Source organism: Bos indicus x Bos taurus, chromosome 28 (assembly GCF_003369695.1).
Source record: "Bos indicus x Bos taurus breed Angus x Brahman F1 hybrid chromosome 28, Bos_hybrid_MaternalHap_v2.0, whole genome shotgun sequence".
Classification (NCBI taxonomy): domain Eukaryota; kingdom Metazoa; phylum Chordata; class Mammalia; order Artiodactyla; family Bovidae; genus Bos; species Bos indicus x Bos taurus.
Window position 1 is genome coordinate 24675517 of NC_040103.1, and position 102821 is coordinate 24778337.

At 39.4% G+C, this 102821-nt stretch overlaps 3 protein-coding genes across 22 annotated transcripts; 1 reads left to right on the top strand and 2 right to left on the bottom strand.

The window, feature by feature from the left end:
* Positions 1 to 9779: 9779 nt before the first annotated feature.
* PBLD (phenazine biosynthesis like protein domain containing) lies at positions 9780 to 45160 on the bottom strand. Of its 3 annotated transcripts, XM_027530557.1 has the most exons (10): positions 45076 to 45160; positions 33143 to 33289; positions 22939 to 23038; positions 22197 to 22295; positions 17060 to 17169; positions 16950 to 16979; positions 14536 to 14624; positions 14094 to 14272; positions 12366 to 12428; positions 9780 to 10598 (listed from the first exon to the last, which is right to left on the bottom strand). In XM_027530557.1, exons 2-10 carry the CDS (start codon positions 33224 to 33226, stop codon positions 10486 to 10488), a joined length of 867 nt encoding a protein of 288 aa, XP_027386358.1. In that variant the 5' UTR covers positions 33227 to 33289; positions 45076 to 45160; the 3' UTR covers positions 9780 to 10485. The 3 variants fall into 3 exon arrangements, with proteins under 3 accessions (XP_027386358.1, XP_027386361.1, XP_027386360.1); XM_027530560.1 differs by lacking the exon at positions 22197 to 22295; XM_027530559.1 differs by lacking the exon at positions 12366 to 12428.
* On the top strand, positions 42264 to 56332 carry HNRNPH3 (heterogeneous nuclear ribonucleoprotein H3). Of its 11 annotated transcripts, XM_027530547.1 has the most exons (11): positions 45413 to 45573; positions 45722 to 45845; positions 50404 to 50538; positions 51060 to 51198; positions 51711 to 51895; positions 52357 to 52443; positions 52703 to 52818; positions 53559 to 53694; positions 54675 to 54770; positions 54849 to 54941; positions 55119 to 55422. In XM_027530547.1, exons 3-11 carry the CDS (start codon positions 50427 to 50429, stop codon positions 55193 to 55195), a joined length of 1041 nt encoding a protein of 346 aa, XP_027386348.1. In that variant the 5' UTR covers positions 45413 to 45573; positions 45722 to 45845; positions 50404 to 50426; the 3' UTR covers positions 55196 to 55422. The 11 variants fall into 11 exon arrangements, with proteins under 11 accessions (XP_027386352.1, XP_027386347.1, XP_027386351.1 ...); XM_027530546.1 differs by lacking the exon at positions 45722 to 45845 and having other exon boundaries at positions 45376 to 45573; positions 55119 to 56327; XM_027530550.1 differs by lacking the exon at positions 45722 to 45845 and having other exon boundaries at positions 45385 to 45573; positions 51711 to 51850; positions 55119 to 56332.
* A 235-nt stretch (positions 56333 to 56567) lies between these two features.
* Positions 56568 to 101521, bottom strand: RUFY2 (RUN and FYVE domain containing 2). 8 transcript variants are annotated; one of them, XM_027530539.1, is made up of 18 exons: positions 101200 to 101521; positions 99148 to 99321; positions 96472 to 96589; positions 89548 to 89649; positions 88364 to 88487; positions 88131 to 88192; positions 87220 to 87285; positions 86670 to 86736; positions 84292 to 84393; positions 83906 to 84022; positions 82966 to 83133; positions 81476 to 81573; positions 78951 to 79070; positions 70910 to 71039; positions 70536 to 70630; positions 63745 to 63793; positions 59156 to 59233; positions 56568 to 59064 (listed from the first exon to the last, which is right to left on the bottom strand). In XM_027530539.1, exons 1-18 carry the CDS (start codon positions 101504 to 101506, stop codon positions 58921 to 58923), a joined length of 2121 nt encoding a protein of 706 aa, XP_027386340.1. In that variant the 5' UTR covers positions 101507 to 101521; the 3' UTR covers positions 56568 to 58920. The 8 variants fall into 8 exon arrangements, 7 of the variants coding, with proteins under 7 accessions (XP_027386340.1, XP_027386339.1, XP_027386342.1 ...); XM_027530538.1 differs by having other exon boundaries at positions 86670 to 86739; XM_027530541.1 differs by lacking the exon at positions 101200 to 101521 and adding an exon at positions 100860 to 101188 and having other exon boundaries at positions 86670 to 86739.
* Positions 101522 to 102821: the final 1300 nt, after the last annotated feature.

Below are 102821 nucleotides of genomic sequence, written 5' to 3' on the forward strand. Positions count from 1 at the left end.
GACATTGATTTCCAATTGGCACAGTTTGCCAGATGCTGTTTGGTCTAAGAATTGCTTGAACTCTACTAGTGACGCCACCTGCCCTTGGCTTTGCAGGGTGTGTTCCCAGCAGGGAAGGCCCCCCTACTCCTACTTGCTGCTGGAACTTGGGCTGAAGGCATGGTGGGCTCCCCATATGTTGCAGGGGAGAGGCCAGCCACACCCTGGGATGGATTCACCCTCTTATCCAACTCTGGGGCTAAAGCTGCCCCCAAGAGATTACAGACGCTCCCACCCCCAACTAATTAAATAGGTGGCCTCCTGCTGCTAAAAGAGAATGAGGGCGGAAAAATAGCCAGGACCTAGAAACCACTGATGCGTGCCTAAGCAGTCTCTAATGGGTCAGGGTGGTTCTATGCCTGAGACCTGGCATTCTGTAGTCTCCGCTGACTTTGTAGTTTTCAAATTTTATAGCTCATAAGGTGTATCATAGAAGCTTTATACAGTATTTAAAATAATATTGCCTATTAATAAGCACATCTTGCAATCATTATTATTATATACCAACCCTTGTGTTAAAACATTGGAATAAAAGTAACTATTCAAACATAATATTTTTTCTCATGGGACAACCTGAAGAAGATTCTACCACCTTACACACACACACACACACACAAAGAGGAGGCTTCTGGATTCGAAGCTAAGGTCTGCCTAAATTACCTAAATCTAAATGTTTATGCAATTATAAGTTTAGATGAAAACTAAAATCATGGTTTGGATTAAGGAAAGAAACCATTTAGAGTTTTTCAGGAGTTCAGCCCTCAAGCAAGTTATTATTAGTTGTTCTGTTTTCCATTCTGTTTTTGCCAAAAATCGTTTAGAAGGAAAGAGGACCTGAGATGCAAAGAGGAAGACAGTTGTAATCATAGGAAATTGGACTAAATTAAAATGATACTAAGTCACAGCACAACTTGGCCTCTTTGCCACCAACTTTTGACATTCTAATTAGGGTAAATGGTTATGCAAATCTAGTCAGTTACTCATTTCTCCCCCAGCCTGAGTGCCTTGTGATTGTTTAAGTGAGGACTGTTGATGGCATAATTAAAGCTCTCCTAAAAATTAATTGGGAATTGGCGAACAGCCTCCAAAGATGCCCTAATTTGTGGGCAGCCCAGCACAGCTGTCCTTTTGTCCAGCCCACCACCAGGACGCCTCGAATTTCCCCATCATGTATAATAGAATGTGACACTTGAGATGTTCTCAAGCCTCAGTCCACAGGACAGAGTGGAAGATGCAGACTGGCAGGAGTCTGCCACATCCAGGGTTGCCTCCTAGGCATGTTCAGCTGAGGAAACACGGTTTCAGGTGACCCCAAATATGGAGCACAGAACTCCTGGGTTTGGGGAACATTTATGAAACAGAATTGGTCGTGATAAACGTTGAAGCTGCATAGTGGGTGCAAAGGGTGGGGAGCAGCAGGGAAGAAGGCCAAGGCAGTAACTATTGTCTGCGCTTTTGTGCATGCTTGAAATTGTCTATAATAATAAAAAAATTAATGTCTATATTACTGTTAAATTAATTAAAGGAGGAGGCCCTTAGACTCAGGTGGTTTTCACATCTTAGCTACATAAGCAAACCAAAAGCTAAGTCCATGGACGCTGCCAGGGTAGGAAATCAAAACCTAAGGACAACCAATCCCAAACAGCCAACTTGACTTTCCCATACAATGCCTGAGCTGTAGCCAATTAAATAATTTCCTTGCTCTGCTTTAGAGCCTTCTTAATAATAAAGCCTTGCCCCTAGTCTCTGTCAGGGAAATGCTCCTAACCACTTCTGGTTTGGCACTGTCAGATTGGAAGAGATTTTTGCTCAAATGGGACTTCCCTGGTGGTTCAGATAGTAAAGAATCTGCCTGCAATGCAGGAGACCCTGGTTTGAGCCCTGGGTCAAGAAAATTCCTTGGGGAAGGGAATGGCTACCCACTCTAGTATTCTTGCCTGGGGAATGCCATGGACAGAGGAGCCTGATGGGCTATAGTCCATGGAGTCAGAAAGAGTCGGACACAACTGAGTAACTGATACTTTCACTTTCTTTCACTTTGCTTAGATAAACTCTTAAATTTTAAAGATACGCCCCAGTGTATCTTTTAATGCTACGAAGAAATAACATCTATCATGAGGAGGAAGTTCTTAGTAGCAAAAGTCAACTTATGGTTATTCTCTGAAAGGAGAACAGTCATAGAGTACCTAATCCTTTAACATGACTCTTAACATTACTTCTTCTCACATTAAACACATTGCCACAACCCACTTTTACCCTCCCCAGTTAGGCATTCATGGGCTTAGGTTTTGGTTTCCGTATGTAGCTAAGTTATGGAAGGATGAACAAAGACTGAGAAGAGACCAGGAGAGAAATAGATCCAATTGAGAGACAGAAGAGGGGAAACTGGCTGAGAGGGTGAGAAGAGTGAGACCTCCAGATGTCCATCTAGATGATAACTGAGAGTTGATTATGAATTAATTCTACATCATTGTTGGGCTGCACCCTGCAGGCTTGCAAGCCCTGTACTGGCCCAGCTTCAAGAAAGCCTGGAGTCAGCAGCAGTGACATCAATGGTTTGGTGGATGGGGGGATCTTACACGTCTGAATTAAGGTCCTGGAGTGAAACCCCACTCTGTGCGACTGGTGTTGGACAAGATGGCAGCAGTCTTGGCTCCTGGGGAGAGGGCCAGGGAATTGAGGTCAGGTTGGTTCATTGGTTACTGGGGAAACTAGCAGAAGAGCACAGCCCTCATGGCCCTCTTGAGAAGCTAGCAGGTGGAAAAGTTCTGATCTAAAGGTTAGAACAATCACTAGCTGGGATCTGGGTCAAGTATGTAGGAAGGTCAATCATGAGAGCAGATGCAGGTGAAGGGGGCACTGGTCGAGCAGGGGGTGTACAGAGAGCAAGAGATGAGCCATCATAAGTGGTCTGGGTGACCTGACTATACCCTCATAAAAGAAAAAAAATACAATCGCATTGACTTCAAAATAACTCAAGTAAATACTCTTAAGTTTAAAAAATAAAAAGTGCCTGATAGTCAAGGGACAAATTCTCTCATGTTTGACAAACTCCCTGGGTCAGCAATGGGATGGACCTATGGTTAAGAATTCACCCACTGATGCAGGGGACACGGGTTCGACGCTTGGTCCAGGAAGATTCCACATGCCACCACAGAGCAACTAAGCTTGTGCACCATATTGAAGCCCAAGTGCCCTAGAGCCCATGCTCTGCAACAAGAGAAGCCACTGCAGTGAGAAGCCCATGCCCTGCAACTAGAGAATAGCCCCCACTTGCCGCAATTAGAGAAAGCCTGCACACAGCAACGAAGACCCAGTGCAGCCGTAAATAAATAATAAATATTTTTTTAAAAAATTCGATGGGAGCAGCAGTTTGTAGTTTCATTTCTATGCATGGAGGTTTTTTAAAAAAGGGAGCCCCTTGGAAACCGGAATCACAATGCAAGATATTAATAGCTGCAGGCCTAGGAAATCACCAGTCTTCTTCCCCAGGGCAAAATGATGCTTTTTTCTTTTAGGAATATCCATGTCTAGAGTGACAATAATTAATGAGCAATTAAAAAGCCTCCCCAGCCAGGCTGTGTCAGGATTTCCTAGTTTTGTTAGGAAAACTAGAGAGAACCAGTGTGGCCTAATTAATTGGTCTTCAGGTAGTAACTACAGCAAAGGTGTCTTGGGTACCCTGGGAAACCAGAGTCTCCTCTTTCTTGAGAATCAATCAGCTCAAGATTGATGAAGGGCTGCTAAGGTCAGGCTTAGAAACACAAAACCATCTGCCAACTCTCTAGGGCTAGTACCTGCAGTAGAGCAATTTTAGAAGAACAGGTGTTCACTTTTAACTTACCTCTTCTTTTCTTTTTTGCTGAAATTGTGGTTTTAGCTAGGAAGAGCCTCCAGTTGGTTGATGAAATTCACATACTGTCTATTGTAACTTAAAATAACCTGGCTCAAAGGTATTGTGATCACCTCGACTGGCTCTTGCACAAAGTCATAAACCACTCATCCCTAACAATAGCCACTCTGGCCTTTCCAGAAGCATTGGGCAGCATCAGGGAAGAGTAACTACAAGGCTTTGACCCAAAAGGGCTGCCACAGACTGAAAGTGTGTCCCAAAATTCATATGTTGAAACTGAGTCCCCAGTGTGATGGTACTTAGAGGTGGGGCCTTTAGTCAGTGTTTAGGTCGTGAGGGTGGAGCCCTCACTAATGAGATTAGGGTCCTTATTAAGAGACCCCCAGAGAGATCCCTTGCCCCTTCCACCATGTGAGGACACAAGAAGAAGAATGCCATCTATGAACCAGGAAGCAGGCTCTCACCAGACATCAAATCTGCCAGCATCTTGATCATGGACTCCCACCTTCCAGAACTATAAGAAATAAATGTTTGTTGTTTATAAGCCACCTGCTGCTGCTGCTGCTAAGTCGCTTCAGTCGTGTTCGACTCTGTGCGACCCCATAGACGGCAGCCCACCAGGCTTCCCTGTCCCTAGGATTCTCCAAGCAAATACACTGAAGTGGGTTACCATTTCCTTCTCCAATGCATGAAAGTAAAAAGTGAAAGTGAAGTTGCCCAGTCGTGTCCGACTCTTAGCGACCCCATGGACTACAGCCCACCAGGCTCCTCCATCCATGGGATTTTCCAGGCAAGAGTACTGGAGTGGGGTGCCATTGCCTTCTTATTCCTGCTAACCCTTTTTGTTCCCAGTTTCCCAAGGATGTGGGAAATTCCTCAAAACACTCTTGTGATAGATATTTTTCTAAAGACAACTATAGTCAAATATATCCCTTCTCATGTGCTCTTATTTCAATGTGGCATGAATAATCTTCCATCAAGAGATAGGATTTGTGTTCCTGCCCTGTGAGCCTGGACAGACCTTTGTAAATGCCTCAACCAATAGAACGTGGCAAAAGTAAATCCATGTGACTTCCTGGTAGAGTCACAATAGGTGACACAGCTTCCCCGGGCTCTCTCTGGGCCTTGGGAGCCAAGCCTATACAGAGCAAGTCCAGCTACCCTAAACTTGCCATGCCGGAAACATCATGTGGAGAGACTATATATAGATTAAGGTGTTCAAGACTTCCCTGGTGGTCCAGTGGTTAAGACTCTGCGCTTCCAATGCAGGAGGTGCAGGTTCAATCTGCTGTTGGGGAACTAAGATCCCACGTGCCATGTGGCCAATAAAATAAAAAATAAATTTTAAAAAAGTAGTTAATTTTGAGGGACTTCCCTGGCAGTCCAGTGATTAGAATTCCATGCTTACACTGCAAGGAGCCCAGGTTCAGTTTCTGGTCATGGAATTGAAATCCTGGAAGCAGCGTGGCCAAAAAAAAAAAAAGTGTTTAAGGAAGCCTAACTGTTCCAGTTCTCAGTTGTTTTAGCGTTCCCAACTAAAGCTCCCAATGTATGTAAACAAACCTCCGCTGATCTCAGCCCTGCCTCTGAACCACTCTGACAGCACGTGGAGTAGAAACAAAGCTTCCTCATGATGTCCTGTGCAAATTCCTGACAGAATCTCTAAGCATAACCAGTGACTGTTCCATACCTCTAAATTTGGGGGTAACTTATTCTACAGGATAGTAACCAGAGGAACCCTCTAGGATATTCTTTGAAGTACAGTGAGGGCACTTGGTTTGTAATCACATCCTGGTTTTAAATCCAGATCTAATCATTATACTAGCTGAGTACACTTAAGCAAGTCAGTTTCTTTTCTGAGCATTTATTTTCTCATCTACAAAATATGGAAAATAATGACTGCCTTAATATATATCAAAACATCAGGGAAAATATTTCCATACCTGTGACAGATCATAATGAAGAAAGTGTTTTTGCAAACTGGTAACAAAATGCAACTGAAAGTGGGAAAAATATATGAATAGAGAATTCAGAGAAGAGAAAATACAAATGGCAAGTTAATGTCAAAAAGTAAATGCAAATTAAGTAATAATAAGCTATCACTTACCCGGTTAGCAAAATTCTGCTAGTGGGTTGTAGTGAAAAGGACACAGTGCCCTGGCAACATGAACAGCTACAGACTCTTTTGGAAAGCTATCTGACAATAGCTACTGAAATAAAAAATACACATATTTTTTAAATCAGAAATCCCTCTCTCTCAAACCTATTGTAAAGAAATAAAAGTACCAGGACACAGAAAATAAAATAAATAAAGCTGCTCTCTGCAGGACAGCTTCTAATGGTAAAAAATCTGGAAATAAAGGTCTTCAGCAGGAGACTGAGGGGACTGAGTAAACGGTAAAACAGCTACACTTTGGAATAATGTTAGAAAGAATAAGCTAGAGGGGCTCCCTGGGGTCCAGTGGCTAAGACTCTGCATTCCCAATGCAGGGGGCCCAGATTCAATCCCTGGTCAGGGAACTAAGATCCACAGGCCACAACCAAGACCCACCACTGAAAAAAAAAAAAAAAGGTAAGAAAAGAAAAGAAAGAACTTGCTTGAGAATGAGCTATAGTGTGGACCTTTATAGTATAGGCCTCTAGCCACTGCCTCTACAGTACTGCTTCCCTTGTTCAGGATCCAAACTCCCAGGAGATAGTTTCTGATTTGACTGAGCCCCAGTAGCATGCCTGCCCTCTGTGTACAGGGAGAGGTCACACCTGACCTCTTTGGCTTCCTTGGAGGAAGTTGGCCACCACCTCCTTGGCTACTCACAATGCGAATTTTCCAACTATGGCGCTAAGACAACGTTGAAGGTTGGTGTTTGGATGCTACATGGTGGTGGCAGTGTGTGCTCAGTCATGTCTGACTCTTTACATCCCTATAGAACGTAGCCTGCCAGGCTCCTCTGTCCATGAAAGTCTCCAGGCAAGAATACTAGAGTGGGGTTGCCATTTCCTACTCCAGTGGATCTTCCTGACCTAGTGATTGAACCCACATCTCTTGCATCCTCCTCCACTGGCAGGCAGGTCCTTTACCAACTGTGCCACCTGGGAAGTCCTGGATGCTGCATAACTCCAATTAATCATAATAAAAAAAAGTCAGGAAGTGGCTTTCATTCATCTTGAGCCAAAAATTGAAAATGCTTTTCCCATTATTCATCTACCCTTCAGTTTACCTTGTGGATCAGCTGGTAAAGAATCCGCCTGCAATGGTGGGAGACCTGGGTTTGATCCCTGGGTTGGGAAGATCCCCTGGAGAAGGGAAAGGCTAGCCACTCCAGTATTCTGGCCTAGAGAATTCCATGGACTGTATAGTCCACGGGGTCACAAAGAATCGAACAGGACTGAGGGACTTTCACTTTCAGTTTACCACATGCCCTTTCAACTGGACAGTCTCATTCCTTTCTCTGCTCCAATAGTACAAGGCTGTGAATCCTCTTATTGTGATTGAATACACAGGTGTTCTTGATCTCCAAGAGGTCACAGTCTTGAACTCACCTGATGCTCTCTGATACAAAGGGCTGGTTTGTGGTTTTGACTTTCTCTGCTGTGAGTCACATCCCATCAATCAAAGGTTTCTATTCAGCAAAGACCATCCTGCATATGTATAAAACAGAATATAGGGGCTTCCCTGGTGGCCCAGGGGTTAAGAATATGCCCTGCAATGCAGGGGACATCAGTTCGACCTCTGGTCCAGGGAGATCTCACACGCTGCAGAGCAACTAAGCCCAAGCACTTCAACTACTGAACCTGTGTGCCTAGAGCCTGTGCTCCACAAGAGAAGCCACCACAGTAAGAACCCCACACACTGCAATGAAATGTAGCCCCCACTCACCGCAACTAGAGAAAGCCAACAAAGATCCACCACAGTCAAAAAATAAAACAAATAAATAAAAAGAATATAGGATTGAACAACCTTTCCCTTTATTAGAATCTCACTAGAGTGCTATATGAGAAGGGCATGACAAGCCATTCCAGTATTCTTGCTTGGAGAATCCCATGGACAGAGGAGTCTAGCAGGCTATAGTCCATAGGATCAGACACAACTGAAGTGACTTAGCACACATGCATGCAGAGTGCTTTATATTTTTTGATATAAGGATCAATTCCTGCTGAGAAAAATTACAATATTAATTTGCAGTGAATGATTAACATTGCCAAGCCAAATCCCTAATATTGCATAAAATAAAATTTGTTTTGGCTCCCCTAAAAGTCAGGGTTTCTTATTATTGCAGGTCTCAGCAGCTCAACTTGTTCTGCACATGGTTGCATGTTTAATTAGTGATACTTCTGTAAGTGTCTGCAATTAGCACCATGATGATTAATAAAATAACTCCTTTAAAGCTCCATTTAGCTAGCAGAACTGCATAATCAGGTATAATTAATTCATCATTAATAAATCATGGCTGATTAACTAATCTCTATATTACCAACACATTACTGAACAGCTCCCACCTGAGCACAGCTAATTTTTCTAGCTGAACAGAACTAGAAGCTATGAGGGAAAAAAACAACAACAACAACAACAGCCCCTCCAAAACTACATTAAGCAGCAAGTATATTGGTGTGGTCAGGGAGATTTTGAGATAATGCACATTTAGAAGTTATTGGGACTTTTCTGGCAGCCCAGTGGTTAGGATTCTGCACTTTTCACTGCCAAAGGCCTGGGTTAAATCCCTGGCTGGGAGCTAAGACCCCAGTAAGCCACTAGGTGCAGCCAAAAAAAAAAAACAAAACCAATAGAGAATAAAAGTTATTGAGCTACAGAGGCAATTGTCACTTGAGAGGGAAGAAGACAATGGCTGAATACTAGGATATTGCAGAATACATGGGAGCAACAGCAAGGGGAATTCCCACCCCAAAAAGAACTTGGAAAGAGGCAGGATATTACCTTACTTTCTGTGTTTAATTTTATTACCACTCTATCACTCATTACCATGAATATTAGAGGTTCTCAAATGTAAATGTACACCTGGATTGCCCGGAGAGCTTGTTAAAAAATAGATTTCTGGTCTCCATCTCCAGAGCTTCTGATTCAGTGGGTCTGAGATAGGGCCTGAGAATTTGCTTTTCTAACAAGCTCCCAAGTAATGCAAATGCTACTTGTCTGGGAAACCATACCTGAAGAACCATAGTTCTCCCTTTCTCATACACTGGGGATGACTCACAATTGCTGTGATTCCTGTCTTTTCTATAGAAAAAGAAAAAAAAATTAAGACTAGTTTTCAAAAAAGAAAAAGAATAGTTTTCAATATTATTTATCTGTCCTTGTGTTTCTCTGTCCTTATGTCTTGTCTCTTCAACTAGATTGTTAGTTTAATAACTACTTTCCTTTGTATCTCCGCACCTATAGAATGTAACTACTTTCAAGATATAGAAACTCTAGACAAAACCTAGAGGCCATGTACATTCATTCATCTCTGAAGCTTTGCTCATGCCCATCTTTCAAAACCCTGTTTTTTAACACTCCCCTGACTACGCCATAGCACTCAGGGTCTGCATATGGCAGACCCTAATCACAGACCAGTACAAGTGCTCATTATCTTTTCATGAAAGGATGAGCCTGGTCTCCCCAGTTAGAGTCGCTTGAGAGTCCTACAAGCTCCCCATCTAATCTCCTTTGCATCCTGTCCCCCAGCTCTCTACCCTGCCAATTTCTAGTCCAGTGTCTTACACACAGGAGACAGCAAATTGTTTTTTACCAACCACATCAGATTGCTAAGCAGCAAATCTGACCCACAGGGTGAGAATTCAGATACCAGCTGGGCACCTAATTTGCAGAATACATGGGAGTGACAGTAAGGGGGATTCCCACCCTGAAAAGAACTTGGAAAGAGGCAGGATATCACATTACTTTCCATGTTTAATTTTATTATCACTCTATCACTCATTATCACTCATTTAAAAAATTTCTGGGCGTTTTAGTTATTTAGCTACACGTCCTGATTTTTAGGTATTAAACGTAAGCATGTTCCAATAAAGGAAATAATTTTTTAGGTACATTAAAATTACTCCACCCTTAACATTCACATATAAACTGTTTTTACTTTTCTATCTTCATGATCCATTCTTGTCCATATAAATTCCTACTCTCCACAGACATAGCATAACATTGCTAACATTTAATAGTCCACTATAATTTTCTTTCTTAGTATTATACTATGAACTATTTTTCTATATTTCCACATAGCTATTGGGTCTTTTCGATGGCTGCAAAACAATCTATCAGGTATTCACATCTGAGTTTAAATGATTTAATCTTACTCTTCATAAATGTGTTCCTCATTCTGTGATTGGTGGTCATAATTAAAGGTGACAACATTATTCTTTGATATGGGTTACTTTGAATATGTTCACAGGTAGAACCAAAACTCCTTTAGTTAATTCATCAGGAAGCATTATTAAATCCCTTAATTTGTCTTCCTTGTTCTATTTCTCAGGTGAGGATTAAGTGGACTACAATGCAATCTTATTCAAAGCAGTCTCTTACATTTCTTTTTATGCAGAAAATACTCAGTAATTCAAGATTGCATCACTGCAGTGCAAGCAGTCTAGGCTGTCAGCGTGCCCTCTAAAACAAGAGCCGCGCCTCCCTTGATGTCAACTCGTCCATCAGAACGCAGGGAAATTGTCAGTTCTCCTCCCCGGTTGGAACACTGAAAGGCTGAAGAAAACATAAAACAAGTCACAAATCAAGATAATTTTCACCCCTTTAATTAATAAGACATAGTGAAAGACTGATTATTATAAGCTCTAGAATCCTCCCAGGTCAGTTTAAAGAATACATTCTTTCAAACAAATGAAAACAAAATAAATGAACAAACCAAACACATAGACACAGAGAACAGAGAGTGGTTACCAGAAGGGGAGGGGCAGGCTGATATGTGCGGGATGGGGGCAGGCTGATATGTGTGGGATCAAAACGCCTAAAGGAGATCAACTGCATGATGAAGGATGCTGCTGCTGCTGCTGCTAAGTCGCTTCAGTAGTGTCCAACTCTGTGCGACCCCATAGACGGCAGCCCACCAGGCTCCACCGCCCCTGGGATTCTCCAGGCAAGAACACTGGAGTGGGTTGCCATTTCCTTCTCCAATGCATGAAAGTGAAAAGTGAACGGGAAGTCGCTCAGTCGTGTCTGACTCTTAGTGACCCCAAAGGGAAGTCGCTCAGTCGTGTCTGACTCTTAGTGACCCCATGGACTGAAGCCTACCAGGCTCCTCCATCCATGGGATTTTCCAGGCAAGAGTACTGGAGTGGGGTGCCATTGCCTTCTCCGTGGTAAAGGATAGAAAATAAATTTTTGATAGTGAGCACACTGTAGGATGTATAGAAGCAGAAATACAATATACATGAGAAACTTATTTAATGTAATAAATCAACACTGTCAATAAAAACCTATTAACTAATTTTTTAAACAATGTGTTCCTTCATCTGTTCATAATATTGCCTAGCCCACACCGTTCTCCTGAGGACTGAGGCCACAAACGCAATTTGATACACAAAGCACACAGCTCTACATCTTCCCTTCCTGAGCCACTTCCTCTATTACTTCCTGTAACGCCCCAGACACACCCTAACCGTAGCTTCCTCCCTGGCTCCATCTAGGTCTAGGAGTAAGCAAGCACAAGTGAAAAGATAGAGCCTAGGACTAAAAGGCTAAAAAGATAAAGAGGGGGTGCTCTTGGGCCCTTTAGAGAAGGCCCCGTCTTTCTCGAGGTCTGAAAAGGACAAAAGGAGTTCCCTACTCATTGTGGATAGCAATCAACCACACTTGTCAAGCAAACGTGAGGTACAGCCTCAGGCTTCTTGAGCTTAGGGAAGTAATTAGGCTCACAATGGAAAGAGAACAGCCACCCTGCTATCCCCAAATCAGGGTCACAGATGCTTAACCATCCCACTAAGTAAGAACTTCTGTCCACTAAGGTCAAAATTCTACTTCGATTGTGTAGCCTGTTCTGCATGTGGTACTAGCTGTGTAACCTCCACTGGCTACCATCTATTTTCTCTGTCCTGAGCAATGTATTAATCACTAGGAGACTTGGTTCCAAAGCAATTTGTTTTATTTAATCCCATAATGGGACCCTGGTAATCATCCAATCTCAACTCATCACATTATAAAGAACCTTTCTGGGCCAAAATTACACACCTAGTTAACTTTATTCAGCAAATACTTACTTGGCACTTAACTGTATTAGAAGTGTGTCTGTGCTTTGGGAGAAACAGAGGTGGAAAATGTTTGGGGGGGCGGATGTTGAGCAGAAGATTCAGGGTGAAGGAATTCAAAACCTTTAGTTTTCATGTGGGTAATAGTTAACATTTTTGTTTGATAGTTAACATTTTATTACATCTTCAAGTGGATAGCATATATGAAAAGGAATACTAGCTTAAAGTTTAGCAATTTTTTTTTAAATTTGAAAAAGAACTGTCCTACCGTGCAAGTCTTTCTTCCCCAGTTGCTCAGACCAGTAGCTACTGAGAACAGTATGTGCAGACCCTTAAAAGAAGTGAAAAGTTATGTTACAACAATCCCAAAGAAAACAGGAGCAACTCTGCTACATTCATAAAGGATCAACTATCCAGTTTGAACCTTAGACAACTTACTCATTATGTTGGCCATGACTTCTGCAAAGTGGAATTATGAATGGGAATAGAAAGGAAGACATAGAATTTATGGATAAGCTCCTTCAAAAGACATATCTGCTGCATCTTACACTTTCTGAAGGCTGAATTAAACTGCAGGCTTTAATTCTTGTCTATCAATTCCTTGTCAGTCCCTGGTAGGAGAATTAAGGCTTTCACGTAAATCTGTCTACATCTATCAAGGAAAAACATATCCTTCCTCCTAAGACGCACACGCAAAGAAGGGTGAGAACTCTGACAAAAGACCAAAATTTCCATGAAGACAACATTCCCAGTTTTTGGTGCCAAAAGAGCTTTGTTTTAGTGAGATATTTTTTCACAGGATTGTGCCCTAGGTGTAGATCAGAGAATAAATACTAAAATGAAGGAACAAACTGCTAAGTAATAACTGACAAGCAAGTATTTGGGAGAGGAAAGGATGGTTTGAAAAAGGTTTCTCCTTCAGAAAAATGTACTAAATACTATGGGACAGGGTGCCCAGGCATCCCAGTATGCCTGAGGCTGCCCTGGTTTCATCACTGAAGATCCCTACTCTGAGAAGTCCTTCAGTCTCAAGCAAACCAAGACTGTTGGCCATCACTGTCCAAAAAGCTTTCCCACTCTAGAAAAGCATAATTCCAGGGGGGAAAAACATTCCCTCTGTGATAATTAAAATCTTTGGGAAGCAGCCATGCATGTGTAAATCCACTCATAACTTCTTATCCATCAGCTTCCTCCAAAAAGCATTCCCCGCCTTTTGCTGCTCAGCCCACTTTTATCAAGGAGGATGAAAGTAGGAAGCATCACATTCTTGCCAACTTTTTATTTCAACTCTCTGCTTCTGGCTTGTGGAAGATCCTGAATTCCTATGTTGCTGAACCCATTCCACTCACTTAGTGAGCAGGTGCAGCAAAGGAGGAGGGGAGGAAGAAAAACGCTATTCCTGTCCCTGTTTCCCACCTGCAGTCCAGGACTTGGTCCTTCAAAGACCAAATCTTGGTCAATGATCACACAGGCTGGCCACTGAAAAGCACAAAGGACTTTGGGAATATAGTGGACACTGGCCACTGGATTTTGCAACAGGTAGCTCTAGAAGTGTTGGCTCAAGGAGCCAGTTTTATCGTTAGTTGTTAAAATACCTAACAGCTATTGGCCACTTACCATGTGCCAGGCACTGTGCTCATTATGTATTGTGTTTAACATGCATTGTGTTTACATAACCTATGAGGTATTATCCATATTTCATAGACAGGGAACAAAAGCTGTGAAAAGTTAAATCATTTACCCAAGGTCAACAGCTAGGAAGCTAGGACGAAAACCCAGCCTGTCTGATGCTAAAATTTAACCTTGCTATATATTGCCTCATTAACACTTGTGTTTTTCACAAGAGACTTCAGTGAAGGGATGGGGAGGGGAGATAGGGAAACAAAGGCAGCTCAAAGCCCAAACAACCCGAAAGCTCACTGTGGAGGGCACTTAAACAGCGGTTCTCCTCCTCCTCCACTGTTTAGCTTTCCTCAGGATTCAAGGCAAAAAGTACCTGTTACGGGGTCTTCAGCCACACCGTACCATGGAGCAAAATATCTGGAGTAAAAGTCAAATGCTTGAGTCTGCCCACCAGGCTCCCCCTTGAGGGTGAGAATGAGTCCTTTCACCTTCCCTGTGGTTTCCACTTGCAGCAAATTCTCTGTATTCACTGTCAGGCTCTCCAGAAATGACCTTGTTCATAAACAGGATGGATTAGGACAAACCCATTCCACAGACTACCCATTCCCCAGACTCCATAAGGCAGGCCAGGCTGCAGCTTGTCCAGTGGCTCAGCAGTAAGCGAGGAAGAGCAACTACAACCTTCCTGCCCAGGAACAGAACACTCTGGCAGTGTAGATCATGGTTCTACTGAACATGGCACAGCCAGATCAAGCCAGAGCTATGAATCTGGTGCCCTCCCCCACAGTACTGACAAAGTCAAAAACCTCATTTACCTGTTGTAAGTATCACTGAGCCGGACCAGGAGCTTTTTGGTATCTGGGGAATAGCGAACATCTTGAACCAACGTGTCACCAATGGCAGTCTATGGAGACAGACCAAAACTTCCTCAGAAGTGTGTCTTGGGTCAAGTCCTTGGAGAACAATCTCTCACAAACATCTGCTTTGTGCCAGGCACACCCAACATCTCCAGTCTCAAGAGTTTCAGGTCAGTTTTAGGATTCAAGGTATTTCTCAAAGAAGGCCAATTTCATGGTGTTCAGGAGCACTTGGACCTTAATAGGGGTTAAGTTTAGCCTCTGAGAGCCAAAAATAGGCCTTGTTCCTATATGTTACTATGAGACTCGACATACAACTCCTTCAATTGGGTATTTTCCCCACAGATAAAAAGATTCAGGGAGGCCCAGAATCTCTCTCTCACATACACACACTTTGACCCAGGACTGAGGAGCCCTGGAGTCAAAGCTCTGAATCACTACTGTCTACTATCTGTAGAGGTGGGGCTTTATGCCTGCTTCTTAGAGGAATGGGATTCCCTGGTGGCTCAGACAGTAAAAGCATCTGCCTGTAACGCGGGAGACCCAGGTTCAATCCCCGGGTCGGGAAGATCCCTTGGAGAAGGAAATGGCAACCCACTCCAGTACTCTTGCCTGGAGAATCCCATGGATGGAGGAGCCTGGTGGGCTACAGTCCATGCGGTCGCTAAGAGTCAGACACGACTGAGCGACCTCACTTTCACTTTTCACTTCCATGCATTGGAGAAGGAAATGGCAACCCACTCCAGTGTTCTTGCCTGGAGAATCCCAGGGACAGGGGAGCCTGGTGGGCTGCCGTCTATGGGGTCGCACAGAGTTGAACATGACTGAAGTGACTTAGCAGCAGCAGCAGCAGCAATCTTCTTTAGGGGCTTAGAAGCTCTAGGTTCCATGGCCAAGACTACTGAGGGTAGTGCCTGGAAGGTCTGCCTCTGTGACCACTGCTGACCAATGTCCCCCCTCTAGATATGGTGACTCCTACAGCCCAATCCCATCTGCTCTCCAGGCCTCCAAATCTCTCTGAAGGGTCATCCAACCCTTCTCTGCATGGATTCTTATGTCAATTTGAAAGTTTAATTCTCAACTGAGAATCTTATTGACAGTTTCTAGGAACAAAAAATGACAATGCATGCATGCTCAGTTGTATCCAACTCTGCGACCCCAAAGAATGCAGCCCGTCAGGCTCCTCTGTCCAGGGATTTCCCAGTCAAGAATATTGGAGTGGGTTGCCATTTCCTACTCCAGGGGGATCTTCCCAGCCCAGGAATTGAACCCTTATCTTCTGTGTCTCCTGCATTGGCAGGCAGATTCTTTACCACTGAGTCGCCTGGGAAGCCCAAAATGACAATACTCATGATAAATACTTTTCATCATTCCCATTTTACAAATGCTGACCCTGAGGCTTAGAGAGAGCAGGTTAAGTTCTTTCTATCATGAACAAGGTCTACCACTGTAAAGATTTTCTGTTTTTTTGCCAATATGCTTAAAGCAATTCATTTATGAATTTGGCTTGTCTCCCAAAACCGAAGCCATAGGTGAAGCTGAGTGTAAAAGTAGAATCCATGATACTTGCTTATATTCTTTGAAAACTTAAAGCAAAACACTAAAGAGATAACAAATGCTGTATTTGAAAATTCACTAAGAAATACCCATTACTACCTGTAACGGGCCATTTCCCAGAATAATTTTTTCTCATGGCACCCTTGGCCTGGTCCTGACCTGGGCCCTTCCTGCTCTAAAACCTAAGCACCTGGCTATCCAGGGCTGCTCTGGCCTTCTAGAATCTCCACAAGACAACTGTAGTGCCTACTGCCCTGGGTGACAGTGAGAATTAAATGAAATAATGCATTAAAATGCATGGTACTGCACAGAACAGACTCTCAAAAATATTCTTTATCATCATCATCATCCTTATCATAAAGCCCCATCCCCACACAGACCCTTTGAGGAGGCTGCTATATATATCTTGTCTTCTCTATTGCAGTACCCTTGCTTTTCTGCTCTCTTGCATCAAAGCACAGCCCCGTCATCTCAGCCTTATTCTCCACTGAAGAGATCAGGACACAGACTGCTGCCAGGCTGTTTCCATTCTTTTCTTTCACTCTCAGCCTGCCACATGGCACTCTCCCCTCCCCCATCTTTCCATGGGGGCTAATCAGATAATGAAGAGTTAGGGAAAACTGGTCAATCTTTTCACCAAATAGATTCAATATTAAAATTCAAACCTAAAAGGCACCATGCAGTATTCACCCAAGCTTAAACTAGAACACTTACATTGGTAGAAGGTCTATATTTGAGATCAAATACAACAAATCTTTGTTCAAACAATTACAGATGATCAAATCCCACGGCTCAAGTTTGACTCTTTCACGAACCTTTATCAGGTCCTCCACTTCGTGCAATTTCTAGATCAGGAAAAAAGACAAAATCATTGTAAAACAGGCACATTGTATACAGTGTGTGGCAATAATTTTAAAAAGCTGACCTGGGGATGGGCTGGATAAAGAGGCAGGTCCAGGACGATACCATCCTCTTCTTTTCTGGCCTTCAGTTCCCCACTCATAGTGACAAAGGTTAGAGTGCTATGCACATTTTCTGGCCAAAAAAAGAATTTTATTTTGTTAAATGTTTGAAAGGAATCAAGAAATAGAAAAATAAACTCTGTTATATGGTTGCATGTCTCTTTTGATCACTTTTAAAAGATTCTCAGGCAGTGTCATTCATTCCAGTAAAGCGGTCCCAGGTTTGGGTTACTGGGGTCTTAGTGGAGAAAACTCTCACTGGATTCTAACTTGAGAACCAAGAACATAACTGATTGGTCTTGACATCATGCTGTGCTCTTGAAAAAATTATTTAATCTCCTTAAACCTCAATTTCCTCATCAATAAAACAGGGTAGTAATTAAACTTATACTAATTTCATTTTACCAATAAAATGGTAAATAATTAAACACAGCTTATAGGGTTGCTATAATGTTTTTTAATGTAGATTTTTCTATTTTATATACTCCTACAATAGAGTTTATAGAGTTATAAACTACTAGTTTAACTTATGCCAAAGGGATGACAAATAGAACATACAGGTTTTATACAACAGTCTGATATGAACAAATCAATTTTACCATAAACAAGCCAAACTATATATAAAATATTGATTTAAAGATTAGATCACAAACCCTGATACAATATCCCTTCATATTACTGATACAACTTGGGCCACTTATCTCAGAGGGGATAACATTTTTAGTGAAAACAAAGATTTATGACTTAACTCTTTTCCCTAGTATTTCTATGAACATATCTCAAAGGTGAGGAAATGTCACATTGCTGATTAGCTTTCACAGAATAAAATTTATATTCTGAAATTCAAAGTTTTAGTCTTCTCATTACAACTGGTGTAAGACATCATTATTTACAAAGCATTTTCTCATCTAACCTCAGGCCTACCCTGTGCAAGACTATCAGGACTTTCTTTGTTGCTACTACTCTGCGGTTCAACTTCACATGGTGTTCGGTTCTGCTTTCTTGGACTTCCCTGGTGGTCCAGAGGTTAAGAGTCTGCCTGCCAGTGCAGGTGACGTGGGTTCAACCCCTGGTCCAGGAAGAACCCACATGTCACTGTAGGGCAACTAAGCCTGAGCAACTACTGAAGCCCATGTGCTCTAGAGCCCGTGCTCCACAACAAGAAAAGCCCCCAAATGAGAAGCCTGTGCACTGCAACTAGAGAGGAGCTTCCGCTTACCACAACTAGAGAAAGCCCACACAAAGCAACGAAGACCCAGCACAGTCAAAAATAAGCTAAGTCATTCAAAAAATTTTTTTAATTCTAAAAAATAATTAATTAATTAAAAAATTAAAAACTAAAAAAAAAAAATTTAAATTCTGCTTTCTGGTACAAGGGACATGGTGGGTTGGGGAGCAGAAAAAATTCTTCTTTCTTTACTCCACTAACAATGCTAATCCTAAGAATACTGCCCCTAGTCCTCCCAGCATGCCAATGAGACTGCTTCCAGGGCAAACGTGGCCTATAAGACCTTCACTTATTACCCCCATCTAAGTAACTCCCAATTACAGGAAACTAATCAAACTAATCACATGGACCACAGCCCTGTCTAACTCAATGAAACTATGAGCCATACCATGTAGGACCACCCAAGACAGATGGGTCACGGTGGAGAGTTCTGACAAAACATGGTCCTAGAGAAGGCAAAGGCAAACCACTTCAGTATTCTTGCCTTGAGAACCCCATGAACAGTATGAAAAGGCAAAAAGATAGGACACTGAAAGATGAACTCCCCAGGTTGGTAGGTGCCCAATATGCTACTGGAGAAGAGTGGAGAAATAACTCCAGAAAGAATGAAGAGACAGAGTCAAAGCGAAAACAATGACCAGTTGTGGATGTGACTGGTGATGGAAGTAAAGTCCAATGCTGCAAAGAACAAATACTGCATAGGAACCTGGAATGTTAGGTCCATGAATCAAGGTAAATTGGAAGTGGTCAAATAGGAGACAGCAAGCGTGAACATCAACATTTTAGGAATCAGTGAACTAAAAGGGACTGGATGAGGGAATTTAATTCAGATGACCATTATATCTACTACTGTGGACAAGAATCCCTTAGAAGAAAAGGAGTAGTCCTCACAGTCAACAAAAGAGTCTGAAATGCAGTACTTGGGTGCAATCTCAAAAATGACAGAATGATCTCTGTTCATTTCCAAGGCAAACCATTCAATATCACAGTAATCCAAGTCTATGCTCCGACCAGTAATGCTAAAGAAGCTGAAGCTGAACAGTTCTATGAAGACCAACAAGACCTCCAGAACTAACACCCAAAAAAGATGTCCTTTTCATCATAGGGAACTGGAATGCAAAAGTAGGAAGTCAAGAGATACCTGGAGTAATAGGCAAATTTGGCTTTGGAGTACAAAACGAAACAGGGCAAAGACTAACAGAGCTTTGCCGAGAACACACTAGTCATAGCAAGCACCTCTTCAACAACACAAGAGAAGACTCTACATATGAAAGAAAGAAGTCGCTCAGTCGTGTCCAACTCTTTGTGACCCCATGGACTGTAGCCTATCAGGCTCCTCCGTTCATGGGATTTTCCAAGCAAGGGTGCTGGAGTGGGTTGCCATTTCCTTCTCCAGGGGATCTTCCTGACTGGGGGATCAAACCCGGGTCTCCGCATTGCAGGCAGACAATTTACCGTCTGAGCCACCAGGGAAGGCTTCCAAATCCTAAAAGATGATGCTGTGGAAGTGCTGCACTCAATATGCCAACAAATTTGGAAAACTCAGTGGTAGCCACAGGACTGGAAAAGGTCAGTTTTCATTCCAATCCCAAAGGATGGCAATGCCAAACAATGTTCAAATGACCACACAACTGCACACATCTCACACGCTAGCAAAGTAATGCTCAAACTTCTTCAAGCCAGGCTTCACCAGTACATGAACCATGAACTTCCAGATGTTTAAGCTGGATTTAGAAAAGTCAAAGGAACCAGAGATCAAATTGCCAACATCCACTGGATCATCAAAAAAGCAAGAGAGTTCCAGAAAAACATGTGCTTCTGCTTTATTGACTATGCCAAAGCTTTTGACTGTGTGGATCACAACAAAATGTGGAAAATTCTTTAAGAGATGGGAATACCAGACCACCTGACCTGCCTCCTGAGAAATCTGTATGCAGGTCAAGAAGCATCAGTTAGAACCAAACAAGGAACAACAGACTGGTTCCAAATTGGGAAGTCAAGGCTGTATATTGTCACCCTGCTTATTGAACTTATATGCAGAGTATATCAGGAGAAATGCCAGGCTGAATGAAGCACAAGCTGGAATCAAGATTGCTGGGAGAAATATCAATAACCTCAGATACACATATGACACCACTCTTATGGCAGAAAGCGAAGAAGGACTAAAGAGCTTCTTGATGAAAGTGAAAGAGGAGAGTGAAAAATTTGGCTTAAAACTCAACATTCAGAAAACGAAGATCATGGCATCCGGTCCCATCACTTCATTTCAAATAGATGGGGAAACAGTAGAAACAGTGACAAACTTTATTTTTTTTGGACTCCCAAATCACTGCAGATGGTGACTGCAGCTATGAAATTAAAAAGACACTTGCTCCTTGGAAGAAAAGCTATGACCAACCTAGACAGCCTATTGAAAAGCAGAGAGATTACTTTGGCGACAAAGTCCATCTAGTCAAGGCTATGGTTTTTCCAGTAGTCATGTATGGCTGTGAGAGTAGGACTACAAAGAAAGCTGAGCACCGAAGAATTGATGCTTTTGAACTATGATGTTGGGGAAGACTCTTGAGAGTCCCTTGGGCAGCAAGGAGATCCAACCAGTCCATCCTAAAGGAAGTCAGTCCTGATTATTCATTGGAAGGACTAATGCTGAAGCCAAAGCTCCATTACTTTGGCCACCTGATGCAAAGAACTGACTCACTGGAAAAGACCCTGATGCTAGAAAAGATTGCAGGCAGGAGGAGAAGGGGACGACAGAGGATAAGATGGTTGGATGGCATCACCAACTCAATGGACTTGAGTTTGAGTATGCTCCAGGAGTTGATGATGGACAGGGAAGCCTGGTGTGCTGCAGTCCATGGGGTCACAAATAGTCGGACACGACTAAGCGACTGAACTGAACTGAAGTAACTCCAAAAAGAACTTCTTTTTCAAATCCCCCACTCCCCCAGTTACCCCTCTGTCATATCATCCTGGTTACTTCCTTGTTTGACTTTCTGTTGTCTACACTTTTTCATGGCTGCTTCTGTCTCTACTTTGAGGACATTTCCAGGCATCTCCCCTCTGCCCTGTTCCCACAAAGCCCTGATCTTTATTACACCAAGTGTAGATGAGATGGGAACTGGTAGGATTAAAGTACTGCATCCTTTCTTCACAGGGTAAATGTATATAGTTTACCTCATGAATATTTAAAATTCAGGATAAAGAAGCTTCTATTGTGAAATGAATTTCAGTGTGCATGGGGACACATTTGGGGAAAAGTATGTCTTTTAGTTCCCCAGTATTATGTCATGTTAAATACCTATTCTGCCTTACAAGCCATCCTCCTGTGTTGGTCACAGAGACCAGAGAGCTCCTATTTAAAAGAAAATGGTAGGACTTCCCTAGTGATACAGTGGATAAAAATCCACTTGCCAATGCAGGGGACATGCGTCCAATCCTTGGTCTGGGAGGGAGGATGCCATAGAGGAATTAAGACCGCATCCCACAACTGCTGGAGCCTGTGCTCCGAAACAAGAGAAGCTGCCACCAGGAGAAGCCCATGCACCACAACCAGAGTAGCCCCCGCGGGCCGCAACTAGAGAAAGCCCATGCACAGCAACAGAGACCCAGCGCAACCAAAAGTAAATAAATAAAATAAACTATAAGCAAAAGAAAATGGCATTTCAGAGAACAGCAACTATGGCTATTCAACATGCCTGAAAAATCAAAGTGTTCTTGAAGGTTGCTGTTTTTGTTTCTACATAATAAATCATGTGAAATAAACTTTGCAGTCTTTATACCAGTCACTTTGGTTCACAGGAAAAAATGTACGAGAGTTTTTAAAAATATTTCTATTTACTAACTGATAAGTTCATAAAAGAAAATCATATTACTTATTTTGTGAAACAGCACAGCTGCAGAAGCCAGGGTAGCGTGGCCACAGAGAGGAACCTCATTCTGTGGTGTAAACCATCTTAATCCAAAGCAGGAACCTTCAGAGGGGAAAAACCAAAGAGAGACAAGATCATTTCCGTACAAGGGGGTTGAAAGTTTTCATTTTCTAAACATTGCATTAGCGTAATTAATCACTGAAACGTGTTGTGAAAAGGAGGAGCAAAGTCTAGGCAAGACCTCTGTTGCTGCTGCTGCTGCTGCTAAGTCGCTCCAGTCGTGTCCGACTCTGTGTGACCCCATAGACGGCAGCCCACCAGGCTCCCCCATCCCTGGGATTCTCCAGGCAAGAACACTGGAGTGGGTTGTCATTTCCTTCTCCAATGCGTGAAAGTGAAGTCGCTCAGTCATGTCTGACTCTTAGCGACCGCATGGACTGCAGCCCACCAGGCTCCTCCATCCATGGGATTTTCCAGGCAAGAGTACTGGAGTGGGGTGCCATTGCCTTCTCTGAAGCAAGACTTCTAGGGCTCTGCAATGCTAGATCTGGATCTGAAACATTCAAATTCATCAGCATCTGCTCCCTTAGATGAACTGAAAATCAAATTAGAAGTTCCCCCACCTTTCTTATCTGCATGCAAAGAATAAATGGACATTTTTCTTAAATATTATTCCCCCACTGGAAAAACAGTTTCTGGTACCATTCAGGAATTGTTTTAAAAGAAAAGAAAAAAGTGTATTTACTTTGTGTAAAGTTGTCATTTGGGTGTAGCTTTCGGATAAAAGCCGTTTCAGAGAGGTTCATCTCCTTTGCAATTTTTTGATGCAAGTCTTCATCCAGTTTCTAAATTAGAAGCAAAAGGTTAGTGAGATTCCAGAAACACAAATCAGACTTCCTTGAACAGCAACTACCACTAGTAAGAAAAAAAAGTTTATTAATATTAAAAGTTATATACTTTAAAATTTTTTTAATGTAAAAAAGAATTTTAAAAAGTCATATACTTTTTTTTTTTTTTTAAGTCATATACTTTTAAAGTAAATAATCACGAAGAAATTTAAGGCACTTTTATAAAGATTGTTTTTCAGAAATCCATGCATGTAGCACCATGTGAAGAGCTGTGGAAGCTAGAGCAGATTCTGAAAAACCTACCGGCCTGGGCTATCCTTTGTCAGATTACTATCTAGTCTATCAGAGAGATCGTGCTCTCTTCTAAAAACAATCGTTACAAACAGAAACTCCACAGTCTGTCATTCTGTTGGATGAAGAGATGTTAGGTGCCCACTCTGAGCAGACTGGACCACCCTGACCTCATTTATGCATGTTACACTCCCTTTAATGAGTCAGGCTCAAGTCAGAGATCACCTCCTCCAGGAAGCCTTCCAGACTGCTGTCTCCTTCCCAGTCCTTACACCACCTGAAATTATCTACTATGCCCCTTTACTGGCTGTACCCCCAACCTCTGACTCAGAGTTCTATGAGAGCACCACTGTGCTACTTTGCTTTGTCCTGGTTTAGAGCAATGCTTGTATTTATCCTGGTATGGTAGGAGCTCAATAAACATTTGCTGAGAGAATTCAGTATTCATTTAATTTGCATTTTTAAAACACTCAACATAGATATTTTTATCCACTTACAGATAAAAAAAATTAAACACAAAAAGTTTGTGTAATATCCTAACAAATATACATGCATATACACATACACACATTCCTCTTAACTCAAGGAAAAAAATGGGTTGAAGCATATATTTTCTTTTTGAGAATGAAAATCAATTTTTTAATCAACAAGATGCTCACTACTTATATTCTGAATTCTAAAGAAATCTCAAGATATTAATTATATTCCAATAAAAACTAATTATAAAAAGAGAAATCTCAAGATAAGATAAATGCATTTTTGCCTTTGCCAAACTTATTGTTCTTGAGCTTCTGAAACCCAGAAATAAGAATTGAAACTTTATTCTAATAAGTTCAGAATTTACTTATCTGAGTTACGTCAAGTTAAACATCCTTGTCTTTTAGTTGACTCGAACTCTTTTTCCGTGTACTCATACAACATTACAAAGATGTTTACCTATTGAAGTTTGTGTATTGAGAAAAGGCATATAAGACACAAAACAGCAGTTACGAAAAATTAGTCATAACTTCTTAACTATCAGCTGATGTAAAAATCCTCACAGGAGACTTACTAAGCTTTTCTTTTTTTTTTTAATCATAATACAGCCTTTTGCTTTTATTTTGTATATTTACACAGTATGTTCCATCTCTACAGTGTCAGTTCAGTTCATTCACTCATTTATGTCCAACTCTTTGCAACCCCACGGACTGCAGCACGACAGGCTTCCCTGTGCATCACCAACTCCCAGAGCATACTGAAACTCATGTCCATTATGTCAGTGATGCCTTCCAACCATCTCATCCTCTGTCTTCCCCTTCTTCTCCTGCCTTCAATCTTTCCCAGAAGCAGGGTCTTTTCCAAAGAGTCAGTTCTTTGCATCAGGTGGCCAAAGTATTGGAGTTTCAGCTTCAACATCGGTCCTTGCAATGAATATTCAGGACCGATTTCCTTTATGATTGACTGGTTGGTCTTCTTGTTGTCCAAGGGACTCTCAAGAGTCTTTTCCAACACCAAAGCTCAAAACATCAATTGTTCGGCGATCATCTTTCTTTATAGTCCAACTTTCACATCTATACATGACTACTGGGAAAACCATAGCTTTGACTAGATGGACCTTTGTTGGCAAAGTAATGTCTCTGCTTTTTAATATGCTATTTAGGTTGGTCATAGCTTTTATTCCAGGGCTGCTGCTGCTGCTGCTAAGTTGCTTCAGTCGTGTCCAACTCTGTGCGACCCCATAGACGGAAGCCTACCAGGCTTCTCCATCCATGGGATTCTCCAGGCAAGAACACTGGAGTGGGTTGCCATTTCCTTCTCCATAAGCTTTTCTTAAAAGAGCACTGTATTCAGAATCTGTAGAAACTCTGTAGCCCTACAGAAAGAGAAATCACTTAAGAAATTGATACTTATTTTCTGAAAACCCAAACAGAACACAATGAGTTTTTGTTTGTTTTTTACTTACCATTTTTCTTTCAAAAGATTTAATCCAATAATGCATATAAAGCACTCATCAGAGTGCCCAACACATAATTAAGTACTTGAAAAATGTTACCTTTTTACTTTGAGTGGCTCAAAGTCAGTGCTTTAACTTGACATACTGTACTACCTCCCCATAACAAAGAAACTATTATTATCCCTTCAACATGCTACAGGCAGAAAAACCAATTTCTATCAGATAAAATGGACTCCTGCAACATTTCTGAGGAAAAGGAGCCATCAATCAATTACCCATGCTGCGCTGAGCCAGCAGCATCAGCACCACTTTCAAGGGAATTTGTCAGAAATGTAGAGTCTCAAGCCCCACCCCAGACCTTCTGAATCAGAATCTCCACCTTAAACAGAAACCAGATGATCTGTGTGCACATTAACGATTGGGGAGCCCTGATGTATAAGAGCTGGCCCTGGGTTCAAGAGCCTTAGCCTGTCAGCTGAGGAGTCAAGACAGATACAGAAAGCAGCAGTAGGCCACACCAAAGAGTATGTAACTGAGATATATGGATTTTAACATTAAGTTCCCTAGGACTTTAAAGGTGAGGACTTGAGCCAGACCTAGCAAAAGGTCAGATTTGGGTGAGCTGGACAGGAAAAACTGGGCAAAAGTTTTGAATTAGAGATGCTTCTTGGGCAAGTCACTTGACTGCACTTTGCTCTCCTCCCGTTATATCTTTGATTCTCTAGGATTCTGCAAGTTGAAGTAAGGAGAATTAGGATGGTAGGAATGAAGTGGAATGAGCACATGTCACACCTGTGGACACCTGTGGGGCTAGGGAGTGAGAAGTCCTACCTGAGTAGAGGAGATTGAGTGCTGCTGGGGCCAACAAGACAATGTTCAGAAGTGAGCTCAAGTTGCTTTTCCATGGTTTGTAGAATGTTCTCCATGGAAACTGGCCTACCTGCCCATGCATATAACACCTTAATGAAACTGGGAGCCATTTAATTTCCTAGGGCTGAGTCTGCAATCATCAGCTTCAAAGGTAACTGAAGGGCTGATGAAGAAAAACATGGATTTGTCTCCTTGACTGCAGGAACCTGAGTGCTTGCCAGTCCTTCCTCTATCTGATTTGGCCAAACTTCCTATCCTTGTCCTTCCTTTCTTTGCCTATTGCTTCCCTCGACCTTTAGGACCAGAGTTTCTAAAAGTATTAAAGAGTTTCACATTTTAGCTAAGATCACCATCTTTTGGTAGTAGATTCCTTTGCAAATGGGCTTTTTTGCACACCAGTTAAAACACACACTCCACTGACCATCAGCTCTCTAATCCTCTCTGGTTTGGTATATTTCACCAGCTACAATTTGAATTTCTGTCCCAGGACACTGAAAATACATCTGCTATTTGCCGGAGGTGCCAGAGACAATAAAAAGTTTGATAGTCACAGCCCTCAGTATGCACCACCAAGTGGCTGAATTTCTACACTGGAACCAAAGAGCAAAATAATGGTGAATCATAAGAAGATTAACATTGCTTCAACTTAGAGAGCTTTAGGGGAAAAAAAAAGAATGAGACTACATTCATTAACAATACTGAAGTTTTGTATTGGAACCAAAAATATAAAATGTTTCCATTTTACACTATAAGCTTATTTTCAAATGTAACACACAATAGTTACAAGCTGAACCAATAACTGTTAATTCTCTTGCTTTAATATCCATTTCTCTTTGCCAATCTCACAAGAGTCAAGTTTCCAGCAGTAAAAAGAGAGCCATGTTTGTTTTTCTGAGTTGCAATGCACTGTGTTGGGACACTGATGTTCTATCAACCATACAGCTCGCAAAAGATTAATAATTAGAAAATCACAGTAAAGTTTTAAAATACTCCCACCTTGTGGCAGTTTAGAAATATGACAGCCTAAACAGGACAGTCTCGCTCTCTGTCTGTTCATTTGTCCCTCTGCTTTCTTTCTAGCAAAGGAAAAGCACTTGGATGTAGAAAGTTCTAAATCATTCAGGAAGAAACAGGAGATTCCTTCTGAGACACTGGGTTTCTGATTGCAAAGTTATATCCACACAATGCAGCACTCAAGCTGCAAGTCATCTTCAGTTGTTCCTAAATACTTTGGTCACCTGATGTGAAGAGCTAGACTTGTTGGAAAAGACCCTGACGCTGGGAAAGACTGAGGGCAGGAGGAGAAGGAGATGACAGAGGATGAGATGGTTAGATAGCATCATCGACTCAATGGAGATGAGTTTGAGCAAGCTCTGGGAGAGACTGAAGGACAGAGAAGCCTGGCATGCTGCAGTTCATGGGGATGCAGAGTCAGATATAACTTAGCGACTGAACAACAATGGATCTTATATGCCTTGTCTCTCCAGCTCCATCATAGAACCTAAAGCACATACTTGCATTGCATGCCCTGCCCATTCCACACCATGAGTGAAAACAAAAGATCCATAATCGTTGGCCAAGACTTCCCCAGTGGCGCAGTGGACAAGAATTCACCTGCCAATGCCCGGAACACAGGTTCGATCTCTGGTCCAGAAAGATTCTACACGCCACAGAGCAAGTAAACGACAACAACTGAAGCCCTTGTACCTAGAGCCTGTGCTCTGCAACAAGAGAAGCCACCTCAATGAAAAGCCCAGGTACCATAACTAGAGAGTAGCCAGCCCCAGCTCGCTACGACTAGAGAAAGTCTGCTTACAGCAATAAAGACACAAATAATAAAATAAACTAAGAAAATCAATAAATAAATACCTGTTGGCTTCTTCTACTAGAACCCCTAGAAGAAGATTCTGCATAATACAATTGATTATACTATCTCCACTTTCACTCAACAGATATTTAGTGTCTCCCGTGTGCCAGGCCCTGGATGTTGGAACAAGTCAGAATAGATTAAGATCTCATAGAATGTCCGGAAGTGAGGAAGACAGGCGTTGAGTGAATTATAAGGCTGATGCATGTTACCAACTGGGAAGGGGCACTGTGGGAGAGTATCTAGTAGTGAATATTCCAGTAGTGAGTGCGTGTGCAAGCTCAGTCGTGTCTCACTCTTTGTGACCCCATGGACTGTAGCCTGCCAGGTTCTTCTGACCATAGAATTTTCCAGGCAAGAACACTAGAGTGGGTTGCCATTTCCTCCTCCAGAAGATCTTCCTGACCCAGGGATCAAACCTGCGTCTCTTGCGTCTTCTGCATTGGCAGGCAGATTCTTTACCACTGTGCCACCTGGGAAGCACCAGTAGTGAATATAGTGGGTTAAAGGCATGGACCCTGCAGTCAGGCAGACGTGGGGTGGGATTCTGAAGTCAGCCACTTAGATAAACTGCTTAACCTTTCTCTGCCTCTGTCTTCTCATCTGTAAAACGGGGATTAATAATAAAACCTACTCATAAAGTGGTTGTGAGGGTGAAATGAAATATGAAAACCAATATGAAAACCAATTAACACAGTATGTGTCTGGCTGAACGTGCCTGAAATCACTGCCCCCAGCTAAGAGTTTTGTTCCAAAAGTCAGTTAGGGTACTTGGGAAGCAGAGATTACCACACTAGCATTTCCTCTTCCTTTGCATTGCTCTCTTCCTTCAAATATTTGGCAAAGAAAAATGCTTCAGTGTCCTGGAAGAATCTTCTCTGCACTCTGCATCCTTCTTCTGAGCATAAAACTGAGATACAAGGTTGCAACTCTCTAGAAACCCCAGGAGTCTCTGACCTAGTCTGGTCACACTGAGTCAGTAATCCTCTCTAAGAAAGGATGCCAAGTGTGGAAATGGCCACTGCATGTGAGTTAAAGCATGGATTGAACTCAGGATTGCTTACACCTTTTTTCATTTAAATACATAACCTACCAAGCTATAAAAGTGGCTTTTGGTTATACCTAACTTTACCCAGGAAAACCAGAAAAGCAAGTAATTTAGGAACTAAAACTAAGCTTTCCTACTTAAAAGTGTGAAGCCAATCCTCCTTGCTGTCACTGGAAATGATTATTAGTGTTTAAAAGAATAAAAATGCACATCTGTGAGCATCCCATTTGATCCTAGAAGTGTCCCTCTCATGGTAGATAGCCAGGAAATACCAGCTGAAATGGAATAAATGTATACACTGGGCCTTGAAGTTGTTTTTATGGATAATTTAAACAGGAAAACTCCAGAATAAACCTCTCTTTAGACAAGGTATCTTTTGAAACAATGGTTCTCAACTGGGGGCAATTTTTGATTGTCATGGCTCAGGGAGTAGGGGAAGACTACTGTCATTTAGTGGGTCAAAGCCCAGGACCTGAAAAACATTTTATAACAGGCATGACACCTCACACAATAAAGAACTTCCCAGTCCAAAAGGTTAATTACACATTTGAGAAGCTCTGCCCTAAAAGCACACACACACACACACACACACACACACACACACACACAATCTTAAGGTTTTGTTAGAATATGAGGGAGAATAAATATGGGCTCCTTACTTTTGTTGGTATGTTATTTTCACTAACTAGTAAAGCAGGTTTACAGGACAATAAACCACCTCTTATCACTACCACAGCCCGATAACCTATTCAAATAGCTGATCAGGAATTCCTATAGCTTTTAACACAGCTGTCATTGTAATGTATCTATTTCATTTTTTAAAATATTGTTTTTATACACTTTCTATGTCTAAGTGAAAACTCACTCCAGTATTCTTGCCTGTAGAATCCCATGGACAAAGGAGCCTGGCAGGCTACAGAGTTGCAAGAGTCAGACACTTAGCGACTAAACCACCACATATAGTCGTTACTGTAAAATTGTCAGGCATCGGAGAACAGCCATCAGCTTTTAAAGTTTTAAATATTTTTTTCAAATATCTGTTTCATATTACTTACATTTAGCCCTTAATCTGTTTTTGCTTTCACCTAATACACAGTGTTCCTCATGTGAAGATTTAAAAAATTGACTTGTCTAGGGCTTCCCTGGTGGCTCAGACAGTAAAGAATCTGCCTTCAATGCAGGAGACCTGGGTTTGATCCCTGGATTCGAAGATACCCTGGAGAAGGGAATGACTACCCACTTCAGTATTCTTGCATGGAGAATTTCATGGACAGACGAGCCTGGAAGGCTATAGTTCACGGGGTCGCAAAGAGTCAGACATGACTGAGCCACTAACACTTTCACTTCACTTTCACAGTGTTCCTCAAGTGAAGATTTGAAAAATAGACTTATCTAGAAGGGCCATGACAAAACACTTGAGAATACTGTAGAAGTTCTGGGAATGTTGTTACCCAGAAAGTTTTCCTTTTCTTCCAGCAGTCTGTTATCAAGTATTTTAAAAGTTCAAAGTACAATTATCTAGTCTTTAGTCTGTCTACCAAGTTTTTCATAGTATCATCTCAGTCAAATTTTAAATAATTTTAAACAAAACAAAATGAAAAAGAGTGTTCCTTTGAAACCCTGAACTTAAAATCTGAAGTATTTTCTCACCCATAAAAATGCAAGTTGCTCCATGCTCTGGTCCCCAGGGAACCTAGTACCTGGTCTTTCGGCCTCTGTGGTGACTATGGGAAAATGACCAGGTTTATGCGTCTATTTCCCCTGCTAGACTCTGAGCACCTCAAGGACAGGCAAACTTATTGGTCTCGGTACCTCCCGTCCCTACCCTAGAGCCTGGCCCACAGCAGGTGTCAACAAACATTTGTAGAATACATAACGACAGGCTACATGCCTACTGAGTCGTGGTCAGCATTATAAGGCTTAGTCCTTATCTGTCTCTGATATTTCCTGAGTTCACTTGTGTTCTTTCTAGGTGCTTCAAGTGCCCGCTGTCTCTAGCTGTGGGTAAAAAAATTCAAAGGGCGGAACAACACTTTCTCCTTCCATTTCATTTTAATGTTTATTGATTATGCACTGGAGAAAGTGCTAAGTTAACCTTCAGGAAAGGAGATCCTCAAGTCTACAGAATAGAAAACTAGCAAACCAATCTTTAAATACCTATTCAGTTGTCCTGGACCAGGTATTAAACCAGCCTCATCTCACAGGTCTAAGGCACAGAAATGAACTGAGAGACGCTAGAGAGCATCCCTGATCGCAGACTTCCTTTTCTTCCTTTCATACTGAAGCATATTGCTTTGAACTATGCTAAGCTTTTTGTTTAAATTTATATTTCCTAGTTTTTCCAAATATATAAATAACATGCAAAATATATTTTAATAGTGAAAGAGAGAGAGAAATCCTAAGTCTGGAGTTTAGTGAATGTACTAGAGGTGAGAAGGAATACATTGAGGAATAATATTAATTCCTGGTAAAAATTGAGTGCATAAATCACTTAAAACTTTTTTCAAAACTCTTCTAGAATATTACATGGGAATATGGGATAAATACACTAAGGCTTTTTTTTTTTTACACTAAGACTTTGACAAGTAGATTTAGTCAATTCCACAAGCCCTTGATGTGAAGCTGTGTGTGTCATATTGCTTCTAAAGGAAGTTCAGGATTTAGAATCCAGCTGTTAGCTATTCTCTCACTATTACTCCGAAGTTCTTATGTTACTTGATAAAGTCTATTAATGTTATTACTTTCTGCACTGTGTGGTTGGAAAATGCCAGCCACAGGGCTGCATAATGAATGCATTGTTAAGGTAAGATGGGGACTTTGATTACCATATTGCTGCTTTATTTGAGGGAGAAAATAAAATATATCAGGACTCTATTAACAACATTCACCGGTCTCAGTAAAACCGCAGCTATTCTCCATGTTGATTTACACTAGAGTCACCTGGGAAGCTTTAAAAACCAGTGCTGCTTGGGTCTCACCCCCCAGAGATTCTGTTGTGACTGGTCAGGCACAGGAATTTTTAAACCACCTCAGGTGATTTTAATCTGCAACCAGCTTGATGTTTACTGCCCTGGAAGGCCCCAACTTAATAAGACTTACTCAAGATCATCAACTGCTCACCGCATAGTTGACATAATTCTCAGACACTCTACTCTAACACTAACTGCTCTGAGTGGAAGGGTACATTGACTTGTTTCCTACTACCCAGGTAACAACACAAAGCAGCTAAGGTCAAGGAATATTTAACTACTCTGTTAATACTTATCTAACCAGAGAGCCTTTTTCCCCCCCTCATTGCACCATGTAGCATGTGGAACTCCCCCAACTAGTGACTGAACCCATGTCCCCTACAGTGAAAGCTGGAGTCTTAATCACTGACCACCAGGGAAGTCCTCAAAGAGCCATTTTTAAATTGAGATTTTCAGTAAACTGAGTTCTCACTATGTTAGAGCTTAATTCCTTTCTATCTTTCTACTAAATTACTTAATTCCTTGCAAAATGTCTCATCTTTTTGGTCCAGAAAAGAATTTCTAATTGTCTGAACTATAGGTAAGGTTAAAAATACACAACTAGAATCTTTTATGCTAAATGTAGTATCAGCCATATTCAGTCACATAAAACTCATCTAATTTCATTGTCTTCCACATTTGGTGCTAACTAAATGAAAATCCAGTGGCTACAATGGATGAGCTTTCTTTTTTTTTTTTGGTCTAGGGATAGAATCTGTGCCCCCTGTGGTGGAGCCCCCTGCGGTGGAAGTCTTAACCAGTAAACCACCAGGGAAGTGCCACCTACTCCTGTTTTTGGTATTTTTTTTTAATTGGCTCTAGTTCTTCTTTACATAAATCTTAATTTTCTAGACATGCCCATCCATCTAGATATAAGCAGTCTTATCATATAATTTGGTTAAAATCAACTTGCAGACATGAACATTGTTGATACCATTTGACAGAGAACACAACCCAGGAAGGTAAGCGAACAAGTGGGTCTGATTTTTTTCTTTTCTTTTCTTTTCTTTTTTTTTAAGAAAAACTTGGTTCTACAAGCATCTAGGATTTCAGGCACTGTACTTCAAAGCAAAATACTACTTACATTTTCTAGGAGGCAAACAGCAGCCGGATTCCCACGAAATGCTTTTGTTGTGAATGCATCTGCTATGAAAATAGGGAGCTTCATTTTCTTTGTAAGCTGTTTCTGCAAACTCTCAAAACTGTTTGTAGACTGCTTTCCCTTTTATTGCTGCAAAAAAATCAAAAAGTTAATGTTTTACTTGGTGCAAAGAAACAACTAACATTTCCAAGTACAAAGTCAATTCTAATACACCTGCATTTAAAGATAAGTAATCCTTTGATTTATTTTAAGCCTCTAGATTGAATTTGCTTTAAAATACTGGATAAATAGAATATTTTCTTTTCATAGTGTACATATACTTAACATAGTTATATTCTTAGAGTAGTCAAAACTAGCATAAACTATGTTGTTAGTGAAGTATGCAAAACTTCCAAAGAGCATATATGTTGCTGATAGTTTACCAATGAATATTAGTGCCCTTTTAAAATGATGCATTTTTTCTAACTATATAAAAAATGCCCATCATAAAAAACTTGGAAAATCAAAAAATGAATCATAACCATGCAAATCAGCAATAATTTTTTTTGGACTTAACATAGTCAAAGGAACCTCATGTTTTAATTTTGTGTTATTTTATAAATCTGCAATTGGAGACTTTTTGAGCTCATGATATAGAGGTTAAAATTAAGCTTTTTATTATAAGAATAATACTTTCTCTTTACTGAAAACCTATAAAATACAGAAAAATGGTGTGGGGGGTGTGAAGAATCTTCTGTATCTTCATGCTGTGGAGATAAACTGTTCACATTCTGGGTATTTCCTTTGCTTTTACTAGAAAGCATGGATTTTGTCATAGGTAGGGAAGAATTCCTCTCTCTCAAAGTTATAGAATTTTTTAAAAACTCAGCAAACTATGGGGTGTTTTGCTTAAATATAAAAGAAATTAACCCATCCTAACACCTATCTCTTGTTCTCAAGGAGATGAAGATAAACAATGGCTAGGCAGCTCCCAGATCTACAGAGTTGTTTTCTTTTTCTTTTCTTTTTGTTTATTATACAAGGGTTTTGCTTAACTTTCTTGCCAAATTGCCTACTTTTTTCTGCCTTTTTTTTAGGTATAACTGATATATTACTTTCAGGTTTACAATATAATGATCCAATATTCGTATATATTAGGAAATGACCTACCACAAAAAGTCTAGTTAATCTATCACCAAACATAGTTACAAAAAAAGGGTTTTTTTTTTTTCTCCATGTGGTGGAAGTTTGAAGATCTAGTCTCTTAGCAACTTTCAAATATTCAGTACATTATTATTAACTATGGTCACAATGCTGCACATGACATTCCAAGAACTAATTTATTTTATAGCTACAAGTTTGTGCCTTTGGAGCCCTTTCAAGAAACTTGGGTAAGTCTGCACTTTTTGACCTCCTAGAAATAATAGTATTAATATTTAAGATACAGTTTTTAATCATAATTTTTAGCAAGGAATTCTAGCCAGTGAGGAGACCAATGTAGAAATTATAAAATATAAAATACAAAAGGAAAAGATATATATAAAATGCTTAGGAACACAAGGAGAGAGCAATAACTCTTCCCAGGAGACAGTCAGAGGGAGCTCCAGAAATGAGCTCCCAGAGCTGTCATCCAGAGATGACATTTGAGTGAGTCCAAAAATACACACACACACACACACACAAATATCCAGCGGTTCCGTAAGGTGGGAAAGGCATCTTGGGTAGAGTGCATAGATTAATCCCAGGCCAAGCAATTTGATATAGAAATAGATATGCAAGAGGAAAGGAGATTGCAGAGATGAGGCTATCGAGATCTGCTGGAGTCAATGTTCATGAAGGAGCAGATATATGTAGACTTATAGCTGATTAATATGGTTGTACAGCAGAAACCAACACAAGATTGTAAAGCAGTTATCCTCCAATTAAACTTAAAAAAAATTTTTTTTAAATAGATAACCTACAAGGACCTACTGTACAGCACAGAGAACACTGCTCAATATTCCATAATACAGGCTTTCCTGGTGGGCCAGTGGTTAGGAATCTGCCTTGCAAAGCAGAGGATGCCGATTTGATCCCTGGTCTGGGAAGATCCCACACGCCAAGATGCAACTAATAAGCTCATGGGCTACAACTACTGAGTCAACACACACTGCCGCTACTGAAGCCTGCACACTCTAGAGCCTGGGCTCCACAAGAGAAGCCACCGCAACGAGAAGCCATCACACTGCAGCTAGAGAGTAGCCCCCACTCTCCGTAACTAGAGAAAGCCCTTGTACAGCAAGGAAGACTCAGCTCAGCCATAAATAAATAAATAGATAAAAGTATTCTATAATAACCTAAATGGGAAAACAATCTGAAAAAGAATAAATATATGTCTATGTATAACTGAATCACTTTGCCATACACTTGAAACTAACACAACATTGTTAATCAACTATGCTCCAATATAAAATTTTTTAAATGTTAAAAAAAAAAGAAAGAAATTCAAAATTCAGTTCAACAGCTACTATGTGGCAGGCCAACTCCAAAGCTAGGTACCAGGGAGAGGAGAGAGTCTCATGAATGAGCCATATGCCTCTACTCTGAGAGTCTAATCTAGTTTGTTTTTGAAGATGTCTCTCTTTTTTCTCTCTCTCTCCTTAAAATTAATTTCGGTTTCATTTCTATAAGAAAAATGCAGACTTATTTGATGGGAATTGTGTTGGATCTGTGGACTACCTTGAGTTGTAAAACCATTTTGAAGATCTTCTTTTAATCCAAGAACATGAGTATATGACTGCTAAGCTGCTTCAGTCATGCCCAACTCTGCAATCCCATGGACTGTAGCCCACCAGGCTCTGCTTCTCCAGGCAAGGATACTGGAATGGATTGCCATGCCCTCCTCCAAGGGATATTTCCCACTCGGGATCAAACCTGAGTCTCTCATGTCTTCTGCATTGGCAGGCAGGTTCTTTACCACTAGTGCCATGTGGGAAGCCCCAAGAAGATGGGTATATCTTTCCAAAAGAAGAAAAGAAAAGGGCAGGCTTAACTTCCTCCTGAATTGCTGAGAGAAAATTTGAGGCAGGTAAAGTTTAAGCAACTTGCCTTTCTTTACCCAGTAAATGAGCTTGCACAAATTTTGGCATCCTGGTCAATCCAATGGCTGGTCCTGAGCTGCAGCTTTCAGGCAGAGCTCTGTGCACTATCCAGCAGGGTGTTTTTCAAATGATCCAAAGAATTTAATTTATCCTTCTCTAATTTCACTTACATTCCATTAGGATCCCTAGTATGGCTTTATATGCCCCTTAATAATGGCAAGCAAATAAGCTGTTTAAATAGAAGTCAATTACTCCCAGAGGGTACCTCATAAATCTAAATTCATATGATTTCTAAACTATTCACATATGTTTTAAAACTTTTTTAGTTTTTAATCATCAATTTAGTGTATGAATAGAACCTTTTAATAAACAACAGTGGCACCCCACTCCAGTACTCTTGCCTGGAAAATCCCATGGACGGAGGAGCCTGGTGGGCTGCAGTCCATGCGGTCGCTAAGAGTCAGACATGACTGAGCGACTTCACTTTCACTTTTCACGTTCATGCATTGGAGAAGGAAATGGCAACCCACTCCAGTGTTCTTGCCTGGAGAATCCCAGGGATGGGGGAGCCTGGTGGGCTGCCGTCTGTGGGGTCACACAGAGTCGGACAAGACTGAAGTGACTTAGCAATACAGAAAAAAAAATCCCATTTGACAATCCCCTGTCTCACTATATTCCCTGCAGTTCCATCAAGTTAGTTTCTGAGGACACAGTAGACATCTTTCTGAATTCTAAGTTCCATTCTTGGTTCCATTTATCATGTGAATGTAGGGAAATCATAAACCTCCCTTGTTCAAATAGTTTTGTCATTAAACCTGCCCATGGGTGTGCCTGGGAACATTGATGTTTATTTGTCCCTCTATAATAGTCTTAGCTTGTTTACAGTCTCCTGTGCTACAGACAACATAAAGTTGACTTCTGTATTCTGTAGCTGTTAATATAAAAAAACCCACTTGGCTTTTGCTTATGACTGCTGCCTCAAAACAATGCTACTGCTGCTGCTAAGTCACTTCAGTCATGTCCAACTCTGTGCGACCCCATAGACAGCAGCCCACCAGGCTCCCCCGTCCCTGGGATTCTCCAGGCAAGAACACTGGAGTGGGTTGCCATTTCCTTCTCCAATGCATGAAAGTGAAAAGTGAAAGTAAAGTCGCTCAGTCGTGTCTGACTCTTCACGATCCCATGGACTGCAGCCTACCAGTCTCCTCCATCCATGGGATTTTCCAGGCAAGAGTACTGGAGTGGGGTGCCATTGCCTTCTCCGCAAAACAATGCTACTCACTAATAAATGCCAACTTAGTTCTTTAAAAATGTAAATACTTTGTAACAGAACACTGACTGGCATTCAAAGTGTACATGAATACTACACACCTTACTTGTTGGAAAAAAAGAAAATAACTATAGAAAAGAAGTCAAATTATAAAATAAGTTTTAAATAAAAATTTGGAGGAAATTCTATTTTTAAATTAGTTTCATGGCACTCAACTACTTTGTGTTTAGTTTTACTCATGTTTCCTGGACTTAATAGAAGCTCTGCAACACTGCCTTTGTTAAAAATATTTTTAGACTAATTCTGATTTCCTCAACTACATTTATGTTCAAACATAGTTTTGGAAACTTCACTTTTCTGTTGAAGCTTACAGTTCTTATCGTCATGACCTACCATTTATCAACCAAATTATTGGCCCTCCCCACTTCCTTTACCCACTGGTAATCACCTCTAATTTGTTTTCTAGATCTAGGAGTCCAATAGCAGTAAACAGCATGTCCTTTTCAAGTGCACATGGAGCATTTTCCAGAATAGATCATATGTTAGGCCATAAAACAAGTCTCAATAAATATAAAGGCTTGGAATCATACAAAGTGTGTCTTTCAATCACAATGGAATAAGATTACAATAACAAGAGGAAATGGAAATTTGAGGAATGTGGAAATTAAATAACATTCCCCAATAATAAAAGGAACTGGGTTCCCTGGAGAAATGGTCACTTCTAGGGCAAAGGTAAAGAAAATACCAGATAAGCCTTCAGCATCTTCTAATAGAAGAAAGTAAGACAGTCTCAAAAAATAAAAAGAATAAGGGGGCTTCCCTGGCAGTCCAGTGGGGGTTGGGACACTGTACTTTCACTGCAGGGAGAATGGGTTTGATCCCAGGTCAAAGAACTAGGATCCCACAAGTCAGCAAATAAATAAATAGACTAGGGGTATGTCAAAGGGATACAGAAGCCAACCTGAAAGTGCTCCCAGTGGCCTAAGAAAGAACAATTTGAACAACAAAATAAGTTATGTAGATTATAACCAAAAGTATAAAATTAGTATCTGTGGGTCTATACTGACATATATATAAAGATGAAAGAATGAATGAAAGGAAAAGCTCATAGAATTATTTTTAACTTAAGTTCTTATTTATTTTTGGCTACAATGGGTCTTTGTTGCTGGTCTTGGGCTTTGTCTAGTTGTGACAAGTAGGGGCTCTTCTTCATTGCAGTGTGTGGGCCTCTCATGACGCCAGCCTCTCATCTTGGAGCGTGGACTGTTAAGCCTGCACATTCAGCACATTCAGTGGTTGCAGCTCGCAGACTTAGTCGCCCTGTGGCATTTGGGATCTTAGTTCCCTGACCAGGGATTGAACCCATGTCCCCTGTACTGCAAGGCGGATTTTTAACCACTGGGCCACCAGGGAAGTCCCTAGAATAATTTCAAACAATTTATCTAGCTACTCTCCCTTCCAGGAGATGGAGCTTAAATACCCCTTGAGTGTAAGCTGTACTCAGTGACTTTTTTCCAAAAGAGTAGAGCATCAGTTCAGTCCAGTTCAGTCGCTCAGTCGTGTCCGACTCTTTGCGACCCAATGAATGGCAGCGCCAGGCCTCCCTGTCCATCACCAACTCCTGGAGTTCACTCAAACTCACGTCCATTGAGTCAGTGATGCCATCCAGCCATCTCGTCCTCTGTTGTCCCCTTCTCCTCCTGCCCCCAATCCCTCCCAGCATCAGAGTCTTTTCCAAAGAGTAGAGCATAAGAGGATAAAAAGTAACTTCACAGTGGAGAAATCTGGCAAGTACTGCCTCAGGCAGGTTTGATTAAGGGTAACACCATCAGTGATAAGCCAGGTTGACAGCATCTACCTTGGATATGATGTGATGAAAATGGCACTTTACTTCGGTGGTCTTCCTCCTGAGAACCCATTACTCCTATTTAATCATGGCAAAAACATGAGAGATATCCCAATTGAAGAGTATTCCTCAAAGGAACAGAGAATGCTAAGGAGAATGATGACTAATTAATGTAGTATCCAGGATGGGATCCTGGAACAGAAGGATGTTAGGGAAAAACTAGTGAACCCCATATAAAGTGTGTTCAGTTCAGTTCAGTTCAGTCATTCAGTCGTGTCTGACTCTTTGCGACCGCATGAATCGCAGCATGCCAGGCCTCCCTGTCCATCACCAACTCCCGGAGTTCACTCAGACTCAGGTCCATTGAGTCAGTGATGCCATCCAGCCATCTCATCCTCTGTCATCCCCTTCTCCTCCTGCTCCCAATCCCTCCCAGCATCAGAGTCTTTTCCAATGAGTCAACTCTTCGCATGAGGTGGCCAAAGTACTGGAGTTTCAGCTTCAGCATCATTCCTTCCAAAGAAATCCCATATATCTGAGCAAACTCCTGGAGATATTGTTTTAAAAAAAAAAAAAAAGAAATCCCATATAAAGTGTGTAGTTAATAATAATGAACCAAGCTAGGTTCATTAGTTGTAACAAACACATCATAGTAAATGCAAGATGTTAATAATAGAGGCAACTCAGCAAGGGATACACAGGAACTCTCCATACTATCTGCTTTAAATTAATTAGGTTGTGCTTAGTTGGGCGTGCAGGGCCTTTTTCCTTTTTAGTTGCAGCATGCAGGATCTTTAGTTACAGCATGTGAACTCTTATTGCAGCATGTAGGATCTAGTACCCTGACCAGGGATTGAACCTGGACCCCCTGCATTAGGAGCAGAGTCGGCCATTTTCTGTAGACTGAAACATATGCTGAAATGCTAGATTTTACTAATGCCCTCAAATCAATTTCTACTTTATTAATAGCAATCACATCTGCCTGTGTTGGAAAACAGCAGTATTTACATGTGAGTGAGTGAAAGTCACTCAGTCATGTCCGACTCTTTGTGACACCATGAACTATACAGTCCATGGACCTCTCTAGGCCAGAATAGTGGAGTGGGTAGCCTTTCCCTTCTCCAGGGGATCTTCCCAACCCAGGAATTGAACCCAGGTCTCCCACACTGCAGGTGGATTCTTTACCAGCTGAGCCACCAGGGAAGCCCATTTACATGTGAAATATCACTCAGTCTGTCTACAGATGATTCTTGGTACTCATCTGATTTTACAGATTGCCCTGGAATAATTTTTGCCCCTCCCTCCCACGCAACACAGTGCTTAGGACATTGTACTTTCCAAAATCTTTCTACTAAATTCACTATTGAAGTAAGTTTTACAGGAAGGACCACATTAATGACATAACAGACAAGAAACAGGACAGAAGTGGAATTATCTCAACTACTAATCTCTATATAACAACTCATTTTAGACACTAAGAAACTAAGATTTAGGGGACTTCTTTGGCAGCCCAGTGATTAAGACTCAAAACTCCCAATGTAGGGTGCATTGTGTCTGACTCTTTGTGACTCCATGAACGGTAGCCCACCAGGCTCCTCTCTTCATGGGATTCTCTAGGCAAGAATACTGGAGTGGGTTGCCATTTCCTTCTCATGGATAGGTTCAATCCCTGGTCAAGAAACTGCGATCCCGCAGGTCATATCTTGATGTGGCCACAAACAAACAGCAACAAAAACTGAGTTTCAGGAAAGTTAATTGCCTCAGAATCAAACAGCTGTAGGTAAGTGTGAAATCTTAGGGTTAGAACCTAGGCCCATCTGACTCCCTGGTCATGAAGACAATTCTGTCATTGAATTTCTTTGTAAAGTTTGGAGCATTACTTTATCTTCTGATTCTTCTATTTATTGGTTCAACAAATAATAACTTTGCTGCTGCTGCTAAGTTGCTTCGGTTGTGTCCAACTCTGTGCGACCCCATAGACAGCAGCCCACCAGGCTCCCCTGTCCCTGGGATTTTCCAGGCAAGAACACTGGAGTGGGTTGCCACTTCCTCCTCCAATGCATGAAAGTGAAAAGTGAGTGAAGTCCCTCAGTCGTGTCCGACTCTAGGGACCCCATGGACTGCAGCCTACCAGGCTCCTCCGTCCATGGGATTTTCTAGGCAAAAGTACTGGGGTGGGGTGCCATTGCCTTCTCCGAATAACTTTGCTAGACTGTGGTGAAAATTAGTTAAAGTGCCTTCACCCCCAATATAACCAGTTATTTGTACACTAAGAGGCATATGTATTGATATGTATATAATGAAAACATGTACTTTTAACTACTACTCAGAAGTTTAAAATCATGTGTGGGGAAAGGGAGGGAATGGTCTGATATCTGTACTATGTTCTCTAAGTTATCAATGTGCTTATGGAATAGTAAAAGCAGTATGCTGCTGCTGTTGCTGCTGCTAAGTCACTTCAGTCGTGTCCGACTCTGTATAACAATTTGATTTAAATTCCTTAAGTAGCTATCTTTTGTGGCTGTTTTCCCTGTTCTTCCCAGCAATCCACTGGAACAGAAATAATATTCAACATTTTTAATCATTTTCAAAAAGTAGAGACAGTGTGCTAGACGCCTTTTCCCAATTTGTTTACTTAGTGTATGATTACCCAAATTGGGTGAGACCTCTTGGTTTCCCTCATCCCAGAATAAACACTAACGTGATTTGAAGAAACAAACAAACAAAATATCAAGAATGTCAACTGTGTAATTAAGCTTTGTCTTGAGAAATAATTTTGAATTATTATGGAGAAGATCACTGCTTTCTAAAGACAGTAGATATATTAATATGATATAAATCAAAGAAGAAGCATTTCACAAAACCTTAGTACGACAGATTTAGTGCTCAGAAAGCATTTAGAAACACTCCTAGAAACTTATTTGTGGGTTTGTTGTTTTTAGTTTATTTGCTTTTCCTATAGACAAAGATTATAATCCTGTTTTTATGTTATTTCACAACACGGTAGGGGTATGTGAACAACTATTTTAGACAATTTTTAGTTAATGTGTCTTCCCTCCCCCAGAAGAGTGCAATCTCTTCAATTTCTTTCTTTTTTCAAGCTCTGCATGGAATTTTCCTGTTCTCTTCCTGGTGGTGTAGTCATGATCACATGTCTGTGTCTTGTTTTCCTCTGGGAGTTGTGGGTACTTCTATTTCCTTCTCCTTTTTCATCTTTTCTCTCATTTTGGCCTCTAACAAGATCCTCTCCAGGGTCCCTCTGATAATAGGAAAGCACTGAAATGATGGAAAGGAAGACAAAGAGGAAAAAAACAAAAAACAAACACACCCCAATGCAGCTGGGAGTTCTTAGTTCTAACCATCTCTATGGAAACAATTCCACAGAGACTGCTCTGGAACCAATTCTGTAGGGACCACTGAAGCAGTGGTGAGCCAATTTCACCCAGCCTTAAAGGACTCAACTTGCAGATGGGAATAGTTGATAGACACTTTTTCTTTTGCGAAAAGCATTGAGTTTTAAAGAATCCACCTGCCAACACAGGAGATGTAAGAACTCAGGTTCAATCTCTGGGTCAGGAAAATCCTCTGGAGTAGGAAATGGCAATCCACTCCAGTCTTCTTGCCTGGAAAATTCCATGGACAGAGAAGCCTGGCAGGCTACAGTCCATGGAATCCCAAAGAGTTGGACACGACTGAGCAACTGAGTATGCACAAAATAGGAAGCCAAATAAAAATTGTTTATCCCTATATAATGTATTTTTTAAAAAACTCAAAACATCCTACTTGCTGTAATATAAAAAGGCACAAAGGAATGTATCTGCTAATTTCAAGTCCTTCCTAAGCATTCACGTTGGCAAACAGGAGAGTGCCCAATACAAACAAATTGTAGCCAAAAAAAAACCCCCAAAAAACACTGCAGTTTGGTGATGAAAAGTCATTAGAACGATTTTAGGATTTTGACCCATAGCCATAAAAAATATGTGGAGAAAATGCCAAACTCAGTCAGGCGGTAAACAAATTGAATTCAGGCAAGGGGTAAAAGGGATTACAGAATTCCATTTACCAAATCAGGTTGAAAGTCAGAAAGGATAATGATGTAATTTGAATCCAGAGAAGAATTCCATCTGAAGTAGGACCTTGGAGTCTTTACTAATACAGCAATCATTAGGACAAAAGAGAAAAGAAACCTCCCCCACCCCCAGTGATACCAAGTTTCAGGCCAGTTCAAGTCTCCAGCCAATAAACGGTTAACTGAAGGTCTCCAGAGATGATGGTAACTGCAGAGTTATTTAGGGGAACTAACCTCAATTTGCCTAAATCTATTTTGTTCCCTTAATACATCCCCAGGTAGGTCCATAGTGCTTTTAAGACCCTAGTCCCTGGGGTAAAACCATTTGGGTTTCAATCCTAGCTTCTGTCACTAGGCGTGTGATCTTGGGTATCTTTTTAAATTTCTTTAGAACTTAGGCGTATCATCTGTAAAATGGGGATATTATTTTTAGGGTTATAAAGAGTCAGTGAATTGAGCACAGCACCTAGCTCAAGCAAGCTCTCAATAATCGTGAGCTATCGTTATTACACTATCCGTTTTGCTTTTCTCTCTCTTGTAATGAAGACTACATTTTCCCTTCTCCATTTCTCTGAGGGTTATTTTGAGGGAGTCTCACAAAAGGCAGTAGGACATTATGACCCAGCCAATTCTTACTTCCCTCCACTTGTCTTAAGCAGGTTTGCGGATGTACTGGAGCCACGAAATGGAAGTTTCCATTGTATGACGGTAACTGGCCTTCTTTCTCCACACTACAGACTGCATACTCAGGGAGGAAAAATTATTCTAGCTTGTCTACTGCTAATACTCTTTGCGCCCGATCACCCCACCCTCGACGGGCTTCCCAGTGTCTGTACAAAGTCTCTGACTGAATATTTAAAGCCTAAAACCTAGTTTTGTCCACATTTCCAACCTACAGGAACATCTGCTTTACTCACACTCATTTCCGTCTCTCCCCCGCATTTGATATACGTTCCTTGTTTGCAAGTTAACTTTCACTGATCTCGTTCTTTCGTTTGGTCTTTAACTTGCGCTGATCTCGGTACTAGAACTGCCCTCCACTCTTCTTACAGAAATTCGGCTTTATTTCTTCCCCAAAAAAAGCTGTCACTAGGAACCTTAGTGGTATGAGACCCAGCACAACCAAAAATTATTAGCTGTCACTTGTACAGGCATTTTTGAAGAATGCAAAGCACTATTTGGAAAACAACTCAAAGTCGGGCGACGCAAGCGGTATATGGGTAACTGAAATTACAAAGTGGGAGAGAATAAAACCAAGAGAAAATGCAAAGGAGAAGAGGAAGCGAGGAGAGATTTGCAGGGAAACTTCAGGAACTAACACACCCCGCCCCTAAAGAGGCACACTTTAGGGTGGCTGCGCCGTCAGCGCCAAGGCCAGGGGAAGAGGCCCAGCGCAAATCAGGGCCTGGGTGGTCACTTTCGTATTTTTCCAGCGGAGAAGCCCTACTCTTTTTACTGCATAACGCAAACATGGTGGACAAGAAAAGCCCTCCCCACTTTTGGCAGCCGAACCACGTGAGGCCCCTTCCACCCAGGTGACGCTGGGTAAGGGCGGAGCCTCTACAGAACTTGTTCTCTAATGCTCTGCCGCATCAGGAACTTGTTCGTGATGCGGTAGAGCATCAGAGAACTTTTCCACACCCGGGCACCACGGGTTCCTACAATACGCACGGATAGGCCTATTACTGCCACTTCACATCCTCCTCGAGAGAGCAGAAGGGTTTGCTCCGAGAACTTGATGGGTATATAGTAAGCAGGAAAGGTGGAGTTTGCGACCTCTTTCTCTAAGTTGACTAACCCCGTCTTCTATCCGCCTCTCACCCAACTATTTATCCGACCAACGCGCAAGCGCACTTCTTGCCGCCGGCCCCAAGGAGAGACCGACTCTCCTGTCTCGCGAGAACAACTCTTTTGTCTCGCGAGAGCGGGGCCGGCCGGACTCCCTAGCTCTCGCTCCACCCACTTCTCCTCGCTCGCTCTCTCCCATCCCCCCAAGCCAGTAGCTCTGCTGCGCAGCTCCCTTAGCGGTTGCCACCGCTGGAGACGGTTGGAAGAACCGTTGTGGGAGCTCTACCCGAGGCGGGCGACTTCTACTTCCTCACAGCCAGACCCCGCGAGCACCGGAGTCGGCGCTACTGTCGCCCGACAGGGTATCTGAAGTAAAAGGGGGTAGGTTGGGCTGGTAGTTTCGAGAGCGGAGTCGGGAGAAGGACGGAAGAGCCACTGGGAGGGGGTGGGGCGGCGGAGTGGGGGAAGTGTAGAGGTCGCCACTTGGAGGCAGCCAGGCTGCGCCTCCCAGGCGATCTCCCACTTCCAGGAAGGCGGCCTGTCGGAAGGAGGATTAACTCAGGTGGAATTCAGTGGATGAAGCCGAGCCCCGAAGTGGGGGTCATCCAGCATTTCCCCTCCATTCCCTGCTGGTTTGGCCTCCGCCATTTTGGGTACGGCAGCGCGGCGCCCTCGGCTTCCCGCCCTTCTCCTCTTTCTGCTTTTTGCACCTCAGCTTCAGAAAACTGATTTAGGAGGCCGGTGGGTGGTTAAAGCTTCGCGGAAGGGATGAGGGTGGGAAGGAAGCGAGCAGGGAAAGGCTGGGCACTTGGGTGTGGGGAGGATCTGGGCCGTCGGGCGCGCTCCCGATGGAAATGGCGCCGGATGGGCCTGGCCTTCCACCGAGGCCTCCCTTCCTCCGCAGTCTCTGCTGGGCTACCTGGGCCGGCGGGACTGCGAGCGACTTCTGACGCAGATTCCCAAGATGAGAGAGGCTGGAGCTGGGGGAGGAAAGCCAATGGCGACGAAGGCGCTCAACTCCTAAATCCAGGACAAAGGAGGCAGACGGCCTCCTTTGTAATTCCGCCGCCCGGTGGCGAAGGTTTTTAAGCCAAGCTTGGCTGCCAGGCTAGGAAGTGGCGTACTCTCCCTAGCTCTCCGGTCTCTAGAGCAGCTAGATAAACGAAAAGTCTCCGGGGCGGAATAAAGGACGCTTAGCCGGCCCTTATATTCCACATTTGGAACTTCGAAAAGAGTACGTACTCATTTTCCAAAGGGTTCCCCCCCTCCCCGCCTTCCCATGCTTATCTTAAACTTATTGAAAGACTGTGGGTAATTGTTTTGTAAGCAGAAAAGCGAGTGATTTATCAAACAGGAATTTGAAATGGGCTTATTTCAAATAGATGAACTATGAAAATAGGCATTCTGAACCTTTGAGCGGGGGTGGGATGGGGTAATGGTTTTGTGTAGTTTGGCAAATACTGGGTTAGAATTAAATAGGAGCTTTATTTGGGGGAAACAGTTGTTAAAACACCACCAGTGATGGCAAAACTGTGTATAGGAATTAAGTCTCCAAGGATTGTATTTTGTGCAAAGATTGTAAGGCCATGGAAACAAAACACTTAAAAACACAGTTAGGGTTTATTTTGTTTTGGTAGCTAAGCCTGTTTTCTATTTGGTGTGTAGCATTGTAGTAACATTTTGACCAAGAAAATAAGCCTGCTCAACAGAAAGACAAACAGCAAGTTCAGTCATGTGATGTTGCGATGGTTTTAGTCCTTAGAACATTGGAGAATTGTGTCTGTAATTTTCATTGAAGCCGTACAAAAGGTGTAGGCATGGTTATTTTTACAGCTTTTGAAAAAATACAGTTCGTATTGCTGAAGATTTTCTGTGCTTCTCGTGGACTTTGAAAAGACAGCCCAGTTTCCTATAAATTATCAATAGTATGTGATGTAACAGCTTCCCTGATTGAATTACCCTAGAAACTTTTTTTCTTGCCCTCTTTTTCATCTGCATGGTAATTTGGAAATCCACCTAATTGCCCTAATATTTTTAATAACTGTTCTTACGGTGTTCTTATTTTGGTAAACAAGTGACTGAACTGCAGTGGCTGGTAACATTGTTCTAGAAAAGAAGCCAATCATTTTAGAGGCTTCACTTTAGGTAGTAGTGGTGTCTCTTATTTGTTTTTAAAATTAAGGAGCAAGCACAATGAAAGCGGAATGATGAAAAATTTCCGTGTTAAGTATTTTATCATTTCTTGACCAAATTTTGAGGTTCCTTGTCATTATTTAGCAGCAGTTGGGCTACCGTTTAGAAAGTTACTAATGCATCAAATCCTTATTTTGTGTATTATATTTATGAAGATGGTATATGCCTCTGTGTTACAAAGGAATTTTGTCTCTTGCCTTTGTTGGTCGCCTTTTCTTAACAGCTTTGGGATACAGTTCATATACCATAAGTTTCACCCACTTAAAATCATACAATATGTGGTCTTGTGACTGGCATCCTTCATGTAGCATAATGTTTAGGAAATTATATTTTAAATCTCATATAGAACTGACCAAGATTATCCTAGTATTCCAGCAGCTGGTATTCTAACACTAGGAATTCTTTAAAAAAAATTAGCCCCTGGACATTAGCCATTAGACCCTGTTGCAAAGAAAGGTTGAGATGGATTATCCTGAATAAGTAGTAAATGCTTATTTAGGTAGTTTCTGAGACAGCTTTATTAATGTATAAGAACAAATACTCTATTTTAATGAGTTAGGAATCCATCTTGGTTTTGTTTTCTAAATAGAATTCTAGGTTCAAAACTTTTGAGGAGATAATAGTGAGGCTTTATTGGGTACTCTTCATACACGTGGGATGGAGAGTTGGCTTATAAAATAGTTCGTCTTCCGAATCTGTTTAACTTAGCCCAATTTAAATTGTATTAACAGTCTGGTTTTTTTTTTTTTAATAGACTATTTGTTTTATATAGATCTCATTGGTACAGGCTGATCCAAACATCAAAACTAGTTTCCTTGCTAGTGTTTCTTGCAAAGTGCTAATAATATTTATAGTAAAGATAAGTCAGTTTCCCTCTTTGGGAGGGAAGGAATTTGTTCATGAAACAGTACCTTTACACTGGGGGGAAAAATGTTCTAAATGATATAAAGCCACCACTTCTAAGATCTTTTCACAACAAATTAGATTGACTTTGCAAAGGTCTTAAGTTTTTCATTGGGAGGTTAACAAATGGGGGTTAGATCCTTTGCATTTTTTCCACTTCTGTTGCTAAATTCCCCTTTATAGAAAACGGTTATGTCTTGGGTTGCTGCGTTCTTTTTTGTTTTTGTTTTCCCCTTAAGAAAATTATCAAGATCTCCAAAATGTCTCCTTTTCCCAAAGCCTACTTTCAGGGGGACTAGCTGATTAAATTGTCTAGCTGTTTATGTATCCAAGTAAACCTTTCCAGAGACCCTCCTTTTTTTCCCCCTCTCTCTGCTTTAGACAATTCCTAAAGGTGCTTGAAAATTTAAGCCTCTGTTGACTTTGAAAAAAACTTGTAACAGTCCTTATTTCCTTTCAGGATTCAGGATAGGTTCCAATCCTTTAAGGTTTAGTTATTTTGTTTGTAGCTTATCTCATTAGTTTTACAAGGCCCCTTAGAATCCAGTAACAGTTGCCACCACTAAATGATTACTGTGTTGCAGACTAAGCATGGATTCTTCTGAGTCCAGTGAAGTATAAGTATGACTGCTACATTTTACAGTTGAATGCAGAGGTTAAGTAGTTTGCTTATTAATAAATTAAGTAGCAGTGAGTGACAGACTAGGGATTCAAGCCAAGAGTTTCCTTTGTCTTAAAAGTTCTTCCCAGTTACTTTCGTGCATAAGAGTTAGTTGTAATGTCAGATAAAATCTTGAACATCTGTGTCTAGACTGGCACTTAAGATAGCGAAAAAAGGCAGAGTCGGACTAAGCACACATGTGCAAAGCAAACAAGTACAAAGGTGATTCATATACAGAGGAATTTGCTGAATAGCCACATTTGGATAATTTCTGCATTAGCTTATTTTAAATGCATGGGTTCTAGGGGGAAATTTTTCCTCTTCGCAGATGCTACCCCAAACAGTTGGGTTAATAATTAGATCGTGTGAAATTAAGTATTAATGAATACTGCTTATATGAAATATCCTCAAGCTTAAAGGAATCAAGTGAACAAATTGTTTTGTTTACAGGGGAGGAGGTGGTGAGGGAAAGGTTTGAAATATTCAGGTGAGTAGGATTCCTACAGCTGCATAGAGAAATTTATAAGATCTGGTAAGTTTCTGCAGCTGAAGGACTTCTGCATTAACCTCTTGAAAATGTTTGGGAATTGTAAAAAGAAAGGGTGATTGTCTCAGGATGGGAATTTGGTGGATGAGTTCTTTTGAGGGGGGAAGGAGGGCTGCTTGTACCCTAACTTTTTGAATGTGATTGCATTAATTTAAAAAAAAACACAAAAAACTCAAGTAGTGAGTGAAGTGGTTTTTAATACACTATCTTCAATAATTGCCAAACAGATGGCTTTAAAAAGCTGTTTTTGGGTGCCCTTTTATCTTAGTTTTAAAACTCGGCCTAATTAAGTCAGTAATTTTAAAACTTGCTTTTGGGGAGTGTTTAAATCAGTTTTATAGTTAACAGGACTTTTTTCCCCCTTCGAAAACAATTTGGTATGTTCAGAATTACAGTGCATCTGTTAAGGTTAGACTTTAGTACCATTTTTCCAACATCAATAGGAGTATTCATTGTACTTCTGACTTAGGCTCTTACTGTGAGTGGATGGTGGTACTATATACAACTTCGCAGGTTTTGTGTTTTTTTGTTTTTTGAAGAATTTGTGTAACTATTTCACGTGAATAATAAAACTTGGAAAATGTTAAGGAACATTTGAGACATGAAAAGATTAGAGTTGACATTAAGATGGACAGGGTCAAAAAAGTAGAGTTTGAACACTGATGGTAGAATTATGAAGTTTTCTTAAAATTACAACATTTTAATACTTAGAAATTCAGGATTGGGGGATGGGTTAGGTTTCACTGCCTTTACCCAGTCTTGTCTGCCCTGTAAGAGAAAGGTATTGTACCATTGTATAACCATATGTTACATTTGCTGTTGTGCACCACTGAGAGTTGGTTCTTCAGTACCTCTGGCAAGAGTGTATTTTGATTGACTGCTTTGTGTGCTTGTTTATTTTTTATAGCATTTAAATCAAACGGTATTGAGATGGATTGGGTTATGAAACATAATGGTCCAAATGACGCTAGTGATGGGACAGTACGACTTCGTGGACTGCCATTTGGTTGCAGCAAAGAGGAAATAGTTCAGTTCTTTCAAGGTACCTCTAGTATTAGTCAAAGTTTAGTAGTAGTTTAATTTTATATTTCTATTACTCAGTTTTTAATTTGTAAAACCCATTTGTTTGGGGGACTTTTTGAGTGTATCTGGGTTAATGTATTAAGTTATGAAATGTGCTCCAGTTAATATTCAATACAGAATGTGTAAATATGTAAAACCTAACTAATGTGCAATGAACATAATTGAAAGTAATTATGTATGATGAAATGAATCATGAATTAGCATATGGAGCATAGTTAAATTTTATTTTTTTCCATGTAATATTAGGTGGCCTTTTGTGAGTGTGTATGTAATTTTAAACGACATTGGTCGCAAAAAAACAAATTATATGATCCAGTAATATTTGAAAAGATCTTCCTTTGTATTATGGGGTGATGGGGAAACTAAGCTTTTTTTTTGTTTTGTTTTGTTTAGACTTGTTTTAAATATTTGATTCAGATGGGAATGTTTCAGCCTTTAACACTGTTCCCCTTGATGGGGTTATTTGTCCTTGGGTTAAAGGGTTGGAAATCGTGCCAAATGGGATAACATTGACGATGGACTACCAGGGGAGAAGCACAGGGGAGGCCTTCGTGCAGTTTGCTTCAAAGGAGATAGCAGAAAATGCTCTGGGGAAACACAAGGAAAGAATAGGGCACAGGTGGGGATGGAGAGTTTGGGATGGTGTTAAATTTTTATTTTTGGGGGTTGTGGGTCACTATTGCTTTAATGGGGGGGTAACAGTAACATTTTTCTGGGGTAGTTTAAAAGAATTGATAATTATCTAAATTTAACTTGGAAACTACAGATTTGGGTGGGGAATTAATGCTAATAGTTTGCTTAAATTAAAATTAGATTGTTTCCATTTTTCTGTAGGATGATGTTGATAAATGTTTTTGTATAATCAACTATTTTCTCTAAACATCTATTATATACTAAACAAAAAGAACTTGTATTTTGTGAATTGTTTTCAAATGACTTAATTTGTCTTTTAAAACTTAAATATTAATTATTTAAGTTTGTAGGTATAAAAGAATGTTAACTTTTGGTGTATTTAGGCAATTTTAATTGGGTTATATCTAGATGTAGAAAAACTTACTGCATTTTGCCCAGTATTTTATTTACTCTAATACATTTATGCTGAAACCTGTACCTTAAACCATTTTCAAATAGGTATATTGAGATCTTCAGAAGTAGCAGGAGTGAAATCAAAGGATTTTATGATCCACCAAGAAGATTGCTGGGCCAGCGACCAGGACCATATGATAGACCAATAGGAGGAAGAGGGGGTTATTATGGAGCTGGGCGTGGAAGTATGTATGACAGAATGCGACGAGGAGGTGATGGATATGATGGTGGTATGTGTATCTAATGAACAAAGGTTCTGTTGTCATTTTCTTAATGTTCCTGACACTTTGTCAAGAAATACAGAAATGGCAGTAATTTCAGTACCTACTAGGTTTAATAAATCTGTTCATACAAATGTGGATTCCCATGGGCAGCTATGGGACTTGATTGATGCATGTATTGGCACCTAGTTTACCTACACAAAAATTTTTAAGAGATTGCCATGTTTTGACCTTTTCTGTTTGGCATCAGGATAAAAATTTTTATGTCTAAATGTGTGCTTTTCATACAAGTGTTAACTGCTTTTTTAATATACACTAAAATGGGTGTTGAAAACTTGGTTGGAGGGGTTGCAAACTTGTAACAATATAAGTTAACCATAGTGCTTGTCAGAAGATACATTTTTATAAACTAGATAATAAAAGTTTATCTCTTGAAAGCTTATTCATGTATTTCTCCTTAAATTACACAGGTTATGGAGGTTTTGATGACTATGGTGGCTATAATAATTATGGCTATGGAAATGATGGCTTTGATGACAGAATGAGAGATGGAAGAGGTAAGTATTAAAGATGGTGATTTTTAGTATTTGCTTTACATGCACTTAGTATAGGTGACTTGTATACAAAAATCAACTCAGGCATATTTCAGTGTATTCCTACATAGGGCTTTATATAGATAGATACTTACAGAAAAATTTCCATATGATACTTAGAAAAACTTAAGTGTTAGGATTACTTGGGATGCCGGTGAAAAGTGTGTAAACAGGGAAAGGTGTGTATAGGAAAGAAATAATCTTTGGAAATTTTATTTTTTAGGTATGGGAGGACATGGTTATGGTGGAGCTGGTGATGCAAGTTCGGGTTTTCATGGTGGTCATTTTGTACATATGAGAGGACTGCCTTTTCGTGCAACTGAAAATGATATTGCTAATGTGAGTAATTTTAGTAAGTGGTTTTATATATAATCATAGTGTCTAATTTGAGTATTCTATGTAACAAGTCAGTTCTAGTGGTTTGGTTTGGCTTTCCCAGACTGTGATTAGAAATGAGGAACTAAAAATAATGGTAGTAGATGGCTGCTATTACTGATTTGAAACTGCTTCATTACAAATTGGTTAGAAAATAAGCAAATTTCAGCCCTTGGGGCCAAGTCAATCACTCATTATTTGTTGAGACCCCAATGGCCTACAAAGCTGAGGGTATCTATCATCTAGCCCTTAAAGAAAAATTTTGCCATTGATCTTACTGGGAGCCAACTGGACTAATTTTCAGGTGCTTTGGGGGGTGACTTAAATCTGATTAACTTGCAGTTAGAATTAAATGATATATTTTGGGACCTATGCATATACAGTTGGTAGGTTTATCAGACTCTGTTCTGATTCATAATACCCAATTTCTCTGCATGTCAGTCTCTCGGGTCACTTAATTCAAACAATTTTGAAATACCTTTCTTGGGAGTGGGCCGAGGAAGCTTGCTTTTCTCTCTGAGTGTAGTCAGGAAAATGAGACTTCTTTCCTTAGAGTGTAAACTCTTCTCTAGCTTAAAATACTGTTTAATATCACCTGGGTTATTTTTAAAGATCACTTTGCATTTGTTTTAATAGACTTAAAACCAGTGTGCATGGTAATTGTCTTTCAGTAATCTAAAAAGTAAAATAAGTGTTTTCTTTAGTTCTTCTCACCACTAAATCCAATCCGAGTACATATTGATATTGGAGCTGATGGCAGAGCAACAGGAGAAGCAGATGTAGAGTTTGTGACACATGAAGATGCAGTAGCTGCCATGTCTAAAGATAAAAATAACATGCGTAAGTAGTATAACCCTCTCATTTGTGATTCCTCAAATGTAAGAGGTTCTAGGAGCTTAGTGGTCTGGGACCTGAAACCATGTGGCTGCTAATAAGCTCAGACTTGGCTTTCTGATGGGGCTCTCTATTGAAGAGTTTAACTCAGGCTCTTTATACTTCACCGATTATTAGAGCTTAAGTTACTAAACAGGGAAAATGTTTGTTGCACTTAAGTTTTTATGCCATTTGGAAACATTGATAACTTGGGTGAGTTATTTCTCCATGTCATCAAATTTGTTTTTAAGCCATTAATCTCCACTAGTGATTCCCAAATTTGAGCACACATCAGTCACTTGATACTTAATAAAAATAAGTTGCCCTGTATGCTACCCTCAAGGTGCTAATTCAGTTCTATGAAGGGCCGTGGAATACATATATATCAAGGGAAATTTTTTTTTTTTAATGGGCACACTGGGTCTTTGTTGCTGTGCAAGGGCTCTTAGCTGTGGCAAGCAGGGGCTACTCTCTAGCTGCAGTGTGTGGGCTTCTTATGGTGGCTTCTCTTGTTGCAGAGCACAGGCGCGCGGGTGCTTGGGCCTCAGTAGTTGTAGCTCTTGAGTGCAGGCTTAGTAGCTGTGGCACATGGGCTTAGTTCTGCAGCATGTGGAATCTTCCCAAACCAGGGATTGAAACTGTGTCCCCTGCATTGGCAGGCAGATTCTTAACCACTGAACCACCAGGGAAGTTCTGGAATTATTTTTAAGATGTATACCAGCAGGTTCTAAAATAATGAGTCAGCCCTTTTATAGATAAGGAAACTGAAGCGTAAAACACTTGTAACTAGTTCAAGCTTGAACAGTTTAAACGAACGTTAGATTTTAGTTGTATCGTCACTCCACTAGGAATTTGCAAGCATTCTTTTTCACATTAATGTTAGTCAATCTTTCTGCACTTATTTATAAATTTTATTCAACATTCTTTTTTCACCTGTTACTCAAAAGAACATCGATACATCGAACTTTTCTTGAATTCAACTCCTGGAGGCGGCTCTGGAATGGGAGGTTCTGGAATGGGAGGCTACGGCAGAGATGGAATGGGTATGTAAAGCTTTTTAAATATTAAGCCGAGTTAGACACTTAGCAAATCAATCTCAAACTTTTTTTTTTTTTTAAAAGATAATCAGGGAGGCTATGGATCTGTTGGAAGAATGGGAATGGGGAACAATTACAGTGGAGGATATGGTACTCCTGATGGCTTGGGTGGTTACGGTGAGTGTCTTTTACTCTGGTTCAGTTTGAGTCCCCATATGCGGTGCAGTTTAAAGTTCATATATTGTTCCTTTTTTTTAATTGAAGTATAGTTGATTTACAGTATTGTTTATATTTTTTAATAACTTATGCATTTGTATCCTCTACTAAACGGTTCTTAATGTCTTTTTTCCTAAGGCCGTGGTGGTGGAGGCAGTGGCGGTTATTATGGGCAAGGTGGCATGAGTGGAGGTGGATGGCGTGGGATGTACTAAAAGCATAACCACACATACAAAAGTCCTGACAACAGCATCTGGTCTACTAGACTTTCTTACAGAATTACTTTCTTTTGTATTTTAAGAACTTTATAATGACTGAAGGAATGTGTTTTCAAAATATTATTTGGTAAAGCAACAGATTGTGATGGGAAAATCTGTTTTCTGTAGGTTTTATTTGTTGCATACTTTGACTTAAAAAAAATAAATTTTTATATTCAAACCACTGATGTTGATACTTTTTATATAGTTACTCCTGAGGATGTGCTGCTTTCATAAGATTTGGGTTGGTGTATTTTACTATTAGCTCTACACGAAGTAGTTTAATCTTAAGAGGACAATGGTTCACCTCTGCATAAACTACAAATCTTAATAAGCAGACATCTGGAATAGAGCTTGGAGAATAATTAGTGTTACTTTTTAATTTCTCCTGGACAACACTGTAAATATAAAACCTAAAGATGAGTTTAGGTAACTTCAGGAGTATAAATTGGCTAATTCTATATTTTCAGACATTTATCTGGCATAGCTCTGAAATGTTAAAAATCCAGGAGGTATCTGGACTTAATGTATATTCATAATTGTGTTACCTGCAGATGGAAGTGTTGGAAGTTTAGATTCTAGCTCTAGACTTTAGAAGAAATCCCCTCAGCACTTGACTGAAGTACCAAAAAAATGTTTCCCAAAAGTGATAGTTGTAAGTTCTCAAAATGTCTTAGATTAGGTTAAGGTTCTCGGTGACAAGAGATTCACTACAAGTACAAAGGTATTTACCGTGGAGTATAATTCTCACAGGTGTATTCCGTTTCCAGCCAAATAGTTAAAGCATATGGCTTTTAAACTAACTGTATAGATGACTACTTTTTAAAAATGTAAGACACAAGTCTGTGTCTTGAGAGTGTTGAGATTGGATTCTGCATCTAATTTGTTTCGAGTTTTAGAGCCATTGTATTTAATAATTTTATGTAGCAAGGAAAAAAGGTGCTTTATTTTTAATCCCTTTGATCAATATGGCTTTTCTTCCAAATTGGCTAATGGATCAAAATGAAACCTGTCAATGTGAATTTAGTTATTGAACTTGTTACTTGTTTTTGCTAGAAATGTTATTAATGTAATAAATATCAGTATGGGAGATGAGTATGGCGTCTGTCCTAGAATGCTTTGTTGTCAGTTAATGATTAGAAACCAAATTGGTAGAAGGTACTATATCTAATTGAATATTAGACAAAGTGACAAAGGAATAATTGCTGCTGCTGTTAAAGAAGGCAGCTTGGTAGCATAAGTGGAACCTATCAACTGGAGCAATGATTCATCTTACTGCCTGTACTCACTCCCTTAATTACTAGGCTCACACCACTTTTCTAAAACAGGCTTAATTTTTCAGGTGTTTTATTTGTCATATAAAATTCACATTTTAGAGAAGTGTGAATATGAGAATTAACAATCACAATTCCTTGGCACCATGATAGCATTAGGTTACTACTAGATGAGGGTGTAACAGTACACAAAGTGCACAAAATACACAGTTCTATTACATGAAATCCAAAATTAGATTATGGTTTTTAGATACAAGTCAAAACAAAATGGAGCAAGTTTCAGTATTTTCTTAGAAAAAGCCTGCCTGCAAAAGACCCAAATCAATGGCAATAACATGAGTGGTGAAGAATTTAAATTGGGACTAAAAATCATGGTTTATTTGTTGAATGAAACCAGGGTTGGTATTTAAGAGAATCACATTTTAAAGTTTAAGCACAATAATAAAAAACAGCACTTGAAATTTTTCATTTTTGCTTATTCTCGTCATAAAAATGTTAACCCATCCCATCAGTACAAAACAGTTCAAAGAATATAATTCATGTTTCAAATACTCCTATCAGAGCATTAAAGACCACCTATAAATCTGTATGTCCATTCTGATTGAAGACTAAAAACTGGATTATGGAAAAGAAATCTGAAAGTAAAACAGTGGTTTCATACTTGGGCAACTTAGAAAATTAATTTTAAACCTCAACAGAAGTATGTACTCAGGATAACGATCCTGTAGAATAAGCAGTGCTATCTTAGTGGGGAGGGAGTAGCCATGCTTTATTTAGTAGTGCTCTTAGGAGTAATGTGGATACCAATAATGGCATGTTTAAAAGGTACAAACTCAAAAGTGCATGACTTAAGACTTAAAAAAGTAGAACCCCAAGTGGTGATGCTGTTGAAACGGTTAATTATACAAGGGTAGTTTTAAAGATTAATTAAATTCTTGGTATGCTATAAACTATTAACAGGGATTAGTGTTTACTGACTTTATGCTTGAAATAGTTCAAGTATATATGTAATGGCAGGGCTCTAGGTCCTGGCTTGGAGGTGCTAATAAATGGTATTTTACTCTACTGTAGTAGACTGCCACAGTGTAATGCTTCCTAAAAGTTACTGGGCTGGAAAGGTAATACAGAACTTTTTTTACTCAAACCTGTCATAATCAAAGGCAAAGTTTAACTGTATTTTAGATTTGTCCTTAAATGCTAAGGGAAAATCAGGAGCCTATAATCCTGGCTATTACATTTTTTTCTAGGAAAATTTATGTTTTGACATTTTTTTGGCCATGCCCATGTGGTATGCAGGATCTTAATCCAGGGATCCATCCTGTGCCCCCTTGCAGTGCAAGTGTGGAGTCTTTACTAGACTGCCAGAGCAGTTCCTATGTTTTGACTTTTAAAGGTGTGAGTCCCCCCTAAGAAATGGATATAACTTTTCAAAGTATTTGGAGACAAAGTAATACCTCTTTAAACCACTATATCTGAAAGTTCAGCAAAATACCACATTGACTATAGAGAAGGAAGGCATTTTCTAATGCAAAATGGGCAGAGGAGGGGAAGCAGATAAATACAGTTGACACTTTACCAAGGTAATGAAAAACCTGTTGAAATAGTAATACTAAAATGTGCATTTCCAGTCGTTCTTGGAACTGTGAGTCTTTAAAGTGCATTAAGAAAAAATTACAGGCACCATCAAATATCAATTTGACAATCTGGAGAAGAATAATCTGAAACTATTTTTCAGAAGGCCTTTGCAAAATAAGGCAAACATGTAGGCTATGCTCTCTGGCCTCTCCATGGCACTAAGAAAAGAGTTACATAATAACTACTCAGACAGCATCTGTACCAGTTTTACTTTCACATATTCAACTCACAGGGATTCTTAATGTATAATTTGAGATTTTCTTTGCCATTTTTATTCAAAAATAACAGGGCATGCTTTAAAGTAACCGTAGCCTAATTCCTGACTGTAGTTATCATGTAACTCTTTTCTTAATGCCATAAAGAGGCCAGAGAGCATAGCCTACATGTTTGCCTTATTTTGTAAAGTGAAGTTGCTCAGTTGTGTCTGAGGGTTGCAAAGCGTCGGACACGACTGAGCGACTTCAGTTTACAAAATAAGGCAAACATGTAGGCTATGCTCTCTGGCCTCTCCATGGCATTAAGAAAAGAGTTACATGATAACTACAGTCAGGAATTAGGCTAAGGTTACTTTTAAAGCATGCCCTGTTATTTGAATAAAAATGGCAAAGGAAATCTCATACATTAAGAGTTCCTGTGAGTTGAATATGTGAAAGTAAAACTGGTACAGATGCTGTCTGAAAGCTGCTTAAGGGCTGTCTGAATACATTGTACACACGTTCATATGTAACATTCATCATTCATTGTAGGTACTTTTCATACATTAGTTCTGGAATATTATGGCAAGTTAGATGAGCATCTTTGAATTAGCAATGCGTGACAGGAATCACAAACCCGTACTGGCTTCGGTGAAGAAGGCAAAGGCAGTTCGTTGTCAGAACAGGCATTACAGAAAATTTCCCCACAATTTCTACAGTGGTGCTATTAAATGGAAAAATCAGAGGAAAAAAAATGAGTAAAATTAGCCATATTTGCACCAAAACTTTTGGACTCACTTCCTGTTCTCCCTTACCTTTCTCTTAGACAGTGAGAATTCCTTTTCACAAAGTTTACAATGTGTTGCTTCTTTGTCTTTCAACCAAACCAGTCCCTGATAGAGGAAAAATATAATTATTAATGCTCAAATTAGTACTAAAAGATACATGAAAACATTTCTGACCAAGAGCATTTTATAGGAATATGCATATAGATAAACCAAAAATCAGTCCTCCTTTTTTTTTGACAGATTTTCAGACCAAGAGCATTTTATAGGAATATGCATATAGATAAACCAAAAATCAGTCCTCCTTTTTTTTTTGACAGATTTATTGAAACAGTTGTAGGTGAAACAAATGTGGAATTTCCTTCAAAATAATCTGGGTGAGGAAAAAGGGACATGCTTATATAAATAAGCAAGATTGACCATGTATTGATAAATAGTGAAACTGGATGATGGTTCATTTTACTCTTTACAACTGAATACTAGAACATTTCATGACAAATGTTTTTAACAAAAATCCACTATGGATAGTAACTAAAGAAAGAATCTTAATGTCTAGTCCAAAAACACTTAAAGATAAGTTTTCACTGTGAAATACATGAGTTTGGCATTATGTATGTATTATACACAACTAATCCACAAAATTTGAAGAGAATTTGTAAATCAAATGATTGAGTTCTTTAGGTAAGACTTCACCTTAAATTCAGTTCTACAGTGCTATAAATTTCCCTTCTGTAACTCACAAATTTAACAGATACTCTGTAAACTTTTATAGCAAATGTAAGTAGTCTTAATTAAACAGGTAGAAATTAACTTGATACCTAAAATTTCTAACTAACTAGACTCATTCTTAACCAACCAAGATCTTGGCTAGGAAAAGCATTTTTCCCCCTATGAAAGCAACTTTGTTAGGTGGTTCCCATTTTATAATGAGAAGACGTAAGTTTGAAAGAAGTCCTGTATTTCTGATTAATCTCATCACATGTCCCTTTTGGAAACAGCCCAGACTAAGCTACACTGCTGCTGCTGCTTCCACAGAACCAAGTATATCTGACTCTTAAGTATATCTGATTCTAACTTGGAAGAGGGAGCGAGCAAAATAGGACCTACACCAGCTAACGAGAGAACAATCTTACAAGCGGAAAAACCCACAGACATTCTCAAAAGCCTGAGTTTTCTTGAAAGCGTCTTCTACCTGACAGCATAATTCTTGGAAGAAACTAAGATGAAAAGAGAGTAAGCATTCAGGGATCAAGACTGCAAGGTTAATTTCACAGTCTTATAGCAGAGGTAAGACAAATGGTATTGGGTTACTGCACTTCAGGCACTCTTAAGGCTTCTTAGAACACAGGATTGTAAGAAGTGAAGATATAAAAACAAAAAAAACCCTAGACAGCTCCCATCAGATACAGAGACTGACCAGCAGAATCACATGATTTGAATCATGGAATTATTTTTTTTAAAGCAAGATGAGGCCTTGAAGATAATTCAGTCTAACTTGGAACACCATAAAAAGCAAAGTGATTTGCCAAATGTCCCAAAGTCACATAGTGCAAGCAACTTTGCTGCCCAGCTATGTTTGTAAGGACGAGAGCCTGACATGAAGCAGATTTCCAAACACCATCATTTGGTTCAAAAGTAAGTAACGTTCTGACATCAGGGTTGAGCTTCCAACTTTATTTCCAGACTTATGAACTTACCTTGCACCTCTCAAGGAGAAAAGCTGTACAATGTAGGGTAACCCTAGTGCATTAGCTAGAAGGGACCTCAGAACAGCACCCTCAAGCTTTCATTTTACAGATTAAAAAAAACTTGAGATCCAGGGAGCTGAATTGCTTCCTCAACAAAACAAAGCTGTTTACAAGCAGAGCCAAAACTAAAGGGGGCAAGCTACTGCTCTGCAAACAAATGGCTATTTTTCTCTGCCCTTGGCATTCCAGAATGTCAGCTACTCAGGTTAAATCCTCCAAACGGTATTAAGGATCCTTCTCTGAACAAAGTCAACTGCTCCAGAGAGAAGTAGATACCAACACTGGGAGAAGATACCCAACAGACTGGAAGTTGACAGATTTCTCTTTGGTCAAGGCCTCCCTGTCTATTACAACACATCCCCACCCACCTAACCAACAAACACCAGGCTTCCAAGATTTTTTGTGCCTTTCATCAAAACTGGGAGATTTTCTAACATTTGAGGAATGATTTGGGCATGAAGTACTCCAGCCAAATAAACAGAAGAAAATATTCAGAGGAAACAGAATGGCAGCAATAAAAGAAAACATTAAAGAAATTATAATGGAATATCCTCAGAGATAAAACAAGATGTTATTTTAAAAAGGAAAAATGAGCAAATAGGAGCCTGCTGAATATTAAAAATATAGTAACAGAAATAAGTCTCACAGAAGGTGGAAACTTTAGGTTTAATTTCCAGTTTATAGGCTTAAATAAGGGGATAGAGGAAAAAATACTATTTAGAAGAAATCAGATAAAATCCAAAACATAAGAAACTGCAATAGCTGGTTTACAATAGACCCATTGTAAGAAATAGACCCATTGTAAGACAACAGACCCATCAACTGGACAATAGTAAGCACCAAAAAAAAAGTCATATATAAATCCATTTTCATACACATAAAAATGGAAATCTAGATAATGTAGGCTAGATATGAACAATAAAACTGTTAGAAAAACATAATGATTAACAAAAACAGTAGACTGTTACTGTAGGGAAGGGAATGCAATCAGGGAGCACACATGTTCTACCACAAGCTAAAACAGTATGCTAGCATTTTTAACTTGTACTGTACGTGTCCTCTTGTATATATGATATATATTTCACAGTGAAAAATTTTTACAAAAGAGCTTAAAAAATGACAGTTGGGCAAACATCCCTACGTATCTCCTAAAAAAGTGTGAGAGCAGAATAAAGGCATACAGATTCATAAAATCTTTTATTATTCATTCACCATTTTCTAGGAGGCTATTGAAGGAAGCATTGCCCAGTAGGAATTCCATGTTGATCAAGTGGTTAGGATTCCATGCTCTCACTGCCAAAGACCCAGGTTTGATGCCTAGCTGGCTAACTATTTATAAAAAAGTCCCACAAGCTGTGTGGCACGGCGAAAAAAAAAGCATTGAAAGAATGAATGACAACAAAGGGAAATGCCAGGACAAGAGTGACCAGACCAGACAGGAGCAATAAAGCAGAGAACTTCAATAAGTATGACTCTGATAGAAAAAGAAAGAACTGATTCCTTAATTCATTTTTACCATGTGAAAAACTTCTATTAAAAAGCATTTAATAGAAGTGTTTGTGGAGAAGGCAATGGTACCCCATTCCACTAGTACTCTTGCCTGGAAAATCCCATGGACGGAGGACCCTGGTGGGCCGCAGTCCATGGGGTCGCTAAGAGTCGGACACGACTGAGCGACTTCAATTTCACTTTTCACTTTCATGCATTGGAGAAGGAAATGGCAACCCATTCCAGTGTTCTTGCCTGGAGAATCCCAGGGACGGGGGAGCCTGGTGGGCTGCCGTCTGTGGGGTCGCACAGAGTCGGACACGACTGAAGCGACTTAGCAGCAGCAGAAGTGTTTGAAGGTATAAGAAAACTCTGATTCTCAAATACAACTAAAAAAGGCAGGGGGGGTAAATATTAGCTCTAGAGGAAATGAAAAGTTGTTCAAGAAAAAAAATACAACTGCAATATATAATACTACCTGCCCCAGCAAGGAACAGTATTTAAATACTCATAATAAAGAATATACAGTAATATTATTTCACAAAAACTTTTACTTAACTACAGGAGAAGAACAGTGAAGAGTAGACAGACCAGGGGGAGAGTTAGCAAAACTCCTCATCCATCATGTTAATGAGGCAATACACAGGTCTGCATAATACTTAAGAAATAGGGAAATGCTAGAAGAAACAACTAAAAAGAATTAAAAGTAGCTCCCTAATGGTGGCAAAAGCTGGAATGGATAAGGGACAAGAAGGGGAAAAACAAAAGACTGCTTCCCTTTTTTTCTTTTTTTTAAGTCTTCGTAGTATGTAGTACAATTTGACTTTTTAAATGACTTTCATGTAACACTTTGGTAAAGGAAATGGGGAGCTTGTGCGGTTAAGAAGCCATCTGTCACTGAAGTACTCACACAGAGACTATATTTTCTCCTCTGTTGTAAGAACCATGTATTCAGTTGTACCAAATCGCTTTCACTCAATTAACATACTCAATATTCAAAGCAACCTTAGGCAAAATCATAAGCCAAAATCAGAAGAGGAAACAGACTCCATGGTGATATGTGACTTGAAGATCAAAAACTAGTAACAGACTGGCTCAGGCATTTAAGGATTATCAAATCCAAAGGCAGTTTCACTCTAACCATGCCACAACTTCAGGAAAGTAGACAAAACTATTTCCAAGGTCATTTCCAACATGAGGAATTTTAATAATGTGTTCTAGAGGTATAGTGAAGAGGTGGACCCCATCTTACAAGCTCCCCATTCAGTGCTTCTGCCTCTACATATCCTAAGATTCAACAACAGAACACAGAGCCTTACCTTCTACTGGAGACTTTCACAGATATCCATACCTTCCTACTTGAGGAAAATACTTCAAACTCACCTGCAATGCTTTGTTGGCTTCTTTCATGTATTCAATTTTAAGTTTTGATCTAAAAAGATTATAAATTGGTTCAAATTTCACTACACATTTTAAAATACAGAACATCTAGTAATTCCTTAGAAGAGTACTGAATTTTCATAGGATATAAAACTGTATATATTATTCTAATGATCTTCTTTGGCTAGTGGGATTATATTTAACAGTTTCCTGTATTTCTTAAATGACCTAAAGCAAAAATAGTCTTGAGATTTAAAATTTGCTTTTTTTAAAGAAAGAACGTTGGAATTTTCATGTGGTTATGACTATTAATGATAGATATCATTTATTGTAGCTGTCAATAAACAGCTGAGGTACCAGACACTATGCTATGAACTTTGCATGTGTAGTCTCATTTAGTCTTCAGAAACACTTATACAGATGAAAACAGTGAGGTCTTAAGAGGTTTAGTCACTTGTAACAAGTCACAAGATGGTAACTGAGGAAGCCGGGATTTAAATCCTCACCTCTGAGACCCAAAAGCTGATAGGTTAACCATTATGAATACTCTTTCTGTAGCAGATGCTACAGAGTGGTAAGTAACAGTGTCTATATTAAGGAAGATATAATACTTTTTTAACCTTTTAAAAATACGTGTTAGTTAACATGCAATATTTATCTGTGATCCCAATACCCGGACATGATCATCTCTACATGTCAATGAGTATGTGTATTTCAAATGGAAAAATTATTTACATAGTTCCCCATATGACTTAACAATATATTCTGAAAGGCTTAGAGCTACTAACTTATTATTAAGTATCTGCCACATCATTATATTAAATGGTTACATGGTATACCACAAAAAAAAATGTAAAGTATGCAGTTTACATAATTACCTACTGATGAATTTTCAACATGTTTCAAATCTTTTTGCCATAAAACTATTCATTAAAATTGAAATGACCAAAACATTTGTATTATTTTTCTTAAGATAACTTAAAAATGAAATAGTTGGATTAAAACATACATAAAATACTACAGTCTGAAGCAGAACATTAGGAACTTGCTTTGCCCTACAAGTGTTCTTTGTTCCAAAACTTAAAAACAGTGTTAGTCTTTTATCTGGCTCATAACAACTCTTACAGTGGGAATAATAAATGTAAAATTACACTGGGTAAAAATACTAACAGAGTAATCAAATTTTCTTAGCTGAACTCACATCTACAAAAAGCACCCAAGGAAAACTGACGCTGATGGGAATTTTGGCCACAATAGTATATACAGAAAAACTGAATATGGAATAAAAATAGCTTGCTTAATGGTGTTCACTACAGAAATACTTTCTATATGAAAACTTACTGGTGTTGATTTATTTCTGGTTAAAATGCCTCTATTCACAAATACGGACCCTAAAAAAGCATACTGCCCCTTCTACCCTGATACAAATTGCCGAACTATCCTAAAGAAAGAGAGTATCAGTTACAGTTCCAATAAACACACCAAAAGAACACCTTTTCCTTGTCCGAGGCAGGGAACACATGTCTGTATTATTCATTTTAATTAAATTCCATTTAGGAATATGTATTTAAGTTTCTGAAAATATTTGACCACAGCATGAAAAAAAGCATAGAAAAAGGTCAAAATAAAACACGAGAATGTGATAAATGTGATACAATCAATTATGACACTATAGGAAAACATCCATAAATTACATAAGCCTCAGACAATCCTGAAATCCCTCTATGAAGGAAAAAAAATCTGTAAATTTCTTTATATGGGAAGAATAGCATTACAGAATACTACATTGGAAGAGTCCTGGTAATTCTTTAAACTAAAAGTTTTTCTTCTTGGAATTTAAGCCTCAGTTGAGGATAAGGGAGAAGCTGGTTTTTTCCTCTTTCAGTCATTTTAAACTGACAGTAATTATGACATAACAGATTAGATTTTTCTTTTTCTAATATTTCATCCTAAATTTTCACATTCCAAGTTTTCTCCAAATATTAATATTTCAGGTTTATTGCTTTAATCTTCATACTAGACAGTTTATCTACAATTATAACTTATTCAGAATAATTAACTTTTTTTTTTCCCCTGCACCATGCTCATGCAAGATCTTAGTTCCCCAAGCAGGGATCAAACCCAATCTACTTGCATTAGAAGTAAGAAGTCTTACCCACTGGGCTGCCAGGCAAGTCCTGAATAATTAACATTTAAAGCTTTTCAAAATCTATCAAAATTTCTCTTTATAAGAATCCTTCAATAAGAAATCAATTAAGAGTAAATATGCCATTATCAAAAGTACTTTTCAAATTAATCATTTATATTTTAGATTGCTGGTTTAGAATGTAAGCACTGGCAAGTAACTTTCATATCTATCCTGTTCATCTTACAGACAAGAAAACTGATATTCTGCTTGAGATGAGGAAAGGTACTGTGTTAGATGCTTTCAGATACTTATTCTTTTAATCAGAAAAAGAACCCTAGAGGTATTTTATAACTCTCCAATTTACAAATGGAGAAAGGGATATTATAACTCTACAATTTACAAATGGAAAAATGAGCTTAAACAGCTTAAATAAATGGCCCTAAGTCACATGGTTGGTAAACTCTAAAAGGGATACTTACTCCTGTCAGTGACATTCAGTTCAGTTCAGTCACTCACTCATGTCCAACTCTTTGTGACCCCATGGACTGCAGCACACCAGGCCTCCCTGTCCATCACCAACTCCCAGAGCTTACTCAAACTCATGTCCATTGAGTCGGTGATGCCATCCAACCATCTCATCCTCTGTTGTCCCCTTCTCCTCCTGCCTTCAATCTTTCCCAGCATCAGGATCTTTTCAAATGAGTCAGTTCTTTGCATCAGGTGGACAAAGTATTGGAGTTTCAGCTTCAGCATCAGTCCTTCCAGTGAATATTCAGGACTGATTTCTTTTAGGATTGAATAGTTGGATCTCCTTGCAGCCCAAGGGACTCTCAAGAGTCTTCTCCAACACCACACTTCAAAAGCATCAATTCTTCGGTGCTCAGCTTTCTTTATAGTCCTACTCTCATATCCATACATGACTACTGGAAAAACCATAGCTTTGACTAGATGGACTTTGTTGCCAAAGTAATGTCTCTGCTTTTCAATAGGCTATCTAGGTTGGTCATAGCTTTTCTTCCAAAGAGTGAGTGTCTTTTAATTTCATGGCTGCAGTCACCATCTGCAGTGATTTTGAAGCCCCCCCCCTCCCCCAAAAATAAAGTCTATCACTGTTTGCATTGTTTCCCCATCTATTTGCCATGAAGTGATTGGGACCAGATGCCATGGTCTTAGTTTTCTGAATGTTGAATTTTAAGCCAACTTCTTCACTCTCCTCTTTCACTTTCATCAAGGGGCTCTTTAGTTCTTCGCTTTCTGCCATACGGGTGGTGTCATCTGCATATCTGAGGTTATTATTTCTCCCAGCAATCTTGATTCCAGCTTGTGCTTCATCCAGCCCAGCATTTCACATGATGTACTCTGCATATAAGTTAAATAAGCAGGGTGACAATACACAGCCTTGACATACTCCTTTTCCTATTTGGAACCAGTCTGTTGTTCCATGTTCAGTTCTAACTGTTGCTTCTTGATCTGAATACAGATTTTTCAGGAGGCAGGTAAGGTGGTCTGGTATTCCTATCTCTTGAAGAATTTTCCACAGTTTGTTGTGATCCACACAGTCAAAGGCTTTGGCATAGTCAACAAAGCAGAAGTAGATGTTTTTCTGGAACCCTCTTGCTTTTTCAATGATCCAACTGATGTTGGCAATTTGATCTCTGGTTCCTCTGCCTTTTCTAAATCCAGCTTGAATATCTAGAAGTTCATGGTTCACGTACTATTGAAGTCTGGCTTGGAGAATTTTGAGCATTACTTTACTGGCATGTGAGATGATTGCAATTGTATAGTAGTTTGAGAATTCTTTGGCATTGCCTTTCTTAGGAATTGGAATGAAAACTGACCTTTTCCAGTCCTGTGGCCACTGTTGAGTTTTCCAAATTTGCTGGCATGTTGAGTGCAGCACTTGCACAGCATCATCTTTTACGATTTGAAATAGCTCCACTGGAATTCCATCACCTCCACTAGCTTTGTTCGTAGTGTTGCTTCCTAAGGCCCATTTGACTTTGCATTCCAGGCTGTCTGGCTTTAGATGAGTGATCACATCATCATGGTTATCTGGGTCATGAAGATCTTTTTTGTATAGTTCTGTGTATTCTTGCCACCTCTTCTTAATATCTTCTGCTTCTGTTAGGTCCATAGCATTTCTGTCCTTTATTGTGCCCATATTTGCATGAAATGTTCCCTTGGTATCTCTAATTTTCTTGAAGAGATCTCTAGTCTTTCCCATTCTATTGTTTTCCTTTATTTCTTTGATTACTGAGGATGGCTTTCTTATCTCTCCTTGCTATTCTTTGAAACTCTGCATTCAAATGGGTATATCTTTCCTTTTCTCCTTTGCCTTTTGCTTATCTTCTTTTCTCAGTTATTTGTAAGGCCTCCTCAGACAACCATTTTGCCTTTTTGCATTTCTTTTTCTTGGGGATGGTCTTGATCACTGCCTCCTGTACAATGTCACAAACCTCTGTACATAGTTCAGGCACTTTGTCTATTAGATCTAATCCCTTGAATCTATTTGTCACTTCCACTGTATAATCGTAAGGGATTTGATTTAGGTCATACCTGAATGGTCTAGTGGTTTTCCCTACTTTCTTCAGTTTAAGTCTGAATTTGGCAATAAAGAGTTAATGATCTGATCCACAGTCAGCTCCCGGTCTTGTTTTTGCTGACTGTATAGAGCTTCTCTATCTTTGGCTGCAAAGAATATAATCAACCTGATTTGGCTGTAAAGAATATAATCAATCTGATTTTGGTATTGACCATCTGGTGATGTCCATGTGTAGACTATTCTCTTGTGTTGTTGGAAGAGGGTGTTTGCTATGACCTGTGCATTCTCTTGGCAAAGCTCTGTTAGCCCTTGCCCTGCTTCATTCTGTACTCCAAGGCCAAATTTGCCTGTTACTCCAGGTATCTAGACTTCCTACTTTTGCATTCCAGTCCCCTATGATGAAAAGGACATCATTTTGGGGTGTTAGTTCTAGAAGGTCTTGTAGGTCTCCATAGAACTGTTCAACTTCAGCTTCTTCAACATTACTGGTCGGGGCATAGACTTGGATTAGTGTGATACTGAATGGTTTGCCTTGGAAACAAACAGAGATCATTCTGTCGTTTTTGAGACTGCACCCAAGTAGTGCATTTCAGACTCTTGTTGACTATGATGGCTACTCCATTTCTTCAAAGGTATTCTTGTCCACAGTAGTTGATATAATGGTCATCTGAGTTAAATTCACCCATTCCAATGAATGACATTCAGTTCAGTTCAGTCGCTCAGTCGTGTCCAACTCTCTGCAACCCCATGAACCATAGCACGCCAGGCCTCCCTGTCCATCACCAACTCCTGGAGTCCACCCAAACCCATGTCCATTGTATTGGTGATGCCATCCAACCATCTCATCCTCTGTCATCCCCTTCTCCTCCTGCCCTAAATCTTTCCCAGCATCAGGGTCTTTTCAAATGAGTCAGCTCTCCGCATGAGGTGGCCCAAGTATTGGAGTTTCAGCTTCAACATCAGTCTCTCCAATGAACACCGAGGACTGATCTCCTTTAGGATGGACTGGTTGGATCTCCTTGCAGTCCAAGGGACTCTCAGGACATATAATGAGCATCTGAGTTAAATTCACCCATTCCAATGAATGACATTAATGAATGCTAATTTTAAAATTTAGTCATAACTTGAAAATGCAGATCCTGAATGGTAAGTTTAAATATGATTTCTGAACTATTTCCCTTTCAACAAAATTAAATGTCTCATATTATTCTGCATGACCTTCCCCCTCCCAACCTCACCTCATTTTACCTTTTTCTTTTTTTGGCTGCGTCACTTACAGGATCTTAGTTTCCTGACCAGGGATCAAAACCACACCTCTGATATGGAAATGCAGAGTCTTGACCACTGGATGACTAGGGAAGTTCCCTTTTGATGCTCTTTGAATTTTCTAACCATATAAAACATCAAAGGGATTTATTTAGGTGATAGAATTATGGGTCACTGTAGCTTTCTTTAACTTTTTTGTATTATAAAAAAAATGACACTTCTTATTTTCTAATGTGACAGTGATACATTCAATACTAAATTCAATACTAAATCAAACCTTCCAGCGTTTACCCTGGGTATTTAACAATATGTTCAATCAGGGCACAAAGATGAAGCTAATCCCAAACAAAGACAATGTGGAACAAGGAGGAAAATTCAGAAATCCATTTCTGAAAGATAGAAATCCATTTCTCCTTGTCCTCATAGGAACCCAGTAACACTTGAATGTGATAGAACCAACCATACTGTATGAAGTTAAGCCCCAACTAGCATCAAACAACATCAACTTTTCACAATGGTGGCTCCTTCTCAGAACAGTCTGAAAAAGATCTCTCCAACTATTCTGAAAATTTGACTTCTGAGAAAAATATGATTTGGAGACATTAAACAACAGTCTTAGAGTTCATCTACTGGAAAATATCTAGAGCTAAGATCTATGTTCATTTTAGAACATAATTTTTAACACAATCTCTCCCCAGTCCACACCCTTATCTGTTAATTTTGAAGTTTTTGTTTGGCTTTGTTTCCAAGTTGATATCTTTCTTTTTTATATTAAACTTTTATGCCTATTTGGTTTGGCACACTCATAACTTTATAAAAGTCAATGACTACTTAGTAAAAGGAAAAAAGAGAAATTACTCGCTAAGTTTGTTGCCAAGTTCTTGAAGAGCTTGCTCCTGTTTGTGATATATTTTTTTCAACCGCTGATTTTCATCCTGGAGGTTAAGGAACTCCTTCAAAATAATAAAAGACAGAAAATGCAATTTAAAAGAAACAAACTCCACATCGTATACATACCATTAAAGGATAGGAGTGTATCCTTCAGCTTTTTATAAAAAATAGCTGGTCTATTTCCTATCAACTATTTTCTATTCATTTAATCCCCTTAATGATATTTTTAAAGAAGACCAGTATACTTTGTTTCCTCCGTATACATGCAAATTATGACTTGATTGTCTTTTCAAGTAACTTTCATCACGACAGGATTTTTGAAGTTTACCACCATTACTTACTTTTTTAAGAGTAATGATCTGTTGGGTCTCATTTCTGAGATGAGATACGGTGTCTTTCTCCTTTTGAAGATCTTCCCGCAAAGTCTGTCTCCATTCCTTCTCAATCTTCAGATCGGTTTCCAGTTGCGCCCTTGAATGACAAATTATACACAGACAGCTTAGTGCTCTTTCTCACATGACAGTTGTATGTATTCTTTTTAAGAGTAACTTATTGGTTGATTACTTTCACCTTTGTAATTAAATTCTTAAGATTTTCTTTCACAAATACCTTTTAGAAAACAAGTTCAGTAGCACAAGGTTTTCAGATCTCAAATCTCAGTTAATTTGTCAATCACAAAAACCTCTTGGGATCTGTCATTTACTAATTCTACATACGTAAATACTGGACAAGCATGAAAAATGCCTGGAAAGGCACACCATACTATTAAGGCTTGTTGTATCTTAGAAATGGAACCACGTTCTGTGCCAAGAGAAAATTTTTACAAAAAACTAATGAAAAGTATTGCTCTGATTTAAGAATTACAGCAACCATTAAGTCAATTTAACATCAGTAACAGAGAACTCAATCCTGGTGTCAAGTGCTACTTGACAAGATTACAGTAACAAGATTACTGTTAGAAGCTGACCCATTACAGAACAGATCTAAGACCAAGGAGACACCAGAGGAAAATCCACACTGTCTGAAAAATGCCAGTTCACATCTGAAAGCACCATTTCATCAATCAGACAACAGGTGCTAGCTGGAAAAACAAAAGTAGTCAAATTCTCACGTTTTAGGAAGGCCTCCAAAATATTTCAATAATTATTTCTCATAAGCAGTTGTTATCAGGTAAGGTGTACACTAATAATGCTGTAGTTCCTAGTACTTTACATTTTAATTATTATATTATATCATATATTGAGAATATCACAGTATTACATTATTTTAATTTTTTGCGTTAAAATTACTTTTGTTTCCTCATATGGTTAGCATTTCCATCTATAGCCAAATTATTTTCGGGGAAGCAAATTTGAGATTCTATAATTCAAGTTGAAGAGACAGGATACTTCAAAATGGAATTTACAAAGTGTTGATAAATACTGTTTCACCACAGATTTAAAAGGAATATGGAGGGACAGGTATATATTGCTAACACTGAGTAAGCAAAGTACAGTGCATTGAGTGGCCTCATCATCCAGAGTCAGAAAAAACTGAGTGAGAAAGCAAAAGAAAAATTTTGATTTTAAGTTATTTTACAAATATTGTCAAAACACATGTTGATCACCAAAGGCAGAAACCATAAAGGAAAAAAAGGGAAAATATAACTATACAATGTCTAAAAAATAAGTAATAAAAAATCTACTGTAAAATGCCTAAATGAATAAAAAACACTATGAACAAAGTTTAAAAATAAACTATAACTTAGAAAACATTTTCACTGTATGTGAAAGACCCCAGAATAAATACATAAAGAGTTCTTACAAATAAATATTAAAAAACTGAACACCACAGAGGAAAAAAATAGAGGATAGGAACTGACAGTTCACAACAGAAATACAAAAGGCTCTCAAGAGTAATCAAAGATATGCAAATTTAAACAATAAAGCACACTTTTTTCAGGCTAAATGATTCCTTGAGGTTAACTGAGATACGATGGTATAGACCTACAGTAATTGATATGATAAAATGTCCATGATGTATCAATAATAGATATAATAAGCAAGATACTAGAGAGTATGTAGCATGTTTCCTCTTTCTAAAAAGCAAAAATATCTATGCATACCAAAAAATAATGTTCATCAAAATGTTATAAAGAGGAAATGTATGTCCAGGGAATTCCCTGGAGGTCTAGTGGTTAACACTCCACTGCATGGGGTGCGGTGAGTTCAATTCCTGGTTGGGGAGTTAAGAAACCAAAAGTTTTTTCCATTTTAGGTGAAAAAAGGGAATATGTTTAAAAAAAAAAAAAAAAAAGGAACTTGTTTTTCTGGGACAAAGTCCCAATTGCCTATTTCTATAGAAACAGTTCCAATTTTTCTCAGCCATCAGGGATTCCTACAATCTCTAAATTGTTAACATGTTTATGCTCTACCAAAATGGCACCAAATGAGAAACAAAATTACTTTCATGGTCTCAGCAGGGACAAATATCTATCCCCAGCTCTGCTGCTGCCTACTGCTAAGTCACTTCAGTCGTGTCCGACTCTGTGCAACCCCATAGACAGCAGCCCACCAAGCTCCTCCGTCCCTGGGATTCTCCAGGCAAGAACACTGTAGTGGGTTGCCTTTTCCTTCTCCAATGCATGAAAGTGGAAAGTGGAAGGGAAGTCGCTCAGTTGTGTCCGACTCTTAGCGACCCCATGGACTGCAGCCTACCAGGCTCTTCCATCCATGGGAGTTTCCAGGCAAGAAATTTCCAGCTTCCTATTGTGTAGGTTAGTCCTATTGGGAAGGGCCAGGTCCCTGGAGCATTATTTGGGTCGTCCTTTGGGCAGTGATCAAATAAAGGCAGCACTGAAGAATAAATATCAGACTTGTCTTACCTATACTTCTGTCAAACTCTAGAAAACCAATTCAGTAACACAGATTACTAAAGTTTCAAGACTGTCTTTTATTGACTGGCGAAGTATCCCAGTCTTGATTTTCACATTTTTCCATTTTGGCAGGGCACAAGGAATTAAACAAGAAAACCCTTGGCACCATTAATAAACTTGACAACTTAAATGTTCCTTTTGATTTCTGTGGCCAAGAAAGTCCTGAAAGTGCTTTTGTGAAACTTTAAAGATTAAAAGAAAATGTTTGTTTGCTAAGTGGTTTCTTTTTTTGTGTCGGGGGGGGGGGAGGCAGGTAGAAAAACAGGTAGGTTTTAGTTTCACAATGTACAAATGGTGCAAGTTTCCAATCAAGGTAATATTTATTCCCTGGCCTAAAGCCTTATTCTATATACCAGCTTCTCAAAATGTTATTTTCATGGTAGATTTAAAAGAAACTTAATTTGGTTCTGGACAAGGTGGAGTAAACACATTTCTACCTATCTGTCCAACTAAGCACAATTAAAAACCCTAGACATTATATATAAACAAATATAAGAATATTCTGAAAGGGGGAAGAGAAGAAAGTAGACCAGCTAGGAACCTCAGGATTCAAGTAATAACACTGGTAATGAGTGCCCTGAGGCTTCTTCTTGCTTCCTTAAAAGCCCAGACTGGGTGCTGAAAAATCCCACACGCACAAACAGCAATGGGCACAGATAAAAAAGTCCCTAGGAAAGCCTACTCTCTCCTGCCAAACAGCCAGGAATACGCAGCCTAGCATGATAGAAACTTTATTTCAAAAATAAACGCCCTAATCCAAAAAACACCAGAGGAAGAAACCATGCTCACCCCAACCACTGTCAGCAAAAGCCAAGTGGGGAGCATAATTTCTACCCTCACCTGGCAATAATGAGGTACCCCTTCCAATCCACCTGTGGTAGTATCAGAGAAAGCCAAGTGGGGAGCCTGAACTTTAACCACCACCCACAGTAATGAGCTATCCCTCCGCATCCACCTCTGTGACGCTAGCGGAAGCCATATGGAGAGCCTGGACTTCTATATGCATCAGTAACAAGGCATCTCTTACCCTCCACACAAACAATTGGCAAAGGCCGAGTGGAGAGCCCAGATTTCTACCTGTGCTTACTGTCAATGAGGTACCTTTTTCACTCTCCTCCAGGATGGTGTCAACAGAGACCAAAAGGGCAGCCTGGATTTCCATTCCCCTTCATGGTGACAAGGTCCACTTTCTTGCTCCACAGTGTCAAAGTGTGGAAAGCACAGATTTCAACCCCTGCCCACTAGTTAGGCACCCTTCTCCATCCCATCCAGGAACAGTCCTGGGCTTCTACCCCTGCTTGGGATGAAGGGTCAGTGGTCAGTGTCTACATTCCCCTGCTGCTGTGGTTTCAGTGAAGGACGCTAAAACATAAAATTTAAGGAAGATCCAGGCTCGTAACATAGCTCCCAAAATGTGCAGAATGCAACTGGAAAACACTTGTTAGACCAAGACCCAGGAAAAATTTCAACTGGATAAGAAAAAACAATCAACAGATGACAACATGTCAGGTAATTTCAGATGCTGGAATTAACTGACAAGAATTTTAAAGCAACCATCATAAAAAATGTTCCCATAACCAATTAAAAATATGCTTAAGGAACCCTCCTACCCTGTTGGAGGAAATCTAAATTGGTGACACCAATATGGAGAGCAGTACGGAGATTCCTTAAAAAAAATAAAGACAGGGTTAGAAAAAACCCCACCTGATCCTGCAATTCCACTCATAGGCATATATCTGGAGAAAATCATAATTCAAAAAGATACATGCACCCCAGTGTTCACTGCAGCATTATTTAACAATAGCCAAGACATAAAAGAAACCTAAATGTCCATCCACAGATAAATGGATAAAGAAAATGTAGTATATTTATACAGTGGAATATTACTCAGCCATAAAAAAGAATGAAATAATGCCATTTGCAGCAATATGAATGGACCTAGAGATTATCATACTAAGTGAGGTAAGCCAGACAAAGACAAAATATCATATGGTATCAGTTACGTGTGGAATCTTGGGGGGGGGGGGTGGGGGGAATAACTTACATACAAAACAAACAGACCCACAGACACAGAGAACAAGCTTATGATTACTGAAGGGGAAAGATGGGAAGGGGGTGGTAAATTAAAATTTGGGGATTAACATACACACTACTATATATAAAACAGATAACCGACAAAGCCTCACTGTACAGCACAGTGAACTATACTCATTATTTTGTAATAACCTGTAAAGGAAAATAATCCCAAAAATATATATATACATGAATATCTGAATCACTTTGCTCTACGCATAAAACACAACATTTTAAGTCTACTGTAGTTTGATAAAATACAAAACAAATAAAAAATTCCCAAAATGTAATTTCCTCCACTTGAAAATTTCCTCTCCTGCCCAGATTGTGACCTAGACTTCTGACTATCATTTAAAATAAAGTTTATATTTTCTCTCTTCTGGGAAAAAAAGAATATGCTTGAAACAAATTAATGAGTAAGAAGTTTTGGAAGGAAAGAAGGCAATTTTGGAAGAAAGAAAGAATCAAATGGAAATCTTAGAACTGAAAAATACAATAATCTCAATGAATGGGATTCATTCATACATACATACATGCAATGAATCTCAGTGAATGACAGGAAAAGATGAGGAAAGAATGAACTTCCCAACAGAACAACAGGGGCTCCCTGGTAGCCCAGTGGAAAAGAACGTGCCTGCCAATGCAGGAGACAGGGGTTTGATCCCCGATCTGGGGAGATCCCGCAAGTAACTGCGCCTTGTGCGCCACCAGCTGCTGAGCCTGAGCCTGAGCTCCAGAACCCGGGAGCTGCACCTGTGGAGCCCATATGCCACAGCTCCTGAAGCCTGCACACCCCAGGGCCTGTGCCCTGCAACAAGGGAAGCCACGGCAACGAGAAGCCCAAGCATGGCAACGAGAGAAGAGCTTGCACAGCAACGAAGACCCAGCAGAGCCAAAAATAAATAAATAAATAAAATAAAATAGAAAGAAAGAAACAGAACAACAGAGACTACCCAATCTGAACAACAGAAAGAAAACAGACTAAAAACAACAACAACAACAACAAAGAATAGTGTCAGGGTCCTGTAGGACCATTAACAAAAAATCTAACATTTACAATATCAGAGTCCCAGAAGGGAAAGGAGAAAGCAGATGGAACTGAAAAAAATATGTGAAGAAATAATGGCTGAAGTTTTTTCCAAATCTGACAAACATAAGCCTAAGAATTGAAGAAGCTGACCAAAGGTGAAATAGCATAAATCCAAAGACAGAATCTTCAGAGTAATTAGAAGAACAATGATTCATTCTACTTTTCAACAGAAATTATGAAGACCAGAAGAAAGCAGTACAACATTTTCAAGTCCTGAAAGAAAATAACTGTCAACTCAGAATTCTGAAACTACCCTTCAAAATCAAAAAGTTGAAATCAAGACCTCAGATGAAAGAAAACTAAGGAAGTTTGCTGCCAACAGACCTACCCTAGAAGAATGGCTAAATGAACTTCTTCAGACACAAAGAAGGAAAACTTGGAGCATCGTGAAGGAAGAAAGAACAATAGAAAGTTTTCTAAATTATGTTTAATGGTTGAAGCACAAATTATATCATTGTCTGATGTGATTCTCAATATTATATAGGGGAAATATTTAAGCAAATTATATTGTAAAAAGGAGAGTGCAAAAAGGTCTAAGTGGAAGTAAGGCTTCCACATTTCCCTCAAAGTAGTAAAATGTTGGTATCAGTAGTGAAAAGTTGCAAATACATAATACAATGTCCAGAATAACCACTTTTAAAAATCTATACAAAGAGATACAATTAAAAATACTATAGATAAATCAAAAAGGAATTCTAAATAATGTTCAAGTAACCCATGAGAAGGCAAGAAAAATTAAATACAGGAATGAAAACGGAAAAAATAAAACAATAGATTTAAGCTCTAATATATCAACAATTACACTAAATGCAAATGGGCTAAATATATCATTAAGAGAGAGATTGGCAGAATGGATAAAAAACATGCACTGTAGGAAACTTACTTCAAATATAATGAAACAGATTAGGCTGAAAGTAAAAAGACAGAAGATGTACATAACATTGATCTTTTGTCTACTACATGAAAACATTAGTCAGAAGAAAGCAGGAGTGGCTACGTTAATATGAGATATAGTAGATTGCAGAGCAAATAAAATTTCCAGAGACAAAAAAGGAACATTATAAAATGATAAAAAGGTCAATTCACCAAGAAGACAAAGAAATGCTATATGTGTAGGCACCAAACAGATTTCTAGAATACAAAAGGCCAAAATTGATAGAACTGAAGGTAGAGATACACAAATCCACAATAATAGTTGGGATATTTCAACAAATCCTCTCTTGATAATTGACAGAACCACTAGACAGAATCATCAAGAATAGAAAAGAACCCCTCAACCAATGGATTTTTTAAATTAATTTTTATTGGAATATAGTTGTTTTTTAAGCAATGGATTTAAAGGTAGCTTAACAAGTAATAGACCATACCTGGTAAGTGATATTGCTTAATGATATTACACATGGACTGCATAGTCCATGGGGTCACAAAGAGCTGGACACGACTGAGCGACCTGCACTTTTTCAAACATAATGTATAACAATTTTCTATTGCTGTTTTGCTGTTTTAATAATAAAAGTGATACATATTTCTTGGGGTAAAAAAGTACTGATCTAAAAAAGTAAAAAGTTATTTTACTTTTACTCAATTTGCCATTACTGTCAATTTGCCATTATTCCCTTGAGATAATCATTTTCCATCATCTGTATTCTTCTTTTTTTTTTTTTTTTTTGCTGTGTGGCATAGTTCCTCGACTGGGATAAAATCCAAGCTCACTGCAGTGGAAGCATGGAGTCTTAATCATTGGACTGCCAGGGAAGTCCCCAGAATCTATATTCTTAAAACTTTTCTTCACGTAAATACACACCTATGCAGTTTTAATTTTATAAAAAATGGGATAAAACTTCACCTACAGCTTGTTTTTTTGGCATCTTTCCTAGCTGGTAATATGTAGATCTATCATATGAAGTACTAATAAAATATTCTCAGAAAACATCATGTTCTTTGATAATATAAACTCCATGGAGTTACAAAGGTCTATTATACTCAGTATTTAGAAACATAATGGCCATCAGATTAATGCTGAACAACCATAAAGAATAAAACTCTCCGTGAGCAAGAAGATAGCAAGACGGTTGAAAGTAACTCTATAAACAATAAAGGGAGCAAAAACATAAGTCTTATCACAACTGTGCTTTCTAGTTTTGTTTTGGTTTTTTTTTTTTTTTGAAGGAAAACTCTACAATCTAGCCAGCATCGTTAAATAAATGAAAACACAGGTTTTCTTCCATTGCATGCAAAAAAAGGTGGAGGAAAAGAGGGGGAAATTATATTAACACGAGTATTTATTTCCAAGTAAAATACTCACAGCTGTTTCTCCTTTTGGGAGATTTGTTTCTGCAGACTGTCGAATTTACTCTGATACTCTTGTAGATATTTCTTGTCCTCATCTTCAATTTCCATTTGCGCCTTCTCTGCTTGCTGCAATCTGGTGTAATTCAAATCAACTTTGGGTAAAACTGAGGCTAGAACTAGGGTGTAAAAGGGTGAAGAAGACAAATAAAAGAAAAACGGGGAAATAGAAACATTTCTAAATGAAAACAAAGTTTGGGGAAAAACTCACAAACTCAAACGTGAAAGAGCCACACAATGTCTAGAAATTGTTTTGTGATTTTTTTCAATATAATACATAATATGCCCAGAATACTATCTTCAAATTTGCTTTATTTCTTGTTCGTAATTAACAATGCAAAGCGATATAGCCTTTACCACTTATGTAAAGCATAAGGAGTTAATTTTCAAAGTATAATACGTGCATTACTGCCTTTTTACAAAACCATGAAAAGTACAGTACTTATGTCTACACTAGGTGAAGAAGCCACATTGTTATATATTATGTTAGGATGTGTATGCCAGGAATCAAGTGTGCTACAAGGCCAAGAGCAAAGACCTGCGATTGCTTCAAATTACAGCCAAGTCCTCCCTATAGAATCTTTATGCACTTCCTAGAGTATGCCAATGCTGTGTGTGTGTATATGTATGTGTTTTAGGATGCAAAAGAATTTAGTACTAGTTGGCAACATTTGCTAGAGATCATTGTTGCTCCTCATCACTGAATTTTTAAAATTAGCTTAAAATGTAGATTTTTTTTCCCTCCTTTTATTTATGTCATTGCTTCTCCTTGTGCTCAGCTCCACTCCCTGTCTCCTACGGCCATCTAGGATTTCTTAGATTTAACATCACTAATTGCATAAGAAAACATCTCCCAAGAATTCAAGGGACATTAAGTCCTTGAAGGGAATATCTAAGAGAAATTTCTGTTCAACTAGCCAAAAAAGTTACCTCTTTTCTTCTTTAAAATCCATGCCCATGGGGCAACCCTCACACAATCCAAACGTATAAAGGCCACTTTCAAAGAAAAGAGGGTAACATTCAAGTTATCTCTAAATCTAAAATATTAAAACGGGGAGACGGGATACCCAAGCTTTTCTCAAAGGGTACAGAAATGAAAAAAAAGTCAGAGTGAGGTAGGCCGTGAAGTTGTGCTATTATAGAAGAGGGCTAAGAGGAACTGGAAAGTCAAGGAGCTAAAGCGTAAGATGACGGCCAATCTGAGTTATAAACTACTTTAAAACGTACTCAAAAATCAGTAAAGGGGCTAGTAAATAAAGAGTGGGCCAATGGGGGAAAAAACTGTGCCAACACATTGTGAAACCAAAGGATAACTTATTAAACAATTTTTATATTTTTCATCAAAAAGTAGCTAAAAAGATAAAACTGCATTTGAAAATTCTGACCTCCAAAGGGTCAATACTCAAATAAGCCCTTGTGCACAAGGTTTGAGGAATGTGTTTTTGGAAATCCAAGTGCACCCACTCTGCTTTATGGCAATGTACTACCACAGCAGCTGATCAAAAAGTGTACAGGGTTCCTTTCAGAATACATAATAGCGTAAATTATTTTTCGATTTAATATATTATAAAAATGTTGATTCTCTTTCAGTCTGTTTAAATATAAGTGGTTTTCAGAAAGATATATCTTTGACCAGCTTATACTGGTCCTGAGTGTCACTGCTGGCACATTTCACCAATGACATTGCAATTGTTCTAGTTTGAGTTAACAAATCATTGTCACTTCATAATGGAATGGACAGAAATCAAAGACAGAAAAAGGTAATAAAGATGTCCAAAATGTAAAAATGGGGATAAAGAAAACAAAAAAGAAAAAAGAAGAAAGAGGATGTCAATAAAAGAATATTCATGTCAATAAAGCATTAATAGTTATGTTTTTCATAAGTAGATTCAAAGAAAGCAATGATAAGACATATGTTGACACCAACATGACAGGTCAATGGAAATACATTACATTTTCCAACAATAAAAGTGAAAAATGCCAATATAAAACAATTCAATTTAAACAAAATTATTTCTTGGGTGGGGTTGAGGGGCCTAGCTCAAAGAAACACAACTAAACTGCCAACTCAGAAAGCTTGCTTTCAGATAAGAGATGGTGAATGACAAGGGATATGACGATCTATACGCATGGAAATCAATCAGGGATAATTCAATCATGGATTTTGTTCGTTTTTCACTTTTTCGAGGTTTTGTTTGTGTATTTGTCCTATGTAATACAATTAAACCATATAAAATTGCCAATATTAGGCCTTTCTAAAAAGTCTGCAAAATGGCAAAGACAAATGAATCAGGCTAATATAAAGCAACTTGATTCCATGCAACAACCAAAACAAAAAAAGGCAAAATTCTGCTGGGCTTTTAAAAAAAAAAAGTCCTAATCTAAATTTTCCTAATGGTCTTTGTGGCAGGTGTCAGAGTTGAATAAAGAAAAGGGGGGACAGAGAAAGTAAAAAAGAAACTAAGATTGGAAATGCTGTACCTTTGTTCCAGCTGCTTCATGGCTGCAGTAATTTTACTGGTTTTTTCTTCTAGTCGGGCAATTATTTCATTTTTTTCCTTCAAACCATCTTCAGAACCCTATTTAGAAAAAACTTAAAAGCTACAGTGGCTTTGAATTTTTTAAACCCAAATATGTATAAGCTTTGTATACCATTTTGCAATGGGATTGTTATTTTGAAACGACCAGCCTTCATTTACAGATTAAAATATTCCTAGATGCACCCCTAAGTTCACAGTAGCACTATTCACAATAGCCAAAACATAGAAATAACCCAAATGTCCACTGAAAGATGAATGGATAAAGATGTGGTATATTTATACAGTGGAATATGGCTCGGCCATCAAAAAAAGAATGAAACAATGCCATTTGCAACAACGTGGATACAACTAGAGACTATCATACTAAGTAAAGTCAGTCAGAAAGAGAAAGACAAATACCATGTTCTCTCTTACATGTAGAATATAAAATATGGCACAAATGAACATATCTATGGAACAGACTCACAGACACAGAGGACATACTTTTCACTGCCATGTGTGTGGGTGGAGGAGACGGACAGGGTGTCTGGGGTTAGTAAATGCAAACTATTACACATCGAATGGATAAACAACAAAGCCCTCTGCATAGCACAGGGGACTATATTCAATATCCTGGGATAAATTATAATGGAAAAGAATATAAAAAACAATGTATATGTGTAAATGAGTCACTTTGCTATAGAGCAGAAATTAACACAACATAGTAGATCAACTATACTTCAGTTAAAAAACAATAAATTAAAAATAAAATACTTCTAGATCTAAAGCAGTACTACCATTAGTCTTCATTTAAAGTGTAATAAAGGGGGAATTCCCTGGCAGTCCAGCGGTTAAGACTCCGAGCTTTCACTGCTGAGAACATGGGTTCAGTTCCTGGTTGGGGAACTAAGATCCCATAAATCATGCAGTGCAGTCAAGAAAAAGATACATTAATAATAAAGGGAATAAAAACCCTCAACCTTCAATGTTTTCAGAGATGCCAGAATAAACTCTTGGAAAATACACTGATTTTTTCAAATTAAATTGTAAAAGGCTTTTGGCAACATGTCTACTTAACAGCAACATCACTTTATCAGAAAACTCATAACAATTACAGTGAAGCATTTCAATCAAAATTAAATCTTTCTCAGGACTATATTGTGCAAAGAAATTTTTTAAAATGTCTTGCATATTTTGATTAAATTTTCCCAAAAGATTTAATCTTCATCTGTTAACCTGTCTACTATGAAGAAACAAATTCAGGTGATTTTTGTCTGTTCTTTGGCATTATTACATTTCTTCAGCTTCCATTTAGGAAAAAAGCCACTGATTTTTACTAATAAAATGGCACGATTACAATGAATTCATCTCTTCAAAATCAAACCCTTCATACAAATATTCGTTCTTAATTCATATAACAAGAAATTCCAAGATTTTAAGAATATTCCTTACCTGCAACTTCTGATACGTTTCTATGTTAATTGCTTTAACTTCCTCCAGTTGTTGTCGAAGGCCTATCAGAGTATCTTGTTTCTCATGGATATCTTTCTCCAACAACTTCATGGCAAGTTCAATCTCATGTTTCATACTAACTTGTACTGCCAGCTCATTCTCCACATCCTGCAATTCAACACAGCCTCAACTCACACACTGTTTCAGGATGTCAAAGTCAGATACACAACAGTTTAATTAGACCAAGAATCACTATGCAGACTACTGCTTTTGAGTTATAAGCCCCATTAAACGAAATCAGCTAGGCCCTATAACAACGTTCTATATTTTCAAAGGCACATTTTGTTAAATGAAAGCATTTTACAAATCTATTAATTATCACTATTCTACTGGCTCAAGAATTATAGACTTTTAAGCCTCATAAACTCAGTATTAATTTTCCCTAAAGAAACGACATAGTCCACATAAGGCCAGAGGTAAGTCAAAAACACCATTTCACAAAGTTTTATTTCTTTTCTTAAAGAATTTTATATCAGAGGATCTTAAGACAAATGTTTCTCGACTCTCTTTTTGACCGGGGTTGGTAACACAGGTATTTATAATCCATCAAGCTACAAACCTGTATTTTTCTGCTGATATTTCATAACCTAAAAGGTTAAAAAATAAGTTAACTTTAAATAAGATTTTACTGTTTTGATATTGATATCTGAATACATCACTATTTTCTGTAATGCTGGTCACAATGCACTATTTCACAAACTGACTATAACACTGTTTAAAAACACTGCTTATAAAAGACACAGTGGGAGTTTAAAAAGTTAGAAGGAATTAAGGGAATGAGATTGTTATCTCACGCCAAGGAAGGTCTGATAGAGATTTTAACCAGTGCTTATGGGTAAATTATTATCATTTTTGCTAATGTAACTGTAACGCAACCTACTTGTCTTAACTGAGATTCATCTCGAAGCTGCCTTCTGGCTTCATTATACATTTCATCTAGCCCTTGCCTGGAATGCTTATATGTTTGAAGCTCAGTTTCCACATCTACTTTGGTAACCTAGGACAAAAACATAAAATGTTTTACTCTATATGGAGTGTGTTGCCATGCCTTCCCCAGGGGATCTTCCCAACCCAGGGATCGAACCCAAGTCTCTTATGACTCCTTCACTGGCAGGCGGGTTCTTTACCACTAGTGCCATCTGATAAATCCATTCTATAATCACTTCTATTAGTTAATATAGTACAGAAATATCCAGTCTATGCAAAAGCCCCCAAAGTGGCTATTTCTGATGCAAGTCAATCTGTTTGTAATCAGTCTATACTTACTTCTAGGTGCTGCTGTGTTTTCATTAAAATCAATTTATTTTCACTTCGTAATTGATGATTTTCTTCTTGGAGTTTAATGATATTATTCTTTGCTATCGCTAACTAAAAATAAAATGAGGAATAAAAAAAAGATTTTAAACATCTTTATTTATACTCGCTTTACAGTTTATGTTCATGGCTATTCACAACAGAAGATAAAATTCTAAAACTTGTAAAATGTCTCTCACATCTACAGAAATTTTCATAAGAAAAATGCTATTATCCCAAGATACCAACTAAAGAAACTCTATTTCTATTTCCTTTTGTTAGCCAAATCATATGTCAGCTGAAACATATTGTTTATATGACTTACAATATGTCCTGAATACAAAGCGCATGAGTAAGCATATGAAGAATTATATGCTGAACAATAAGACAACTGTTTATATGTTAAACAATAAGACTGTAAAGACTTGTGCAAAGACAACAACATCTATAAGGAAAGTTGTGCTATAATTGAAAATGTAATACAGACATTCATGATAACCAAACAGGGCACCCTTGTGAAATATGGGCACACTGAGTGACCATCACAAATATAAGACAGCTCTCACCACCAGAGTTAAATATGAATGAAATTAAATACGAATGACTAAGTAAGTGACTTGGCTCTGAAGCCTAAAAGGAAAAAAGGGATTCTAGGAGAGGAAAACAGAAACCAGTCCCCAATGTTGGCTTGCAAATAAATTTCTAAAAACTTTGTCAGAAATGCAATTTGAACTTCACAGTGCCCCTATGGTCAAGAGGAGGCAAAAACTAGTGAGCAGCTCTCTCCAATGGTCCCAATCTGTCACACTATCAAATGGTCCTAAACTACCACAATGAAAACTCATGCAAACAATCATGTGCTTCCTGGTTTGGGACAAGTGGGTCAGTTCTAAAAGAATGTGGATTCTAATTAACATGGAAAACAGATTTCATAGTTCTAATACGTATTTATTCCCGGAGCCTAAGTAATTCTGAAAATGGAAACCAATCCTATGGTTATGTGAAAGTCACTCAGTCATGTCCGACTCTTTGTGACCCCATGGACATAGCCCACCAGGCTCCTCTGTCTGTAGAATTTTCCAGGCAAGAGTAGGTAGCCATTTCCTTCTCCAGGGGAATCCCAACCAAGGGATCAAACCTGTGTCTCCCATATTGCAGGCCGATTCTCTACTGTCTGAGCTACTAGGGAAGCCCCTGTGGTAATTCTGTGGCTAGGCGGTTTTTGGTTTTTTTTTTAAATCTCAGAAGCAACGTGGCGTGTGTGCTCAGCTGTATCCAACTCTTTGCGACCCCATGGACTGCAGCCCACCAGGCTCCTCTGTCCAAGGGATTTCCCAGGCAAGAATAATGGAGTGGGTTGCCATTTCCTTCTTCAAGGGATCTTCCTGACCCAGGAATCAAACCCACGTCTGTCTTGCATCTCCTGCATTGAGCTACCTGCGAAGCCCATAGATAGCCAATGGGAATTTACTCTTTGGCTCAGGAAACTCAAACAGGGACTCTGTATTGACCTAGAGGGGTGGGATGGGGAGGGAGGTTCTTAAGGGAGGGGATATATGTATACCAATGACTGATTCATGTTGAGGTTTGACAGAAAACAACAAAATTCTGTAAAGCAAATATCCTTCAATTAAAAGATAAATTAAAAAAAAAAGAGAGAGAGAGATGTGAGGGAGTTCCTTGGTGGCCTAGTGGTTAGGACTCTGCACTGTCACTGCGTGGCACTGGCTCGAACCCTGAGCGGGGAACTGAGATCCTGCAAGATATATGGCATGACCAGAACATTTTTTTAAAAGTTAAAACAAAAAAGCTGAGATACATTTCTGATTTGTGACCACTAAACAGCTACTTTGACAATGCAGAGAACCAGAGTACATCAGATGAGTTTCACACATGGGAGGCTAGAGAAAGGGTGGACATGATCATGGAGTGATGCTTGTAAGGAAAAGTAATCTGAATATGGGAACAAGGGGGACAGGATCATTTTAATGGCAATTTCTAACTATAGGTGATTCCACTATTTAAATATAGGTCATCCAAGTCGAGAAATGAGATTTACAGTTTATTTATAGAAGAGTTTGTATGCATTGCATTGGGGGGCTCATTTCTAGAAGTTGGGTATCTCAAATAATTCACAGATTCACCTGAGGACTTGCCCAAGAATAATATGTGGTTTCTCTAGAACTTATGATGATCAATTACAACTACAAATATTTCATCATAATGATGAAAATGTGTTTGTGTGTGTGCTCACACGTCTGCACGTGCTTAGCGCATTCATACTTAAAATGGAAAAGGATCGCCAATACTAGGTCCTTGGAAGACAATCATCCATGGCTGGGTTACAATACCTCTTCAATCAGCTTAGTATTTGACTTTTCTAATGAGTCAACTCTTGAATGGAGACTGCTGACCGTGCTGCTGAAATTGATAAAGAAAAACTCATTCAGAATCACACAGACTCACAAAGGCAAGAAAAAATTTGTTATCTTGGACTCCTCATGTTGACTGACATGCACCAACTGCCTTGTCTGAATTTTTTATTGCCACACTTACACATGAAGTCCTCTAAAGTAGGAAAAATGAATTTTTGAATCACCAAAATGACATAAACTTTCACCCTACCTAGCCTTTTTGCTCGAAGGTAGAGTGATAAGTCTGAAATTCTATTTTCAAATGTCTCTGAAGATTCTATTTAAAAATATAACTCTCATTTTCTGCTGAAAATCAATTATTTCAAATAATTTTCTGTATTCTTAATTTCCATTCACTCTCTATCCCCTCAACCCCTTTTCAAATGCTTATAAAAAAGGAATAGGGTTAAGATGACCTAAAAGGGGAAAAAAAAACTTAAGACAATATCCAAAATGTATTAAATATCTATGTGTCCATAATACTTACTTCAGTTGTCTATTTAATTCTTCAACATAATTCTTCTGGTCTAATATTGCAGCAATTTGAACATTCCTAGAGGAGGGGGGAAAGCAGCTTTTAGTTAATTGGAAAAGAATCTACTGGGTGGCCAAAAAAACAAACAAACAAGAAATACACAAAAGGTCTAAATCATCTAAAACTGTTGTGAAACCATAACGGAAAACAACATTTCAGTTCAGTTAAGTTGTTCAATTATGTCCAATTCTTTGCGATCCCATGGACTGCAGCATACCAGGCTTCCCTGTCCAACATTATCTTGCCTTTCAAATAAAATTCAACAATCTTTATAATCAAATAGCAGTAAGCTATAAACTAAAAAACTATTAACCTTTGTTCAATAAATTACATGCTAATATTAAACAATACCATTAGTATATTTTTAAATTTTTTGCATTTATTTTTTAAGAAATATATTTGACATATGAAGTGTAAATTTAAAGTATACAACATGTTAATCTAATACATTTATATACTGTGATGGACTGCCATTGTAGCAATAATTAGCACCTCTCATATTACATAATTATCTTTTCTCTTTAGTAGACCAAATAAGTTTATTTTAAACACAAGTCTTAAACTAGTATTTGTAAGTTTATGAATAATAAACTTATATCTCTTTTATCACATAAATGAGAGTTGACAATTAAAATGGGTCTCTGGGGAATTCCCTGGCAGTTCAGTGGTTAGGATTCTACATTCCCACTGCCAAGAGCCTGGGTTTGATACCTGGTTGGGGAACTAAAATCCCATAAGCCTTGAAGCACAACCAAAAAATAAATAAAATAAATAAATAAAATGAGTCTCTGAACTAATGGTACGACCAAAAGTCATACTTCAGACTAAAATACGGTATGTGAAATAACTTAAGAAAATCATACCTTTCTTTATTTCCAATATCTTCTTCATTCTTTAAATACATTGAAAAATCAATCACTCCAACCTGAAATAAAGTTATTTCTTAGAGCAGAAATACTAGAAGTACCTCCAAAATGCAACTGATTTTCCCCCTTAATTTTTCTTTAGTGTTTAATAGCACTGTTTACACCTGGATCAAAGAGGAAGAGTACAATATGAAAATACTGTGCCTTTGGCACCAGTCATTTTCACTTACTTGTGAATCTAAATCCTCTCCCTTTACACACAGATTAGCATCTATCACATTCAGGCCAACCAGCAGCCCAACAATTACTGCTCCTTCTTCTTCCATCATTAGTGCATGATACTCATAGAATTCACTGTGAAAATTAAAATAATAAAAATTGTAAATTTATTTCAAAAACTAACTTGTAAAATCTCAATACCTTATAACAAGCATGGAACCAATATTAAGTGAGGTATCTTAAAATTAGCCTTTCTATACACAAACGGTCCGTCTAGTCAAGGCTATGGTTTTTCCAGTGGTCATGTATGGATGTGAGAGTTGGACTGTGAAGAAAGCTGAGCGCTGAAGAATTGATGCTTTTGAACTGTGGTGTTGGAGAAGACTCTTGAGAGCCCCTTGGACTGCAAGGAGATCCAACCAGTCCGTTCTGAAGGAGATCAGCCCTGGGATTTCTTTGGAAGGAATGATACTAAAGCTGAAACTCCAGTACTTTGGCCACCTCATGTGAAGAGTTGCTGGGAGGGATTAGGGGCAGGAGGAGAAGGGGACGACAAAGGATGAGATGGCTGGATGGCATCACTGACTCGATGGACGTGAGTCTGAGTGAACTCTGGGAGTTGGTAATGGACGGGGAGGCCTGGAGTCAAGAGTAAAATAAAAAATGACCAGATTCTCCAGAACATCACAGAGGCACTCTGAGAGAATAAGGCCGAATGGAGGGGCTGCCATAGGCCCACTCCTTCTGAAAACTAGTCTCCTTGCTTTGAAAGTCTGTCTTAAACATTTGTCCTTCCATTTAAATAGACAGTTTAAAAATACCCACAATACAGCCAAAGCAGTGGTTCGCATATTCAAGATCTAAAAAGAAACCTCTTCAATTAAAGCCCCAAATTTCAATACAAATTTCCATTCATAGAATTAACTGTAACTTAAAAAATTAAAAATTAAAAATATGACATACAAATTTCCACCTTATTGGCCAATAAAAATCTTACAGTATTCATTTTTCAGGCTAGTTCTTGATCTATGTTATGTCCCCACCGTGGTTTTCTATCTCATTTTTCTCCTTCTTTTATTTTATGCCATCACGATGTGTTTTGTGTGTCTTTTCATACTACATCTTCTATCCTTTTTGGAAGACAGGATATAAATGAAATAAAAAATGAAAATGAACATGATTTAATGGTAATTACCTCAAGAGATCCCTTTGTATAATTAAGCAACGCAGGTAATCAGCCATTTTTTTCTGCATGAGGGCTAATCGAAGCCACGCTCTTGCACGACCCAGGGGGGTCCTGAAAAGCAAAACCAAATGGTCAGAAAACAGTCTCTGCCCAAAGATTATAGACTACATCTCCTACCTTTGTTGAGACATACATTAATAATGAGAAAAGGCAATTAATCATGGTTTTACCTTTGTTTCTAGAGCTTTAAGTCAGTTCTTTGATCATGCAAACCAATCCCTAAGAGCTATTTAAGTCTCTAAGGTAAACCTGAACCTACAGGACATCTAGGTACCACTTCATGCCTTTAAAGAAATGACTCTCTAAACAGGGAGGATATTTCTACAAGATATATTTTGTCAGAATAGGCTTACCCCTCTAAACATGATTATGCAAAATCCATCAGTAAAGGCAGTATGATGCCCTCAAAAAATAACTAGCCTTGTATCTGAATTTTAAAAAGCATAACAATGCTAAGAAGGTATCTAGCTGCTAATTAGAATCATTAGGCTGCTTGCTGTTTTTCAAATGTTTCTTTAACCCAGTTGTCCTTTAGAACATTAAATCTCTCTAACATGGAGGCCTGCTGGGAACAAAACTAATACAACAAATATGTCTGAAAGGTTGTGGCCCAGGGCCATTTTTGCTGGCTATAAGCAGGGTCTCAGACCAGAGGGAGCGCACAGCTCTTCTTAAAACTGAAGGTGTTTGTGCTCAAGATGAAAGTTAATTCTATCTAGGCAAGAGATGTACTGATGTGTACCAGGTAAAAAAAAAAACAAAACACAAGCCACAGTATCTCCTCATGGCAAACTGAACAAAACCAGCTGGAGAAGATAATCCATGCTCATGGAACAGCGGCATGACCTATGCCAAATTCTGAAGCCACCGTCCTGCTAAGGTCACTGTAACAGGGACAGAATACTAGGGGACTGTAAATAGAAAAAATATGGTAGACCGCAGTAAGTTAATGATTACTCAGGAAAGCAGGTTTGCTTAACCACAAAACTATGCAGCAGAAGCAAGAGATGTGCCCCTAAACAATAAAACAACGGTGGCGTGAGACTCACATACTTGCCCGGTGAGCTCAGTATGTTAATGATCCCCAGGACATGCTCTCTGCACACATTTAAAAAAAAAAAAAAGGTAATTTGTGGACCTAGCTTGACGACATAGACATAAGAAAACTCCCCTGCTTAACCTGGAGGAGGAACTAATGATGGAAGCATGATGTCTCCTGAAGAAAGACAAAGGTCTTCACCCCCCTGCCCCCTTTTCCTTTGATTATAAAACTGTAACCTAATAAGTTCTCGGGCACAGTATTTCTCATTCACTTGTAAGACTCACAAGTGTCCTATTCTAATAAATCACTCTGCCTCTTGAATTCCTTTTCTGTGCTGAGACATGAAGGACTATGCTACTGGAGCTCTTCAGAGCCTGTGAAAGGACACCAGACGGTTTTAATTGAAGACAAAATTCATGTGATGTTATACCTCTCAAGGACTTAAACTCATTGAAAATAAAAGTGTGGATGTATTCTCCTGCTAAAAAAAAAATAAATCTCATATCTCTTTTATCCAAGTTATCATTTAGTAAATTAAAACCAAGACTTACAGAGTATGAATGACTTTTTAAAGAGAAATACATCACTCACACTTTTATATTTTCTTATGCAGAAAACTTTTTGTCAGGTAATGTAGGAAAAAACTTAATTGTCACTTCTAACAGCTAACATATTTCTTCTGCTTAGCATTTTAATGAACACTATTCTCCAGAAAATACTTTTTACTTTTGCAGAGTCTGGCTTTTTAAAAACAACATGAACATGTATTTTCATATTAAAATAAAAAGCAATTCTTCCATTTCTGGAGTTTAAATTCCCTTTTCCTCTTTAAAAACTGTGCCTGTGCTCAACCACTCAGGGGTGTCAGACTCTGAGATCTCATGGACTATAGCCCACCAAGCTCCTCTGTCCATGGAATTTTCCATAGATGAATACTAGAGTGCGGGCTCTTTCCAAACCAGGGGTCAAACCCACATCTCTTGCACTGGCAGGCTTTTTTTTTTTTTTTTTTTTTTACCATTGGGCCACCTGGGAAGCCCTGTTAAAAACTGTGATACCTTATACACCACTGAGAGGAATATGAAGTGTGAACATCACTTGCTATTTAATTCTAAAACCTGGGTTTAAATCCTGGCTCTGCCATTTTTTAAAAAATAACTTGACTGATTGACTTAGGCTGTGCTGGGTCTTCATTGCTTCGGGCGGGTTTTCTCTCATTTTGGTGAGCAGGGGCTACTCTTGGTTGTGGTACGCAGGCTTCTCCATGCGGTGGCTTCTCTTACCGTGGAGCACAGGCTCCAGTAGCTGCAGCTCCCAGGCTCTAGAAGTGGGTTCTAGAGCACAGGCTCAGTAGTTGTGGCACTCAGGCTTAGCTGTTCTATGGCATGTGGAATCTTCCCAGACTAGGGAAAGAACCTGAGTCCCCTGTACTGGCAGATGGATTCTTATCCACTGCACCACAGGGAAATCTGTGGCTCTGCCACTTATAATTTCTTTGATCTTTACTTTTTACATCTATATAATTATTAATAAACTCTACTCTAAGAATGATTTAAGCACTAAATGAGATAATTCATGTAAAACAGTTATCGTATTACCCTGATACACTGCCATTTATTTTGAGCACTCAAGTATAACTTGCAAACATTTGGATGATGTAACAACAGAAAACATTACCATATTCCCAAAACCCTAAATCGTAAAGCTAAGAGAAAGCAGACTTAAAGAAAGTAGGGAAAACCACTAGACCATTCAGATCAGATCAGATCAGTTGCTCAGTCGTGTCCGACTCTTTGCAACCCCATGAATTGCAGCACAGCAGGCCTCCCTGTCCATCACCAACTCCCAGAGTTCACTCAGACTCACGTCCATCAAGTCAGTGATTCGATACAACCACCTCATCCTCTTTCATCCCCTTCTCCTCCTGCCCCCAATCCCTCCCAGCATCAGAGTCTTTTCCAATGAGTCAATTCTTCGCATGAGGTGGCCAAAGTACTGGAGTTTCAGCTTTAGCATCATTCCTTCCAAAGAAATCCCACGGCTGATCTCCTTCAGAATGGACTGGGTGGATCTCCTTGCAGTCCAAGGGACTCTCAAGAGTCTTCTCCAACACCACAGTTCAAAAGCATCAATTCTTTGGTGCTCAGCCTTCTTCACAGTCCAACTCTCACATCCATACATGACCACAGGAAAAACCATAGCCTTGACTAGACGAACCTTTGTTGGCAAAGTAATGTCTCTGCTTTTGAATATGCAATCTAGGTTGGTCATAACTTTCCTTCCAAGGAGTAAGCGTCTTTTAATTTCATGGCTGCAGTCATCATCTGCAGTGATTTTGGAGCCCAGAAAAATAAAGTCTGACACTGTTTCCACTGTTTCCCCATCTATTTCCCATGAAGTGATGGGACCAGATGCCATGATCTTAGTTTTCTGAGTGTTGAGCTTCAAGCCAACTTTTTCACTCTCCACTATCACTTACATCAAGAGGCTTTTTAGTTCCTCTTCAGACCATTCAGATATGACCTAAATCAAATCCCTTACGATTATACAGTGGAAGTGACAAATAGATTCATAGGATTAGATCTGATAGACAGAGTGCCTGAAGAATATGGACAGAGGTTGGTGACACTGTATAGGAGACAGGGATCAAGACTATCCCCAAGAAAAAGAAATGCAAAAAAGCAAAATGGCTGTCTGAGGGGACCTTACAAATACCCGTGAAAAGAAGAGAAGTGAAAAGCAAAGGAGAAAAGGAAAGATATACCCATTTGAATGCAGAGTTCCAAAGAATAGCAAGGAGAGATAAGAAAGCCTTCCTCAGTGATCAGTGCAAGAAAATAGGAGGAAAACAATAGAATGGGAAAGACTAGAGATCTCTTCAAGAAAATCGGAAATACCAAGGGAACACTGCATGCAAAGATGGCACAATAACGGACAGAAATGGTACGGATATACAAAAGCAGAAGATATTAAGAAGAGGTGCAAAAACACACAGAACTATACGAAAAAGATCTTCACGACCCACATAATCAGTATGGTATGATCACTCACCTAGAACCAGACATCCTAGAATGAGAAGTCAAGTGGACCTTAGGAAGCATCACTACAAACAAAGCTAGTGGAGGTGATGGAATTCCAATGGAGCTATTTCAAATCCTGAAAGACGATGCTGTGAAAGTGCTGCACTCAACATGCCAGCAAATTTGGAAAACTCAGCAGTGGCCACAGGACTGGAAAAGGTCAGTTTTCATTCCAATCCTAAAGAAAGGCAATGCCAAAGAATGCTCAAACTACCGCACAATTGCTCTCATCTCACATGCTAGTAAAGTAATGCTCAAAATTCTCCAAGCCAGGCTTCAGCAATATGTGAACCATGAACTTCCAGATGTTCAATCTGGTTTTAGAAAAGGCAGAGGAACCAGAGATCAAATTGCCAACATCCGCTGGATCATTGAAAAAGGAAGAGAGTTCCAGAAAAACATCTATTTCTGCTTTATTGACTATGCCAAAGCCTTTGACTGTGGATCACATCAAACTGTGGAAAATTCTTAAAAAGATGGGAATACCAGACCACCTGACCTGCCTCTTGAGAAACTTGTATGCAGGTCAGGAAGCAACAGTTAGAACTGGACATGAAACAACAGACTGGTTCCAAATAGGAAAAGGAGTACGTCAAGGCTGTATACTGTCACCCTGGTTATTTAATTTATATGCAGAGTACATCATGAGAAACGCTGGGCTGGAGGAAGCACAAGTGGAATCAAGATTGCTGGGAGAAATAACAATAACCTCAGATATGCAGATGACACCACCCTTATGGCAGAAAGCGAAGAACTAAAGAGCCTCTTGATGAAAGTGAAAGAGCAGAGTGAAAAAGTTGGCTTAAAGCTCAACATTCAGAAAACTAAGATCATGGCATCCAGTCCCATCACTTCATGGGAAATAGATGGGGAAACAGCGGAAACAGTGGCTGACTTGATTTTTTGGGGCTCCAAAACCACTGCAGATGCTGACTGCAGCCATGAAATTAAAAGAAGCTTGCTCCTTGGAAGAAAAGTTATGACCAACCTGAAAGTGAAACTGAAAGTGAAGTCGCTCAGTCGTGTCCAACTCTGAGACCTTATGGACTGTAGCCTATGAGGCTCCTCCGTCCATGGGATTTTCCAGGCAAGAATGCTGGAGTGGACTGCCATTTCCTTCTCCAGGGGATCTTCCCAACCCAGGAATCGAACCTGGGTCTCCCGCATTGCGGGCAGACACTTTACCGTCTGAGCCACCAGGGAAGCCCACCTATTAAAAAGTAGAGACATTACTTTGACAACAAAGGTCTGTCTAATCAAGGCTATGGTTTTTCCAGTAGTCATGTATGGACATGAGAGTTGGACTATAAGAAAGCTGAGCACCGAAGAATTGACGGTTTTGAACTGTGGTGTTGGAGAAGATTCTTGAGAGTCCCTTGGACTGCAAGGAGATCCAACCAGTCCATCCTAAAGGAAGTCAGTCCTGAATATTCATTGGAAGGACTGATGCTGAAGCTGAAACTCCAATACTTTGGCCACCTGATGCAAAGAGCTGACTCATTTGAAAAGACCCAGATGCTGGGAAAGATGGAAGGCGGGAGGAGAAGGAGACGACAGAGGATGAGATGGTTGGATGGCATCACCGACTCAATGGACATGAGTTTGAGTAAGCTCCGAGAGTTGGTGATGGACAGGGAGGCCTGGTGTGCTGCAGTCCATGGGGTTGCAAAGAGTCAGACACGACTGAGCGACTGAACTGAACTGAAATGAAGAGAAAGCAAACTGATAAATCTGACAAAAAATGGTAAGCATTTTTTCTAAAAAAGTTATCTCTTTCACAAGAATTAAGATAATTAAAGGAAGCTCTTATATCTTAATCATACCCTGAAGAACATAAGAACCCAGGCTTAACAACAAAAAACCTGCAAAAACTTTTCAACATTCATGAGTTACTAGCTATAACATTCAGCTTTTAAGACATTTCATATACCGTTTCTCCTCAGTATTGGGACCCCCTCGGATACCAAAATCCATGGATACTCAAGTCCCTCTTATAAAATAGCATAGTATTTGTGTATTACCTATGCACATTCTCCCATACATTCTAAATCATCTCTAGATTATTTATAATAGTTAATACAATGTAAATACTATGTAAAGAATTGCCCACCTGTGACAAATTCAAGTTTTGCTTTTTGGAACTTTCTAGAAAATCTCTTTTTCAAACAGTTTTGATCCAAAGTTGGTCGAATCCACAGATGCAGAACCTACAGATATTAAGGGCCCACTCTACCTTCATCTGGTCAATCAGGCAGGTGATATTATAGATCCCAATTTTCACAACAAGGGAAGTAATTTGCCCAAGTCTTGTGGTATATAAATGGCTTACTGGTGAATTCAAATCTCCTGAGCCTCTGTCCTGGATTTAACCTAAATAGTACTGATGGCCTACTGCTGCAAACTAGCTTTAGACTCAGGAAACAGAACTGCGTAATTGATACACCCTATCTTCAAAGAACTTCCCTATTTCCTGCAATGCAATGCAGAATTTAGGTAAGTGGTACAACACAGGAGTGAATACAGTGATAAGAATATAAAAGAAAGAGCACTTAATTCTTATTGAAGGGGCTAAGAAAAGTTTCATAAAGGAAATAAAATTTGAACTGATTAATAGTAAACAGAATTGTATTAGAGAATGCAAGAAGGCTACACAAGGCAGAGAGAATATAATAGAGTAGAGTGTGAGGTGCTTTTAAGGAACAGTAAACACAGGTCTACGGTTAGGGATGAACAAGTCATAGGGCTACTTACTTAAGACCAGGTAAGTCCCGGACACTGGCTCCTATTTCCTCCGCTTCCGGGTACAGCTTCTCCACCAGTTCCAAAGGGCCCCAGATGGTTTTGTTGTGACTTAGAAATGATTTTCTCACTTTAAAAAGGAAGTATAATAAACGCATACAACTTACACATGCAAAACTGTACTAACTTCTTGTTCAATATTTAGTTTCAACATTTCTAACGCAACGTGGTTTTTCAGACAGCCTTTCCTCTCTTGTCACTATATAGCCCGACTGAACAGAAGCCTGTTTCTCAGGATTCTGATATTTCCCTTATCAGAAACATGCATCTTGGCCATTCTTCCACATCAGAAATATGCAAGTAGGCAATTAAAGTAAAAAACAACGAGGCTCATTCTTTACCAGTACCGAAATAAGACTGGTGGCCCTAGTTGGTTGATCTTTACCAATTTATTAAATAAACCAAAGACAAATAGTTATTTTACTTTTAAACACAAAAAAAATTGCAACTTTACTTTTCCTTTTATTTGTTTCTAAGATTTGGGTAATATAAAACCATGAAATCACTATGTTTCTTTCTTAATACTGACCAAATCTCCTGTAAATTCAGTACTCTTATGATACGCACCACCCAACAAGATAGGTAATTTTTCTTTGGGAAGAAAAATCAATCAGCACAAAGTCGCTTTACAATGATTCATAAAAATACGCATTTGACTATTAGAATATGCCTCATGATATTTTGTGAGGTAAAGGAAAATAAATTCGGAAAAGAGTTTAAAATGTAACTACTTGGGCCATCATTTGGCAAATTCAATTTTAGCAAGTTGGAGGAAAATAAAGATCTACGTCACTATTTTTTTTTAATAGAAAGGAAGTTTTTCAAAACACAAATTTAAACTCAAGGCCTAAGATAAGATTGTCAACTTCCTTATGTTTTAAAAGAAGTACTCAGAGAGTGGGACTATGAAGAGTTGGCAAAAATGTGGGGAAAGAAACACAGTCACTGTTGTTTGATCAGTGAAGTCTTTAAAGACAGAAGTTGCCTCTATCCTTTGACCCAGATATTCGACTCCAAGGAGTCCTAATGAAACCATAGCATTTGTACACGTGTACAAATGTATAAATCCAAAGATGTCCTTACAGCACAATTTTAATAATAAAAACTGGAAGTAACCTAAGTGTACATTGAGGACAGTAGTAAAATAAGTCATGGTATGCATATATAATGAAATATTATACATTATGTATATTATACATACGCTATGAAGGCAATGGCACCCCACTCCAGTACTCTTGCCTGGAAAATCCATGGACAGGGGAGCCTGGTAGGCTGCAGTCCATGGGGTCCATAAGAGTCGGACATGATTGAGCGACTTCACTTTCACTTTTCTCTTTCATGCATTGGAGAAGGAAATGGCAACCCACTCCAGTATTCTTGCCTGGAGAATCCCAGGGATGGTGGAGCCTGGTGGGCTGCCGTCTATGGGGTCACACAGAGTTGGACACGACTGAAATGACTTAGCATTAGCATTAGCATGAAATATTCTACATATACTATGAAATACTATACATATACTATGAAATATTATACATATACTATGAAATATTATTCACTATTATCATCATTTTCAGGGAGTACTCACATTTCTACAACAACCCAATCCAGAGGACAATTTTTCTAGACATGTTTTCCACGCACTGCTGCTGCTGCTGCTAAGTCGCGTCAGTCGTGTCCGACTCTGTGCGACCGCATAGACAGCAGCCCAACAGGCTCCTCTGTCCCTGGGATTCTCCAGGCAAGAACAGTGGAGTGGGTTGCCATTTCCTTCTCCAATGCATGAAAGTGTAAAGTGAAAGTGAAGTCGCTCAGTTGTGTCCGACTCTTAGCGACCCCATGGACTGTAGCCCACCAGGCTCCTCCATCCATGGGATTCTCCAGGCAAGAGTACTGGAGTGGGGTGCCGTTGCCTTCTCCGATGCACTAAGGAGGTTTATATTTCAACAATCAAGTGTTTTAATGTATTTGTTGAAGAGAGCACTGCTGCTGCTGCTGCTGCTAAGTTGCTTCAGTCGTGTCGGACTCTGTGCGACCCCATAGACGGCAGCCCACCAGGCTCCCCCGTCCCTGGGATTCTCCAGGCAAGAATACTGGAGTGGGTTGCCATTTCCTTCTCCAATGCATGAAAGTGAAAAGTGAAAGTGAAGTCACTCACTCGTGCCTGACTCTTAGCAATCCCATGGACTGGAGCCTACCAGGCTCCTCCGTCCATAGGATTTTCCAGGCAAGAGTACTGGAGTGGGGTGCCATTGCCTTCTCCGGAAGAGAGCACAAACTAGTAATAATAGTTCATACCAGCATTATCAAGCTTAAATTTTTCTAAATAACTCTATAGTTGTCCTAAAATGGAAAAAAATAAAAATAAAAATAAATAAAATGGAAAAAAGTTCGGAGTATGCTGAGAAAATAATTTAAATCAAATACACGTTTTACAAAACACTAAGGATTTTCTGAAGACCACCCATGAGGAAACATAAAGCAGTAGGGTATTTTCTCCAAAAACCAACCCACCCAGCATTTTTAAAGTGACAGTAATTATGGCCTCAAAAAAAAAAATTACATTTTTAAGGATGTTTAAGATGGGAGGGGGGCCGCTCCAAAGTTGATTTTTTAAAAATTTTCCAGTACCTTTAAGACCATGTTTCAGACAATGTTCCATAACAACGAAGAACTGCTGCAAGGGGGGATAATCAGAATCCAAAGTGCGGCCAAAACTTAGAGCAGATTCAATGAGTCCTTTGATACTGAGTTTAGCCATGTTTAACAAGTTTGCTCTCTCTACAGCTGTGGGGTCTTTTGTAGCTGAAAGCACAAGAAAGGAGTCCAACATCACTTGCAAGACCTGATATCAAAAAATATCCAAACCATTTTCTTCCCCTACAAAACCAAGACTGGTCTGCTTCTCCTTGGTGGACAAGTCTTCCTAACTAACCTACACCCCTAGTTAACTTTCTTTCTATGTCTCTCATGCATACCATAGGACAATGCTCACTCCAGTTAAAGTTTATGAATTATTCTCAAAATCCTGCTAATTGGCTATTCTCAAGTATTCATTTTACAATTTTTCTGTGGAGTTTAAGTGTGGAGTAATGTTTAAGGGTCTGGTACAAAGGCGGACAGCAGGAACTGTCAAGGATGAATTCAAAGGCAAAAAAGTACTCTGAATAAACTGGCAATAAAATAAAAAGTAGTTAAAATTCTAAGATTCCAGTTTCACCCACAACAAACATGACAGGTAAATAATAAAACAGGGAGATACAAGAAAAGCCATTCAACTCTAACTCATTTTAACCCTCTACCTTGCTTTTTTCATTGCAATTGTAGTTTTGTATTCCGGGACTCATTTCCCCAGAGGAAATAAAAGCAGGATCCAGTTTCACGTGAAAGTTCCCTGACCTTCCATACAGCTGATCCAGTTAAATACCAAGTTAATGGATGCATTTTTAAAAATTGATTTTAACTGATATTTTCAATTCACAGAAGATTTTCTTCCACACAAATTTTATCCTCAGTTTCTTATAAATTCAGATGCTCCCCATACTCTCATTACTGTTGTGCTGGCAGAAATATTTTCAGCAAACACAGATGACAAAATGAAGTGCAAAAAATAAAGCACTTTCGTATACCGTCTCATAGTCTTTTGACAAATTTCCTAGTTCAAGTAAACCAAGTGTCAGTTTTTTCTTCACTGGATAAATAGTCCAGGATTCCTAATGATCTAGTATTCTAGTTCTGATCACAGACAGCTAGGCGTGAAGCCTGACACTGAATCCTAAGCAACGTAAAAATGCAGTCACAAATACTATAGCCAAGCTAGCTTTTGGAGAATCTCCTCACAAGACATCATTTCTTCCAATCTGCATCGTGATGTGACTCCTTTTTCGGAGACGAAACCAGTCGATATTTCATAGTCTGCAGCAATTCTCATTTTTCTTAACAGTGCCCATCACAATATGTAATGTATAATGAGACAATCAAGACAAACGGCTCCTTTATAACTAAATGCTCGGAGGAAGGTCCTGGTGGGCGCCGTCAGCTTCCTAAGAGCGTTTACACCTGAGCCGCGCCACGCCCGGGCTCGGGGATGCGTCTGACCGCGTTGCGGCCCCCACACTCGGCCAATGGCGGGTTCCAGCATCTTGCCTGGGCCTAGAACCCCTTCCCTGCCTCCCTGCCTCCCTTCCTCCTAAACAGCAAGACTGCCCAAGGGCTCCGGACACCGCCAGCACCCTCACAGAGGGCTCACCCGGGGTCCTGCGCCGCATCGCTGTCCCTCTCCCGCCCTCGGCGTCCGGAACCCAGGCCAAATCATGAGACGCTTCCCTCCGCCTCCCCCAAACCTGAAAAGTCATCGCCCTTCCCCGATTGTTCCCCCGACCCTGGAGCGGCACCCCGGCTGGCCCTGTGCTGGCTCCCTGTAAGCCGTCGAGCCGCGAAACCTTGGCCATTAGGCCCCCGAACTGGGGCGGAGGCTGGAGGGAACGAGGGGCGGCCGCGCGTTGCCATGGCGACCCCGGGCGCCCCTGCGTCCCCGGCTGCCCCCGCCCAGCCCCAAGCCCAGGTTCGGACCCCAGTCTGGACTCGCAGGCCTCGATGCCCACACCGCCAGTCCGCCTCCCCTGGCCGCGGCCTCAGCCAGCACGGAGGGCCGGGCGTCCACTCGCGGCCCGCTCCCCTTACCCATGGCGGCGGTGGCGATACAGTCTCGGGCGGGGACTCCCTGGGCCCCGCCAGCAGCTCCCTTCGGGCGCGCGGCGGCCGCCACGGCGTCTGCAACCAGGCCCGCTGCGGCCCACAGCGCTCCCGGCGGCGGGAGGACGCCCAGGTGGTTCTGCGGCGCCCGCGTCGGGCGGGGGACTCTAGAGCCTGCAGCCGGCCTCGGAGAAATCCGCCCTCGCTGAGCCTCTCCGCGTCCAGCCGGACCGGAAGAAGGAGCGTGAGGGAGACCTCGGGTTGTGGAGCCAGAAGGCGGACTCTGATCTCTCATTTGCGGGCTTCGCCGGAGCACTAGGGTTCCATTTCCAAGGGGAGGCGAGCAAGCCACGTGCAAAGGTTTTCATCTGCAAGGTCCAGCTGGGTTTAATCTAACACACCTGACCACGCCCCTGCTTCAGTAACTCGTAGGGGACCAAAAGAATTTAGAAAATCTGAAGCAATTAACAGTAGGCAGAAATCTATTTAGCCCAAATTTTAACCAGTAAGTCCACTGGTTTATAAAAAGCAAGGAGGAACAGTCTCAGAAATCAAAGGTGCAGAGATAAAACCTGCGTTTTCTCATTTCAGAGAGGAAAAATCCCTCATGGACACTAGGTTTTAAGTTGTATCAATTTGCGGAAAGTAAGCTGTTACCTAGTTAGATCAGCAATTGTTAAGATGGTGGCCGAGTTAGAAATAGACTGGTGTTTTGTGGAAATGGTGAGATGTTTATCTCATCACATTGGCCAGCGTACAGTTCTCATGCTTCTTGACTTCTTTTGGTTTTTAATTTTTTATTGTGAAACAACCCTACATAGATAAAAATGTATAAAGCATACCTATACGTTTAAAGAATCATAAACAGATGGATAAAGAGCACCAGATCAAGCAAGCATAGGAGTCATCTTGAGGGTAGGGGGAAGCCTTTAGCCACAATGTCCCTAGAAGTAAATGTGATCCTGAATTCCGAGTCGTTTCCTTGCTTTTCTGCATGCTACTACCACATAAGTATGTGCCCCTAATCAACGTAGTTTATTTTTCCTGTTCACAAACTTTTTGGGATAACATTACGAACATTACTTGTTTCTGGTGTTCAACATCATCTATGTCCATGAGGAGTTTCCAGTTTATACGTACATCCTGGTTCCTACGTGCAGGAGTCTCTTGGCCATGTAAAAAGAATAGACTTGCTGAAAATCAAGTATGCCTTTCTTTAAGTTTACCAACTCATGCCAAAGTGTTTTCAAAATTTCTCATAATTTACACTATCAGCAGTGTTGTTTTTCTATTGCTGTGTCCATTGTAATGCCTAGAATTGTGAGGATTTCTTCATTTTTTTGGCCAGTCTTGTGGGTAGATTGCATGGCAGATTTTTTATTTCTCTCATTACTGATGACATTGAGAACTCTGTTTACTACTTGGAATTTCATTTTTACAAAGAAATGGTGCCTGTTTTACTATTGACTTACCTTTTTATTGACTTGTTCAAGTTACTTAATGTTCTACATACTAATTTCATGTCAGTTGTGTGTTGCCAATAACTTTGGGCTAATTTTTTTTCTCTCCTTATGGCAACTTTTGACTAAATATAAATTCTTAATTTTCCT

Excerpts from the sequence above, each read along its gene's own strand:
- HNRNPH3 (XM_027530546.1), top strand. The coding sequence starts at position 50,427 with ATGGATTGGGTTATGAAACATAATGGTCCAAATGACGCTAGTGATGGG. Across the intron at positions 51,896-52,356 it reads AGGTGATGGATATGATGGTG|GTTATGGAGGTTTTGATGAC; the intron begins GTATGTGTATCT and ends TAAATTACACAG. Across the intron at positions 52,819-53,558 it reads CTGAAAATGATATTGCTAAT|TTCTTCTCACCACTAAATCC; the intron begins GTGAGTAATTTT and ends TGTTTTCTTTAG.
- PBLD (XM_027530557.1), bottom strand. The coding sequence starts at position 33,226 with ATGAAGCTCCCTATTTTCATAGCAGATGCATTCACAACAAAAGCATTT. Across the intron at positions 23,039-33,142 it reads CTGTTTGCCTCCTAGAAAAT|AAACTGGATGAAGACTTGCA; the intron begins GTAAGTAGTATT and ends CTTCTAATTTAG. Across the intron at positions 14,625-16,949 it reads AAGTGGAGGACCTGATAAAG|ACTGCCATTGGTGACACGTT; the intron begins GTTCGTGAAAGA and ends CTGTCTCCATAG.
- RUFY2 (XM_027530538.1), bottom strand. The coding sequence starts at position 101,506 with ATGAGAGATCAGAGTCCGCCTTCTGGCTCCACAACCCGAGGTCTCCCT. Across the intron at positions 84,394-86,669 it reads ATACTAAGCTGATTGAAGAG|TTAGCGATAGCAAAGAATAA; the intron begins GTATTGTAACCC and ends TTTTATTTTTAG. Across the intron at positions 59,234-63,744 it reads AAGCCAACAAAGCATTGCAG|GGACTGGTTTGGTTGAAAGA; the intron begins GTGAGTTTGAAG and ends TTCCTCTATCAG.